Below are 144179 nucleotides of genomic sequence, written 5' to 3'. Positions count from 1 at the left end.
GACAAATGTTCGGCACCGCTCGTCATCGCTCGATTCAGTGGTTTGGGCAACCTCTAACTTTCGCTTCTTTTCCTCAGTACCTTCCATAGTTATGCTTTATTTGTTTTTAATTACTCTTAACACTGGAAAAAGTGATGAATTAGCTTCCGAGGAAAAAACTTCTCAGCGAATCGTTATCAGAATGTCAATAATATGCTGTCCAAATACAAATATCTGTCTCTTTTATGAATACTGGGCTGATCCAGGAGATGTGGTCAGCTGATAATTTTCTCCCTTGTTGTTCACCTGTGTTGGAGGTCCAGGCTGGTTGATAGTTCCCACCACGAATGCCAGATGGTCCAGGAAGAAATTGAGACTCACGCTTAGCACTCACAAGTTGTCTCCCTTGCTGTTAACCTGTGTTGGAGGTCCAAACTGGTCAATGGCTTCCACCACCAAGACCAGGTCTTCCAGAAAGCAGATGAAACTCACTTTCAGTTTTCTCCCTTGATGTTCACCTATGTTGGAAGTCCAAACTGGTCAATGGCTTCCACCACCAATGCCAGGTGGTCCAGGAAGAAACTGAGACACACTTAGCACTCAAAAGTTGTCTCCCTTGCTGTTAACCCGTGTCGGAGGTCCAAACTGGTCAATGGCTTCCACCACCAAGACCAGGTCTTCCAGAAAGCAGATGAAACTCACTCTCACTAGTCTCCCTTGATGTTCACCTATGTTGGAAGTCCAAACTGGTCAATGGCTTCCACCACCAAGACCAGGTCTTCCAGAAAGCAGATGAAACTCACTCCCAGTTGTCTCCCTTGATGTTCACCTATGTTGGAAGTCCAAACTGGTCAATGGCTTCCACCACCAAGACCAGGTCTTCCAGAAAGCAGATGAAACTCACTCCCAGTTGTCTCCCTTGATCTTCACCTATGTTGGAAGTCCAAACTGGTCAATAGCTTCCACCACCAAGACCAGGTCTTCCAGAAAGGAGATGAAACTCACTCTCACTAGTCTCCCTTGATGTTCACCTATGTTGGAGGTCCGAACTGGTCAATGGTTTCCACCACCAATGCGAGATGGTCCAGGAAGGAGTTCAGACTTACTCTTAGCACTTTAGCTTCAGCAGCACAGATCTTTCTGCAGAACAAAAGCTAAGAACATGAAGAAATTCATTTATTTATTTGATCATTGTTCCAATGACCTTTGAAGAGTTACTAAAAACCTAATCCATAATTGACACACTTATTACACTATACTGCTGAAAGACAAGTGGTCCAAGACAAGACCACACTAACAGCACCACAAGTGTCAGGGTAACTTCTTTGCTTTTTAGTTACATATGCATCTACAGAACATGTTTTCTGACTTACAAGCAAAGAATATTTCCTTCAGTGTTGATAGTTTTCGTAGCCCCACCTCGGCGAGGTTCCTGGTCCACACTCAAAGTATTACAGGCAATTTCTGCCTGTCTAACGTCTGGAAACGGCACACGTAGATCACTGAGCCATAGAGTCAAGGTTTGACAACATCTTAATACTAAGATATCCTTGATTTGCATCATTTATTTATTTTTCTTCATGTGATTGGTGTTTTACGCTGTACTCAAGAATATGTCACTTATATGACAGCGGCCAGTATTATGGCGGGCGGAAACCAGGCAGAGGCCAGGGAAAACCCACGACCATCCGCAGGCTGCTGTCAGACCTTCCCACATGCTCCATTTATTCATTGATTGTTGTTTTACACCATACTCTGGGATTGTTTCCTTATACAATGGTTGGTGGTGTTATGGGTGTTAACAGCAGAAGTGCTCATGGCAAACTACCCACATCTGGCATGTTACTGGCAATCTTTCTAACGTCTGACATACAGATATGCACACGCCTGACATACAGATATGCAAACCATCTTGATGAAAGTCAGGAAGTCTACCAAAGATACACAGTGCAGTATGCAGACGGGCACACAAACATCAGCAAGCAAGGTTCAACGGGAAAATCTATAAACTCGCTGTCAAAGACCAGGTTTGAGCTACATGTATTTCACTCACCTCTTTGTAATAGACTGGCAGAGTACCATAGCCACTTCCATTAAACTAAACCTTTTGAATTTACCTGCTTGTTGAAGTATGTAATTTAGAGGATTGTTGTAAAATGAACTCGAACCAACCATTTCCTGTCCACAACTGTCTAAAAGTTTATTTATTTATTTATATACTCAACTCAAGAATATTTCACTTATACGACGGCGGCCAGCATTATGGAGGGTGGAAACCAGGCAGAGGAGAGGTTGCTGCTGTCTAAAAGTGAAACCATTTCTACCACATTCAAATCGAACTCCTGTTTAAAGATCACTACTGAACCGAGTTTAGTTCTGTAAACTGCTATCATAAGACACAATATCTAAGTCTGTGTATTTTTCTGGCCTTTCATAGGAAGTTTGAGAATTGACTTGAACTACATTGACTTGTGTGTCATCTAGACAACACTTTCCGATGTAAGGGTGACCGAACTGAAACCTCTTATTCAGACCCCTGTTATTGGATGATCATTTGTGCAAGTGACACCATGGAGGTTATTGATTTTTTCAGTTGAACTCGTCAGAGATATTTCATTCCGAGCGAGTCACAGTGGCAATACAGAGAAGAATGAGTACTAAGCACTTTCCACAGTCTTTCTGTGGTGCAGTTGTAGTGACGCCGAGACAAAACTGAAAGGTGCGGGGATGAACAGCAGTTGTAAAGACTACCCTGTTTCTGTGACGTTTTCGCTAGCAGCCAAGACATGTTCAGCTGGCTGCATGATGTCACACCTCTACAACGTTTCCCCAATCTATACAAACATAAAAGCCCATGCTGCGAGTAGGGGGACTAACTTGTTTTCATATCACTGATCACTTAGCAGCAAAATGAGTGACGGGTGGCGTGGGTATAGACAATGCTTGTAGAGCTACAGACTTGCGGCGTAGGCCCCTAAATCAAACTGGTGCCATGCAACGCAGTATGACTAAACTTAAAATCTGCACAGATATCCCATTAAATACATAATTTCATGATATTACCAAACTTTAGCCGTGAAGTGCCGTAAATTAATCGGCAGTTGAGTAGGATAACAGCCGTTCAGTACGTCAATCAGGGATTCCAAATCACTGAAGTCGAGGTCAAAATGTCTATGCCAACACCTGTTGAATTGCAGTAAACTCATTAACCCTTCCATGAAATCTACCAGACATATAACTCTCTGGAGATTGAGGAGTTTAACTTTACTCATGTGGAGTGGCATGTCAAATATCCTTTAATATGTATGCAGAGCTCTTCGTGTATAACAGAAAAAAAAAAGCTGTAACTGAACTTAGCACCCTGCAAATTCTTACTTGCAAATTACCAACAGGTGATGGCTTGATTTCTGCAAATGAAACGCAAAAAAATTATCTGACCTCTCCCCGGCAACACCTGGGCATATTTGCATACCGGTAATCATAAAACATGCACTTTACTTTGATATATAGCCAGTCAGTGTTGTGCGAACTTTTAATATGTCAACAGCATGGACAAATCCCGTCGCACTCTCGATATGATGGGCTCAAACATAGTGCTACCCAAAAGGGGTCAAAGGTACACATGGTAGTTTTCGGAAACTTTCTGTGTTAAATGGTGGATGCCTGATTTCAAAAACATAACTCTTCTGCAATAGGAGCACAATGGATTGTAACGAAACAAAATGTGCCCGTAGAATGACATAGGCCTCCTTCACTCAAATTATACGTGAGGTTGATGACAGATATTTCTCAGTGAAGTCCATTTGCTAATCACTCCCTTCTGTTATCTTGCCGCCGACTTTTAAGTTTTATTACCCTCTGCTAACGAACAGGTCGCGGAAATACCGTAGGTTGATTTCTTTGATCGTCAACAATCAGAACCTTCTCAGTGAAAAGCTCGTTCTTCAATGAGTTTATGTCGTTCTACCACGTTACAGAAACCTTAACTTTAAAATGCCCCGTCGAACCTCCAGCTTTGAACCGTGTAGCATTTACGACGATAGTTCAGTAACCGGTTATTGAACCGTTGACAGACCACCGTTGTTGTTGTTTTAGTTTGTAGGCAATGCGAAGCCAGTTTCTTCCTGATCTAAAACAATTAACCGCACTGGACTGTCGGATATACACTGTACAAATCCCGTTTGTAAACAACTTTCCGGACATTATGACGATAAAGACAACCGACACAAAAACTTCCTAGCGTAAAGGATACACGATGTGATCATTGGCCATGCTGGTTTTCAATAACAGTTGAGATACAAAAGCTAAAATCACTATAACTCCGGAAAAATAGTATGTCATTTCTTACTTTTCCAACAAATATGTACGCCATTGTTTACTGAATAATGTGAAAATATTTGTTTACATTTTTCTTCAACAGGGTATGAATCCAACATTTACGATATTGGAAAATTTGGTCGTGTGACTTTTCGTTTGTTCTATGACGGAGTCCTAGTTTTAAACTTACCCTTTTCCAAATCAGGGATTGGCTGTTGTCACTTCCGTTCTCCAGTGTGTCATTAAAGAACATACGTCGAATCTTTTGTTGTTTTTCGTACAAACTTGTCAAAAAAATTACTCATTGGCGAAAAGGAAACTGTTCTCAATGTCCAGAAATCACGACGGTGTGCCGTAACTCGCCGTTTAGACTGTCAGAGAACGAGACTTAGCCGCAGTATGGGACTGTTATTCAGTAAACTGTGGGCTCTATTTACAAACGAAGGTAAGTACTACCGCACTACTCACCACAAATTGTGCTACAGGGTTTCACACAGTTTGTGGACGTGAGGTTTTCTTTTCAAAATGAAAATGAGAGGGAGTGACTTAAGTGTTAATCTAGGTCTTAGATTGTAATTTTTCACTACGGTGTGGTGTTGACTATGAGACATGAATGAATTAAAGAATGAATGTTGGTTGTTAAACATGTAGGCCTAATATGTAAAGTTCTACTAAGGAACAAAATTCTGCTGACAACACTAAATGGTGAATTTTAACATGTATGCTGACTTGTGACGTTTCTAACCTTGTCAGAGTTAGCTCTGGAGGGCTGTAATTACATATGTTCTATCACACCCCTTTTTTTCTTCCATAATGCTACCATGAACACCTCTGTACCTCCAGCGGTGTCACCATTAAACAAGACTGTACCTAATAATCCATGGATGATAATCCACGTCCATTTCAGCATAAAATTTCACAACCACTGACAAGAAGGTTGAGAATTATTTTGAAACGCCGTAATCATGGCTTCTCATCCTCAACTTAATTAGGCTAAACGCCTTCCACCCTTATATTTCTATTCTGATATTTACCTGGTTCATACACCTGTCCAGTGTGTAAAATAAAGCATCAGCTCATGGAACTACTGGTCAGAGACCCTGGCATTTAGATAGGCCTAATTGTTGATAAACAGATTAAATGTTTAGTGCGAGTAGACACTCCATGGAAATCTCGCCGCAGAAAGACATGTCATATTATCAGACTACCTTTCTCATCACAACACACAGTTTTGTAAAGCCGGTAATAATCTCAAGTATGATTTCTCAGGAGAAAGTGTTAGTTTGTTCATACATTATAGTTGATGCCACAGTCGGAGTCACCCTCAGGAACACGGTCTACATTGACCTTAATTCTTCAAATTGGGGGATATCTGTTCTGTTCTTAGTTGCAGATTCAGATGTAAGTGTAAAAGGAATACACATTGTCTCTCTTCTCACATTATTAATCCCTCTAATGAACAACATATCCACATCTTCAATTTTCTGAAGGAAATGGAAGAGATAGTAATTTTACCTTTCAGGACTTCCCAGTATCTGTCCTAAAATATGAAGAAATTTGAAGAATTACAAATGTAGACTTTCTTTGTCATACATATACATGCTGATATAATTATTATAACATTCTTTTCAGGACATAAATTACTCTGTCATAGTATGTGTCTCACAAAATCAAGTTTGCCATAAACTGTTATCATTTCTTATCATGCTGACCCCCTGTTGTTGTCTTGTGTAACTGTTAAGGAGGTCACTTATATATACATATCCGGTGTATATATGTGACATTGTTTCTGGGTTAACTAATGCTGATTTGACTGTCTTAACTTCGTGTGTTCCCCTAATGTAGAGGAATGCTGGCTAATTGTGAACGACTGGATTGTAGAATTATAGCGTTATTATCTCTGATATCTCTGATAATATAACAGCCCTTTTGTCCCCAGTGTAGTAATACATGCATGTCAGCTGAGCACAAAATTATAAAAATTGCAAAAATACATGATTTTCAAATTTAGCCCATAGAAGTCTTTTTTTTTAAAGGATGTGGATTGAAATATATTCATAGTGGGTGAATTGGCCAAACAGGGTCAGGTTTCTCAAAGGGGTTGTTTATGTTACGCCAGCCTAGTCATACTGACGGCATACAGCCTCCGGTACTTGTGACTGGCATAACATTACAACCGGGTTAAGAAACAACTCCATGGTTAGGTGATAATCTCTCTGTGCATGGTACAGTGCATAAGCATCGTACCTTCTGAATAATTACAGACACTCGCCAATTGAGACACACTGCAAGTGTAAAGCGGTAGTAGTTCATTTTGTAAGTGTACATGTATGTCAACCAGTCTGATTCACCTCCTCTGAAGTAGCCAGTGTAAATATAATTAACTTCCTCTAATATGGACCATAGGCCATTGTTCTGCTGCTCAGTAGCGTTGGCATGAAATACAAACCATCTAGACATGTGCATGTGGGTCTTTGTTCACAGTTGTAGTTGTGATAGAGTTGATCTTGTCTAATATGCAATTAGGTTAATTACTCCCATTGTCTATCAAAGCCCCTGCATTTCTGCCAGGTGCTTGTTGACAGCTAGTTAGCATACAGCACAAATACTTCCTGACACCTGTTGATCTCTGTAAAAATTCTTCATTGAGGGTAACAAAAAAAAAAATGATAGCATTGCTTGGTAGAGATATTTTTGTTTAATTCTGATTAAGGTGATACAAATTTTATTTTGTGTTTTACAGAAGAGCCAACATTAAGAAATCCAAGATTTTAAAGAAATTAACAATGAGAGAAAAATAAAAAAAAGACAAATTGAGTCTGATAAAAGCTTGAGAGTAGGACTGTATTTTTTTTTTTTGGAAGGTCCATGCAGGTTGGATTATTCCCAGTTTAATTTACATGAATTCCTCAAACCAGGCAGCACCTTTGGACAGCATCTGTTTATGTGGACTGTAATGTATAACTGTATTTGTATGATTTATAGACAACAAACAAGCATTACTTTTAGAGCAGTCAGGAGTGATGTATATCAGTACACCTGTTATGATTAATTAATGATAATATTATACATTAGTGTATTTCACGCAAAGTTCAACCTATTAGCATGGTAAAAATGCACTTTCAGGGCACATACACACCTTTTCTACTTATACTTTTGATGTGGATACCTGTACATCAGTTTTTCTGATCAAAAGAATTTAACACAGGTCATAAAAATCAGTGAAGTGGCCTTACATGTATATGTATTATAAGTATTAAAGCATCTACCACCCCTACCCCACACCCTCAACTGACAAACCACCCCTCACAAATATTCCTAAATTTAGGCTCATAAATGATTGTTAGATATATTTTATCCAGTTCCATGATGTTTTACTTTGATGTAAATAAAATCTGATAAATTTGAAACCTTTACTTTACATTGGATGACTTTACATTGCACTGTGTGTTGAGGTGACCACATTGAATAGCTCAAAATACGCAACATTCCACCCCCCACCCCCATCCCCCCTGGGGGATATACATGTAGACAGCATTGGTTCAGATTTTCAGATGAGATATATGCATGTGTGCTCCAGTGTGTCAGTAGATGATGATGTGTGTGTGCTTCAGTGTGTCAGTAGATGATGATGATGTGTGTGTGCTCCAGTGTGTCAGTAGATGATGATGATGTGTGTGTGCTCCAGTGTGTCAGTAGATGATGATGATGTGTGTGTGCTCCAGTGTGTCAGTAGATGATGATGATGTGTGTGTGCTCCAGTGTGTCAGTAGATGATGATGATGTGTGTGTGCTTTAGTGTGTCAGTAGATGATGATGATGATGTGTGTGTGCTTCAGTGAGTCAGTGGATGATGATGATGTGTGTAAAAGTGGGTTTGATGTCCTTTAATCTATATATCAGCACGAATCAAGTTAAATGGAGCGTATCTTTTTCTAAATATACATGTGTAATGTAGTTAACGTGGATTTGTATCTATTTTCAGAACACAAGGTTATCATTGTTGGACTAGACAATGCAGGGAAGACAACGATACTGTATCAGTTGTAAGTAGACTAAATACCTGTGCTTGACTGAACACACACTATAGTAGTATATTTAAAACCTGTGAGAGCAAGCAACACAGAACAGTACATACAGCTCTGTACAGAGCTTGTGGGGACACTGTCGTACAGTATATGTGAAATATTCGTGAGTATGGTGTAAAACTCCTTTGAAATAAATAAATAACTCAAACAAAGCTTTCAGGCCTAGTGGTTTAGTGTGCTAGTAAACCACAGTGACCGAGGAACCTCTCACCAATGCGGTTGTTGTAACTTCACACACATGCTGGCTCTGGGTCATACATGGGAACTCTGAAGGTTTGCCCATTTTTGTCTCGCCACAATGCTGGTCACTATTGTAAAAGTGAAATATCCTTGGGTATGGTGTAAAACAACAATCAAATAAAAAAAATAAATAAATCCAGAGCAGGTCATGGACACGCAGGTTGAGTGTTCAAACCCCAGTCTTGCTGATGTGTATTAATTCCTGTCAATAGGAAAGGCCTGGTGTGCTATATAGAACATGTGACTGTCATTTTCATTACCTGATTATCATTCGTGTTGAGCGCATTTAAAAAAGTAGGCAACCGTTGTAGATGTAAGAAGGTTGTACACGTATTAAACGTGTACAAAATTACAATATGATTGCCGTACAACTAGATTCATGCTTAATTCTAAAGCAAATGGAAATAAATCTAACCGCCACTGAGGCTAATCTCGGCATTCAACTGTTTCTGGATTTTATGCCTCAGTTTTGTAGCGGTGGTTTCGGAGATGAATACAGTGCTGACTTAGTTATCAGGACGTCAGAGAAAGCACTTCGGCGTTTCAATAATTTACTGTATTTTATGAAAGAAAACAGAAAAAAAATTCCTTGTATGCGAGGAAGACAAAGCCGTAAGATATAAATTCTTCAACTGTAATAAATTCAGAGAAAAAAATGTAACTTTGAGTTTTAATTAATTTTAAGCATTGTCAGGTGAGATGCCAGTCACTAAAATGTATAGGTAAATTTAAATGTTTTTTTTTTTGTTTTTTTTTAATTTGACTTAATAGTATTATTAAAGCATTGCAGACTCGTCAAAAAAGTCAGCAGCTGATAAGCCTATATATGTCTACACTTCTCGTGCCTGTAGCTGCCTGCTTTGGATAGAAATGTGTTGGCCATTCAACCAAATATATAGTAAATTACATGTACTTTTGAATTTATTGATTCCATTCATCTTCTTACTTTTGTGTTCTGTTCTATAAAATGGCCTCTGGCCATGTGGAGTATCTACTCACAGTGCTGACACACCCATCTTTAACATCTTCAATATATACCACTTACACAGTTTGTGTAAATCTACCCGTGATCTTGCGTATTATAAATACATGTACGTATGTACGTAGCTTAGTCATCTAAACGTTGCCAGTCTTTATGCAAGCTGTTAACATTATGTCTATAATCTGTATCTAGTTTGTATGGGAGGGTCTACCAGCCACCTGCCCCTGATTGTGGGGTCTCTCCCCACCGCCCCCTCCCACCGTCACATTAGTGATGAGATATCTATGTACTTCAGTGCGACATAAATTGAAACATGTCAAATAAATTAATATATCTAGTTTTTCAATATGAATAGAGATGAAACGACCCAGTGGTCTTTAATACTCCCATGTTAGCCTTGCACTGGATTCAGGACAAATCCACTCATGACTGGTAAAGCTTTATCATCTCCTGGAGTAAAGAAGTAGTGAAGAGTAATCGTGTATAAAACACTCACCAAATACATGAAAATCAGAAATTTCAGTAGCTTCTGTCTTGGGAGAGTAGAATGCCCAAGACATGCTTGCATTTACACAGGCATGTATGTAGATGTTATATGGTGAAGGCTACTTTATAATTCATACTTTTTTTTATTTATTTATTTGATTGGTGTTTTACACAGTGCTCAAGAATATTTCACTTGTACGACATCGACCAGCATTATGGTGGGAGGAAACCGGGTAGAGCCCAGAGGTAACCAACGACCATCTGCAGGTTGCTGCAGACCACTTACGGCCGGAGAGGAAACCAACACGAACTGGACTTGAACTCAAAGCGACCGCATTGGTGAGAGGCTCCTGGGTCATAACGCTGCGCTAGAGCGTTAACCAACTGAGAATTCATACTTTAATCATTGATTCATCTTTTTGTACAGGACGTGGGCAGGGTGCAGTCTAAATTATCCATACATGACACCTGGGCCTTCCTTAAATAATGTTTTGATTCAGTTGGCCCCACATGTCCATCCTAATCAGGACCTATTTCTGTGTTTTTATTGAGTATTTCTCTAGAAACATCGTCTTCATTTTTTTTTTTTTTTTCTTTTTTCATTTTCAGTGAAATTTACGTGTAAAATCTTAAATGCAAAATTTTATTGAAAACGTAAAACCAAAACAACAAACATCCCAACCTACATGTACCCTAATTGTCCAGGCAAGGTTAGGTGTTATGAAACAAGGCAACAGCAGAGTTTACAAAAGATAACCCTGTGTATTTTGATCAGACAAAACCCCTGGGGCTGCAGGAATAGAGAGTTTGTTGACTTGTGGTTTTATGAAGCGGTTTTGAGACACACCACCATTAGGCCAGGTGTATTATGTTATAGCGATTTTGTCCACCTGCCTTCTATCCATATAACTCCAACAGTTTTCTGTGTAGAGTTTAAATTTTTGATGGATACATACATACACAGACAAGTCTCATATGTCCATTTCCGTGGTTATCATGGTAACCAGAAAGCCATTTTCGTTATATATATTATATAAATAGATATGATTTCCTGTCCGGGCTATAACTCCCAACAGTTTTCCACATAGAGTTTTAATTTTTGGTGCATACATAGGTACTCAGATGATGATGTGTCGCGGCTCACAGTTGTCCATTTTGCGGTTGTCATGGTAACCAGATAGCCATTTTCCTTATGGTTATACTCACCACAATGCTGCTGGTATTCACCTGAACTCTCGTTAATTATCAAGTCAGCGCTGAGCGTGAATAGCCAGGTCTTCGCTTTGTCTCATCTCACTGTCGGCGCATCATCTTAAGATGTACACATATTGAATTTGTATCATCAGGGGTTCCCGTCTTCAAACTGGTGGACTGGTATAGATGTCATTTAGAAAGTGGATTTTAAGTAACAGTATAATCGTTAATGGGGGATTACACTTTCTGAATATAGCACAGATTCTAGTGCTGAAATTGGCTGAAACCATTGCATGTTTTCAACCAGCGACCTGAGAGTGGGACACTTCATCTCCAGCAATACGTCAACCGTCTAAACCATTCCACCAACCGTCCTCCCACAAGAAATAGGAGGTACATGTAATTGGACGGTAGACTTTGCGGTGAACATGCATTGCCCCTTTGATGATCAAAAATAGTACCGTTCCCTTAGATGAATATATCTAAACCCACAGTGGTTTCAGCCAATTTCAGCCCTAGAATTTTTGCTATATTCAGTTAGTGTAATCCCTAATCACATTAATTACTGTTACTTCAAAATGTTGGTAACATTAAAGAAAAACTTGTCTTTTTGTTGTAGTTTAAAAGCGAAGAAAACATTAAAATGAAGTGTATTTCAGGTGAAAAGCCGTTAAAAATTGTCCAGGAAAATAGTTCCATTTATTTTTTTTAGAATTTTTCAACGGAGTAATATAGTTTGAAAACATCAGAATCTACTGTTACCTGTAGTGACCAAGGGGGTATCACTGACATCGCACCCATACTTTTTCTTTTTCTTTTCCTGATTCTGTTCATATTAAATAAAACTTAAACGTTTCGAGTTTTGTGTAGAAGTGAGGATAATATCCACCTGTGAAAAGCTGAGTTTCAGCAACAGAAGTAAATATTTTTTCACGAACAGGGTATTTTCCTCCAGAATGAGAAATTTTAGAGTACATATGGTAGTCATGAATGTGTTTCAAAGTACACTGGGTTCGTGCATTCATAGATCTACATGTATGAGTTGAGTGGCAAAAACCTTATGTGACGTCACCGGTCGCAATATGGTAAGAAAAGGTAATCCATAAAATCCAAAGTTTCAAATGCATTTTCCTGGGTTGAAAAAATTCAAAAATTTTAAATCCAACTATTTTTGTGGACAGTTTTTGATGGCCTTTCATCTGACAGATACACCTCGTGTTACTGTTTTCTGTGCCGTTAACTAGTTTATACGCATGTATATCAGTCCATGTTTGAGTAGCCATGGTAGCTGGGTAGGATTTGCCTTGTTCATGTACTCTACAGCCAGGTCCCAGCCATCGATCGTACACCCATTGTGGCCAAAAGATACACTGACAGTCGGCCCATGTCTGAACGTATTTGGAGATATTAAACTGAACAGTACGTATTAACAATGTAATATGGATTAAAATACTGAGTAAAGGATAAGTATTGATATGACGTGTATATTCAGGTGATATTTGATTGTAATAATCCTGTTATCAAAGTGGGGACCTGTGCAGATCACCTGGTCATGATTGTCACAACATTGTGTGTATGAAAGTACAAGTACTGTATTTGATCTAAAGTTTTAAGCATGACCACTGATGAAATCACTTCTTTTTCTTTTCCTGATTCTGTTCATCTTAAATAAAACTTAAACGTTTTGAGTTTTGTGTAGAAGTGAGGATAATATCCACCTGTGAAAAGCTGAGTTTCAGCAACAAAAGTAAATATGTTTTCACGTACAGGGTATTTTTCTCCAGAATGAGAAATTTTTAGAGTGCATACGGTAGTCATGAATGTGTTTTGCTCAAAGCTGTAATTGACAAGTAAATCCTTTGATGCTCCTGAGGGATGATTGTGATGATGGGGTGTGCACTTACAGGCCTACATCTGTGACATTGCTCAGTACATGATGACCTCAGTAGTGGTTGACATTAACAGATCTGAGAGCTGTAGGATGCTTCACTGCTGAATCTGTTCTCATTCTGGCATGCCTACGCCTATATGCTCTTTCCTTTCAAAGATCAAAAAAATTTACGATGGAAATATCTTAACTCAGCTGCATTAAAGACACTTTGCCTTATGTTTTGAAGTACCGTAGTATAATGTGATTTGAACAGATCAACGCTTTGGCTACATGTAAGGGAGGGTTAATGGACCATCGCCACACAGAATTCTTTTGTCGGTATTATCTCACCACCAATAGCCGAAGGGTTAGGGTTAAAATCAGACTCTTGGCAGCTGAAGATAAAAGTAGCCCTACCCTGTCATGTGGCTTGTCAAAAATATTAAGCTTTTAAGTTTAAGTTATATTTATATATATTAAGTTTTGTTGATATTAATTTACAGATCACCTCTCTTGCCTTGTTACAGAGGTACGAATGATAAAAAATGTGAAAATGTTTAGCTTAATAACTACTCGTGCTGCAATTTCCTGATGCAATGGCAACATTTTGCTCAGATGGGCACTGTACTGTAAATCTTCAACCTTTTCAACCACTAAGGCGCTTTTTACTGTGGAGTTTAAGCATACAGTTATTATGAAAATGATGCTAAAATGAATTGTTTGTGTCACTAAAAATGCAAGGTTCATAAAACTGTGCAAATTAGTTCTCTTAAAATGTTTCATTATATATGTTGCAAAGGTGGTTGAAAGAGTTGAAAAAGTAGGGTATATTTACATTGCTCTATCAGCTTTGCCTGAACTGTGTTAATTAGAAATTGATCTGCATTCTCCTGTACAGTAAACAGCCTAAATATGGACTGTTTTCAGATACAAATAAATGTCATAAAATATTACTTTTGGTACTGATCAGTCCTGCCAAACAAACGTCAAAGGAGCAAACTGAGGTGAAGAGAATTGTCGGATTCAGACAAAAAGGTACAGCTTTTATAGGTCATTTAGTATGTGGTTAGCAGAGAAGGTCATTGTGCCTGTAGCTGCATGAGGACCTGAGTACAGACGTGAGAGCTGCAGCTTACCAGGCTTACCTGTTTAATTAGCTATCAGAAAGTGTACTGTTTACATGACCTACCTCTGTATTGAGCGGTGAGAATGAAGGGAAGGGAAGCTATCATCAATGGCGTCCTGTTTGGCTTCGTAACGGGGAACTCATAAACTTGTATAAAGACTGCCCAAAGCTGTGAACTTATTACTTCTTCCCTTAATTATTAATTTATTTATTTGATTGGTGTTTTACACCGTACTCAAGAATATTTCACTTATACGACAGCAGCCAGCATTACGGTGGGAGGAAACCGGGCACAGCCCGGGGGAAACCCACGACCATCCGCAGGTTGCTGGTAGACCTTCTCACTTACGGCCGTCCCTTAATTATGTCACAGTTATATGATGTACATGTACATGTGAATTGCCACATCACAGAAGAAAACAGTGCATTCTGTAGTCATTTGGACCTTCTGCATAGCTCGTCCTCGAGTCTCCTTGACCGGACACACTTGGTGGCAGAGAAGTCAACTCTGTCGCTAGTTCTAACAGGGAATTTGAGGGTTCAAATACAGCCACACTTGTTAAATAATTTTCTTTTCAGTGAAATTTTCTTGTACATGTAAAGAACAAGGAAATAAGTAAAACATGGCTTCTGTCTGCTACATGTATTTAGTGAAAATTTGGAATGGCCAAACAAAAAGAAGTAGAAGTTAATTTATTTACATGATTGGTGTTTTATGTCATACTCAGAAAGTGTAAGTTGGAAAACATAATCTGCCAGCACACGGAGTTTTAATACACTGATGCACATTTCTACTTTTTAGTCAGGGTTCTTCAGGGAACACATATCGGTAGGAATGCCATAGATTTAGCCAGAATTTGAAATCAGGCCATCTTATTTCCGATTTTCTCCTATTTTCTGCATCTCTCTCGTGTTAATTCTGTCAGAATTTGGCGTCCCCCTCCCCCTACCCCTCCCCCGGCTAAGCCTACATGTATGAGGAATACTGACATCCTGCAAAAGGAGCGCTGTATTGTGGAAAAAAGACATTGTCACATTGACAGTCATTTCTGTACATAATATACATGTACATGCATTTACTATAGTTATGCTGTAAATGATTTTTATTGATTTTTTTTTCCTAAACATTTAAGTATTGTTCTACAGGAAATTTAATCATGGCATTTATATATTTTTTTATTACCGCATCTACCCTAAATGATCATAGATTTCGTCCGTGACTGATTTGCTTATTTTCCTGGAATATGATAGTTCTATTGATTTTAGAGTCCGGGATTAGGTTATGAAAACTCAACCTGCGAAAAGACCTGACAGGTGCAGGATATCAGCGTAATCATAATAATACACATACTTGTAACAGGTGCACTGCCAAATGCATGAAATATACGGACTTGTAACAGGTGCACTGCTAAATGCGTGAAATACATGGGCTTATAACAGGTGTTGTGCCAAATGCGTGAAATATGCGGGCTTGTAACAGGGGCAAGGCAAACACGTGAAATACGCGGGCTTGTAACAGGTGCATGGCCAAATGCGTGAAATATGCGGGCTTGTAACAGGTGTATGGCAAAATGCATGAAATATGTGGGCTTGTAACAGGTGCATGGCCAAATGCGTGAAATATGCGGACTTGTAACAGGTGCATGGCTAAATGCATGAAATACGCGAACTTGTAACAGGTGCATGACCAAATGTGTGAAATAGGCGGACTTGTAACAGGTGCATGACCAAATGTGTGAAATAGGCGGACTTGTAACAGGTGCATGCCAAACACGTGAAATACGCGGGCTTGTAACAGGTGCATGGCCAAATGCATGAAATATGCGGGCTTGTAACAGGTGTATGGCAAAATGCGTGAAATATGTGGGCTTGTACCAGGTGCACGGCCAAATGCGTGAAATATGCGGACTTGTAACAGGTGCACGGCCAAATGTGTGAAATACGCGCACTTGTAACAGGTCTATGGCCAAATGCATGAAATACGCTGACTTGTAACAGGTGCATGGTCAAATGCGTGAAATACATGGACTTGTAATGGGCGCGCACCCAAATTTGTGAAATACACAGACTTGTAATGGGTGCACGGCCAAATGTGTGAAATACATGTATTAAATGTGTACATAAATCCTGTACACATAGCTCAGTGTTTGTTACAGTGTGTTAGAGCTTTGAGCTTTTCCCAGTATTATGTCACCAAAATGGGCGAAGGTTAGTGTTGAGATTTGATATTGGGTTGAGTCAGGAGTAAAGTTGTTTTTCTGATAGGGTTACACAAATGATACAGATTTAGTTAAATTAAAAGACAACAAACAATATGTCATGAACTATTCAGGAAGAGGTGTGAAAACAGACGAAATCGACCATAGCCAGGGGGGAGGGGGATTTACTTGGTGACTCAATAAATCACTTTTGAATCTGGATTTCTTATGTTACCATGCATGGGATGCATAGTGTTAAAGAAACCAGAATTATTATGTGTTACTCGTTTCCCCACACGCGTATGGTTAAAAGGCACACAAGGTTAAGGGTGACGTACATGTAAGAAATTGTGCCTTGATTTACATCTTTCAAAATTGATAACATCGGGATGCTTTCAATTTGCTCAGTGTTTGGGATTTTGCATATTTTGAATGTCAATGTCTCGGTTATGCAACATTACAAAGACAAAAGTTATGCCTTTTAACCTTCACGTGGGATACTTTTTCAACTTCACGTGGGATACTTTTTCAACTTCATGTGGGATAATTTTTCAACTTCACGTGGGATAATCTTTCAACTTCACGTGGGATACTTTATCAGTGCATATATACATTTGGTCCGGTGTAGTTTGGCTTTGCACGGAGCAGTGACCCAGAATCCTCACACCTATGCAGTCCCTGTGAGTTCAAGTCCAGCTCATGCTGGCTTTCTCTTTGGACATATCTGGAGAGGATCTGCAGCAACCTGCAGATGGCCGTGGGTTTCCCCCAGGCTGAGTCCAGTTCCTCCCATCACATTGATGGCCACCGTTGTATAAGAGAAACGTTCTTGAGTTCGGCATAAAACACAGATCAGATAAATGAATAAACTAAACAAATGTATAATACATACACAAGTCTGGAAAAAATCTGGATTTCCATATTCGGGAAAGAGTGGGAACCATCCATGTATAGATATCTAACCAGTGTTAATATTTATTCATTTATTTGATTGGTGCTTTGTGCCATACTCAAGAATATTTCAGTTGTACGACAGTGGCCAGCATTATGGTGGGAGGAAACCAGGCAGGCTACGGAGGAAACCCATGACCATCTGCAGGAAGCAGACCTTCCCTCGTACTTCGAAGAGGAAGCTAGCATGAGCTGGATTTAAACTCAACCGCATTTGTAGGATGCTCCTTGGTCCTTGCATGGTGCTGGCATGTTAACTGTAACCCCCTATGCAACAGAGGTTTCGTCCAGTATTAATGAAAGAACTGTAAATGCTGTATATGCTTACATGGGACTTACAGTACATGCTTACAGATGAGTAAGTTTTGTTCTGTTTTGTTTTCAGTTTGATGAATGAAGTTGTGCATACGTCTCCAACGATAGGGAGCAATGTGGAAGAAGTTGTATGGAAGAACATCCACTTCCTGATGTGGGATATTGGGGGCCAGGAGTCTCTGAGGTCTGCGTGGAACACCTACTTTACCAACACACAGGTTAGCATAGTCTGCACGAGTTTCAGGTGTGCCAAGCTGTATGAGCCCCAGGGGGATCATGCCTTTACATTCATCTCCTGGTTTCCACCACTTTCTGTCCGGTTTCAACTCTCTACATGGTGTCCTCCACTCCTTCTGATTTCTTCCACTCATGAGCCTCTGCCAGTCTGCCAGGTTTTTGTTGTGCTCTGCCTGGTTTCCTCCACTCACGAGCCTCTGCCAATCTGCCTGGTTTCTGTCGTGCTCTGCCTGGTTTCTGTCATGCTATACCTGGTATCTGTCATGACTCTGCCTGGTTTCTTCCATTCTCCAGCCTCTGCCAGCCTGCCTGTTTTATGTCATGCTCTCCCTCGTTCCATTCAGTCTCTGTTTGATTTCCATCCACATCACTGCTTATTTTGACCACTGACAGTATTAAATATGAAAAGTCACTACGATATGGCTGAAATTCATCATGATATGGCTGAAATTCATCACATTATGGCTGAAATATTGCCGATGTGGCATTAAGTCAGAATGAGATATTCATGAAACAGTAATGTATTTAGGGCAATACTACATTTGATCTATAATTTTACCCATAAAATGTATTTTACAGGCAGATGTATATATATATATATATATATATATATATATATATATATATATATATATATATATACGTATAAGAATGTGAAAACATATTTGCAAATACGGTCTTCAGGAAAAAATATTTTTGTATGATGGGTATTTAGGACCAACTCTTGGTACTTATCGTCTTTGCATAATAATGTTATAAATAAGAATGTGATACATATGTAATAAATTTATTTGAATGTAAATTGGTTGTTTATATCCAAAAGACATGCACTTGATCTGAACTATGAAAATATATATGAATATATTAAGAATACAAATATGATCAAGACCCACGTTGAACACATTTGTTAGCTGAATTAACCATATTTTAATGAAAATATATTTATTAAACATGTGATACATCCTCATTTATGACATTATTACACAAAGAGACAATGTATATGAAGAGGCTGTCCCAAATACCCACCATACAAAAATTATTTTCAATATCTTTTTATCTTTAAAGGAAAATCAAAAAAATAATCAAGACCACATTTACAACTAATTTTTCAAACCCTTTCATCTGTATCATTTTTATGTTTTCTCCACCTTTAAAGTTTGGTGCTGAAATGTAACTTGTTCCAGTAGGATGTCATCAGAAACAAACCTCAAAACTCCTTTCTAAAGATTAATACAAAATTAATGACAATCATGAGAAAACTTCAGTAAGTTGCTCATGGATGGAATTTTACTTGTAAGTCAAATTCAGTGTCAAATTTAGATTTATTTATTTATTTATTTGATTGGTGTTTCACGCCATACTCAAGAATATTTCACTTATGTGATGGCGGTCAGCATTACGGAGGGTGGGAACTGGGCAGAGCCTTGGGGAAACCCATGATCATCCGCAAGTTGCTGACAGACCTTTCCACATACGGCCAGAAAGGAAGCCAGCATGAGCTGGACTTGAACTCACAGTGACTGCATTGGTGAGAGACTCCTGGGTGTAAAATTTAGAGGTTGCAGAGCTATAATTGCGACATGAGGCTAATTGTGTCTCACTCTGTTCATACTGCCTTCCTCTCCGGCCATACGCGGGACCAAACACTTTTTACACTAAAACTTCAACCTTTTCAAACACTAAAGCACTTTTTTCACAATTATTATGAAAATGACACCAAAATTGATTTGTTTGTGCCGTTAAAGATGCAAGATTCATAAAACTGTGCAAATTTTTTACCTACATCCCATAGTTCTCTCAGAATGTTTCAAAATATTGGTCGCAGAGGCAGTTAAAAAGGTTGAAGAATTAGATTAAATCTAATATTCATGAGTACATTGTTTAAAACAAACAAAGAAATAAATTGTGTTGTGAATCAGGCTTGACTTTCACTTTCAGTTTGTGATACTGGTTGTGGACAGCACGGATAGAGAGAGGCTATCCATTACAAAGGAGGAGTTGTACAAGATGCTGTCACATGAGGTGAGTTATGAGTACCATTCTAAAATAGAGATTTACCGAGTACCTCCATTGAGATTACATCTCCAATAGGCTTGGGCTCGTTCATTACGTCACCTGATCTGAGGTGACTGCTTTGATGGTGAATATACCGATCTTGTACCATACCCAGTCGATTAGACTTGCACTGACATCTCTTTTCTCACATGCCACACGAAGAACAGTGACCTGCTTTGCCTTTAACTCTACAGAAATACCCACTCCTGGCCTTGGAATATGCTATTACTTCTTCGAACTCTCTTTTTATGCCGTCTTTCGTAGGCGCTGCTCTGTTGAATAACTTAATATTCATTAGCTAATATGTGAGTAAATAGTTCATTTTTATTTTGGATGCTTTTGATTAATTCAGATGTGGGTAGTTGCTTGATATTATACCATTGATACAGATTTAAACTCAAGGAATCTGAAAATACATATTAAATATCTGATACTCCTTTATCAGTAATTATCCTCAAACTTTAGGGGAAATCACTGCGCTGATGGCACCCATATATGCACAAGCCTCGTCTCAGTAATCTAGTATCACATAGAAAGGTGGGTGACCGTGAATGTCATGAGTACCTGGGAATTGCAAGGGGAGATAATCATGCTGTTCTGAGGGTGTATATAAGTATATTTGCATGATTGTTTTTCCGTGGTTGTCTGGATTGTGTCTCTTGTGGTGACAGGCTCTGGGATAGAGTCTGAAGACAGCCTGGGGAATAGATTCCCCTCTGGTATTAACAGAGTCTGGCTCTGTCCTATCAGGTGTATGCCAGGTGTAGATGAAATGGACGGCTGTACTAAACTAACCTTGAAAATTGATTTCAGATATCTATATCTAGACCCGGTACACTCCATTAAAAAAGAACTTGCCTCGGGCAAAAGAGATAAAAACTGTATTGGATTGTGAGAGGAGCTGTTTTCCCTGAATTCTTAAATAAATACATATGTGCTTATTCTGCTATGGTAGCATAATGCCAAGATACTGCCTTACTCTGCAATTTTAAGCCCACATGGGTTGCATATATTTTGTGAAACTAGGATGCACGAAGTGTGGGTTCAAACCTGGCTGTGGACAGGGAAGTTGTAGATTCTCCTGCTTTCACTGTTCATGTGGCCAAAGTGAAAAACAAAATGTCAGAGAACTCGGCTTGTGCAGCCATTTGGGTAGTGTAATGCTCACTGATGACTCCTTGTCATCCACCACTGTGGTGTAAATATGTGTGCTCCACACGTGGGACCACTGCGGTGTAAATATCTGTACTCCACATGTGGGACGAATGCGGTGTAAATATCTGTACTCCACACATGGGACCACTGCGGTGTAAATATGTGTACTCCACACGTGGGACCGCTGCAGTGTAAATATCTGTACTCCACACATGGGACCACTGGTGTAAATATGTGTACTCCACACGTGGGACCGCTGTAGTGTAAATATCTGTACTCCACACGTGGGACCACTGCGGTGTAAATATCTGTACTCCACACATGGGACCACTGCGGTGTAAATATCTCTACTCCACACGTGGGACCGATGTAGTGTAAATATCTGTACTCCACACGTGGGACCGATGTAGTGTAAATATCTGTACTCCACACGTGGGACCACTGTGATGTAAATATCTGTACTCCACATGTGGGATCACTATGGTGTAAATATCTGTACTCCACACGTGGGACCACTGCGGTGTAAATATCTGTACTCCACATGTGAGACCACTGTGGTGTAAATATCTGTACTCCACATGTGAGACCACTGTGGTGTAAATATCTGTACTCCACACATGGGGACTGCTGCGGTGTAAATATCTGTACTCCACACGTGGGACCGCTGCGGTGTGACTATATCGGTATTCCACACTTGGGACCGCTGTGGTGTAAATGTCTGCACTCCACACACCTGGGACTGCTGTGGTGTAAATACCTGTACTCCGGACTACTGCGGTGTAACTATATCTGTACTCCACATGTGGGACCGCTGCGGTGTAAATGTCTGTACTCCACACATGGGACCACTGTGATGTAAATATCTGTACTCCACACATGGGACCACTGCGGTGTAAACATCTGTACTTTACACCTGGGACCACTGTGGTGTAAATATCTGTACTCCACACGTGGGACCACTGCGGTGTAAATGTCTGTAGTCCACACGTGGGACTGCTGCGGTGTAAATGTCTGTAGTCCACACCTGGGACTGCTGTGGTGTAAATGTCTGTAGTCCACACGTGGGACTGCTGAGGTGTAAATATCTGTACTCCACACCTGGGAAACTGACTGCCATCATATCAGTTTAGCATTAAACAACAAGCAAATAAATGTTTGGAAACCCACAACAAGGGCTCCAAAATTACACACTTAAGAGTTTTAAAATGCAGAAAATTCCAGGAAGTATATTTGTTGACTTCATTGGGACCAGTTATGGTGTACTGTACTTACATGTACACGGGTAACAAGGTGTAGATTCCACCCTGGTCCACTGCAATGTCTTTGTGTACAGGGATGGGGATAGTAGTGTCCACCAGGTCCACTGCAATGTCTTTGTGTACAGGGATGGGGATAGTAGTGTCCACCAGGTCCACTGCGATGTCTTTGTGTACAGGGATGGGGATAGTAGTGTCCACCAGGTCCACTGCGATGTCTTTGTGTACAGGGATGGGGATAGTAGTGTCCACCAGGTCCACTGCGATGTCTTTGTGTACAGGGATGGGGATAGTAGTGTCCCACAAGGTCCACTGCGATGTCTTTGTGTACAGGGATGGGGATAGTAGTGTCCACCAGGTCCACTGCGATGTCTTTGTGTACAGGGATGGGGATAGTAGTGTCCACCAGGTCCACTGCGATGTCTTTGTGTACAGGGATGGGGATAGTAGTGTCCACCAGGTCCACTGCAATGTCTTTGTGTACAGGGATGGGGATAGTAGTGTCCACCAGGTCCACTGCGATGTCTTTGTGTACAGGGATGGGGATAGTAGTGTCCACCAGGTCCACTGCGATGTCTTTGTGTACAGGATGGGGATAGTAGTGTCCACCAGGTCCACTGCAATGTCTTTGTGTACAGGGATGGGGATAATAGTGTATAATTCTTGCCTTCTTCACCTTTGTTGCAGGATTTGAAAAAAGCTGCAGTACTTATATATGCTAACAAACAAGACATCAAGGGATCAATGTCATCGGCAGAAATCTCCCAGCAGCTTAATCTCACGTCAATCAAGGACCATGGCTGGCACATACAGGGCTGCTGTGCCTTAACAGGGGAGGGGTAAGTCCACAGGCTACTGTAATTCTTCAACCTTTCCGCATGTTTGCAGGGTGTTTACTCAGGCATATTCTGAGAACATTCTGCATAGACTGATAAAATGATACTTTTGTGAAATCCTAAAATTGGTCAACCCAACCAATGTAGTTTTGTCACCAAAATGAAAGTTGCTCTTTTATATACAGTATGCAGAAAGATTGAGGACTTAGGGTACACTACCCTCGTCCAGTCTAGCTCGACTTACAGACGTTATTATAAAAAAGAACCCTCTCAGAAATCTTAACTTTTTTGTAAATGTTTTGGCTTTTGTACAAGGACCCCACCATTCAGATTGCAATATTCTGATAAAGTAAGAGTGTTCTAGATATAGAAGGTTACAGATTGCAGTTGTAAAGATTATACTTCATGCACAATTTAAAGGCCATCGTAACTCAATATTCAAATTTCTACCCTTCATATTACCTTTTAACCCCACACTTTCTAAAAAAAAAAAAAACCTAGGGATATTAAGTTTTGTCCATCCTCCTGTCACACTTGGTTTTTCTGTGCAATAACTCTTCCAAATATTGTCTGACGTGTGCCGTTTTAATACTTTGTGGAAACTCAGATTAAGTTTGAAAGCCAGTTTGAACCATGCATAAGTTTAAGTTGCATATTTAAAGATTTATTTGGTTTTGGTTGATGGTTGGTTTTTGTGCAGTAACTAATTGGTTGGTTGGTTGCAATAACTCTTCCAAATATTGTCAGACTTGTGTGCCGTTTGTGTACTTTGTGGAAACTCAGATTAAGTTAGAAAGCCGGCCTGACCCATGCATAAATTTTGCATATTTAACGATTTACTTGATTTTGATCGATGGTTGGTTTTTGTGCAGTAACTGCTTCAGATAAAGATTTTTATGAAATTTTCTTTGAAGATTCATGTTATATCCCCTCACGCCAAGTCTAAAAGCCAGTTTTACCCTTCAGTAAGTTTTGCATGTTTAATTCATTCTATTTTTTCTCATATTTGTTTCAGACTTTATCAGGGATTGGAATGGATTACAAACCAGCTCAAGAGGCGATGACAAGGCCTCAGCTTAGGAGTTGTACATTTCATCATATTTTTGTAAAAATCATGGAGCAGAATTTTTCACAGAGTCAGTGTTTTGTGTGATTCCTGGATTGAGAATTGTAAAGTGTTGCTCTCATCATGATATTCATAGTTCACCTTGTCCTTGACCAATGGTCTATGATCATTCAGACATGGAATTCCATTGGCTCTTTAAACACTGACTCCGGGCAGTTGTGAATACTCATATTTTGCAGTGTCAGCTTGTGATTGGCTGCTTGGGTTTCCAAACATGTGTTGAATATTCATGGTAAGGTGTAGTTCTTTTGGGAACCGGTAACAGACGAGTACAGTTTACGATTAACACAGCCACAACCGGCAAAAGTACTGTTAACGCTGCTTCGTACCCAGAGGAAAGTTATGTTGTTGTTGTTTTTTTCTGGTATCACCGTTTTTTTCTGCTCTGCCCGAGGTGCTTTCTAGAGTGCTTGCCAGAAAATTACTGGAGATGCATTACGTCATTGTTAAAAAATGGCTGTCAGGCATTGCAGCCTTGTACATGTGTGCACATGTCATTTGTTTGTCTCAAGGGCAGATAACTGTGGAAGAAGATACATGCACACTTGAACACTGTATATATATATTTAAGTAGTGCAGAAGCCATAGATGCCATTCGACTCTGCAGTTGTGAAATGTGTGTGACTGGCTGTCTGTGTCGGAGGTATAGACTGGGGAAGCCCATCCTGGTACTAGTATTACTGTCCTATGGGTAGTTTTACCTGTATGACTAAATGTCACATTTTTTTAATTTATGTTTTTGTGCTCTTAAATTATTTCCTGATGGAGTCAGTAAAAATTTTAACCGACAAAAACAATTTTTTGTGTAGTGGCAACAGGTGTCAATAAATTCTCCTCTGTATCATCATGCTTTTTTGTTATAAAGCTGAATGTTAATCAAGAAGATGATCCCCAAATTCATTAGAGATGATCCCCAGATTCACTATGTATGATCCCCAAATTTACAAGAAATGATCCCCAAATTCAGTAGACATGATCCCCAGATTCACTATGTATGATCCCCAAATTTACAAGAAATGATCCCCAAATTCAGTAGAGATGATCTCCAAATTCAGTAGAGATGATTCCCAAATTCAGCGGAGATGAGCACCATTCAAGACTTGAAGAGTTCAATCGCCAAAACAGATAAACGCCATTCATGTCAAAGAATTGAATTCATAGAAGTTTTAACTTTATCGACAACTTTGCATCTGCTCTCCCGACTTTGTGATAGTTAACTATTTTGCACCTACCTTCATAGATGTGCATTCCAAAGAACAGGAGGTAAATAAAAAATTTATTTTGATTCAGAGTGAAAAAATCATAGATTTTTCTGAGCTCTTCATATTTATGTGTGAGGGCCTATTGTGTGAGAAGCTGAAAGAGCTGTATACAAACTCGTGTTGTTTTTTTAGCATTTGTACACTTATGAAACAATTAACGGTTTAATTTCTCATCTGGATATCAATTTTGAAACAAGGGTTGTGTGTGATGTGTACCTGTTGTCCATCACTCATCATGTTGAGTATAGGTAAAGTCAGACTCAGTTATGGAGTGAGGACGTAGTGCTGTGTCACTCATAGGTTGCATTCTGTGCAAGTTATGACTTGCACTGTTGCATACAGATTTATCCAGATGACTCAACCAAGTCATGACTGTTGCATACAGATTTATCCAGATGACTCAACCAAGTCATGACTATTGCATTGTTGCATACAGATTTATCCAGATGACTCAACCGAGTCATGACTATTGCACTGTTGTATACAGATTTATCCAGATGACTTGATCAAGTCATGACTATTGGACAACCAACCCAGTTAGGGGTACATGTGTGTGGTGGAAAGTCAGTGAGGGGTACACATATGTTGTGGAAAGTCAATGAGGCGCACATGTGTCTTGTGGAAAGTCAGTGAGGGGTACATGTGTGTTGTGGAAAGTCAGTGAGGGGTACATGTGTGTGGGAGTGAGGGGTACATGTGTGTTGTGGAAAGTCAGTGAGGGGTACATGTGTGTGGTGGAAAGTCAGTGAGGGGTAGATGTATATGTGTGTTGTGGAAAGTCAGTGAGGGGTAGATGTACAAGTGTTTTGTGGAAAGCCAATGAGGCGTACATGTGTGTTGTGGAAAGTCAGTGAGGGGTACATGTGTGTGGTGGAAAGTCAGTGAGGGGTAGATGTACATGTGTGTTGTGGAAAGTCAGTGAGGGGTACATGTGTGTTGTGGAAAGTCAGTGACGGGTACATGTACATGTGTGTTGTGGAAAGTCAGTGAGGGGTACATGTACATGTGTGTTGTGGAAAGTCAGTGAGGGGTACATGTATTGATGTGGAAAATCAGTGAGGGTACATGTATGGATATGGAGTGTACATGGTCTAGATATCTGAAATCAGTTTTCATGGTTAGTTTAGTACAGTCGTACATTTCATATACACCTGGCATACGCCTGAGAGGACAGAGCCATACTCTGTTAATACCAGAGGGGAATCTATTCCCCAGGCTGTCTTCAGACTCTATCCCAGAGCCTGTCACCAGATTCTATCCCCAGGCTGTCGCAAACTTTATACTAGACTCTTCATGGATTCCATCTCCAGAATGCCCATGGATTCTACTGCCAGACTCTCCATGGAATATTTTCAAACTGCACAGATTCTGTAATATCAGTATACACCTGAATGTTTTTATGGTATTTTAATTCGGTCAATGTTTTCTGTATTTTATGTTGAGCATTTAACAAGATTTATTTAGCATTTTCTGGGTCCAGACCTTGAGCCCGTTATATTAGTATATGTTATGTGCACACAGGAAACTTAAATTTTGTCTTCAGATCTACTAAAAAGTCATATCAGAACTTTTGATCTTTTAAAACAATCAAGACAGAATCGTGGTGATGGTAACAGAAAGTAAGCTACATCAGATGGACAGCTGACAATTATGTCATAGTCTCTTCGTTTACTTTTTTTTAAAGATCGTTAAGTGCAATCAAATGTTTGAATTCTATGTTGGCCTTACTGTGATATCAGAAGAAGCCTTTTCCTCTCTAAGCACAGCTATTTACATTGGAGAAAAAAAACTCCTAATACCCATAGGAGAAAGATTTCTTGAATAACATTCTCAAAAAAATAATTTGCCTGTACATTGTTGGTGAATATACAGGCAGAAAAAGATGATGCACCCCATGTACTATACCACCAGCAGTATGTTGAATTATATCCATCTTACAATTCAAACATTTGCTGGCATTTAAATTCAATGAAAAAGAAAATCGAAAGTTATTTGTGGAAACAGTTTTCAAAAGCCTTTTCCCTGATGCTCTGTTAGTTTGTATGTATTTTGTTCAAACAAAAAGTTGCATAGAAACAAAATGACTTTGCAATAAATGCGTCATACCGGTAAATTCCAGATAGAGACGCATCCAATTTAATCAACTTTACGAGAGTTGAGCCTGCTGATAAAATATGCTGGAAATTGTCTTATTTACATTATGTCAATTCAAAACTGAGAACTGAAGAGTATTGAACATACAAGTAAAGTAATCTTAAGGGATATGAAAATTGACAAACTAAAAATCCTGAAATGGCCATTCCTAAAGCCGAGGTAGCCCAAGTCAATGTCAAACTTCGGCCTTCTGGATAAATGCTTTGCGTATATTATGTACTGTCACTATTTATTTTGGCATTGTTTCGCTACTTTTGATCGGATTGAAGTCAGTGTGTAAAACTAGTCAAGCGCAATGCTTGTTCAAGGTTTTATGTACATTTAGCGGGACAATTTCACATCCTTTGACAGGACATGACATTGTTTTTACTTTCCTCACTGTTTTTGCCCCCAAGGAGTTGTCTTCCCTTTGTCCACTTCACGTCCCCTGGTGGATTCCGAATGTCAATGCATGTACATCGCAGCCTGGCTAAGAAAGGCTGAAAATGTTAAATTCTTGGTGCGGTCATCTTGTACTGCATTACTGATGTAAACTTCATGTAGTCAAATAAAAAAAAATAAACAATGGTATATTTTCTGCTTTGCTTTCTGTTGATGGACATCAAGCAGTATCTATCGAATTTGGTGAAAGAGAGGTTTATTCGTTACAGAACTGCAGCTCTCCCGTTTTTTTTTTTTTTTTTTTTTTGGTTTTTGGGTTGTTGTTTTTTTTTACATATATGGCGATAGACGGAGGGTTACGATGGAGAGCTGGGTGCAGTCATTGGGGGGGCTCCTAACCAATGTATAATAATATGGCGATCTTCAGGTGCAGAGGGGGCGACCTCGCGTAGTGCAGAAAAATTAACAGTACATTAAAAGGCAGCACAGGACATACATGTAAGGTTACTGAAAATAAAGCAACGGTAGGCCATGATTTTCTTATGCTTAGCCATGGATCCGTGTCAAAACATCCAAAGTTACATCAAAAGTTTCGTTAGTAGCTCACTGTCAGTATATAAAAAGGAGGTTTGCAGTTCTCTATCTAGTCTATCGGTATGCATGCTGGCCTTGCAGAAATTATACATGCCCATACATGGGAATACACGAGTTTACTGGAGACGCATGATGCCTTTTTGTGAGCTTGAATGAAAGCCTTATGGGAACAGGACAAGACCGAGTTGCTCGTCATTCAATAGCAAGGACACACGAAGCGTTAGTTTAGTCCCAGTCAGGGAATTTTCTAGATTCTTCCGGCTTCCACCATTCTTTTAACAATGGCAATACGCAGTCAACAGAGCCGCCCTTAACATGGACAATACGCGATCAACGGCGCCGCCTTTAACATTGACAATACGCGGTCAACGGCGCCGCCTTTAAGAATGACAATACGCGGTCATCAGCGCCTTCTTTAACAACGGCAATATGCCGTCAACTTTAGCAGTAATATGTGGTTAGCAACGCCGCCTTTAACATTGACACGACGGGATCAACAGCGCCGCCTTTAACAGTGGTAATGGGGGGGTCAACAGCGCCACCTTTAACAGTGGCAATACGGAGTCAACAGCGACGCCTTTATCCGAGGTATTACGTGGTTAACAGCGACGCGTTTGAAAGAAGCAATACGTGGTCAAGAGCGCCGCTTTTAACAGTGGCAATACAAGGTGAAAAGCGCCGACTTTAATAGAAGCAATACGAGGTGAAAAGCGCCGACTTTAACAGAAGCAATACATGGCTAACATCGCCGACTTAAACAGAAGCAATACGAGGTGAAGAGGGGCGCCTTTAACAGAAGCAATACGTGGTCAACAGCGCCGCATTTAACAGTGCCAATACGAGCTGAACAGCGCCGACTTTAACAGAAGCAATACTGAAGCATCATGCCAAAGACGCCAGACATGACACCTCACCCAGTCACATTATACTCACTCCGTGCCAACAAGTTTCCTTGTTTCCTTGCTCTATCCTCTCAGTGCTGAGCGCCAAACAAGGCAGAAGCAAATAGCATTTTTGATCTTCGATATGACCTGATCAGGGTTTGATAGCTCTTCCGACTTTGAGTCGGACGCTCTAAGCATTAGACCTCTAAAGCGGTCGCTAAAGTTGTGGTTTAGTCTTATAAATAGCTTACCAATTATATGGACTGGACTATTTTTGCATTTTCGGCTCTGTGTGTCATCTCATAGGACAGGCTGCGAAGTTTACTTCCCAAAACAACATTACCTGCCCCGATAGCACAGTTGGTAGAGCATCCGCTTCGGGGGCGGTAGATCCAGGGTCATTCTTGGGTCGAGTCACCCCTAAGACCTTGAAAGAGGAAGTTGTAACTTCCTCGCTTGGCGTTCAGCATGAAGGGGATAGTGCAACGACTGGTTGACCCGTATCAGTATAATGGTTCGGGCGGGGCGGCTTACTTACCTTTGGTAAGGCCTCTCAGTGAAGCAACACTAGATAAAATAGCGGTGGAAATCCGTCCTGCAACAAGGAGGCACATTACATGAACTCTAAGGGTCCCTTCGTCGTCATATGATTGAACAATTATTAAGTACGACGCTAAACCCCAAGCACTCACTCACTCCAAAACAGCATTCAGCATAACCCACCAAATAACTAAGAAAGTGGATAAGTAAGGGATTAGGACGGATTCAAAGAAAGAGGCAGATAACAGTTTTTATTTACGAAAGAAAGGCGCATGGACTGTTCTTGGTGAATGAGTGAAATCAGTGTCCAAATCGTGTACTGTGTTAGCATATACGCTGTTGATAATCAAAATATGTATTTGAGTTGCGCTTTGATTGCAACTGTTTATATATCCAACGTGGCCATCTAATTTATGAACATGAACATGCAGCCCCTAGCTCCGGGGAATAAGCGGAATTATAATATAATTAAAGACATACAGAATAAAGAGTAAAACCAGAGCAGCGACGAAAGTGTGACAACTGGCAAATGGTCACACGTAACCGGTGAAATACGGTCTTCTGTCAATTGACGTCATTCCGGACTTTATTCTAACTGTTCATGTAAATGCTTAAAATAGTAGCAACTTTTCACCACCTTGCACCATGGATTAAGCAAAAAATGCTGTGTTGTTAGCACATACGATAACATTCAAAAAATGCAAAGGGACCGAGCAGAATCCTGGTTTATGCAGAAATACGGTATAATTAAAGACGTACATCATAGTGGTTATACGTCCAACAACACCATTACCAAACCCAGTCTCTCTGAAAAAAAAAAAACAACTACCGTTTAAGAGTTGTGCACAGAACTGTGACCAAAATACACATCCGCTAGTCCACAAATACACGTGCATCAGGGCTATGTACACAAGCTGTGTCCTTGTGGACGTGCATATGTGTACACAGCTGCCTTCAAAGGATATAGTTGGGGATCTACCTTTCTGATAGCAAGATGGCACGCAGAGTCCTTTTCTCAAGCTATAAAGATTACCGTCTATTCCGTATTACCCGCTGCACTTGTGTAATACGGAACTGGGAATATAGTTCTGACACCTCAGTGCGCCATTGCGTCTAGCAGTCGGCTCCAGAAGATCCGTTCATCATCTGGGTCATCCTCGGGCCACATCAGGAATGTGATGTCTTTCCACAGGCTCAGAAGCGATTTGGACATTTCTGTCACAGGGATTTCTTCCATCATGATCACGATTATGGCGCCTTCACGGCCGTCTCTCACCATGCGCATGCCCGCCATTTGAACTTCAAATTCACACCATTCGCTTGTCATGAAGGCTTTATTGATCACCAAGATGATTTTCCGGCTGTTGTTCATGGCGTCCACAATGCTCTGCTGAATGTTTCCACCGGGGATAAAGTCGCGATCGTGAAGACACAGTGAGAAATCGTTCTCAACTTCCAAAACTTTTCTCAAATCGATGCAAGCCCATCGGTAACTGGTGTAGTTGTAAGCCACGAATGCATCATATTTGTATTGCTCGTTGGTCAGCTCTTTATACACAGGACGCCTCCTAAATTTTGTAAGAACCCAATATTTTATATTCCATCTGTAACGGTAGGCAAAGATTCCCAGCACAATCACCACGGTGATCAAACAAGAACCAACTATGGAGAAGGTCAACCAAAATTTGCTGACACAGCTCACGTCCATGTTCTTCAGCTGTGACTGGAGGGCACACATTTTCACCACTGTTCCATTTTGTAGGGTGCACGTTAGTGAGCAAAGTTCCTCCACAATGGCTGAACCTTCCAACAGCCAGTGCATAGTGTCCAGAGTATTACATGTGCATATGAAAGGGTTATGGCTAAACGAAACTCTGCCAACGCCATCGGTTTGGAGTGGAAGGTCACTGGCCAACCACTTAATTTCTTTACCAGATAAAGACGAAATAATATTGGATGATAAGTCCACGAATTTCAGCGAGACTAATCCATAAATAGATTCGGGTAAATGGATCAATTTGTTGTTGGCTAGAATCAAATTTTCCAGGCTCTTGAGTGGTTTGAAAATATCTAGGTTGAGTGTTACGAAATTATTACTGGATAGATCCAAGGTTCTTAAGTTTCCTTGATTTTTGAATATGGCGGCATCCGAGTTCTGCTGCAAGCCTGTATTCAATCTACAGTTTTGGGCAACTAACACATCCAGTGATGTAAAATGTGAAAAGAATTTTGGGGACAGAAAACTGCAGTCAAACCCAGATATGTTCAGCACTTTCAAGTTCTCCAGTCCAGACACGACAAAGGTACAGCCATCTACATTGTCATATGAGAGATCAAGAACTTGTAAATGGTGTGCATTTATCAATTTCAGATCTGGTATGCCTCTGGCCGATCCACCCAGGAAACTCGCATTCAGCACTCGCAATGACTGGGATAAGGTCAACTGCACGGCCAGTCCATCTGGGAACTCTGGCATATCTTGTTCGGATGAAAAATCAGTCATACCCAAAGTGTATTCTCGACCTGGACTAACACTGAGGTATTCTAATCTCGCGAAACGAACCAAGCTAACTAAAGATAAGCCATTAGAGGCGATTGACAGGTAGTTTCCGTTCACTCTAAAACTTTCCACGCACTCCGGATAGCGGAATCCAAACAGGACATCTTTCCCGACGTGGATGAGGGCGTTGTCGCTTAGGTCCAGGTGGCGCACACAAATATCCGCCAGGTGAACCGTGTTATTTCGGGTAAGGCTTAAGTTTTCTGGATCCCTGAGGCTCCCAATGTTGGGGTTGCACCCAGAGATTGTAAGGTAGGTCAAATTATGATGGGTGAGGTCAGCAAGTGCGGAGAGTGCCTTGGTAATCCCGTTGGTCTTTAAACTTAAGCTTGTCAAGAATGGAAAATATCTCAGAGTTCCTGCTTCTAAACCCTGACAGAGCAGCACTAGTGATTCGATCGGTAAACCTGAGAAGTAAGCCAATGTCTCAGGCCTGAGACTACCACCAGACTCCCAGAAGTTGACGGAAAGACTCTTAAGTTGTGACATGCGCATCACCCCCGGACCAAAGGAACCGTCGTATGGTCCATCAATAGTTAACTTTTTCATCGAGCCGAGGTCCCCAAAAATGTCGTCCAGAAAATGACGATCTCCTGGTGATTTGCCTGGTGTATTATGAGCCATTCTTAAAGTTTCAAGGTTTTTTAATGGATGAAATACTGTCGAAGGACAGGATTTATATCCAAGTAGCAGTTGGTTGTTTTCGAGGTCCAGGTAATGGAGATGCAACAGCCCTGCAAAAGCTGACGGTTCTAGCCTCGTGATTTTATTGCGAGACAGATGCAGTGAGGTTAGCGCACTTAAGTTGATGAAGGAGTCATTGGGTATACTTTGCAGGAGGTTCCATCTCAAGTCGAGATTCTCTGTTGTGGGCGGGATGTTTGTGGGTACGGTCCGAAGTCCATGGTGGCGGAGATCGATATGATGTCTCTTTTTCGCGGCACAATGAAGGGCGATCATCAACAGCAGGACGGGAACCTTCATGACTCTTTGGCAGTTTGTCTCCTCCAGAGACCTCCTTTGAGGAAAAATGTCTTCTCCTACGACGTATTCTCCTTTCTTTAGTGTGACGGTAAAACGATGACCATATTTTCTGTTCAAATATACGGACAGTACACAATAGTGTCATTACAGGACTGGAGCCTGCCTCTAGTGAGCAGACTGACAGACTCTCACCCACATATGAAAGTCTTGACTGTCTGAATTGCAAAGAAATCAGCCTACGTGAGACAAGAATTGGATGTATAGTTTGTCACGGCTTATGTAAAAATCACTGAATAAAAACGAACTTTCCATATAACTTCCTAGTCTGGAGAAACGACTCAGAGGTGCCAGTTAGGCAGGTTTGATGAATGTCCCTCAGTTAGTTAGATACACCATATACAGACTGCGAAAGAACGATCTATATATAACATCACTGTGAGAACTATGTCTATATATTCCTTGCAAGTGGACTGGAACAGAGTGTGTCTCATAGAGGAAAGATTTCTTCTTCTACCGCTGAATTCTTCTGTTTTCATCGTGAATTTATACTGACGCACATCGTCCAGCCAAGTGGTTGTATAAATAAACATATATTTACATGTATAAATGAAAATATATTACATGCATATATATATAATGTCTGTTAAATAGCAATTCAGTTTAATTCAAATGTATTATGGTCGTGAATGGACACGTGAACAGGACGGCAGACGTTGAACGTCTTTGATCCATCAAAAGCGCCAGCGTTCTCCTGATCTACAGAAAAATATGTATTACAGATCACGAAGTGAGACATTCTGACTGCCAGACAAAAATTCAAGTGCCATAAAGTACACTTTTGAAATTTCTAACAAAGGGGTATATAGTATCCGGGATACAGTATGTCAAACAACAAAAGCGTTGCACACATAAATATGATTTCATATACAGAAGTCAAAAATAAGTTGTCAACTACATCACGAAGCTCAAGTTAAGTGTTACGTATGGTATGATAGCTTGGTGATACAGGATCATTAGGAAGTGGTCTTCTGGGTTATTCACCCTTTCAAGTCAGAGACTATCGTGTGACTTACTGTATTTATTACATGGTCAACTCTCCTCATCCACGCGACATGCTGTAATTATTACGTGATCCACTATCCTCGCCCATGCGACATGTGGTATTTACTCTCTTCGATGATTTTCCACGCTGTAACTATAACATAATCAGTTCTCCTCGAAGACTATAGCCTGTAGCAATCTCTATGCCGTAAGCCTTTTAAAATCCTAGCTCTATTACAAGTATAAATATTATAAAAAAAAGACTACACCACAGAGAGTAAAACCACAGCAGCGACGACCAGTGTGATAGCTGGGATACGTAACTGTAACCGTCACACGTACATGTAACTGTCGACATCCGACCTCTTGTCAGATTACTTCAATTAGGGTATCTTTCAAATTTCTATCGCTACCGACATAAACAGCATTTCTGTCCTATGTCTAAATAGTTGTTTCAGACATTCCTGGTTGTGGATAACTACCGAAGTTTAAACCATGGTAAACAAGAGCACACAAATTTCATCCAAATCTTTGTATAGTTTTCCCATAGGATTGCTTATAGAAAGACCGACCGACCGACAGACAGACATATAAATGACCGCAAAAGCGTGACCTCCTGTGTCAGAGATAACAATGCCAGCAGTATGCTGTTCCAAAAACGTGTCGGATTGAGGGGGAGTGAAAACTGAGGAAAGTTTTCCCGCCGGACGGGTTTACTGTGGCATGAACGTCGAGTACACGGAGAGTCCTCGGAGAGGGGTAAGTCGCTTGCCAAGTCTGCGCCGGGACCTTCTCCTGACGGGACATCTGGTACAGGCATCAGCGAACGTGCGAAAAGTTGCCTACTAAACGCAGCGTAGATTTATTTTTCCTTGACATTAAGGTAGAAAACTCTGCTAGGAAAAATTAACGAGTAGTTATTGTTCGTGGCACTTAGAAAATTCTGAGGTTTAAAGGAGAACAAAAACTAAAAAACATGACACTATAGGCTGAAAAGAGCACGTTTTTTTCTGTCTGGAGGTGCCAGCTGCATAATTTTGCGATTTTTCCTCGCCATACACCTAAAGCCTGAAAACGGCAAAGCTGGTGTAAATCACTGAGTCCATCGCGTCCTCCATCTTTAACACCTGTAATTTAGCTGGGGGTGTTGTTACCTCTCAGCCAATGAGAGTTGTTAAAACTGTCGACATGTTCGTGTAAACTCGAAACCTACGTCCAATATTCCGGTTTCCCGATCGTCAAGCGGAAAACGGACTGTACTGTTCGTTACCTTCTGGGAAGAAGAGTTCTACCGGAAATGTACGAACTGCACTTCGGTGGTTTCCGACGGCAATTCTCCTCCTAACACATAATACTTCAGGACTAGTTCTTAAGCAAATTGGAGTCGACCACAGCGGATTTTGGCGCTGACTTTATTTATTATTTATCAACTTGAGGTACATATTGGATTTTTTTGTGGCATGCACGCGCGAGGAAATGCATACTCGTTTCAAAGGCATTTGTTTCATCCATCTCAATAATGCAATCTCTGATCAGCTTTACATTTGGTGCACGTCTAAAATGCTATATGATACATTAGTCTCATCTGTTACGCGCGCTATATGTATATAGAAGAAATTCACAAATAATATATAGGAATGAGTGCTTGGGGTAAATAATATATAGGAGAGGTCCACAAAATATAATGTAACAAATAACAAACTGTAACAAACAGCATACTATACTATACAGTATACTATACTATATTATACTGTAGTTATACCATAGTATATTATGCAGTATACTATAGCAGACAACACTGCATAACACACTGTGCTATATAACATTTCAGACTGATCATTTCATTTCAACGACATTCGCGCAGGAATGTCGAGCATTGGTCCGTTTTGGTGGGACGGACCAGTCACTCGACAATCTGCAAGCCGGCTTGATTCGTCCATCTACCATCCCACGTGTCTGTTCGCGCTGTGAAAAAGGCAGGGCTTTGTCACTTTTTGTTTTATTTTCATACCGTGTGTGTACCGTGTGTATGCTTTTATGTTACAGATTTAATATAAGCGTCATGTCCGACATTCATATACCATTCGTAGTCCGTAAAGGGCGTTCCAAGTTGATAATCGCAAGATACATTTCCAAAACAATGTTTAACACTAGCTCCCAAAGACAAAGGGATGTAAGAAATTATAGAAATAAGAAATAAAGCCCGTAACACACAAGAGAGAAGCGGTCATCAGTTTTCAATGATGCCGGGCAGACAGTGGATATTCCAGGCATGAATTCCACATCAAAGTTCAAATTCGTAGCCCGTGAATGAGTTCCATGTCAAATAACAATTAAACAAGTATCTCAGTCGCGCTTTAATTGCAACTGTTCGTAAAGGCATCATGCTGCAAAAATCCACGCTGAAGCAATAGCGACGATAACAACCAGTGCTCTAGCCCCCACTTCCCCGGTCTTACCAGAAGACCCCTCCGCGCATCAGCAGCAGCAGCAACGACAACCCCAACAACACCCGCGGTCTCACCTGCACCAAGGAACGAAGCCAGCTCGTGTCCCATCAAGTCCAGAAACGGACGAGTCAGAAGAAGAAGAAGAGTGGAAGAAAAAGCGAGCGTCTTCCAGCCCGACCCAATCCAGCCCCCGGGGTATCTCCTGCCTAGTAGTTATAAGTAGCGATATAAGGCAACTGTACCGCCAGGATCTTTTCAACTACCGGCTCAGCGACCTCGGACCTCAGCTCAACTACCCCACAGCTATTACCAGGCTACAATGAACTTAGAAGCCAAATCCCAATTGTTTCCTTTTGTTTCCGAAAGCGTATGGTGTAGCACATTCCACAGCACATTCTCGAAACTGAACGTCAGATCACCGTTTTGAGACTTGAGCAAGGCGATGTTTATGTCAGTTAACCCTGTAACGGCCTTAGTGAGCGCGTTGGGCGAGAGGTAATAGCTCTCCGGCAAGGTTAACTTATGCCTGGCGCGGTGTGGGTCGTCTTTGGAGTCTATGACATACCACATTTCCTTTCCCCGAACGTTGTACTAGGTGCGGGAATACTGTATTTCTACCAACCTACATTCCCAGTCGCGACTCAAATGCATGGGCTGTGGGAGTTGCGGGCTGAAATGCGCCAAGGTTTTCTTGGAAAAGGAGCGGAACGAGCTGTTATGGAGCAGCGTCACGTAAAACATGTTGGTGGGGGGATCCCCGGGAGGACTGACCGTCTTTCCTCCCCACGCGGTATTTAATACGGACTCCACTTCCGCGTTGGCGCGTTAACTGGAGACGGACGTGGTGTGGTGGCGGCGGTGGTAGTAGTGGTGGTTGGGGTCCTGGTGGTGGTGGTGGGTAGCCGAGACCGGGCGGGCAGAGACCGTGGTGTGGAGGATTTTTTCGGCCGGGGTTGTGTGTCCATCTTTCCCCGTACTCACTCACGCCAGCGATCGCTCATTCGCTCGGTGTCGCCCCACCATGTTCGGTTGCTTACCCAGTCTCGCGGGATGTTCATGGCTCTCAGCCCGCGGGCGAAGTCCTCCCTATCCGTGGGTTGAAAAAATGTTGTCTTTCACGAAAGGTGTCGTTGACCAGTCGATCATGTTACTCTCGGGAACAGCCTTTCCATGGACGGTGAGTTCTCCGCGGTCCGTCCACCCAGTGGAAGGACTTGGATGCGTTGGAGAAGAGATGGGGACGCTCTCGAAAATATGCGCTTCGCTCAAGCAACCAGTAAGTGGGATGCGAACTACGGTGTTGTCGAGTTGGGAGACTGTGTCGTCCCCTCCCCTCGTGAGGCAGTCTGACTGCCGCCTCATGTGCCGTAGGTGTATAGGCTGTGTACTACGTTATACTGCAGCACACCATGACACGCCACATACTACACTACACTCTTTGTGAAACTGGATTTGCAATTATTGACCTGTCGCAGAACGTCCATTTTGAAAGAGCGTTGGTTTAAAGTCGTTGATCCCTAACGCCTTGATCCCTAACAGACTGTAATCCCTTGATCCCTAACAGGCTGTAATCAATTTGATCCCTAACAGGCTATAACCCCTTGATCCCTGACAGGATGTTACCTTTTGATCCCTAAAAGGATGCAACCCCTTGTTCCCTAACAAGCTGTAAATCTCTCATCCCTAACAGGCTGTACACTGAAAAAACAAATGTTTAACATTTAAACATCTCTTTGTAACATCTAATAAACGTACATAATGTTTAATTGTAACATGTTTAATACTGAAACACTTGAACATGTTTATCCAACAACTGATAACAAAGCCGCTCTATAATGTTGATCATGTACCTTGAAAACACTCAGTTTAAGCAATAAACCCATTCAATTTACTACATAAATTAATGCATTTAGACTATAAATGTGAGTATTTATAAAATAAATCAATATATATATGAACATTTTGCGTGTATTTGAGAAATAAACACACCTTGAACATGTTGAAAATAAACATTTATTAAAGTGTGCGCACGTGTTACCGTTCAAAATAGTTTATGAATTTCCTAAAATGTATAAAACGGATCAAAGTATTGCTTTTTGAACTTTGGAATCACTTTAACACTCTAAATAGTACAGGTACGAGTCTGATATTTACTGAAAGACATGTTAAGCACGTTTATTATGTGTTGCAGAGATATGTTTAAATGATAAACATTTGTTTTTCAATGTAATCCATTTACATGAGCTTCCAGTTCTGGCGATTAATACCTAAAGACAGCAAATTGACAACTTTTCTAATTTGAGCCTGACACCAAAGTGTTTCGGGAATGAGGAGTTCAAGGAAAATCTCACTGAGATAAGAAGAACCCCTCCTGTTGGTTATTTATTTATTTACTTATCTGATTGCAGTTTTACGCCGTACTCAATAATATTTCACTTATACAAGGGTCGCCTACATTATCATGAGAGGAGGAAATCGGACAGAGCGTGGAGGGAAAAACCACAACCATTTGGAGGTTGCTGGAAGACCACATGACCAGAGAACGAATGAATTTGGCTTAACGCCACATCGGTAATATTTCAGCCATTTCGTATAGCCCGAGAGGAAGCCAGAATGGACTTGAACTTACAGCAGTCGCATTGGTGAGCGGCTTCTGAGTCATCGTACTGCGCTAGCGTGCTAACCGCTGGGCCACATAGGCCCCTTTTTGGATATTAGTGAGGAAATTAGTGGCACGGAAACATAATTTCAATGTATTTTTGGGGGGGGGGAGGAGGGGAGCGGAGGGAGGTGTAAGTTACACCCTGTACAAATTCGACCACAGATGCAGAAATCTAAAATTTGACAACACAAATGTGTTGAAACACATATATACATATATCTTATCAGAACGTGCCGGGCATGAGCTAACCAAGAATGTGGGCAACTTTTTGGGTGTTTGCCTACTCACTACAAAAGCTTGAACCGCTGCACAAAATTTTTTTTAAATTGCTCGATATGGAAATTACAAGATGTAAATTTATGGGTCGAAAAATCGTCGTTATGAAATATTAGAACGAATTCATCACATACATCGCAAACAAATTCAAACCTTTTGGATGAAACTGGAAATTCTCAATAGAATAAAACGCATCTTAAGGCTTGGGTTTTAAGTATTGACTTAGACTCAAGGTCAGCAATATACTTCCCTCTTCCTCCTGTGCACCCCCCCCCCCCCATCCCCTCCAAATTCTTCCAGTATCATCTGCATAAATTAATATGTATTCACATCTACCGTCTTCTATATTAAATACACGTATTCTTTCATTCAATTCGAACTTCACAAAAGGCCTTGGTGTTGTAAGTTATGCAAACCGCAATACAGGGAAAGCTGGAGAATGAATAGTACGCAGTATCTGATCATATCCAGAGAATATGAAGTGGAGAGTAATTCTTCAGTATTTTCAGTGGAGTTTTTACTGATTTTTTTTTTACCCAGAAGTGGGCTGATCTTTTCAGAACCACGTTGCTCGTCTTTTATAGCTACTCACGTTCTTCATTTCCTTCAGAAAACCGTCCACAAAGAAGTGAGACACAAACGGTTATTGTAGAAGTCATAAATATAAATTAAACATGTTTTACGCCTCAGAGTTAAAGCTGGCCTTTATTTATTTATTTATTTATTTACTCATACCACGCCAGTCAATTTTATGTTCGGAGGAAACCAGGATTCTTCTAGTGCACTAAGCATCCCCGAGGCCTGGCCCCTTTGGGGATTCTACTGCACTAAGCATCCCGGAGGCCTGGCCCCTTTGGGGATTCTACTGCACTAAGCATCCCCGAGGCCAGTTATTGTATGTTAAATGTGATGACAACACGGCATTTTGACAAATTATAGAGCAGTGACCCCTTACAAACTGCAGTTAATATCTATGCATATCTTTTGTCTAGTTATGTTTACACCATAGTGATAGGGAGGATGTAATTTGGTACTAATTTGAGCATTTACATCTGTGCATGAGCAGTTGGCATAAACCCTGAGGTAAATTGACAAGAGGCTGTATTTCAACGGTTACGTGTGACCATTTACCAACTTTCACATTGCGGTCACTGGTTTTACTCTGTATGGTGTACGTCTTTACTCTATACCGGTAATATTATGCTCACCATATTGGTGGAAGACGAACGTGCACGCGCGGCCCATTGACCCAGAAGCCTCTCACCAATGAGGTCACTGTGAGTTCAAGTTCTCTCTGGCCGTACCTAGGAAGGTCTGCCAGCAGCCTGCGGATGGTCGTGGGTTCTTCGGGCTCTGCCTGGTTTCCTCTTACCATAATGCCGAACGCTGTCGCATAAGTGAAATATTCTTGACTACGGCGTAAAACACCAATCAAATAAAGAAATCGCAATTAATATGTCAAAATGATGTCACTGAGAATTCAAGTCCCTCTCTGGCCGTACCTGAGAAGGTCCGCCAGTAGCCTGCGGATGGTCGTGGGTTTCTCCGGGCTCTGCCTGGTTTTTTCCCACCATAATGTCGAACGCTGTCGCATAAGTGAAATATTCTTGACTACGGCGTAAAACACCAATGAAAAAAATAATCGCCAATAATATTTCAAATATGGTCACTGAGAGTTCAAATCCTCTGTGGCCGTAACTGGAAGGTCTGCCAGTAGCCTGCGGATGGTCGTGGGTTTCTCCGGGCTCTGCCTGGTTTTCTCCCACCATAATGCTGGCCGCTGTCGCATAAGTGAAATATCCTTGACTACGGCGTAAAACACCAATGAAATAAATAATCGCAATTAATATGTCAAAATGTGGTCACTGAGCGTTCGAGTCCTCTCTGGCCGTACCTGGGAAGGTCTGCCAGCAGCCTGCGGATGGTCGTGGGTTTCTCAGGGCTCTGTCCGGTTTTCTCCCATTATAATGCTGGACACTGTCGCATAAGTGAAATATCCTTGACTACGGCGGAAAACACCAATCAAATAAATAAATCGCAATTAATATGTCAAAAACATATAAACTGCAGAAAAACAGTTTATTGTCAAGGTTAAGGTCAGCGTGGCTCAGTATCCGTGTGCCCACCATGGGGATCCAGAACACAATCATTATAGCGCGTGTGCTTTTTCATTAATCGCTCGCTATACATCATTGCCACCATTGAAGAAGCTTGACATCGCGTCCAGCTATAATTAGCATTCACAAATAAAATTGTTCCAGACGTCAGTTAGAATGATGTTGTGCCCACTTTAGAGAGAATGAATGCCTATCAAGCGTAAATGGAAACGAAGGTTTAGACAAATTGCTTTTGTTTTCTGACATAACTTCCTGCCTCATCACCGTGACCTCAGTGACCTTGGCGTTGTTCAAGACTTTGTACAAAAGTTGCTAGTGGAGAGTGTAATGTAAAGCGAACGTACAGAGCGTCGTACGCTCTGTAATGAGTATGAATCGAGAACTGATCGGCATTCTCCTCCCATACAGACATCAACACTACCAAACCATGCACTCTTCTTGAGAGCACTTGTGCCACATGAAGCTGAGTTTGTGGTTGTGGATGACTCACCTTTAGCTGTTCGTCCATGAAGTACATTCCACACACACACACAAAACAGAACTCTCATCGTATTTTCATGACACATTATAGAGTAATTGTAAAATTCTACAATCTCAACTCATGATAACTTCATGTGATCAAATGCTCCGATCTCTCTATGAATATTGTCTGGAGATTTCTGAAGATTAATTGACGTCCTTGATGTTAGTTCTGAATCTTTGTGCCAAGAAGGCGATAAAGATTCTATCTATCATCACCACTGGTAGAAAAAAATTAAAGCTTGTTTTCTAGAAATATAACCTTCATTACACACCAACCGTGAAATGTTTCCTGTCTCTACAATTGTTTAATTGAATGTTATCTGGAGGTGTCTGGAGACAAATGGACTTCCTTGATGGCAGTTCTAAAATGGTAGTGACCACATAAAATGGCGATGCCGCACAGAGCACCCTTTGTCATCATCATTGTAATAAAAAAACAAATTGACAATCTATGATCATCACTGGTAAAACAAAAGCATATCGCTCTTAGAGAGCTCATGAGAAATACTCGTAAGACTTAATTGTCATTAAATGTTTCCACTTTCAATGGATATTGTCTGGATCAACTGATGCCCTTGATGTCAGTTCTAAAATCGTGGTACGACAATGATTTCCAGCGTGCAATCTATCATCATCATTCATAAAAAAATTTAAAACTCTTGGGGATCTTATTTTCATGGAAATCTAACCTTCTAATTGTTTATCAATGTTTCCCATCTCATTGAATGCTATCTGGAGATGTCTGAAGATCCAATGACTTTCTGGATGTCACTTCTAAAATCGCTGTGACCACCACGAAGACGATGCCGCACAGAGCGCCCTCTATCGTCAGGAGATAGACAAACCACATAGGACTAACCTCTTTAAATAGGTAACCTAACAGCATGGGGTTGAAAATCCCGCCGACGGTGGACGACAGGATAAACACAGACGCAACCTTTCCTGTCACTTTCATGATCCTTTGGTCCGTCCAGCTGATGCCGTGGGGAAAATCGTCGCCATGAACACGCCTGAAAGAGGGATGCATATCCAGACGATGACGTCATGCTCTTTGGAGACGAACCACAATGGGGCAAATACGGCGTTCACAAGCACAAGGTCGCACAGCAACATCTTCCAAGGGGTTAACACTTTTGAGATAAAAACTCCCAAAACTCGACCTGCGGCAAATGTTCCCCAAAACACAGATGTGATTCGAGCCCCTTCAGTTTTGCTCCAGTCCAAGTATTCACCACAAACGTCATTAAGTACCCTTCGATGAAAGCCTCTAGGCTCACGTAGAAGGCGTAAAAAAATCCGAGAAAAATCAATAAGACAATGCGCAATCTCAGCGAGAACTCAGAATCTGACGATTTCTGTTTTGTATCTTTGGTGTTGTCTGCCTCTTCCATTTTCTGCGTCGATGTTTCTCTTGCAACTGCACTTCCGGAAAAATAGTACTAAGAACAGAAAGGAAGTGAGAACCGACAAGCCTCCAATGATGAGATAGGCGTATTCAACTCTAGTTACTGGAAGAGTCGCAGCCTCAGTTAAGTTGTAATAAGGGATTGATGACCAGTTGCTTTTGAGTATGGTACGTTCCTCACTACTAAGAGAAGCATTTTGTGAGGTGTCATTGCTTTTCGGTGCCAAAAAAGGTGCCACAATGAAAGGGGCGATAACTCCTCCGACAGAAAACGACAGGTGTAGAGCTTGTAAATAAGGGCTCCCTTCATCTTTCCACATTCCAACGCAGACAGTATTACCGCCTGCAACAGACAAAAAAAAGCGAAAAAATATTGTTAACTTATCAATATGTGAAAATCTAAAATACATATAAGTGCCTAGGGCAAATAATGCATTGGTAGACAAATAATGCACTGGCAGATAAATAATGCATTGGTAGACAAATAATGCACTGGCAGACAAATAATGCATTGGCAGACGTTGCCTAAGCTACCTGATATTTCTGATTTATATTGGCATTTTACAGTAGCGCATGGATATCCAAATGTAAATCCAAATAAATCACTCCGTGTTGCGGTAAAAATTCTACTCTTTATATTGATAAAATTTTCCGATCTCTTCTACTTTTTTACTGTTGCGCGTTTACGCAAGAAACCTTCATAAAGTCGTATTGCTATGAAGATCTGCGAAGCGAGACAAGGTGTCGGTAAGCACAAAACGACCAGCCCATAGACAGCCTCACATCCACGACATGGTTGCAAATGTTCATATCTAGCACATATATGGAAGCCTATTAAGACCTTCATCGTACTGTCTTCGCCCGGCGGACGATAATACGACGCAAGGGCACGACAACGTGGGACGATAGTACGAAGCGATCGAACAGTCGAATGAAGCGATGCAATCATCGCTTAAAATACAGCATTTTCAGCTTAAAATACAGCAACGCATTTTTAACCAAAACCCTCCCAGTGATAGTTGACGGCCGATCGGAGACCTCGATCGGCCGTCAACTACCTGTGTGCCTACCTACCCCTGTTACGGGAATCAACGTGGCTCCTTTGTTCCAACATACCTATTGGCGTCAAGAAAACCAAACGTGGTGCCTTAGTCCCGAAAGTACCTAACGGTGTCATGGAACTCAAACGTTGCCCTTAGTTCCGAACGTACCCACCGGGGTCGTGGAACTCAAACGGGGCGCCTTAGTTCCTAAGGTACCTACCGGTGTCATGGGAGCCAAACGTGGCGCCTTATTTCCAAATGTACCTCCCGGTGGCAAGGGCACCATACGTTGCGCCTTAGTTCTGGATGTACCTACCGGTGTCATGGGAGCCAAACGTGGCGCCTTTTTCCGAATGTACTTAACCTGTGTCAAGGGAACCAAACGTGGCGCCCCTAAGTCCACTCACAACAGACATAAGCCATAGCGTTGGGCACCATGCCATTGCCGAATTAAAGCCCCCCATGAAGAACAGAGCCAGGAAGAGGAGACCGTCCCAATTTAAGAGGTCGTACAGGACCCCGGCCAGCAGGGCCCCACAGGCGTACCCCACGGAGGAGGCCGTGTAAAGGATGGATCCCTTCTCCACGTCCGTCCTCACGATCAGAAGGAGGTCGAGGAATGTACTTCCGCCCTCTCCGATATGCAATCCCTGCATAAGTGGGATAGGCGTTTAACTTCATTACATGTCCAAAACAGTATCTGTCCTAAAATTCACCTCAAAAAAGTGCACTGTTATTTATTTATTTATTTGATTTGTATTTCACGCACGCCGTACTCAAGAACACTCCATTTATACGACGGGGGGGCCCATGCAGCAGTATATATATGGTGGGAGGAAACCGGGCTCTAAACCCACAACCATCCGCAGGTTGCTATCAGACCTTCCCTGGTAGGCAGTGCATTTGTAGAGGAGTATAAAGGTGATAAAATATTAGCCGTTTTCAGAAGGGCAGTCATCCCACCTTCCAAACAAAACCACAAACCATCTTTCTAAGGTCAATAGCACTCTCAGAATCAGGCAAAATTTTTTTATTAGTATTTTATTCCGTTTTCAAGAATGTTTTACTTATTCTGACGCTTCACTGTGTAAAATATTCACTGAGTTTATAAAATCAATATAAATCTGTCAATCTATTGATATATCGACAGAACGTGAATATTTTAACTAGACCAATACTGACCGTTGAAGTGAACCAACTTACTAAGGAAATGTCCCAACCAGGCACATTACCTAGCATATCAATATTAACAAAAGCTGAACAACTAAGAAAAACTGACCAAAACATAAAGGTTTATGTATCACATCATAGAAATATTGGCCAACAGTCTATGCTCACAATGGCAACACACTGGCCCAAAGAGACCTACTTGTCAGTCAAATATTGGTCTTATCAGGTCTACTTATGTATACAGTGAGTGAGTGCTTGAGTTTAAAGGAGAAGAAAATTTAAATATCAAACAAATACCACTGAAAAGAGTATGCATTTCCTCACACGTGCATACCATAAAAACTTCTAATATGTACCTAGAGTTGATAAATTATAAATAAAGTCAGCGCTGTGGACGACTCCATTTTGCTTAAGAACTAGTCCTGAAGTCTTCTGTGTTAGGAGGAGAATTGCTGTCGGAAACCGCCGAAGTGCAGTTCGTACATTTCCGGTAGAACTCTTCTTCCCAGAAGGTAGTGAACAGTACAGTTCGTTTTCAGTTTGACGATCGGGAAACCGGAATGTTGGATGTAGGTTCCGAGTTTACACGGACAAGCCGGCAGTTTTAACGACCTATTGTTATCGAGAGGCATCACACCCCCAGCCTAAATTACAGGATTATAAAGATGGGGGACGCGATGAACTCCGATCTATGCCAGCTTTGCCGTTTTCAAACTTTACGTGTAATGGCGAGGAAAAATCGTAAAATTATGCAGCAGGCACCACCAGATAGAAAAAAATGTGCTCTTTTTAGCCTATAGTGTCATTGTTTTAAGATTTCTGCTCTTTTAACGTCGCACTTAACAATTTTTCAGTCATATGATGACGAAGGAATCCTTAGAGTGCATGTAATGTGCCTCCTTGTTGCAGGACGGATTTCCAACGCTCTTTTATCTAGTGCTACTTCAATGAAACGGCTTACCAAAGACAAGTAAGCTGCACTATCCCCTTCATGCTGAACGCCAAATGAGGAACTTACAACTTCTTCTTGTAAGGTCTTAGATGTGACACGACCAAGGATTAATCCTGGATCTACCGCTCCCGAAGCGGACGCTCTACCAACTGTGCTGTCGGTGCCCGTTATGATGTATAGACAATAATCCCCAAACAGGCCTACCTCCGATGCAAATATTGGTCAACACGCCTCACCATACAAATATTGGTCAACACGCCTCACATACCATATAAATATTGGTCAACACGCCTCACATACCATACAAATATTGGTCAACACGGCTTACTTGCCATACAAATATTGACCAATACGGTCTACGTCCCATACAAATATTGGCCAACACGGCCTACGTCCCATACAAATATTGATCAACACGGTCTACGTACCGTACCATACATAATGGCCAACTTACCAGACAGATGTAAGCCATGTAGAGACAGAGGGTTCGTACCAGAAATAACCGAAAACCAGATGTTTTCTTTCCATCGCTTATATCCGACGAAGCCTTTACATACGCTTCCGGTTTGGAAGAGTTCCTGTCGTGCTCTTGCATGTCGTGTGACCTGATGCTGTGATAAAAGAGAAACGTGTGAGCCTATGACAAAATATTCACTGAAATAGCTATAACAGAAGAAGCAGAGAAAACTACGTGTAAACGACATTTGTCTACTGTCTTTTTCTCAAGTTAATCATGATAATACGATGGCCAAGCACGCGCAAGCAACAGAAAGTTGCAACTACAGACACTGGTATATCACATCTGTGAAAACTGGCTTTCAAAGTAGGCTTAAGAAAAGAGAGAAAAACTACAGGGACTCGAAGAGACAACTGTTAAGGCACGAGATGGCGTCTCCAACCACAAGATCGTTGTTACTAGGTCACCTATATGAATAGTAATTATAATAATATAATACTAACCTAAACACTGAAGGAAAAGATTTTCATTCAGGCAATTCGACTATGTACATATTTTTTTACATTTTAAATATCCTATTTATATACAGGGTTAGTTACACTTTGCCGTCCATAACCCTTCTATACAAACCGAACAGGTTTTTAAGTTCCTGTCTGACCCTCCTATACTGTTATACAGGAGCCTACAGTAAATCTTTAACCTTTTTGCCTCTAAAGCACTTTTTTCAGTAGACATTACGCATACGATTATTATAAACATGACACAAAAAATGATTTGTTTGTTTCACCCAGGACGCCAACTTCATAAAACTGTTCAAAATTATTTCTCTAGGCCTCATAGTTATCTCGCAATGTTTCAAAGTACTCGCCGCAGAGTGGGTTGAAAAGGGTGTATTTTTGTATTTAGTGTGTATTCGTGCAATGTTACTGTTGTTTTAACACGATACTTTTCTAAATTCCATATCTGTAGTTCAGTTGTATGTAATGTAACATGATCGGTTTATATTTATTGTACCATGGTCGGTTTTATGTGAGGGAGTGCCCGCGGTAAACCACTGACCTCTGACATGTTACAAAGAACTTTTCCTCGTGTGACGGGTGCAGAGGAACACACCATATTGGTAGAAGACAAGTGGTCTTCAACCAACGTTAGACTGCACAAACAGCTATATAAGCGTAGGTCGTCGATCCCATATTGTCGTTGATCCCACATTTTTGTTGATCCCATATGGTTGTTGATCACAGACTGTCGTCGATCCCCACATTGTCGTCGATCCCATATGGTTGTTGATCACAGATTGTTGTCGATCCCACATTGTCGTCAATCCATATGGTTGTTGATCACAGACTGTCGTCGATCCCATATTGTCGTCGATCCCATATGGTTGCTGATCACAGATTGTCGTCGATCCCATATTGTCGACGATCTCATATGGTTGTTGATCACAAATTATCGTCGATCACACATTGTCGTCGATCCCATATGGTTGTTAATCACAGACTGTCGTCGATTCCATATTGCAATGCAGCACAGCAAGATCGCAGAACACTTAGAGCGTGGAAATGTCCAAAGGACGGGCTTGAACCTGTGACCTCGCTTGTCAGGAATAGCGACACAAAGGCAAATATTCGTAAATTTAATGTTCAGGGACTCGCCTCTCTCTCAAGGATGCAACCCATATATACACTGTGGCTACATATGTTATATAATACATAAATACTTACAAGTTTCTTGACTTTCCGAATGAGTTACCCTCAGTTGTCTTTATTACGCAGTATGGACACCTTTGCATGGAGTTCTGCACATAACGAGACAGCTGAGCCACTTTGGCGATATGACAATATAGACCATATGTTTTGATTCACACATCTGATTTGACACATCAGTCGGGGATGTTTATAATATGTAATATTTTGTGAGAATATTATACAGATAATAAATAAAACACAGCTGGACAGAAATATTTTAGGCAGATATATTCCTTTTACCCTGACGTTATTTTAATGGTCATTTTCTGTCAAAAAAAATAAAATAAAATAAAATATACTAAAAATAAATAACATTCATAGCCGTAAATTCGCGAATGTTTTATTTGATGACAACCTCTGAGTAATTTACCACCAAATTTTTCTATTATTATTTTTAATTAATATTTTTTTTGACCATTCCTGATTTATTTACCACTAAGTAAGTACGCGTGCGTACCTCTATGCTTAATTAAAGGTTTAATCTGATGACTGACTTCTGAATGAATTTCTATCTTAAAAATCTGTACGCACACATAGCTCTTTATTCATAAAGGCTTTGTTTCATGACGATTCCTGATAAATTTACATCCAAATAAGTTCATATGGTACGCGCGCGTAGCTCTATTCATGAAGGTTTTGTTTGATGACGATTTGTGAGCGGTGTAGGTCTGTACCGTCAAATCAGACGTACTGGCCTATTCAAAGTTGAAAGTTTTCCTTGATGGCGATTCGTGATATATTTACCTTCAAATAAAGACATGAATATCCGTGTTCTTGATGATGTATTTAATGACGATTTCTGAGTGGTGTATACCATCAAATAAGCACCCCCAGATAGTCCTGTTCTGGAGAGTTTTATTCCATGACCATCTCTGAGTGATTTAATAATGTATGGTATGTATGTATGTATGTATGCTTGGGTGTAACATATTCTTTATAAAATTTTTCAGTCATATCAAGACGAGGAGTGATTAGGTGTCTGTACATATATTGTATCTTCTTGTGACAGGGCGATTCCATTCTGCTTAAGTGCTGCAGTGAAAAAAAAGTATCATGGCAGTCACCTGACATGACAATCCACCCAGTCAAATTATACTGACACCGGGCCAACAAGTCATGTTTCCTTGCTCTAACCTCTTAGTCCTGAGCGATAGCACTAAGAGAGGCAGCAACAACTGGCATCAGCAAAACCTGAGAGAGGCAGCAACAAGTACCATTATTAATTATGCTATTATTTAATTATGCCATTAATTAAGTACATGTGTACAAAACCACAACTGTATTCTCGAAGTTTTTATTTAATGACGAGCCATTTACCGTCAAATCGCAGATTAGACAACACTGCGGGGTATGGTCGTGGGTTCCCCCGGGCTCTGCCCAGTTTCCGCCCACCGTAATGCCATTGTGAAATACTTTTTAGTACGGATAAAAAGACCAATCAAATAAATAAGTAGCAGAGAGCTTCCCTTGACAGCTATTAGCGGAACCTCAAACTACGTTCTCTCTTTGCAGAAAACACTATTCAAATTATACTTATTATTTTTTGATTTTTGATTTTAGATTTTGACATGCTGTTGTAACCTGAAATTTTATTCTACTGCACTGAGTTGTAAAGGCAGACGTGGGCTATTACAGTCACTGGAATAACAACCTCGGAGGAATAATTCACTAACTGATTTGTGTTTTACAACTTCACTCCAGTGTATGCCATTTGACATATAGGGTGATTTAAATAGGCTATATGTAAAGACATCTGATATTTTCCTGGATGGTATATCACGTGTTTGTTTCGTGGAGGGTGGGGGTAGGCTTCTCTGATGTAACAGCCAGGTAGGTAAACTATTCAAGTCAATAAGACGTTTCAGATTTCTTCGCCTATATTCGTCACTGCACTTACATTTACGTGGGAGTGACCTTGTCTGATGTAAGAGCCGCATTCGGGTCAGCTGACCTGGGAGTTATAAATACCCGGAGACATTCTACTTACTGCGGCGATACGGATCCATAGTGTTGAGGTGACCGTCGGTCAGGTAGCAACCTCTTCGAGTCTGACATCTTTAATAGAAGTTGAGAAGATCTTTGAGCCACAGCTGACCTCTTCCTCACAGCTTGACTGCGTATTGTTTAACAAGGCTACCACAACCTTAGTCTACATCCTAACTACGCCTGTCGTCAGCTCTGATCGCCTCTCTGTTGATCTGCAGCTGTAAATGTACGAGACACTGCCTAATACATCTACACTGCTTGTGCAAACATGCACATCAAGCAAGAAATCGGAAATACGTCTATGAGCTACAGTGGGCTTACCGGCTGTTTTAGTCACTCTACACTGTGCTCCTGATATTCAAATACACTCTCTCAGCATGTCACAGGTGGAAATTTCAAAACAAGGCTATAGATATGTATTTAAAAAACACTGTACATATTATATAGAATCTATTTATTACTTTGATTCGTTTTTTCAGCATTGCCGTGTGAGTTAGATGAAGATAAATGCTTAGGCCTAATTTACACTCTATCAGCATATTGTGTTCAATAATATGGTAGCATTGCTGGCAATAATTTAGTGATAGTGAAATCAGGTCAAATATACTAAAGATTTAAATGGCAGTGGCGTATTTAAAATATTGTTCACAAAACATGTTCTATCTCCAAATCCACCTACTGTTCAGGTCAAGTATATTAAAAACAAAAACACTACAAGGAATATTCAGTGCGCGACTCACTGATGTGAAATTCGAATTCACGGAACCGCGATTTCAATGGTCACAGGTTAGCGCGCTAGCGCAGCGTAATGACCCAGAAGCCTCTCACCAATGCGGTCGCTGTGAGTTTAAGACCAGCTCATGCTGCCTTCCTCTCCGGCCGTACGTGGGAAGGTCTTCCAGCAACCTGCGGATGGTCGTGGGTTTCCACCCACCATAATGCTGGCCGCCGTCGTATAAGTGAAATAATCGTGAGTACGGCGTAAAACACCAATCAAAAAAAAAAAAAAAAATCAATGGTCACATATGAATGTCGGTGAAAGTGAAGTTTCTAAAGTCGTTACCTGGTACTTATCATTTCGCATCTGCAATTCTGTGATTTGTAATATCGCTCAGTGTTACTCAGCATTCAAAATATTTGGAAGCCTCCGTGGCCTGGTGGTTATGGTGTTCTGGTGCAGTGTATACACTGACCAAGGAGCCTCGCACCAAATGCAATCGTTGTGAGCTCAAGTGCATGCATGCAGCTCGTGCTGGCTTCCTCTCCGTGAAAATGTGGGAAGGTCTGCCAACAACCCGCGGATGGTCGTGACTTTCTCTCAGATTCAGAACCATAAAGTTGGTCACCGTCGTATATAGGGCCTATACATGAAATATTCTGGAATACGGCGTAAAAATAAATAAATAAATAAATAAATAAATATAAAGATGTGAGTACTATACTGCGTCGAAAACGGAGGGGGAATCCCCTATGTATACTATTTGTCTTTGAGTCCGCGCTCTGTATGCTCTAGTATAGTATATAGTTGTGTCGAAAACGTGTCGGATTGCGGAGGATGAGTAGGGGCAATCCCCTAGGTATACTATACTATATACTACTATACTATACTATACTATGCTATACTATAGTGTACACTATACTATGCTATACCATGGTATCTTATACCGTTATAGCACGGACTGGTGGATGGGTAATTCAAATCGGCTTGTAGATTGTTCAACGAGGAAGAGGCATGATAGAGGGCGCTGTTTGTAGTGAATGTTCTATGTATGATGCCGGCATAAAAATTTTATCGATATCTGGCTGACTGTTAGCATAGCATAGCATAGTATAGCATAATATACAATATAACATGGTGCACTATACAGTATAGTACATGATATAGTATAGTATAATATGGTATAGTATACATTATAGTGTATAGTATAGTAAAGTATGTGGTATAGCATAGTATTGTTACGGTAGTGAAAACGGCAACAGAAAACAGACTCAGTGACTCAATATTACAATGTAAACAATGCTTTATATATAAAATGAGACGTACAGTTTTACAGACAGTTCAACAACAACAACAACATACACATCAGTATTACCGGTCTTTACAAGTTTCCAGTTCACCTTTGCATCCCAAGGAATGTATTCCAGGAAATCCAACGTAAAGACCATGGGATAAACACACAATTCACACAAGTCACAAATTGTCCTAGACAGGTACTTCGCCAGGTTAGCGAACACGAACACAGTACACAGGTTACACAGAACTGGAACAGTCAAGCCTTTGAATGACGTCACACCCGCAGAGCACAACACAGGGTAAATACAGGCATGGAGGTATAATCCACTTTAGAACAGTTTCCCGCAGAAACTCACAAACGAGCCGTTCAGAGACGTAGAGTAATGTCACCTTGTGGCAGAACGAACGTCCTTTACAAAACTGAAAAATTCAGTTTAGAGTCCTTGACGACCTTGTCGGTCAGGTGAGGTCAGCGTGTTAAACAAATTACACTGTCAACACTGTATAATCATAATAAAGATCCGAACACCAATAAACGTGACTTCCGCAGAAATTCACATAAACCAGACATCAGTACTACTGTGGTACACAAACGGTGTCGGAATAAAAATCTGTCCTCCCAACTGAAACTGGCATCACCAGCTCATATAAACATAATGGACTCTATACGAGAGCGTTGCACACTCTCCTGGCTCCCAATGGATGCAGCAAAAATACCTCCACTCTGCACAGAAAACACGGCTTATATACGGTCCAGGTGGATTCAACTATTCTTAGACACAGAATTAACAGCCAATGAACATCCAGTTAAATAAACAGAGCATTGAACAAGGTGCTTTCGGCCAGGTCCGCGCTGTACATATATAACAGGGCCTGTTATGCTTATAACATACAACACAAAGGTCCGCAGACTAACAGTACATGAAAACGTTAAATAGTCATACATAACACCCCCACCCTTCAGGGAAAGAAAGTTTTGCATAAAACTTTCTTTAACATATTCATAATTATGAATAACAATAACGTTTACCATAGTCTTTAAAAACAAAGCTGCAGAAAACCAACTAGACACGTGACAAACAATCAGCAATCACATTATCTTTCCCTTTTATGTGTCTAATCTCTAGATTAAATTCTTGCAAAAGCAAACTCCACCGTAACAATCTTCGGTTTTTACCTTTTAGTTTGTGCAAGAAGGTTAAGGGATTGTGATCTGTATACACAACAATGGGGTAACTTGACGAAGTCACATGACTCTACACCTCTAATAAGGGCACGAACCCCAGAGTATGACTCTTCAGAAAAAGGGCAGAGTATTCATCAACAACAGAGACTGAGATGCCCCAGTATCCCTTAATATCTTTATAGGGGTAGCACAAGACATGTCGCTTCTAAGCGACACTGAACCAGAATTGATAAACGGAGCGAAGCTATCCATAGAGCACTTGGGAATCTTATCCAATCCCGTATCAGCTAACTCAGATCTGCTTTTAACTGCTGATGTAACTTCCGGCAATGTTTTGTGCATTGCAACACAAAGACCTGTGGGCTTAGACTCATTCTGAGCTTCCCGTATCCTTTTCAACTTGTAACATTCACTCATCACGTGACCTACCCGCTTGCAAAACTTACAAGTGACCCTATTTCGAGGACTACCATTCCAATCTGAACTACGTGAACCATGAGCTGTAGAACCATTGGAGCCTGGTGTAGAACTCTTCTGTGTAGAGCTACCTCTACCTGTTGCATGTGACTGGGTATTTCTACGTGTAAATGAATTAAATGGCTTACCCGTGTATGTAGCCTTATGTGTCAAAGAATAATTATCAGCTAAACTGGCTGCCTCTTCAAGTGTACTCGCCTTCTGCTCATCAACGAACATCTTTACATCACTATGAATACAACGCTTGAACTCTTCTACCAGCACAAGCTGACGCAAACTTTCAAAATCCTTGCCTATTTTCTTGGCTATACACCAGCAATCAAACAACTGCTCCTTAGCTCGACCAAACTCAACGTATGTCTGATCTCTACCTTTTTCATAGTTACGAAATTTCTGGCGGTAAGCTTCAGGCACCAATTCATAACCCTTCAAAATTACCTCTTTCACATAGTCATAATTGGAAGCATTCTCTACACTTAACTGAGTGTAAATTTCCCTGGCCTTTCCAATTAGCACACTCTGTAATAACATAGTCCAGAACTCTTTAGGCCACTTCAAACTATTTGCAATTTTCTCAAAATGCAGAAAATACTTATCCACCTCTTTTTCCTGAAAGGATGGAACTAACCGAATGTATTTGGTCACATCAAATCCTGAACCCTGTCTACTGGAAGGACCCGGTTTCTCATCTCTCTCAATCTCTAACTTTTTCATTTGAAACTCCAATTCTCTTTCCCTCTCTCTTTCTTGCATTTCTCTCTCCTCTCTCTCTCTCTGCACTTCCCTCTCTCTTTCCTTTTCCTCTTTCTGCACTTCCCTCTCTCTTTCCTCTCTCTGCATTTTCAACTTTTCTAACTGTATCTCATGTTCCCTCTCTTTCTCTTTTTCCTCATGTTCCCTCTCTTTCTCTCTTTCCTCTTTCTCCAATCTCAACTTTAACTCAAACTGCTTAAACTTAAGCTCGGCATCAGACTGACCCTCCAACTCATAATCAGATAATGCAGAACTATCAAACTTCCCTATCTCCACTAAATGTTTCAACAAAGTATACTGCATATCTCTTTTCCTCCATGAAGACTTTATGGACAAACCTAAAAATGTCCCTAACTTAACCAAGTCTTCCTTCTTTAAACTCTCAAAAACATCCTGATCGGGCGCATTAACAAACTGTTTAGGATCAAAATCTCCCATTAGTCATACATAACAGTATAGTGTAGTGTGGTATAAGTATAGTGCAGGGTAGTGTAGTATAGTGTACTGTAGTATAGTGGGGCGTGTCATAATGTGGTGCAGTATAACACAGGACACAGCCTACACACCTATGGCACATGAAGCTGTAGTCAGGCTGCTGAGCGAGCAAGTGCCGGCCTGGGTGGCCACCGTTCTGGCGGCCGTTCTGACCATCTGGCCGTGCTGGCTGGTTGACAGGTGATTCACGCAGCCAGGAGGGGACGAGACCGTGCCACAGCCCCAACGAACTAGACAACACCGGGGTTCGAGTCCTAGAAAATACGCTGCCTGGGGTAGGCCAACTCACTTTCGGCCGCGCATTCCGACCTCACACTCGCCGCCAGCCACCACGCCAGCAGCAGCGGCGGCTGACGGGGAGGTGAGGTCAAAGCACTCTCGATGACCCTATCGATGTCACTCTCTATGTATTGTACTACGTAGTCGAAACCCCATTGGCCTACAGCGACGTCTAGCCCTTGCTGAACAAGGACTCAAAGTGAGTCTGGCCCGCGTATCGGCTTGGCTAGCCCAACAGGATACGTGCGCGCTACACCGGTTCGTTCGATGGAGCTATGCGCGTAACCGGGTCGTGGCGGGCCCCTATCGAAATCACCTCGCGGAACCAGCAAGAAGTGCGTCAAGCCTTGTACGCTCCTCCCACTGCCAAGCGGCTGACCTATTGTTACCGCGCTGGCGATCTAGTGCGTATGAGTAAAGTCAAAGAAAATTGAGAAAAATCGTACCTCCCAAATTGGAGCACCCACCCCAGTCAGCCCGTCGTCTACACGACTTGAACGAGGAACGGTTGGTCGGGACATTTTACGAGACCGAATTGCACCATGTGACGTCCGCGGCAGACAAGTTTTATCAGGTGGAGAAGATCTTAAAGACGGAACGCCGCGGAGGAAAATCGTACTATTTGGTGAAGTGGGTCGGCTATCCACGCAGCTTCAATTCTTGGGTGCTGGCCATGGGCATCAAACGTATTTAACTCCAGCGGTGAACAGGCGTCTCTCACTTCCTATCGATCTCCCTCAAGGAATGCATTAGTGCATGCGAGACCTGCGCGAGACCAAAGGCACCGTGGCAGTCGCGCTCGGACTTCTCCTATACATCGGAGTCTTGGTAGGTGGGTTGGCCACAGAAGTCAGCGCTCAACTCCTCCAAAACCATTCCGCCATTTATGTTTACAAAAATGACCACCACCCGTCTCCCCGTACCTGGTGCCCAGTATCGTCAAAGCCTTCAACGCGCTCGACCAAGAGATGGCATCGATCCTCTATTACACGACCCTCTCGGACGGTATCGTGCGTTTTAAGATCAATACCAAGCCGCGCAATACCCAAGTCCAACGAGCCAGCCCGTAGCCGAGTCCATCGATCTCTTGAGTGAGGCGGAGATTTTAGAGAGCGTCCCCATCACTTTAGGTTGGAAGGCTGCCCAGTTCCTATAACGCGTCAAACAAAGTTCTTCCATCGGGTGGACGGACCGCGGAGAGACCGCGGAGGGACGGACCATGGAAAAACCGTCCCCGAGAGCAGCATGATCGACTTGGTCTACGACGCTTTATGTGAAATACAAGCTTTCCAACGCACGGGTCGGGAGGACTTCGCCCGCCGGCTGAGAGCCATGAACATCCCGCGAGACTGGGTACGCAACCGTACATGTTGAGGTGACATTGAGCAATCGAGCGATCGCTGGCGTGAGTGAGTGCGGAGAAAGATGGACACCCCACCCCGGCCGAAAAAATCCTCCACACCACGGTCTCTGCCGTCCGGTCTCGGATAACCACCACCACTACCATCACCACTACTACCACCACCGCCACCACACCACACTGACCCTCGGGGCGACAACAGAAGTGACCCGGACTGCGCCCATCTTCAACCATCGTGCCACCGTGGAAGTGGAGTGCGTATTAAATGCCGCGCGGGATGGAAAAACGGTCAGTTCACCCGGAGGAGATCATCACACCAACATGTTTTACGTGACGCTACCCATGTGGGAGTGGGGATGTAGGTCGGTAAGGATACAGTGCCCCCAGACCTGGTACAACGTTCAGGAAGACAAATTGTGGTATATCATAGACTTCAAAGATGGCCCGCACCGCGCTAGGGATAAATTATACTTGCCGAAAGGGTATTACCTCTCGCTCAACGCACTCACCAAGGCCTTGACAGGATTGTTGATCGACACGAACATCGCCTTGCTCAAGTCTTACGCCTGTGATTTGACGTTCAGTTTCGATGATGTGCAGCGGAAATACACCATACGCTTTCGGAAACAATTAGGGCTTGGTTTCAAGCGTCTGCAGCAGCTCTTGAATTTGCGGTACAGCTGGATAATGGTGCCACGGATCTGATTCACGTCGGTGGCGAAGATTTACAAGCGACCACACCAAGGCTGTACGTATACACACACATTGTCGAGCCACGTGTGGTGGGAGACACGCTCGCGCCATAGCTGTGGCTGGTGACCACGAAAGGGAAATACGGTCAGCACATCCCCCAGACCTTCCAACACCTGAAATACGCTCCCCATGCGGCACAAGCGTTTCTCCATAGTGGAAAATGATATTAGGGATAAAACGGCCCGACAGGTGCAAATTTTTACGCGGTAAAGTGGTGTTAACAGTTCACTTTCGACAGCGGCGCGCCTTACCTTTGCCATGACACCCGACTTTGAGAGCGGGGATTTCGTCAGAATGTACATGAACATCTTTACCAACAAAGGGAAAGTGTTCCACAACGTACTCGCACCACGTTCGCCAAAGACATTACGCTGTTTAGTTTCGACTTAACATCAATCCCCACAACAGTCACCAACTAAACATGGTCCAGACAGGCGATTTGCGCCTTGAGATGCGGTTTGCCAAACCACTACCGGAAACCGTTAACGTGGTGTGCCATGCGGAGTTCGACAATACCATAGAAGTAGACAAAAGCCGAAAAGGGCTCTGTGACTTTGCCAGTTACACACCATAGACCTTCAAGCGGACGCGTTTACCCAGGCCGTGTGGAGGGACGTACGGAACCACCTCCCTCGCCGAGTGACTGACGCACCCTGGACCTGTGTCATCATCACGGACACGTACCTCCGCCCCAGGTAACACTGGGTGGCCGTCTCCATTGACGTTTGCCCGAACCCGCCCGTCTATGGGGAGAATACTTTGATTCTTACGGACTCCAACTCCTACATGCTGATATGACCGCTTGGCTCAATCGGAGAACACACCACTGGACGTAGAATGATCGGCGGTTGCAGAGTCTGGACACGGGTGTGTGCGGGCAGTATTGCGTGTATTACTTAACCCATGGACGCTATGCTACATACGTTCGGCATGTCGTGCACGACGTGCGATCACCGCCAGTTTGTGGTCCAGTCCACGTTTTTTTTTCTTCTCTCAGCCAGTTGGTGGTAATAACTTCCCATGTTTTCCTCTTCGACGTGTATTAACCCCGTTCTATGAATAAATGGCGAAACAATGAGATGACACTCGCATACAGTCTGTTTGACTTATTATTTACTCTTCACGGCAACACATAATGTTAATGGGGATGTGGTGGGACGTCCATTCCGTTGAGCTGGTAGTCGCTTCCTCCAAAGGGGACAGATAAGCTTGGAAGTCGTACCACGCTCGGTAAGGGAGTATTCCGCCCTCATCTTCCCGGAGGTAAATACCCATGTCAGCCAACTCTTTGAAAATAGTGGGTTGGTTGCGGAATACACCACCCACGTGCTTGCGGCGAACGGCGTTGGTGCGCGTCCGACCGTGTCTTACAAAACGTCTTATGGCAGGCTTTGCACGTGTAGTATTGAGCACGAGCCAGGTCTTTGATATAGCTGAAATGACGATCGTGAAGGTTCAGTCGCATGGTGGAAGCATAGCGCTACGATGGATGAGTTGAGCCGAGTAAAAGTTCTCCATGGGGGCGAGTTTCTCCCTTGATTAATGTCAAGGTAAAATAACTTTATTCTGCCTTCATTAAGTAACTTTCCGCACATTTCTGATGGTCCCTTGCAGCAGTCAGAATTTATTCATTTCTACTTTTAGTATTCTCTCGTACTTTGATATCAGTGGACGCTTCCTTTTCCCTTGTCATGATAAACGCTCTAACAGTATAGTATACCATAGTATAATATAGCATAGAATATAGTATAGTATGGTATAGTATAGCACAGTACAGTACACCAAGGGGATTCCCCATCCTCCTCCTCCACAATGGGACACATTTTCGACGTACTATACTGCTGCTGTCCAAAGCATGCTTGTCTATCGCCGAAACGTCCAGTAACGCCGTCAAATGATCCCTGTGGCTTATACATCAAAATTGTGCCGCCAACAAAACTCATTGTAGTATCTACATCCACGTATTCAGCAGGTCGATAAAGCAAATGAAAAGTTGTTTTCTGAAGCCATGTCTACACCTTTTAACCCAAAGAACAACAGAATATTGAGACTTCCTTAGATCATAACGCTGGTGAGCGATCCACGACGCTCGTGGGGCTGTTTTCACAGTAGTTCATTGAACAGCAGCAGTATACGGTGGGTATATTTGTACATTTATCTATTATTTAAGCCTATTTTACTGAAGTTTTAACGCTGTACTCCAGAATCTTTCCGGGAAGCCAGACAGAGCTTTCCCACTTCCCGCTGGAGAGGAAGCCAACATGAGCTGAACTTGAACTCCCAACTACCACATTGGTGGGAGGCCTCTGAGATATTGCGCCGCGCTGGTGAAGCAGCTATGAAGAATGGACTCCTGGTTTATGGGTAGAGGTACTTGGGGAAAACTGCAGCCCTTCCACAGGTACCTGTACCTGACGATGGTTTAAGAAATCGGAGACACAAAGAATGTTTCAGTATAAAAATACCAATCTTTAATTACGATTAAGGAAATGTACAACTGGAGCTGAAACGCTAATTTACATACACAGGTACATCTTATACAAATACTTATCACTATATACATACCTGTCTTTGTGTGTGTGTATATATATATATATATATATATATATATATATGTATGTATGTGTGTGTGCAAGTGTATATATATGTATGTACAGTTGCCAGATAATAACTTAACAGCTGTGTTTAAAAGGCAATATGAGAGGTGATGCAGAAGACAGAGTCTATAAAGAGGTGTTAAAGGCAGTAACAGACTAAAAAGGTCTAAAAGACACAGATAGGTGAGTTAGGTTAGAAGTAAAACTGCACAAAATGGCTATCCACATTGATATGGTTTGAAGCAGAAATGACCTCTGTCCCTTTGATTGACAAGAGAGGTCACCCGGTGTGTAGTTCTAATCAGGTTCATCCTTGTCTGTACGCAATAAGAGTGGTTCCGAATTCTGGCCAAAACATCATGAGGAGTGGTTCAGAATTCTGGCCAAAACATCATGAAAAGTGGTTCAGAATTCCGGCCAAAACATCATGTAGAATGGTTCAGAATTCTGGCCAAAACATCATGAAGAGTGGTTCAGAATACTGGCCAAAACATCATGTAGAGTGGTTCAGAATTCTGGCCAATACATCATATAAAGTGGTTCAGAATTCTGGCCAAAACATCATGAAGAGTGGTTCAGAATTCTGGCCAAAACATCATGAAGAGTGGTTCGGAATTCTCGCCAAACATCAGGAAGTGGTACAGAATTCTGGCCAAACCATCATGAAAAGTGGTTCAGAATTCTGGCCAAAACATCATGTAGAATGGTTCAGAATTCTGGCCAAAACATCATGAAGAGTGGTTCAGAATTCTGGCCTAAACATCATGAAGAATAGTTTGGAATTCTGGCCAAAACATCAGAAGTGGTACAGAATTCTGGCCAAACCATCATGAAGAGTGGTTCAGAATTCTGGCCAAAACATCCCGAAGTGGTTCAGAATTCTGACCACATCAAGAAACAAACAGGGAATCTGAAGACTCTGGAATCATTTTTAGGGCTTTTAAAAACTATAATGCCACCAGTCAATGCACTTTTCCAAAAAACTATGGTAAAAAATAATGCCAATAGCCAAAGAAGTCGACATACTTCACAAATAATTATAGACCAAACTTCTGTGCCAGTCTGTACACCAGGGGCTTCCAAATGACCGCAGTCATAAGACGGATACCATATTACAACATGAAAAAAAACATCTATAAAACATAGTTGGGTTGCCATGTGAGACTGCCGCAAGCAAAGTGTATGTAGGCTGAATTCTAGTTAATAATAAAAATGGCGAACTTTAAAAGCAAAAGAATGTCCACACCAAAGCACTTCACGTCAACTATCCAACCATGTGAATTTGGTATATCCACGAAACATTACCACAAACTTCAGGATATGTTTGAGATTCCTATTTGCTCACAAAAACCACAGATGCACACATTTTGAAGTACAGTCGAACATGCACATCCTGTGAAAAGGGAGTAGTTCTAGATCTGTCACAAGAGAGGCGATATGCAAAACGACACACAGAAATGGACAGGATAACAAGAACTACCAGATCTATCAAAATACAGAAAAAGAAAAATAAAAATCAACAGTTAGAACTGTTGGATTATCTCAGCATAAACCATTATTAATTACAACTGTCTAATTAGTAAAAATGACAAAAGTACATCAAATTTTTGTCAGAGTAGAGACTATATATCATGAATCATTACTGTGTACTGTCTGAGTAGATGCAACAAAAGAGTATACTTTCACGTCTAAGCAGATGCAACAGAAGAGTATACTTTCACGTCTAAGTAGATGCAACAAAAGAGTATACTTTCATGTCTAAGTAGATGCAACAAAAGAGTATACTTTCATGTCTGAGTAGATGCAACAAAAGAGTATACTTTCATGTCTAAGCAGATGCAACAAAAGAGTATACTTTCATGTCTAAGTAGATGCAACAAAAGAGTATACTTTCATGTCTGAGTAGATGCAACAAAAGAGTATACATTCATGTCTGAGTAGAGAAGTATATTAGAGTAGAGACAAGGCAAAATTGGTTTGAGTCTGAGTAGATACAACAAAAGAACATTAGATCTGTTTGAATAAAAAGACAACAAAACAAGTATAAAATATGTTTTAAGTATAGGGATGTTAAAATACCATTACTCCAATATAACATTACATCTGTCTGATACAAAAATGCAGATCTATCTTGAAACAAAAGAGCTGTTGATCTGTATGAATACCAAGCTGCTGACCTAAATGTGTAAAGTGCAACCTGTATGTATAAAGGGCCACAAATCTGTTGCTTTGTACGAATGAAGAAGAACAACCTAGCTTTTGATGTGGAAACAAAAAAACTTTTGATCTGTTTGGACAGTGAAGACAATTAGCACAAAGCTCTGCACTTATAGGAAATACTAGTATAGCGAATATCATGCCGAGTCATTTCAATGCAGACAGAAACACATGTGCCTGGATAAAGTCACAACATAGCAGATGATAGTTTTGAGTAGAGACATACCCAGTATTTGATCTATGCAGTCATGACAGTGCTGTTTAATATCTGCTAAGTTAAAAGCCGTGTTTGAGTAAACCGGGCAATATATTTGTCTTATAATTATAACATATGTCCAGGCAACAAAATATACATTAAGTAACAACAATAGTACAGTGTAGGTTCTGTTTAAATAGTGTTGACAATACTGTATGAAATAAGTCTGAATAGGCGCTGCAATACACTAACAGCGGGTGTCGCAGTGACACTACATACGACATAAAACAAGAGATATCTCCCCACAAACATAACACAAAACAGGAGATGTGTCACCGTGGATATGACACGAAACAGATGTGTCACCAGAAAACAGGAGAACTGGACATGACAAAACAGGAGATGTGTCACCACAAAACAGGAGATGCGTCACCACAAAACAGGAGATGTGTCACCACAAAACAGGAGATGTGTGAACATAGATATGACACAAAACAACTGCGTCACCACAAAACAGGAAACTGTATATGACAAAACAGGAGATGTGTCACCATGGACATGACACACAACAGGAGATGTGTCACAATGAATATGACAGAAAAAGGAGATATGTCACTGGATACAACAAAAAACAGGAGATGTGTCACAATGAATGTGACAAAAAACAGGAGATGTGTCTCCACAAAACAGAACTGTCACCACGGATATGACACAAAACAGGAGATGTCACCATGAATATGTTCCAATAAGTTTAACACAAAACAAAGAGATGGGTCACAATAAATGCATGTCTGATGTGAGACAATACTCAGTATTCAAAGACAAGTCTACAAAATTTGTTAGCTTTTAGATTGATAAGGCGGCATTTTCCTCATGTGACAGCTATTTCACAATACCCCGCACACCTCTTCCTAACAAAGTTACTGAATGGAGCTTTACAAGAAGAGAAAAAAGTGTCACGTGGCATTTAATAGAAACACAACCAGAGAGAATTGCACCGGAAAAAAAAACATGATATTTAAAACAGATTTTTTAAAAATTTCAAGAAATATCCAAATAATTACCAAAATGCAAACAGTCTGAATGTAACAACTCATGCAAAAAAAAAACAAGTAGCTTTTACTTATATTAAGCTTTCCTGATATGTTCACAAGTTATAATCAAGTAGACAGTAGCTCAGAACAAATGTAATGCATCTTCAGGAGTAACAAATCTACAAGAGAAAAGACAAGAAAAAAGAAAAACAGCAGCACAGATATAAAACATATGTAACATTTGGATTTTTTATGTTTTCTTTTTCAGAGTAACTGAGTAACAAGCTAACTTCTGAATATGTTGAAACCAACAATTTTCTAATATTTTTTATTATATATATATATATATATATTATAACTTTAAAGAATTGAACACTTGAAATGAAACAAACACTTGAAACCAATCTGCATAAAACTATCATATTGCAAAATTGTTTGTTTGATTCAGGGGATTGACTACTTTCCATTCTTTTTCTTATTTGTCTTGGATCAAAGATCTGTTGTCATGTCACAGTGCCAGTCACTATTGCCATGACACAATGTTAGTCACTATTGTCATGTCACCGTGCCAGCCACTACTGTCAAGTGGCTGTGTTAGTCACTGTTGCCTTTCATTTCCTGTTGATTTTTACAGGTATGTGATGCCCCGTAGATGCAATTAAAGCTTTTCATATACCAACCCCCGGGAACTAATTTGTAAGGTGGTGGGTGTTTGTGGTGAAGGATTATGAGACTTGAAATTTGAAGCTCAATAATTACACAAGAGAATAAAACACCAAAAGAATTGAATATCAGAAATATCATAAGCACGCCACTATTTTGAATAATAATAATAATAATAATATATACAAATACGTATTCACAATGTTACAAAATTCGTTATCAAAAAAAGATTGAAAAAAGTGCATAATTTAGTATTATAGTGTAACTAAATCTTAAATCTGTATGGAATGTTTTATAATTTTAGAAAGTCCAAAAACAGATTTTTCTCCAAATTGCCAAAAAATAAAAATAAAACCAAAAAGAAAATCAATGCACAAACAACACTCTTAAGTTACAGTTCCTAGAATATGCATTCTACACAAAATCAATTTGAAAAAGAAAGAAGTTATCTTGTTAAAGCACAACTCATATTTTTTCAAGTACTCATACAGAAAATCATATCATCTGTGCATCAAAAGCCTGTGTGGGTTCAGTCTCTTTAGCATACATATTAATGCATGGTCTTATCAGACGTACTACATACATGAAAACAGCCCGGTGCTTTGAGGGTATAAGAGACACAGTGTAAATATGAACATAAATAACTCCAGCAAGGTACTGAGATATGAAAATAAAAAAACTGAATCTGCACAAATACAGAGTAAAAGATGCTTCCCACCAGTATATGAACTGTACAGCCTTAAAAAAAAAGTCGCCCACATAAGAAACACATTCATTTTTTTAAAACTTTGATCTCTGAAGCTGCTCACTGATTTAATTTAAGTTTGAACATTAAGAATTTTACAAAAAAAGAGAAAATAATAGTACCAATAAATACAAAATACATGGAGAAGCCAATGTTTTTCTTTGCTTGTTTTTATTTTTTAAGATATCTTTTCAAAATGGATGTTGACATCATGAGTTACCTCCAATGTCATGGAGGTTATATAATTAGCATTTTACAGCTACTGAGGTCTAACAAACAGCCTTTGAAAATCTGAGTCACCTAATTAATAGATTAAAAAAAAAAAAAGAAGAGAAAAACAGATTAACGGACACAGCATGTAACTTTTTTCTAACACCTATTAAAGACAAGCGTATTCTGCTTTTGTGTGTAACTTTAACCTGTTAAAATGTGTCCAAGGCCTGAACACTCACACCAGTACGCATGCACTCACACTGATTTCACTGACACACTTCATGGCGAAGGCTTCGTGCAGCCTTCCCCTCACAGAGATAACACCTGGTATGTACAATATCTAGCACAAGTCCTCTGCTTTATCTACCACGATCCTGCTATGCATCCACATATCCCTATACTCTGCATTCACACAGGGACCATGCATTGATCACAAGTTCAATTATAAAGTGTTCTCACAATAACAAGCCCCACCTCATAAATGTATTCAATGCAAATCTGTCCTTTTATGTGGATGCAAAGTAATTCTTAGCCAATCAGTGGCCGTCTCCCTCCTGCAATGAGGCCCACTTTCTTCAAAGAGATGTTTCAACCGTGGAATAATTGTTGTTGTTCAGGTTATTTTACCTTCATCTTTTGGTTCTGGTGATTCTGGTGTGACCTTTTTAATTTGACTGGACATTGGTGTCATGATTATTCATGACTGATCTTGCCACACACAACACTTTATACTGGGTTTGAGGTCAAGGCATAACGGACATGACATATAAGTCTGGGTACTGTGGAGCTGCTTTTAAAATGGAACTCACACATTCAAGGTGTATAATAGCAGGTAACTTTAATGTTAGTCAGTCCTCATCAAGATTCTGCTTAAATGAAGGCATCAGGCACATCACGGTTCTCAGCTTCATACACCTTTCTTGGCTCAACGTGGGATAGCAGTTTTCATAGCAGATAAAGCAGAAGGTCTATGCAACCTGCAGCTTCTGAAGAAAACCCTTGGACAGTAAAATATCACAATTGCATTTGATATGTAACAGTATAAAAACATGGTAGCCAATGGAAACAACCCATTTCCATTCCATCTCACCTAGACATGCTATTGTGAGCGGTTGATGATTCAGCTTGAAAAACAAACCTTCCCAATCAGCACTTTTTTTGTTTTCTTTTCATATCCACTTCAATGCTCACAATGCTTGGAGATAAACATACAACACCCTTGTTCTTTTTTTTTTTTTAAGTATCGAAAACCATCTACAAACCAGTTTCCTGTGAAAGGAAGTAACTTTGTTTCAGTTTCAACCAAACCAACGATACTACAAAACTAACAGAAAATGTTATTTTTTTTTTCCAGGATTTTTTCTTTTTTTCATTTTTAAGGTTGCTAAACTCAAAGTGAATGACAACTCCAATTCTGCTGAGTGGTTCAGTTTGGGAATATGAATATTTTCCACTGGCTAATTCCTGATCACTAAGGAAACAGGTGGTACCAAGAATTCCCTAATTACCAATGGTACACATTTCGGTCGACTCTAATAAGCCACTATTGGTTAAGGTTCTATGGTCAGAGTGACCTCCCTTGAGCTATACCCTTCTTCATGCTGCACAAGTCCTTCTTTCATTGTGTATACGTGTTCATCCCGGTTAAATAATCTGCTGCTATTTAAAATATCACCCAATAAAATTTCCCCTTACATCACATGTGTATGAATATTCATGAGCTTGGATAACCAATCTGGTTGCTCTCTGGCCATGGGACCTCTAATCAGGCTTCAGATTCCACAGCATACTTGTCTCCAGTTGGCGTACTCTGCTTCCAGAACTTCATCTTGGCCAGCTTTGTTTTCATAGCATCAGGACGGTGCTGAAGTCAAAAAAAAAAGCATCATACTTGGTGAAGACTTAAAAGCCGGAATCATTTTGTAGCTAAATACATATTCATACCTTTGGCAGACATGTATTTCTAAACAGCGATTGTTTTAAACAGATTGAAGCAATGACCCTGTACTCATCCAGCAGCCATCTGCCTCATTGTAATTTCTCACTTATCTTGTATTTACATTACATGTAACTGATTAAAAAAATCGTCAGTTATTTCATTTTGACCTGACATGTATTTCCCCAGTTCTTGAAGACTTAAGTAATAACTGTATCACTGCCCAATGACAAACAGTCTATTCTGAAATTTCTCAGTCAACTTGACTTTCTCACCCTTGTGATCTTCTCACTTTATACCAAGATTTCTCAATCACCTACATTTTTCTTGCTTACCTTGATGTTCTCTCATAAAATTTCTCACCACCCTGCTTTTTTTTCTTCTTACACCTGCCTTAAGTTTGCAACAACAATTTCAACTTTCAAACACTCATGAAGACAAATTTCCTATTTCGACTATTGACTACACACAAATAACGAATACCAATAACGAATAATAATAAGTTAACATTGGGCATAACTGCTAATACACCTTTGAACAACTGGGCCCAGTCGAATAAAGTCAGGAATTACTTTGTGGAAGCGTGCCCTGGACACACACAGACTTGCTTACTCACCTCCATCAGCCACATGCCCGATGGTGACGTAGGGTTTCTGTAGGCATAGAACAGCCAGCCCCCTATCCCAATGACAAGAGCCACAATGATGATGATAGCGATGACAGCTCCTGGTGGGAACCCTATGCCATCACCTGGAACACAGTTACACAGAACACCAATCAGCACATTTCACCTAAAGTTCAGCATATTTCACCGAAAGTTCAGCATATTTTAGCATATTTCACCTAAAGTTCAGCATATTTCACCTAAAGTTCAGCATTTTTCATGTGGTACATTTTTCTCGATTCTGATTCCTCCATCCACCTTGCAGTTCTACTTACAAGGTTTTTGTTTTGATTAATGCATTATCAGAAGTGCTGGCATCAAATGTATCATTTTAAGGCTTTTATATGCTTCTGAAAGTGCATTTTTACATGACAAACTTTGGCTGAAATACTGTATAAACGGCCTAAAGTTCTATCCACGACTAAATTGCTCTGAAAAATTTGCCAGATTCTGAGAGTTGTACTGATCATAGATTTTTAGGTTTGTTATAAGTTGTTTTAGGTTTGTCATAAGTTGTTTTAGGTTTGCTATAAGTTGTTTAAGTTAATTAAGGTTAGTTATAAGTTGTTTTAGGTTTGTGCAAAATGTAGGAAAAACACATTCACAATGCATTTTTTGGCACTGGGAAAATGTACCAGCACCAAAAGTAACATTTCATGAAATTTATTAGCTGCCAAATACATTTGTTTGGACAAAATTTATGGTAATCTATCGTAAATACTAATATGTTTTGCCCTCAGATTTTAATGCCAAGCTTTTCCCATGATTCCTCTGCACCTGATTGTATCTTTTACTGATGGAGTGTTGATTACTTGTTTAACTTTGTAAACTGTCAGTTAATTTCTAACACCCAGATTTACATGTAATGCTTCCTATTATTTTGATTATAATGAATTTGGCAAAATTACCTCTAAAACTCAGATTTGCATTAGGCAGCAATGTTACCAAAGAGTTGGCCTGTATGAGACACACGCATGCAAACTTCAGCTCAAAAACACATGTAATTAACCATTAATCTGATCATGGATTGAAATAAAGAAAAGAGAAACGAGGTCACGAATTTTGTTTTCCTGTATGCCCAGTATGCATGTGCCTTGAAAGCTGATTTTCTTGTTGACCTCAATGGGAAATCTACATTATGAATGTGGTCCATAAAGCCCACCATACAACCCACATACATGGGTGCATTTAATTCAGTTAAAAAAAAAACAAAAAAAAATAAATACGTCTACTAATACTTACTTCAAGTTCCATGTTTTCTATTCTTCTAAACTCACATTAGAGTGGAAAAAGAATAAATTGGATAAACTGAATCCAATTTCCCATGTTACAGTTAAAAACCAAACTGAGTGGTAGACTTACCCCTCTTAGTCAGCGGTGCCTTAGTTGGCTGGACAGTAGCGATGGCTGAACAGTTGTCATTTCCAGACTGTAAAACGAGGCAAAACCAGAACACGGTTTATTCTGAATACATTTACTACCCTGGCACAACGCCTAGCTATTTAAAACAAGATCTTACTGATGTATAATCTGAGAAATAGCAATGGACAAACTGACAAATAACAGTCGACAAATTGACAAGTAAAACAATGACTTTCGAATAAAATACTTTTCTCATATACAAGTACAATTTTTTTTCCTCCAAAGTGTGTTTTTTGCAGGCATTTAATAACCATTACTATCATAATTGTATTGGCTGCCAAATAACCATAATAGCAGACTTCACAAATCATTACCATTCAAGAGTTAGTCTGTTAGAAAAGAGATTCTGATTCGCTGCAACCAAACTAGCAGGCTCCTGAGGAAAGGGCCTAAATATATCTAAACGTAAAAATGTCATTCCCTAAACCTTAAGAGGCAAGGAATCTAGTCTCATTACAGTCAGATCAAGTGGTTGCTTCCTGTACTGACTTGTCGCTGACTAGATCTGAAGTAGCACCTGTCTACTTAAAGTCAGACATACAACTACTTGCTCCCTGTTCTGACTTGTGACAACAGGTTGCTGCAGACCTTCCCACATACATTTTAAATTTTACTTAGCATTAACCCTTTCTGTCTATTCCATATAAGCATGCAATATTTCTGGCTGTTCCATGTAAGGATTAACCCTTTCGGACTGTCCGATATAAGCATTAACCACTTCTAACTATCCTATACAAGCATTAACCACTTATAACTGTCCTATACAAGCAATGACCACTTATAACTGTCCTATATAACCATTACCCATATCTGACTGTCCAGTACAAGCATTGACTATTTCTGACTGTCCTATATAACCATTAACCGACTGTCCTATTTAAGTGTTAACCCTTTCTGGCTGTAATATATAAGCATTAACCATTTCCGACTGTCCTATATGAGCATTAACCATTTCTGACTGTCTAGGCATTAAACATGTCATCAAATAGATCAGTAATGTGTTCAACATTACACATAAATTGAAACCCTAACACTAAAGCTGAACATTTGGAACGATAAAATTACCGCACTAATATCAACACTACTCTACAGAGCACATTCACAATTAACAGTCAGTATTACTGTAAATATGCACACATCTGAAAACATCTTTCCCTCATCTGGAATAAAAGATTGTAAAGCATGACAAATGCAATTCACATGTATACAACAACTTATAACTGTCATCACAGCATGCAGATGAAGATTGATATCCCACAGTAAACACCCCACCCATCACCCCACAGTAAACACCCCACCCATCACCCCCACGGTAAACACCCCACCCATCACCCCCACGGTAAACACCCCACCCATAACCCCCACAGTAAACACCCCACCCATCACCCCACAGTAAACAATCCCACAGTAAACACCCCACCCATCACCCCACAGTAAACAATCCCACAGTAAACACCCCACCCATCACCCCACAGTAAACATCCCACCCATCACCCCCACAGTAAACACCCCACCCATCACCCCCACGGTAAACACCCCACCCATAACCCCCACAGTAAACACCCCACCCATCACCCCCACAGTAAACAACCCACCCATCACCCCCACAGTATACACCCCACCCATCACCCCACAGTAAACAACCCACCCATCACCCCACAGTAAACAACCCACCCATCACCCCCACAGTAAACACCCCATCACCACACATCTCGCCATACATGCACATATAGCACAATCGAAACAAAAATTCACTCAGGTCACACCTAGTTTCAAAGCAAATATGCCAGCTGAGCCAAAGAAAAATTACAATGTTTATCCGTTAATCAAGCCAACAAGCTAAAATAAACACATTCAAAAATGCACACAATCAAAAAATGGTAGGTAAAATAATATTATTGCCTGAAAGAGTATAAGAAGCTTGTAGACAGTAATCCTTGTCACATATACATGTATCATATATCCGGATAAAGTTCCCCTGCAGTCATACAAGAAAACACTCGCAATGCAGCATGCATGTGTGTGTGTGTACATGCAGTCCTGCCTCAATGATCAAATCACACTAGTTAACAAGCGCAAATTTGCAATAGCTGCAAAATACTGCAAAAACTGCATGTCGCCCTGCATTCAGGCTCCCAGTTAAATGAATAGCAATGCTGAAAGGGCAGGATGCCAAAAGTATGACCAACAGGCCCAGAATAGAGGATAAGCAGTCAGAAATTAGACAGAGAAATATACAGAGTGTGTTCAAATGACAACAATATTTGTCAACAATATTAAAGTTGACTACTTTATGGACAGTCCCCATTAGATCTTTGTGATTCCCAGTGATAGCTGCACTCACAAAATCTGTTTCTAATGAATGGGCGACTCGAGGACAAGCTACACAGACGGTCCAAATGACAGTAGAACATACCATTTTCTTCTGTGACAATGCAGTACATGTGTACTCCATGTATGTTTTATAAGCACACACATACACCAATAGTTGGGACATAATAAAGGGAAGAATTATTGAGTTCACACCTTTTGACCATCTTCATACAGACGAAAAGGAGATTTACGACATTCCCATTAATAGTGACAAACTGATTTCTCCCTTCATAACCAAATTTGTCACACCATACCAGCAGGCACATCTTGAGACAGCAACAGATAAGACTGTAAACGTGTTAACCAGCTCAGAGCCAGAACACTGAACCAGAACATAACACAGTAGGAACTATAGACAATTCTAATTGTTCTGCATATTAAATACATAAGTTATTGCATTTTACTTAAAGTCTGGTACCTCAAAACCTCAAAATATCCTTTTGATGCCAACGCTTGAATTTTTCTGGGAATAAGTTAACGAAAGTTCACCAAAAAACTGTTAAGTTGCCCAATAAGGTGGTTGAATCCATCAAAATTAGGTAAAATGTGCCACTGCAACAATGATAAATTTTAGGTACGGCAAAAGCTCAGCTAAAGCCATTTGATTGGCATTTTATGCCGTATTCAAGAATACTTTATTAATATGACGGCTGTCAGCATTATGGTGGGAGGAAAACGACAATAGCCCGGAGGAAACCCACAACCATCCACAGGTTGCTAAAACCTTCCCACATATGGCTGGAGAGGAAGCCAGCAAAAGCTGGACTTCAATTCACAGCAACTGCATTGGTGAGAGGCAGAGTTATTGAGCATCACTGGCACGCTGAACCCCTCGGCCATGGAGGCCCCGCAATATTACACTGGTCAAGTCAGAATTATCATCACTGATATTACAAAAGACTAGTACAAGGAGCTCCATTTCATCTCACTGAATTTGTACAGCAAAGAATGAAAGACTATTCCAATCCAAACAGATGTGCATGGAAGCGGGATACATAGAGATTCAGAGAAGATCGAACAGTGTTCGAAAAATGAATAGCTGCAGTATGTCTGTTAGGTTAAAGAGACGGGATCAAGCAAAACCTGTAAGCCAGAGCAGAGCACTCAAGAGGACTGATGCTAAAGTTCTGTGGATCCAAGGATGTTCCTGGGTGGGTAAGGCCAACATAAAAATATGTCTGTTGAACATAGCCTGACCAACCTGTAAAAACTGGGCTCTACTCAACTATTTTTTTTACTTTAAAAATTTATTTACTTTAAAACACAAGGATTTGACAGAAGTTTCTTTCTTTTTCAAGGTTAATTTTTTTTTTAAAACTCCAAACTTATTTCATTACACACATTAAAAAAAAAAAAAAAGAAAAAAAATTTTCAACTGACATCAAATTTCTTCTCATACAGTCAGGCTATGCACAACACTAGAACTTTTAAGTTTGGCCTGATGACAACAGTTTAGGAACGTGCACAGCTTTTGTCTTCTTTTTACAGACGCGTATTAAGAGCATTGTTAGTGCAAGAGCCACGCACTTCAGTGCTTATGAACCTGTCAATTACCTTCAAAAATGGGCAGCCTGGTGTAGCTGTTGTTGTGGTAGCTGTTGTTGTGGTAGTTGTTGTTGTGGTAGTTGTTGTTGGCGTCATAATTATACCACACATAGAAGAGTTTTTATGGCTCTGTAAAAATGTGACAACTTCATCTTAGGCTACACCAATTTAAATTTTTTATTTTATGAGAAGGATGTTTTTTTCTTGACTGTCATCCAAGGGTATAAAAATAAAAAAGTGTCTCAACAATTGTTGCTGTTAAAAAAAAACATTCACATCACCAGAGAGCCTTGCGAAATGGGAAAACCATATTAAACATATTAAAATCAGACAAAACAAAAAGGTTGATTTTCAACATTATTTTTATTCCATGTTGGGACTTTTTTGTGTGTCAGCTTGCCATAAAAAACAAAATAAAATTGGTGTCGCCTCAGTTCATGTGTGGTATATGAAGCTCCTGAATTATCCTCCAATCAAATGAAGATCAACACTTCTGTCGTTGTTGAGACACCAAAGATAACATTTTACATAGTCTATGCACAGGATAACAACAAAAATCTGCACCATTTCACTTTCTAGCAGCTTTACTTTGAACGGAAGTCTGGGATGACAATTCTTGCCACGACCCCCGTAAATAAAACCTATAAGAATCCAAGTATATTCTCATAAAGCTGCTAAAAGTTAAAAAAAAAAAAAAAAATCTCAAATTTCCACATCCTTACTATAACGCACCACATTTGGCATGTATGGACAGAGGCAATATGAGAGGTTTAATCATTAAACCTATGAACTACTATGGAATCTACAAAATCTGTTATAATTTATAGGCATTAAAACCTTCACTTAACTGGAGCAACAGCTTTATGGTACTAGTTACTGGAACTTCGTAAACTTGCTTTACAGGAATCCATTTAGATTCTGGTGAAAAATGACGAAAATAAAGGCCAATTTGTACATTCCAACACAATAACACCATATCCACAGAAATGACTTTTCTATATCTCACTTTGGTTTCGTCCCATTCTACAACTTACTAAAACAAAATTACTGTGTTCAGTATGGCAAAAAAAAAAAAAACTGAAATAGTAGCAAATTACATACAATTAATTAATTGCAATTTATCAGTCCTCACTTGTCCTGAATTACACAAACCGCTATGTAGTCTTCACATATAAAAAGTGACACACTCAAAATTTGCTTCATTCTGAGTCATCCTTGGGTCGTGTAACTTTTCCTATTCACCACTGCGATGGTAGGCCAAATGTTACTTGTTCATGTAGGTGATCTGTCCAAATGGACAATGTAACCCTACCAAATGTTACTTGTTCATGTAGGTGGTCTCTACAAATGGACAATGTAACCCTACCAAATGTTACTTGTTCATGTAGGTGGTCTGTACAAATGAACAATGTAACCCTACCAAATGTCACTCATTCATGTAGGTGGTCTGTACAAATGGACAATGTAACCCTACCAAATGTTACTCGTTCATGTAGGTGGTCTGTACAAATGGACAATGTAACCCTACCAAATGTTACTCGTTCATGTAGGTGGTCTGTACAAATGGACAATGTAACCCTACCAAATGTTACTCGTTCATGTAGGTGGTCTGTACAAATGGACAATGTAACCCTACCAAATGTTACTCGTTCATGTAGGTGGTCTGTACAAATGGACAATGTAACCCTACCAAATGTTACTCATTCATGTAGGTGGTCTGTACAAATGGACAATGTAACCCTACCAAATGTTACTCGTTCATGTAGGTGGTCTGTACAAATGGACAATGTAACCCTACCAAATGTTACTCGTTCATGTAGGTGGTCTGTACAAATGGACAATGTAACCCTACCAAATGTTACTCGTTCATGTAGGTGGTCTGTACAAATGGACAATGTAACCCTACCAAATGTTACTCGTTCATGTAGGTGGTCTGTACAAATGGACAATGTAACCCTACCAAATGTTACTCGTTCATGTAGGTGGTCTGTACAAATGGACAATGTAACCCTACCAAATGTTACTCGTTCATGTAGGTGATCTGTACAAATGGACAATGTAACCCTACCAAATGTTACTCGTTCATGTAGGTGGTCTGTACAAATGGACAATGTAACTGTACCAAATGTTACTTGTTCATGTAGGTGGTCTGTACAAATGGACAATGTAACCCTACCAAATGTTACTCGTTCATGTAGGTGGTCTGTCCAAATGGACAATGTAACTGTACCAAATGTTACTCGTTCATGTAGGTGGGCTGTACAAATGGACAATGTAACCCTACCAAATGTTACTCGTTCATGTAGGTGGTCTGTACAAATGGACAATGTAACCCTACCAAATGTTACTCGTTCATGTAGGTGGTCTGTCCAAATGGACAATGTAAACTGTACCAAATGTTACTCGTTCATGTAGGTGGTCTGTACAAATGGACAATGTAACCCTACCAAATGTTACTCGTTCATGTAGGTGGTCTGTACAAATGGACAATGTAACCCTACCAAATGTTACTCGTTCATGTAGGTGGTCTGTACAAATGGACAATGTAACCCTACCAAATGTTACTCGTTCATGTAGGTGGTCTGTCCAAATGGACAATGTAACTGTACCAAATGTCACTCGTTCATGTAGGTGGTCTGTACAAATGGACAATGTAACCCTACCAAATGTTACTCGTTCATGTAGGTGGTCTGTACAAATGGACAATGTAACCCTACCAAATGTTACTCGTTCATGTAGGTGGGCTGTACAAATGGACAATGTAACCCTACCAAATGTTACTCGTTCATGTAGGTGGTCTGTACAAATGGACAATGTAACCCTACCAAATGTTACTCGTTCATGTAGGTGGTCTGTACAAATGGACAATGTAACCCTACCAAATGTTACTCGTTCATGTAGGTGGTCTGTACAAATGGACAATGTAACTGTACCAAATGTTACTCGTTCATGTAGGTGGGCTGTACAAATGGACAATGTAACCCTACCAAATGTTACTCGTTCATGTAGGTGGTCTGTACAAATGGACAATGTAACCCTACCAAATGTTACTCGTTCATGTAGGTGGTCTGTCCAAATGGACAATGTAACTGTACCAAATGTTACTCGTTCATGTAGGTGGTCTGTACAAATGGACAATGTAACCCTACCAAATGTTACTCGTTCATGTAGGTGGTCTGTACAAATGGACAATGTAACCCTACCAAATGTTACTCGTTCATGTAGGTGGGCTGTACAAATGGACAATGTAACCCTACCAAATGTTACTCGTTCATGTAGGTGGTCTGTCCAAATGGACAATGTAACCCTACCAAATGTTACTCGTTCATGTAGGTGGGCTGTACAAATGGACAATGTAACCCTACCAAATGTTACTCGTTCATGTAGGTGGTCTGTACAAATGGACAATGTAACCCTACCAAATGTTACTCGTTCATGTAGGTGGTCTGTCCAAATGGACAATGTAACTGTACCAAATGTTACTCGTTCATGTAGGTGGGCTGTACAAATGGACAATGTAACCGTACCAAATGTTACTCGTTAACGTAGGCGGGCTGTACAAATGGACAATGTAACCCTACCAAATGTTACTCATTCATGTAGGTGGGCTGTACAAATGGACAATGTAACTGTACCAAATGTTACTCATTCATGTAGGTGGTCTGTACAAATGGACAATGTAACCGTACCAAATGTTACTCGTTAACGTAGGCGGGCTGTAAAAATGGACAATGTAACTGTACCAAATGTTACTCGTTAATGTAGGCGGGCTGTACAAATGGACAATGTAACCGTACCAAATGTTACTCGTTAATGTAGGCGGGCTGTACAAATGGACAATGTAACTGTACCAAATGTTACTCGTTAATGTAGGTGGTCTGTCCAAATGGACAATGTAACTGTACCAAATGTTACTCGTTCATGTAGGTGGTCTGTACAAATGGACAATGTAACCCTACCAAATGTTACTCGTTCATGTAGGTGGTCTGTACAAATGGACAATGTAACCCTACCAAATGTTACTCGTTCATGTAGGTGGGCTGTACAAATGGACAATGTAACCCTACCAAATGTTACTCGTTCATGTAGGTGGTCTGTACAAATGGACAATGTAACTGTACCAAATGTTACTCGTTCATGTAGGTGGGCTGTACAAATGGACAATGTAACTGTACCAAATGTTACTCGTTCATGTAGGTGGTCTGTACAAATGGACAATGTAACCCTACCAAATGTTACTCGTTCATGTAGGTGGTCTGTCCAAATGGACAATGTAACCCTACCAAATGTTACTCGTTCATGTAGGTGGGCTGTACAAATGGACAATGTAACTGTACCAAATGTTACTTGTTCATGTAGGTGGTCTCTACAAATGGACAATGTAACCCTACCAAATGTTACTCGTTCATGTAGGTGGTCTGTACAAATGGACAATGTAACCCTACCAAATGTTACTCGTTCATGTAGGTGGGCTGTACAAATGGACAATGTAACCCTACCAAATGTTACTCGTTCATGTAGGTGGTCTGTACAAATGGACAATGTAACTGTACCAAATGTTACTCGTTCATGTAGGTGGGCTGTACAAATGGACAATGTAACTGTACCAAATGTTACTCGTTCATGTAGGTGGTCTGTACAAATGGACAATGTAACCCTACCAAATGTTACTCGTTCATGTAGGTGGGCTGTACAAATGGACAATGTAACCCTACCAAATGTTACTCGTTCATGTAGGTGGTCTGTACAAATGGACAATGTAACCCTACCAAATGTTACTCGTTCATGTAGGTGGTCTGTACAAATGGACAATGTAACCCTACCAAATGTTACTCGTTCATGTAGGTGGTCTGTACAAATGGACAATGTAACCCTACCAAATGTTACTCGTTCATGTAGGTGGTCTGTACAAATGGACAATGTAACTGTACCAAATGTTACTTGTTCATGTAGGTGGTCTGTCCAAATGGACAATGTAACTGTACCAAATGTTACTCGTTCATGTAGGTGGTCTGTCCAAATGGACAATGTAACCCTACCAAATGTTACTCGTTCATGTAGGTGGGCTGTACAAATGGACAATGTAACCCTACCAAATGTTACTCGTTCATGTAGGTGGTCTGTACAAATGGACAATGTAACCCTACCAAATGTTACTCGTTCATGTAGGCGGGCTGTACAAATGGACAATGTAACAGCCAATAACTGGCCTTCATTTTCAGAAGAATTATACATCTTAATGGTCCAGTAACTAACAAAACCATGTGGAAAAATTCCCATAATGTCTTTTTGACACAATTATCCAAAACCTTTACAAAAGAAGTTTAGAATTACTTGAACTACCAATCTACCCCAGGCAAGTCCTTGTACAGGTACTTCACATTGACTTGGGGGCTGCTGTAAATATTACAAGGTCTGGCAGATTGTAATTTTGGATACTCATCACTTGACAATGATTCACAGACCTGATGACATCTCACACATGTATATGAAAGAGACGGTTCTTTTGTGACAATATTCACAAGACTGTATCACATGTATGTGTGTTAAGTGTGCATATATTCAATGGCACATCATTTTTTTTTTTCTTTTTGGTATTTGGACATCCGTTTTTGATGTTTTTAGAACCCAATCCTTAGATATTGTCCCAACTCTGGGTAGAGCAAGGTGCCATCAATAACAAATATTAAAAACTGTTTTTTTTGTTACCAAAGACTTTTTTCTTTAATTTTTTTAATAAAACCCCAGTGTCTCAGTGGTCATTATGTAAATTAAGTAGCTTGCAGTAAACAATGATAACTGCCTAAAAAAAAACCCCAAAAAACAAGGCAAGAGTCTCAATGAAGGGATCAAAGTTGGTCCCACATATCCAGGAAGTTCATCTACATGTGTTATGTCACCTCTGAAAACTTCCAACCATTGACAGAAAACATGCCTAAAATATTATATTTATTTATTTATTTATTTCTTTGGTGTTTTATGCCATTCTCAAGAAATTTCGCTTATACGACGGCGGCCAGCATTATGCTGGACTTGAACTCACAGCAACCGCATTGGTGAGAGGCTCGCGGGTCATTACACTGTGCTAGCGTGCTAACGAAATGAGCTAAGGAGGCCCCTAAAATATCATATAGTCATCACATATAAAAAGTGACTTATATTAGATATAAGATGTGCCTCAAAAATGAAACACTTTTCTCATTTTTTTTAACCTTCTCTATTTTCTTTAAAACCAAAAATCCTTCGTTTTAAAGTTCCTTTTCATGTAAAAAAAATACTGCCCCAGTGACAAAATATCACATCTAATAACCTAACATAATGCCCCAGGTACACTATCACATGTCTTACATGCCTACAAGACCATTAAAATGTCACATCATACCAGATACCAAAACACCCAGTGACAATGTCACACGACTGCAAAATATCACACCTTACATTTGTAATATAATGCACCAAAATCACAGTCTCAAACCACTGACTTAGACTATAATCTGTAATGATCACATGACCTGCTATGACGTATTTATAACTTGATGTATTGGTTACATTCACTTGGTGTTTAGAAGAGAAGACTAATGGTTTCCTAAAAAGGCAGACGAACGTCCGCATCCAAACAATCAGTTTCTGTTTCACCAAGAATGGCATGAAACATAACATCATCATGAGGGTGGTTCGTAAGACATCTGGTGTAAGAGATACTTCAAAGATAGACTAACAGTGTTAAACACGTTAACATGTTAAAGGGTGCTGGCATAATGAAAGGCTTACAAGCAAATTGGGCACAACCCATTTCATAGTCCTTATGAGGGCTGCCATCTGCATTAATAATCAGTAGAATGCAGTTATATAGAAAATATTCACACTTTTTCTAGCCACTTCAATGTTCAACGTCTCACTCATGTGATAACAACACTTGCATACATTAATATTAGACTCAGCCATAACATATGACAATATATATTTTTCCTATGATTATGTTATATATTACACTAAGCTGAAGACAGAACTTTATAACGAGTTAAAAGTTCGTGTTTCATAAATTGCAGTGTTAGATCTTGTCAGGGCTCAGAAGAGACAGGAGATGAAGTTTGAGCAAAAAAGGATATGAAGGTGAATTGTTAAAAATCAAAACTAATTTCCAGCACAAATCGCTTGCATTTACCTTCGTAAATGTACAACCTGACACTGAGGCAGATGTTGATGAAAGAGAAACTGGTGTTTTTGTCACTGGTGAAACTGAAGTCGGTGCTCTTGTCATCGGTGACAGAGAAGTAAGTGCCCTTGTCACTGATGACAGGGAGGTTGGTGCTCTTGTCGCTGAAGAAGACCGTGAAGTTGGTGTTTTTGTCACTGGTGAAGATGTTGATGACAGAGAAACTGATGTCAGGAAGGTTGGTGATCTTGTCACTGAAGAAGACCCTGAAGTTGGTGTTCTTGTCACTGATGAAGACTTTGACGGCACAGAAGCCGATGTTTTATTCACTGACGATGATCTTGATGACGATGAAGCAGACTTTGTAGAGACTGCAGATGTTGAAGAAGTTGACGTCGACGCAGAAGAGGTTGTTGTTGTTGCTTTTGTTGATGTTTTAGTCAGAATATTATTACAGTCTGAAATGTTTTTTGTGCTCTGCAAAAGCATTACATATAATTCCAGTTAAGTTTTCTCCATTGATGATAAAATCGTTGATTAATACAAAAGATATATCCTGACTGAATTTTTGAGGCGGCTCACACACAACAACATGTCCAACCATTATGTTACACTATTCTAACAAGTAACTGACATTACAAGATGACTAGCAATCAAAAATATGATCAAAAAATTTCAATATCAAACACGTTCAACATCCAATGTTAAAAAGTTGTTTATTGTTTTTTAAATAATTTACCAGAATGACTATAAAAACATTAGCCTGTTTTGTGTTAAATGGTGCCTGTTTTGTTGCCGGGGGCTCCGTGGCTCAGTTTGTTAGCGCGCTCGTGCAGCGTAATGACCCAGGAGTCTCTCACCAATGCGGTCCCTATGAGTTCAAGTCCAGCTCATGCTGGCTTCCTCTCCACGTGGGAAGGTCTGCCAGCAACCTGCGGATGGGTGTGGGTTTCCCCCGAGCACCGCCTGGTTTCCACCCACCATAATGTTGGCCGCTGTCGTATAAGTGAAATATTCTTGAGTATGGCGTAAAACACCAATCAAATAAATAAATGTTTTGATGTTTAACCCTCAACTACAGTACAGCTCAGGCTAAAAGGTAATTGTTTACCGCTTGTAACGCGTTACGAGATACTGATTAACACTCTACTGATGCGTGACAAACCTTCTACTGCACTGTGTCAGAGACCAGTTGTTGTTGTTGAATGGCCTGTCATTGTCAAAGTGTCAGTTTGGTTTTAACTGAGTGGCAGATAATTTTCCCTGGCAGAAGACTCCCAAAACAAGGAAAGCATTTCATAGAAGAAATGAAATATATTTGTCCACTTTTTAACTTTTCTACGTGAGACAAAGAATGAGCTGGTTTTAGCAGTTGTGATCCATTACAAATCTCGCATAGATCCACTCATAAATCACAACTTAAAAGAAAATCGCCACTTGGCAATCATCCGCACAAACATATATCTTGTTTCAGTTTCATGTATTGTGCCCTTCAAAAATCTTTTAAATCATTCATACAAAGAACTAGATTTTCCACCGTCAACTTCCCACAGCCAGCAGTAGGCCTACCAATGCTCAGCCACGTGTGTGTGATCAGTCACAGTGGGCGGATCACCGACTAGGTGACGGTCTCTCCTGGAGCTCTCTACAAACTCTCTACAAGGCCGCGAAGAATCTGCTTATCTCCTGCCTGGTTTTGACTTTTAGCCTGAGCCTTACTTTAGAATGAATGACTATGGCTGAATGCAACATCGGCAGTATCTCAGCCATATCATGGCGGGTATGCCTGAACTAAAAGGCATTTTGATTACTTCTGATATTGCCACAAAACTTTTACTTAATAAAACATTTTGGGGATCTTATTCTGACATCATCTTGCTTCGACCAGCAGCATGGGAAAAGAAATATCACGTAAACGACTGCATCTCTCAGTAAAACCAATGTGTGATTAGCTGCTATGTACATGTACAGTCACAATTTCTATATCATACTACACAGATTTTTGTCTCTCTGAGGTATTTTGAAGCCCTAATCAATGTTGACTCAGGTCTAATACGCTTTACTTTTGTAAAAAATAATTCAACTGGACCTAATTCTGATTTTTTAATTATCTTAGTGTTTTCCATTGTATCAGCAAATTTTTGAAGAGGAAATTGACACACTATTATATCACTATTTTTCCTCTCCGGCTGTATGCGGGAAGGTCTGTCAGAAACTTGCAAATGGTCATCGGTTTCCTCGGGCTTCGTCCGGTTTCCACCCACCATAATGCTGGCTGCCTACATATAAGTGAAATATTCTTGCGTACGGCATAACACACCAATCAAATAAATAAATAAATAAATCACTATTTTAGGATGTTAGGGGAATTAAGCTGTAACACACTGATCATCACAGGAGGCAGTGCCCTAACATACTAATCATCATTTTAGGCCACTGGAGCAAATAGGCCTTAACAAGCTACTCATTATTTTAGGGGAATTAAGCTGTAACACACTGATCATCACAGGAGGCAATGCCCTAACATACTAATCATCATTTTAGGCCACTGGAACAAATAGGCCTTAACAAGCTACTCATTATTTTAGGGGAATTAAGCTGTAACACACTGATCATCACAGGAGGCAATGCCCTAACATACTAATCATCATTTTAGGCCACTGCAACAAATAGGCCTTAACAAGCTACTCATTATTTTAGGCCACTGAAGCAAATAGGCCATAACACGGATCAACGTTTTAGGTTGTCTGACAAAATCAGGAAATATGCCTGAACACACTAATTATCACTGGAGGCAGTCATATGAAACAGACCCTCACAAACTGATCATCATTTTAGGCTGTCCAGTAATAAATACAGTCACAGGAAATATGTCATGATACACATCAGGATTCATTATAGACTGTCACTGTCAGAGGGAAACGGACCAAAACAAAGGTGATTACCACAAAACCTTGACCTAAACAAAGGGCTTTATGTACAGACAAGGATAATCTTCTTGATCTGTCGGACGTGGAAAAGGTCACCGTGAACAAGCTGAGGGTCATCTGGGAATACCATTAAGTGAATACATTGATAAAGATGACAAGAAGCTAGGTAAATGTTGTTAAAAGTTCAATATACCAGGAGCAAATTTGCCTTAAGTGATGCCAGATAAAAGTAAAATGCAGTTTCCCACGATCTGTTTTTGTCAGTCAGCATACCCGACTCTTGATCCCTGAAGTTGCTGCAAACTGCGATGAATGTGGACACATACAAACCAAGTCAAATGTTGCATTCACTGCAATGTGTGCTACTACATGCAAATAAGATGAGGGCTGCTTTCTGGTCCCAAAAAGGGTGCAAGAATTGACACTGTCTTGGTAGGCTACGCTACGCTGTGCAAAAATGTGATATCTCAAGTATACGTGTGCCAAAATCTTGTGTAGTATCACGAAGACGTCAGTATCATTTACAGTGGGATCTTTGTGCAAGTAATGATGTCAGAGTGGCATGATCTGAATTTTACAGTGTACTACTACTCATGGTTGCATGCTAATCTCAATGTGCTTCCATGAACTGTAATTCTTCAACCTTTTCGCAAGTTTGCAAGGTGTTTATTCAAGCAAATTCTGAGGGCTTTTAAATTCTGTGTAGGCTGATCAAATTATAGTTTTCATAAAGCCCTTAAATTGGCCAATCCAAGCAATGTAATTTTCTCGCCAAAATCAAATTCAAAAAATGCATAAATTCCACTCAAACTTGCTCTTTCATACGCGAAAAGGTTGAGGAATTTGGGTATGTGCAAATGTAGGAATTCTGATATTCCTTCAATGTAATGAGGTAATCAACAGTGGTTTTAAGGCAACATATGACACCTAAGCTACACGATCTCTGTCGCTTTATCCCCATCTGAGCAGTCTCCATACTTTGCAAAAATACGCTGAACATATTTTTCTGTGCAAAATAACTGAAGACCAAAGGTCACTGTTGCAGAATACCTTTGACCTACTTCATAGAGGTGGTCTTCCATGAAGTTTATTGGAGATACATGTTGCTTGAGTTCCACCTATGTGGCAGATTAATATATGTCGTGTAGGAAAGTTCCCGAGTTCATTGCCAAAGGGTGATGGTTTTCCGTTTTACTTTACTCATAAAACTGACGACCATATATTTATTTATTTATCTCATTGGTTTTTTATGCCAAAATCTGCAAGTTTAATATATCAATAAAAGCGCTACAGCCAAAACCAAGGGAATGCCCCATGCCATATTTATCAGCACATATTGATTAGATTATGTACAAGTACATAAGATTATTCACATGACAAACCTTGTTATTACAAGTATTGTTCAACTTTACACCATCCTTAAGACATAAATCTCTGACCAGACAAAACAATGAACTAAATTCCACATTTGCAAATAAACAAGACCTTTCCCATACAGAAAACATATATCACACATAACGCTTGTATTAGTTACATGCCCTTACTTTTCAACCCTTTTGCTTTTTTTTTTGATGCATACTTTGGCGCATTGTATTATATGTACTGTTCGATTTTGTTTTGTTTTTTTTGTTTTGCACAGAGTGGATGTAAACAAAATAAAATGGGGATTAAAGCCAAAATGTTAGGATGAAATAATATCAATTTCACCTCCAGCTAGACCAAAAAAATTTTAATTCCAGGCTTGAAGTACATGTATGTTAGAGTACATATAGAATTTACAACAGGCTTTTCACACACAAAAAGAATGAAAAATCAGTCTACCTGTGATGTATACCAATACAAATAACAGACACAAAGAGAGTAAAGGGAAGAGGCAGAGAACTTACCAGGTATTTGCAACCCTTGTTCAGCCAATCCTGCCTCATCCAGTCTATCCCGTCAGAACACCGCTGTACCACCCCACACCAGCGACACCCCATGGCGGCCAGGTTATCAAGGCAGCTCTCGCACGTCCGCGCTGTGTTACACGCTGGAAACAAACCATTGCGTCAATGTACATAGCAGAGCAGTTGTTAACAAAGGTTTCTCATGTAGCATTTATGTCTGCTGCATGCGTGTCTTGTTACATGAATGTCCAGGCTGTGACAGGCCTATAACAAACCAATATGTTAGTGCCATAAGCAGAGCAGTTAATGGGAACAGTTAATAACACTGTTTCTTTTCTAATATTCATATCTGCCACATTGGGTGGCAGATATGAAATGTGTCTTGTTACATGAAAGACAATATGCTTTTACAGCATGTCCAAGCTGGTATACTCTAATAACAAACCGATGTGTTAATGCTAAGTGGAGCTGTTAACGCTATTTCTTCTCCAACATTTATGTCTCATAGTCTCAATGCCATAATTTACATGTAACTATGTGCACAGAGCCTGGTACATAACATTTTAGTTGACAGTTTGCTGTCTGGAGTCTGACAAGTAGTTCTGCGAAGAATTGTGGCTCTTGGGAAAACGCAAGATCCATCCGGTGGTGATGTTATCGGCCATATAATTATATTCTGGTCAGAAGAACGGACGTCGATCAATCGTTCAAGTCGCATGTGGCCGTTAAGTACATGTACAATTATTGTTTGGTGGAACTATCTTGGGATATATTTTCTTCTTATTTCAGAAAACATCTGTACAGAATACGTCCACATACACAGAAGTGGGCGACAATACGCAGGTACAAACTCCTATGACAATCTTTTTATCACATACACGCCCCGATGATGTTTGGGTGTATATGCTAATAGTGGACTTCAATTTTTGAATGCATTTATTCACTTCACTGGGGGTGCTGCACAGAGAGAGTGCAAACTTACTTGGGTTGGGCTTCAGTATCACCACTGTGTTGTTCGTGACTTGAGTAAAGTTGATTTGGACTCTGTGATATTCATAAATTGTCCGTCTTTTCATTCCTGAAATTTAACCAAATAAAAAATTCATACTGATTCATAAAACAAAGCTCAGTCATAAATATAAATGCCTACTCAAATCAGATATACTGAGGTTATCAATATTACGGAAGCCCATTGGAGTCACAGTGAAAGAGAAAAAAAAAATGGGGGTGACAGGGTGAAATTACAACTTCTTTTTCTCACGGGTGTGATTTCTGTGAAATGATATATTCCTTTGTATTAACAGAATATCATACTAAATGACAAAAACAGACCGTGGGAAACTGCATTTTACTTTTACCTGGCATCACTTAAGGCAAATTTGCTCCTGGTATATTGAACTTTTAACAACATTTACCTAGCTTCTTGTCATCTTTATCAATGTAGAATGCATCGGAGAGTCCCACTTTGACAGGATGGTTATCCTCCACAATTTTGTTGACGCTAATTGGTACCTGAGAAAGGCAAAAACAAGGGTTAGATAATGGAACTGTCGGAAATCAGATACTGCTTCCACTAAACTTTGCAAATCAGTTTTCTCACTAAATTTTTTAACAGAACATGTAGCTTTACGGCCCAATAACCTAAAGCACATTTTTTACAAAAACAGTTACTGCAAGAAATAGGACTTGCAAAGTACAAAGTTTCTTGAAAGTGGCACCAGAACAGAGCCAGACCAAAGAGTGTGTGAGTGAGTGCTTAGGGTTTAGCATCATACTTAACAATTTTTCAGTCATATGACGACACTCGATTCCTTAGAGTACTTGTATGTGTAATGTGCCTCTTTGTTGCTGGACGGATTTCCACCGCTCTTTTGTCTATTGCTCCTTCACTGAGATGACTTACTTATGATGTCACATGGTATAACATGTAGATTTATGCTCACAGTAGGCAGTCAATGAACCTTGAACGTTCTTGATGGCCTTTATTCTGGTATAAACTTCATTTATCCCTATATTAAAAATTCTTTTAAAACCTTTTCCACCTGACTTTATAGATTATAATCATCTCATTAAGCTGTGGAGCTAGAAATCACAGAGTTCCAGTCTACAGGGATGCACTGTTTTCACCGGCCCAAAGAATAGAGATTTCAATGCCATGTATAGACCTCTCTCTTCACCGCATTTTTCCATTCAATGCTGTGCAGTTGTACATATGTCCTTCAGGGTCTCATGCCCCTTCGGCCATACATGAGAAGGTCTGTCAGCTAACTGCAGATGGTCGTGGGCTTCCCACTGCCTTTTCCTGTTTTCCTCCAACCATACTGCTGGTCTCTGTCTTATAACTGAAATATTCTTGAGTATGGCGTAAAACACCAATCAAATAGTAAATAAATCAATCGATCAATGCTAAATGTATTTGCTCTGCAATGTAGTCACTAAAATATGAAATTATTTTTCCATCTTATAAATTGATTTAGTAATATTTAAGAAATAACATTTCATAAATTCTTCTCTAAATAAAGAGCAAAAATCACTTACATTTTTATACACAAAAAGAATATCCCCCGATTTCTTCAAGTGCACTTGGAAGTTAAATATGCCAACTGTGGAGAGAACACGACAGAAGTTGTCAAACACACATGTACTTCAAGGGCAAAAGTTTTACTGTAACTAAAAGAGTCCTCCAGCCCCAAAATTTACACATGTTCCTGAGATAAAGTATTACACGTAGAAGAAATACCCACCATTAAACAAATGAGACGTGCAGAAACTGATAACAAACCCCTTAAGTATCATAAACAAAGCATTAGGCCAATATTATTATAGAGGCTACATGTATAGGCATAGCCAAACATATTGGTCACACAAATGAAACTAGTTTTGTGAAATTCCATCACTCCGGTACTTACATGTACATGACAAAATCAGAACAGTTCAGAGTGGTTTATTCAAAAAGTGTACTTGTTGCTCTTCTTCAAAATACGGATTATAGCTCATGCTTATTAAAAATGAATTATAAAAGCTGCCATGCACAGAGCCCAGCCCAGACATGTAAAGAGCTGAAGCATGGTCTAGAAGTGAGCAATTCAAAGGCAATGATAAGCTCATGTTCACCAGTGTGTTTTGGGAGGTACACAGGGATCGTATTGACTTTTAATATCTTATAAAGAATGGTAAAACGGCAAGCATTATAAAATGGAAAAGGCCAATACCTTACAAACTGCATGACCACAGCATGGTACCGAGTTAAGTAGTGGTCAGAACTCACTTCACCATTTTAACAACACATTACTACGCGCAATACCTGTCCATTATTCAGACGTAGGTGTGATAGCACCTACAGAGGTGTGCATGCAAATACATCTGCAGCTGTTGGCAAATCTAATCAAGAATCTAAAGTTGGTAATGCCTCTATCAGATACCTAAGAAGAGGCCATGCATGTGTAGAAGAGGCCATACTTATGTAGAAGAGGCCATACTTATGTAGAACAGGCGATACTTGTGCAGAACAGGCCGTACATGTGTAGAACAGGCCATACTTATGTAGAACAGGCCATATTTGTGTATAACAGGCCATACTTATGTAGAGGAGGCCATGCTAATGTAGAAGAGGCTATACTTATGTAGAAGAGGCCATACCTATGTAGAAGAGGCCATACTTATGTAGAACATACATGTGTAGGCCATACATGTGTAGAAGAGGCCATACTTATGTAGAACAGGCCATACTTGTGTATAACAGGCCAAACTTATGTAGAACAGGCCATGCTAATGTAGAAGAGGCCATACTTATGTAGAAGAGGCCATACTTATGTAGAAGAGGCCATATGTGTGTAGAAGAGGCCATACTTATGTAGAAGAGGCCATACTTATGTAAAAAAGTTAACTTACATTCCACTTGGTCTTTAAGGTGAACATTTTCCCACTGAACGATAAAAATTTCCGCTGTGGAGATAAATACAAGTCAATTAGTCCTATTTTCTTCAAAATGTGGTTTACACATATTCTTGGCACATATAATTCATTAAAATGGAACTGTCACTGAACAAAACACTACCATTATCATCACAAACTGGAGTTACATGTAGGTTTTGCACCTGAGGGCACACTGCATTCAAATAAACCATCTTTATGGCTGCATTTTTAACCTTTTATACTAATTAAAACAACAGCCATTTGCTTTCCAGGCAAAAGGGTATCAGAAAGTGTAAGGGGAAACAACTACAGCCAACATGCTAACCTAAGTTATTATTCATAAACATTTTAAGAAATCTATGTCTTAAAACCATGCGGATGTGGATTTTTTTTCTCTGATTTTTTGTGTTTTTTTGGCATGTGTTTTTATTTTTTAAACAAAACTGAATGAAAATTTTATGAACAGAGGTTGTAAAGTACTAATTTTTTTTCCCTAATATTTGACTACACACTCGATTTACTCGATTGAGGCTTTCTTGCAAGAGCCTTCCTCTGTGATGACGAATGCCATATTAAAACCTTGTCCAGTTTGAAACCAGAATTGGGCGTATTATCATGCCATTATCAAGAAAGTCCACATTTAATTTGAAAGCATCATAGCATGAACATAAGTCAACACTGATTTCCGCAGGCTCCCATGACCCTGAGGCACTTACTTGTGCTGAGATAGCGGATGTGGGACTCGCTGCCCAGAGAGGTGTCAAAGTTTGCCATGAGCGGGGCGATGTACTGAGTGGCCGTCAGGAACTTGTGCAGGAATGGACTCATGTAGAGAAAACCTGAAAGCATATCAGTTCAGACTGTTACACAACGGAAGTCCCATGGGTAGTGAACAGAGGCTGTATATGTGGATGTTTTTAGCTTGACATTGTAACAAAGATACACCTAAGCTGTAACATGCATAGGTATTCTCTGAGGTCCATTGATAAATGCGTGTGACTGGTAATTTGAAAAAATATAGTCAAAAGACTCAGCATTAAGGGGAGATTATTCTAATTGTACACGTAGCTGTTCATCGAAAAAGTTGTCTCCCTTGGTATGGAAATTCATTGACAGCTATCATGCGGCCCATGTTACTGCACACACACATGTATGTTACAATGGGCCACTGGAGACAACAACTACACTTTATCAGTGCAATATATACATAAATTAAACAACAAATGATCATTTTTTCCCTTTGGTCCGGTAGAAAGGACGAACAAATCAATGATATTTTTTTTTCATTTTGATACTACGATATGAGCTAGATGATTTATCTTCTGAACAAAGTTTTTCTAGCAATAATCAGCCCCGTGCAAGTTACGACAGCTGCAATGGAATTATCCAGGTATATGTATCACTATGAAAAGCCTTACATGCTTTTTTGAGAGCAGAATTGAACTCACAATGAAACCTTGGCCAGAGAATACACGAATGGCTAATTAAAAACTCCATGTGAACTATGCTAAATTAGTACATGCAACTAACACTTTTGTCATAAAAAAGCATACAAAGAAGCCCAATAATGCCAGACAGACATGTATACAGAATTGGCAAAAAAACAGGAACAGGTCTTTGAACAGGAAGCCCATAAACAAACTGTATCAGACAACCATCAGACAAACAGTTCAATCATACAGCCCCTACAGCATGTACATGTGCAGCTATGAAATGCACATGAAACCAGATAAACCATTATAGTATCCTCTTTACAGACTTAGTCTAGCAGCAAGGTAATAATAAATGCCTTGTGAAATTCACCAAGATGAAAGCTTTCTCCTGCAGTACAGGATGAAATGGCAGGCCAGGAAATGGCTGTCAATGATTACAGTCTAAATCACTGTCTGTCACTGTACATGTATCACAATACATCAAAGTTGTGCAATTTTTAAAACACCATAAGACAATATTTACTTACCAAAATCATATATTTTGCTAATGTACATCTACATGTATATCTATAAACTGTCCACAAACAATAACATTACATATCAAAACACATGCACTTGAACACAGCGGTCTTCGGTGCAGTGTAACTACATGCATAAACAAAATTCCAATAACGAACACAAAAAAAGTTATACAATCCACATCCACCAGATGAAACGACATAAGCTTACCTCCAGTTGCTATGGTAACATTGTTAATGGTGTGTCCATAAAACCTGAACTCAAACTTGAGTGGTAGAGTCTGTAAATAGAAGAATTAGTCCTCTGTTAAGGACTGTCACGACTATCAGCCTGTTATGAGCTACAGAGCATGGGCCTGATCACATTGTACATAAATCATAAATTTAAAACTGTCGTCTATTGAGGTAACATGACCTTAACCCATTACAAATACCACCATGTCCCCCAACTGTTTTTTTTTCTTTTTTTAAACTTTTTTTGCACGTTGAAACTTCGACACCATTGTCTTAAGGTAACATTTCTGACAAAATTTCAAGGTCGAAATCATATCAGAAATTTTGACTACAATCAGAAATCGAATCTGCCCTTGGTAGCTGGCAGAGTGCTTACCTGAGCAAGTCGGTGGCCATCAGATAGTGTGGGGTGCACCTCCGATCCATTGGACAGGTTTTTCCAGTACTTCTGTACTGTCTGCATATGATGATGCAACGTCGTAACAGTGTAGTATTTCACATCATTCTTTCAAACAGAAGACACACATGTATGTGTTTTATAAGTAACTCTTACACAGCTGGCTGCTGTCAATATTTTAATTTCGGCCGCAATTAATTTACTTATTATTAGTTTGAAAAGGGTTACAAAACCGTACTCCTGACATATTTCACCAAGAAGACATTGGTCAAATTTAAGACGGGAGGAAAGCAGTCCAACTAGCTGCTGTCCACCCAACCGGCTGCAGCCTTCCCAACCCACTGCTGCTAGCTCAAACAGCTGCTACCATCCCAACCCACTGCTGCTAGCCTAAATAGCTGCAGCCAACCCTACCCACTGTTGCCATCCCAACCCACTAATGCCACCCCAACCCACTAATGCCATCCCAACCCACTGTTGCCATCCCAACCCACTGTTGCTAGCCTAATCGGCTGCTGCTGCCAAGCCTACAAGCTGCTGCTAGGCCAAATGGCTGCTGCCAACCCAACCGGCTGCTGCTAGCCCAAATGGCTGCTGCCAACTCAACCGGCTGCTGCTAGCTCAATGGCTGCAGCCATTCCAACCTGCTGCTGCTAGCTTAAATGGCTGCTGCCAACCCAAACGGCTGCTGCCAACCACACCAGCTGCTGTTAGCCCAAATGGCTGCTGCCCACCACAGTTAAGGTAGGACATAATGCAGTGATTACTAGCCTTGGCGGAAAAAATGCATAAAACCAGCCTCATTATCTGGTGATTTTAAGTGTCATATTACTCAGATTAATGTATTTTTTCAATATTTTTTTACACTCAACTTAACAATATATACAGGGGTAGCTAATTAGGAATAGATAATAAGTCTGAAAACTAATCCTTTCGCGACTATCCAAAAATAAACTCATTTTCAAAGACTTTCCAGGTGTTAAAAACTTTTAAAAATTGAAGTACTGTAAATCACCTTAACTTTCACGCAATTTTTTAGAGGCAAAGGAATGTAATAGAATATCCCTTTGGGTACTAAAACCTTTTTGCTTTTGTTCACGGCATCATCCTAGCTTCCAAATAAACCTCAAAACACCTTTTTTAGATCAACAGAACACTGCGTAACTTTTGTCATGGATGATACCTAAGTCATAGTACTTCAAAGATTTCATAACAAACATGAACAATAGTGATTCTATAATGCATGTACACATATACCTACCTCTGAAATTGTAACATTAGCTGTAGTGGTGGGCAGTGGGCTGAGCGTGGTCCTCACAGGCGCCTGGGTAGAGCCTTGGGCTGTTGTGGTGGGTGAAGGCGTGGGCGTGGGTGTGGGTGTTACAGGTGCATTGGTTACCCCCGTGTCGTTCTTGGTGGTGTCGTTCCCTGGTGTCCTGTCGGTTTCCGTTCCGTTGCCAGGGGGTGCTGTTGTGGGTGTAATAGTGGATGCGACAGGGACCTGCCGCCGCACTCTGACCAGACCTGCTTTTACCACAACTCCCACACTCTCTCTCTCCTCATACCTCACCACAGCTGCATCTGGAAAAACACAACAAGGAACAATGTGTTAGCCAGCATTTAACATTTCTGCATATCTGTTTTATTTTACTTTTCAAGGTTATATACCATCATAAACTTTAGCCAGTCCAATCTGAATTTTACCAGACCAAAAGACTTGTGGACTCCTGATTCAATGTACAAAAAACAAAGAATAGTAATAAGCCAGCAAACTACTGTCCAAATGTGATCCTTTTTGTAGGCCAACTACTTCATATTATAATAGAGTTTATCAGTTTTTATGCATCTCGCTACATGAATTTATTCCTAAGTTCTTTCTGTAACAGATGGACAGAAAAATTGACAACATGATGTTAGCCAAAGTTGGTTCATGGGTTAAGACCTGTAATAATAATGGATTGTCGAGTGACACCTACAGACAACACACTTAAGACATGTATGTACACACATATCTATAGAGTGAGTGAGTGAGCGAATGGGGTTTAACGTCGTACTCAACAATTTTTCATATGACGACGAAGGAATCCTTATGGTATATGTAATGTGGTGGTGTGGGTCAACCAGTCATTGCACTATCCCCTTCATGCTGAAGGCCAAGCGAGGAAGTTACAACTTCTTAGGTGTGACTCGACCCAGGATTGATCCTGAATCTACCGCTCCTGAAGCGGGCGCTCTATCAACTGTGCTATCCAGGCCGGTCATATCTATAGAGCGACTGTGTCATGTATGCTCATGACTACATACATGTATGAAGTATTCCATTTATCAAGCAACAAATGTTGCTGAAAGTGCTATTTTTACATTAAACAGTAAATGTAGGTTTATAATGAAATACAGTTTATAATTTCTTTGAATCATTTGACAATACATGTGGTTGGCTATACATGGCTGTACACCTACGTCACGAAGTAGGTTATGGTATAAACCTGATAATGGCATGTAGACAAAAGAACATCCCTCCACATAGTTATACCTAACACACATACATAAATGCATTACACCTGTATGTACAAGTATAGCATGCCTGCAAGAGTATTGCAGTTACCATGGAAATGCATGTTGTAGCCATACAGAAAATGTTGACACAGACGACAATCTTTTATTTAAAGCTATTAATGAAGAAAGCTATCAGGAACCAACCACTTGATGGTTTCTAAGAAACCAGTGGTAACCCTGTAAGCATTTGTGCAAGATCCTCCTGAATTGTAGCCCACATAATAAAAGCCAATGACTATGAAAGCTATAGTGTTACAAAATTCATAGCTGTCAAAATCAATGGAGCCAATGCATGAGGAGCTCATCAGCTACATCAACATGTACATGTGGTACATGTACAAGGTTAATTTCTCTAGCAGATATTGAGTTCACCATGTTCACGTACAGAATGTTGGTATTGAAAGGAAAGGTCGAGGCAATTACTTCACCAGCTCTAGAACTCTACTGTTACTCCTTAATTATTAATGGCTCTGCATGCAGCTGGAATCAAGACACTAGTAATCAGTGGAGATTTTTTTTCACCCAGATGTAAGAGTACATGTACCCCTGAATTGAACTTAACTAGATGTACATGCACATGTGTGGTGGTTACAACACGTGTACAAACATACTTACATACTCATCCCATACTTGTAAAATCCTACTTACATACTCATCCTGGCACAAAGTACATGTACCATAAACACAAAGAAAACTCAGAATAGTGATGACACGAATAGGTACATGTACAACTGTACTAGTCCCTTGCTGCCTCACTTTAAGCCATGTTAAACACACCAGACTGGACACCCCATGCACTGCAGTCAGTGTATACATGTATGCACATGTATGTTCATATACATGGCATACAGACACTTAAAACAAGTTGACCAGAATTTAACGTAAAGATACAAGTACGCTGAGCGCCAACAACAAAGTACAATGCACTGTTACCAACGCCACTATTACAGGATACCTGATCAAAAACTATAAAATCAAAATGAAGATCATGGACATATGATGTCAAAAATATGAAGTGAAAAACTCATTGTTTTTTATTTATATATATATTTTTTGAGTCATGCATGACATCTGAAGTTCATATATACAACAATGGTCAAAAACTTTCGGAAATAAGGTTAAAAGCATAATGAAGAATTTACAGGGGTTTATTTCTTTCACTGAGTGATTTTTTACGCAGTACTCAAGAATATTTCCCTTATACGACAGCAGCCAGCATTGTGGTGGGAGGAAACGGAGACACAGGTGAAAACCACAACCATCCGTAGGTTGCTGGTAACCCTTCCCACGTACACCCAGAGAGGAAGCCAGTATGAGCTGGGCTTGAACTCACTGCGACCGAATTGGCGAGAGGCTCCTGGGTCATTGTGCCGTGCTGGCGTCCTAATCATTGTTGTATACATTGTACATTTATAAACTTAAGCTCACTTCATGGAATTTAATCACTGGCGTGTGAATCAGTCAAAAACAAAAATTAAAAAATTGGATTGTGACTATGGAGTGTACTACCAGGAATTGGCAGATTTAATTAGATATGTCATCATGTAACGTGTATTATTGGTTGATGAGTAAACTTTAAGACTTAATGCAACCTTATAAAGACAATCCTGCTATGCTGTGTTCATCTTTCAGACCTTCCTTGTCAGCTTTTATCGATGGCTCTTACATGGTATCCGATACCTGCGATTACAACCAGCTAAAACCTGTAATCTTAGCCAATTAATCACCATCATTGCAAGCGGCAAAATGTTGCACACATTTCCCGGGGACGGGGACGAGATTACGGCAAATCACTGAAGATTCTCTTTGACTAGTGGCTGCCGAAACAGAAGTCGTCCAATCAGCCGCAGGCTAACAACCTACCCCCACCCCCCACCTCTCAACCCCCCGCCCTATCTAGGCATAGCCCTCCCGGTGGGGCCTGGAGATACAGAGCAGTATTTTATCAGGCACGGCCCTCCCTGTAAAACCTGTAACGCTACGAGGGTGGTCTAAACAGAGCGGGATGCTGGGTGAGCCGATGTTCTAGAATCAAGGCAATCAATTAGCTAATTCATTGATTTCAGGTCCTCTGAGAGGATCGTCCGGCTATCCAGCGATCACTTTCCGACCTTAAGCGAGCAGATCACAAAAACTATCCCGCAATCTTTTTCTGCCTCAAAGAGAAGGTTTAGAAGATTTATCTGTGGAGACGGACAATGACAGAGAGGGGAGGATGTGGCACACAACACAGCATCCGCTCACCAAAGCTCACATAAATGACCCCTTTTATGACAACAGGAACACACAAACATCATACCCAGGAACTGACCACTTTCTACAGACCACAATTATACAAGTTCAATTCGCATTGTCACACAAGCTACATACATACATACATACATACATGCACATGTACCCAGGCTTTGAAAAATGGAAGATGGTATCTAACCAGCTTTTTTTCCAGGCCAATTTGTGTACGAAGGGTATCCAGATTTTAGTTTTTCACAGTCTCCCATGTTGAAAGTGCCGAAAACATTGTGTTCAAATCGCACTGATCCTCTATGGACCTGTGGACAAGCAGCAGGTTATAAACCCTGATGTACGTGTAAGTATCAAAATATATGAAGGGAGAATGTTGTGACCAATAACACAGGAGTAAAATCTAATACCCAAAATCAAAGCCAAACAGCACCACCATAATGTGTCACACATATACATGTACATGCTGGTGTTGGTTCTGGTATCATCAAACAGTAACTATCCAACACACACTTATCATATGTATTTATTCTATGTATGCATATATCCATTTGGGGTACAAGTGCTGCAGACATCACACAGATCTACGACAGCAGACCGCAAGGGGTGTGTACACGAACACAGACTACTGTACACATTGGCAGCTTATCTTAACACCCCATAGATGTAGGGATTTCCGGCTAATCAGTCCGGGTCTGCTAGCCATTGTGTCATGGACATGCCTAATGTGTGGAGTAATGAGCAGTTTGTCAGCTACATAAATGGACGCAGCAGGTTTCCATCTCACTACGTATTCAGCCGTCACGTAAGCAAACATGAGTTTTGGACGGTGGTGGCCTGGCCCCGGAGGGCCCACAGGACATCAGCTCTGATCTACAAACAGTGGTCTGGAAACACCATCAGAAATGATGGGCAATTTATTACCAAACAATTGGTAACTGGAAACACACTGTAATGGTGGTGTGAAGTACATGTACTCGGAAAAAGCGTGTGCATAAGACTATGAGTTCTGAACGTGTCCCAAGGGCTATTGTCCATGGATAAGCGTGGGCAAAACTTTTACTTGTATGTACAAGGGGTAAAAAGTGCTTACAGTTGGTGGAAAATTGAAATTTCAATACAAACATAAAACATGATAAAATATTTAATACAGCTTGTGGTGAAACTCACTTTTTCCCAGTAGGACATCATCCTACCTCCCAAACTTCTGTCCAAGACAAAAACATTTTCTCAGAGAATCAAGTAGAACGAGTAATATGGTCATGTTCAAAATTAGGTCACACAGTAGTATACTGTACATGTACATTTACCGCCCCTGTTTTAAGACAATACGTATATGATGTCACTCGTTATACGCTGCACCCTCAAAGTCGCAGTACCCATGACTATGTTCACTCAAGACAAATAAGTGCATATGGATTAACTGGTTCTACAGTGTCGTACAAGACGCTGTTACATTACAGGCCCAACAAGCGCACACATGTTGTTCATCAAGATTTAATTGTCCACCGATCTGTTCGTTGCAATTAATGGTCAGTTATACAGTTCAACTTTGTGTCTTGTGTATTGTCATAGTTCTTGTACATACAGTATGCATTCTAGCATTTTTATTAAATGCTTCTGCTACCTGACTGATCACTGGATGCCATTCCAGCAATACAAAACAGGAGAAGACCTATGACACTAGACAAGACCTTGACCAATATGGCTGCAGCTCTAGTTGGTTCATCTGTGACAGGAGGTTTATGAACACGTACGAAACCTATAGAGTCTTTTTGGCTTGTACGGGCATATTTTGTGAATGCCTAAAAATCCACCAAGTCAGTCTGCATCCGAGACAAAGTAGGCCGCAGGTGATCTTCTCCGCCTTGAAATTTGCTTGTATCGCACATGTCAGATACTAGCAAAGGAATACGCCAGTGATTTCACTCGGTCCACATAGAGTGTCCGCTCCAGCAAATTTCAACAATCGAGTTTGACTGAGCTGAACAAACAACACAGAAATGACCTGTGACATTTTGTTTGTGTCACATGGGTTACTGCTTCACATGACATAAGCTACTAACAACAATCAATGGAAAAATCCGCCGAGTGTGTCTGCAACTATGTTGCGAATATCATCAGTGTATTGTGCAGGCGATTAAATTCGTCCCTTCACGTGAACAAATTTGCCTAGTGTCTCCCCGGCTTTACATTTACAGTCTACATGTACATGTATGTACGTTTAGACTGATGCTCAGAGGTCTAGCTGACAATTGGGGATTTTTCAATCAAACATAAACTTCATACATGTATATATGTACATGTACATGTAGATCTACGGTACATGCACATGTAAGCATCTCTTCTATCATGTAAAATACCACACAATTAAATTGATTGTTAATACATTTCTTTCAGTTTGGATGCATGGGAATTTAAAAGTATTAAAAGCTGCAGAATTTGCTCGACCCCAAACTAGAAAGGAAACCACTAAAAAGCAAAAATTAAATCCTGGAAGGACCTGTTGGTTAGCATGCTAGCGCAGCGTAATGACCCAGGAGCTCAAGTCCAGCTCATGCTGGCTTCCTTCCCTCTGTACGTGGGTAAGTCTGTCAGAAACCTGCAGATGGTCGTGGGTTTTTCCTGGGCTCTGCCTGGTTTCCTCCTACCGTAATGCTAGCCGTCGTTGTATAAGTGAAATATTCTTGGGTACGGTGTAAAACACCAATCAAATAAATAAGTCCTGGGAAAAAAAACTTGGGACATCAGCACACAATACAAATGTGAGTACACTGTGCTTCAACTAGAACAATAAACTGCTGGCAAACAATGCCAAATATGACTTCTACAACAACTGGACAAAGAGCTGACTGAACCACTCACTAAAAGTACATGTGTACTTGATACACATGTAGTGTAACTCCGACAAAAGACTTCATTGCGACTCAATATTTCGGCATTTTATTTAGCCATCATCAGGAGATGAAGCGACTCAATATTTCGGCATTTTATTTAGCGTTCATCAGGAGATGAAGTGACTCAATATTTCGGCATTGCCAAATACTGAGTCACAATGAAGTCTTTTTTGGAGTTACACGACTCGTGTATTACGTAAAACTCATCAGTGGCACTAGAGGATGTGTACTTGATGTTCAAGACAATAGAGTAATCTGAACTGAAGAGTGAAGAAAACAAATGCACACAAAACTGGCTGGTACGCCCAACAGTACATGTACGCAGTAATACACAATATTTGTGTCAGAATTTATATCTAGCCCCAGATAAGCGTGTGTATGACAATTTGCCCACGTTGTTATCTGCATACTATAGGTCTGCTGTGTGCTAGAGCAGCACAGCGCCCGATGACCATCGCTCTTACAGTCATATATCATACTGAACCGTAGTCAATGTGCTAAGCTGAGCTAGGAAGCCGTCCAGGAAAAATTGATACAAAGGAGAAATCAATCTTTATTACACATACACATGCATCATTCAATGCTTTCTAAGTCCAGATAATAGGGCTTCATGTCAGCTGATAATTACCCAATAAACCCAAATTCCTTTGGCATTTTTTTTTTTTTTTTTTTTTTTACCTTTAGCATACATACAGTAAGTGTATGAGAGTGGTTACATCCATGCAAAGTCAATATACATGTACACAAAGACACAATTAAACAAGTAAACCAAAGTATATGTAAAAACATAAACTTTCTCTTGGTGCAGACTACATGTAGCTACATGTACTTCTGTGGGTAACGGGCCAAAAATGGTGTGTGACAACTGATGAATATAACAGCAGTCAACTTAATAACGCCTAATCAATGAATCCGGCTCAAGGCTGTCAGCATTTGATACAGCGCACATACCTGATCAACAATGATACAGGTATGTTTAAAGAGTTTGACATTCTAAAAAATTCCATTAAGGAAACTGCTGCTTACAGATATGATTTTGAACGTTTTGTCGGTTCCAAGCATGAACAGAAATTTAAAAAACTTTGCCTGATAATCTTTTAAAATACCGTACCAAAAGAATAAAAAGTGACAGATGTGTGGCCATAAGTTGCACATGCAAGAGCAAAACGTGCACAATTCATAAATGTGCCCTCAATGACGATCAGAGAGAACACCCATGTACATGTATATGTATGCAATCCCCCACAAAACCAAGACATACGACATTACAACTATGTCTAAAAATTTTATTGATACAGCTGAACATCTCTGAACGGCTTTACTGATTCATCTGGTCACTTAGACATGTGCACCTCATTATTGTTCTGTCACTGTTGACTCACAGGTGAGTCTGTGGCAGTGGGAACTACAACACAGGACTCAAGTTCATTTACCTTAATACATCAATCTATGAACGGCTCTCAGAGCAGCCTGTCGTCAATGCTGAGAAGTTAAACACGACATTTCCATGGAAATTCCAACCACAGTTCATGTGATTTATTTATTTATTTGATTAGTGTTTTATGCCGTACTCAAGAATATTTCACTTGTACGACGATGACCAGCATTATGGTGGGTGGAAACCGGGCAGAGCCCGGGGGAAACCCTTCACGTGATTGCTTTGGCATACATGTACATGTACTAAACCAGTACGAAGTCTGGAAAGTCACTGGGAAGCCAAAATTAGGCTCTTGAGACGTACCACTTTTGGTCACGGGTGTAAAGAAAAGTTTCCTTCAAACATGCATGATCCACTCAATGGTAATTATTCCCTTGTAAACTGTTCCCTTGCAAATTTAATTCACCATGTCATGTACTTGAATATAAACTGAACACAGTACATATACTGTACACACACACATACATTTATATCATGTACAGCCAATACCACTGTTGATACCAAAGGCTGAATGCAGAATATCTATTACACCTAACCTTTTCACATATGAAAGAGCAACTTTCACTGCAATTTATGCAGATTTTTAATTTCATTTTGGAGGCAAAGTTACATTGGTTGGATTGGCCAATTTCTGGGCTACACAAATATAATTGTTTCACTCTGCCAAGAATAAAACCTTCAGAATATGCTTCAATAAACACTTTACACACATGTGAAAAGGTTGAAGAATTACAGTAATGTGTACTTTACATTATGTACACTGGTGTACAACACGTGTAAATAAAACATAAAACTCCCAAAAATGGCAGTTTACTGTTATTGTCAAAGTCTTTATTCCAGTAAATCTATATTTCGACGCACATTTACATATACATGTAAATTTATGCCACTGTCAGGAAATAGTGACGATTCTAAGGTACGTTTATGTAGAAACAGAGATTTACCAAACTGAAAGCAGTTGTCACAGTACTCTACTATATACTGATCTATGTACATTACCAAAAACATTCTAATCAACATCAATCAAGACGTAAATGGAGGCTAATAGCTGGTCCTGCGTCCATGCAAGTCTCACACTGATGCAGCCCAAACACTGAGCTTCATGGGATAATGAGTCCCCTAACACACCAGAATCCTCAGCCATTGTTACTTAAACAGGTTTGCGTGTCTGCCATATCCCATCATCTGTTATTCATTGAAATCGTCGAAGGTGGATGATGGGGGGGGGGGGGGGGGGGGAGAGGACAAGTACAGTTGTGGGGGGGGGGGGGGAATTACAAAAAAGCCTCCAATGAAAATGGACCAGGAGCCTGGAGGCACTACAGTAATTGAATAGTCGCCACAACTATCCCGAGGCCGAGCTGTCAAAACTGTGGACCATGGATTTAATTTGTACATTTCATACAGGGGACACGCCAAATCTCTAGCTACAGTATAGATTGAGCGCTTCATTTGATAATCAATGTTGAAGCATGCGATATAACGAATGTGCAGGAATTCCAAAGAATTACCACAAGTCTGGACAAGGGAGTCCAGGCCATGGCCTAGCTAGCACAGGCCCAACTGCCCGGTCATGAATAAATCATTGTTAGTGTTTGCATTACAGCACACAGATCAATTCAGAATTGCCGTAATTTCTGCTCAAACGCCTCTTGAAGAGTCCTATGAAGACATGGACACCTTGTCACTGGGGCCGAGGGAAGAAAACATTGCCCAAGGCTCCATTTAGAACCTGTCAGGGATGAAACCCCGATGGGACCTTCCAACAGCAATTGAAAATCACCCCATTGAGTCGAGCCAATTACCAGTCTTTTGTCATTTCGTTTTTAAATATTTTTTCCTGTCCAAGACTTCTTGATGAGAGCCACATCACTGACTGTACAGGAACATGAAAGTTAAACTACATCTACATAAAAAACGTTTAACCACCTGAAAACCAATTATCCGGGTTTGTGAGGTGCATGAATTCAATCCTGTGAAGGACGTGATTACACAAATCCCAGCGGATATCAGGCTGGACTTCACCACATCAACGTTCTCCTCTGAATTTACATAATTCACTCAATCTTATGGTGCCTTGCTTGCAGATGAGAATTCCAGCAAATTTAAGCAATGTCATATAGTGCGTCCTTTCCAAAGTCCATGTACTATACATGAATTTAAATATAAACCTAATAAAACCATCTCTTTCAGATTTAACATGAAATGTAGTCTAAGGTGACTACTTGAACACGGACATGAATTAAACTGAAAATACACAGCATTCACTTAATACTGTTCAGCATAACTTATTTAATACAATATATGTACTACATGTATATCAGAGTGACCATTTGATTTCACCCAACCTGGACAGAACCCACTTTCTGCATATAACTGTACACATGTACACACGTGTAAAAATGTGCATTTACATGTACATGTGGCTCTGAAAGTACTCTAGTGACACTGTCAAAGCCACAAGATGGTACTACACAGGTACAGTACATACACGTATATGTACAGTGTACAGTAAGAACAACTACCGGTATTTCAACAGATCAAATGCATATTAAACTTGATAAAGTTTAAGAAGTGCACCTGGTTAGTTTTTTAAGATGTTGCATAGCCATAAAAATCTACTGCACAGCCATTTCATTAATTTTAAAGGAGAAGAAAACTTAAAAACATGACACTATTGGCTGAAAAGAGCACATTTTTTTCTCTGTGGGGCCTGCAGCACAATTTTGCGATTTTTCCTCGCCATACACGTAAAGCCTTAAAACGGCAAAGCTGGCAAAAATTGCTGAGTCCATCGCGTCCTGCATCTTTAACACTCTGTCATTTATGTTGGGGGGGGGGGGGGGGGGGGGGGGGTGCCTCTTAGCCAATGAGAGTTGTTAAAACTTGTTCAGGTAAACTGGGAACCTATGTCCAACATTCTGGTTTCCCGATTGTCAAGCGGAAAACGAACTGTACTATTCGCTACCTTCTGGGGAGAAGAGTTTTACCGGAAATGTACGCACTGCACTTCGGCGGTTTCCGACAGCAATTCTCCTCCTAACACAGAAAATTTCAGGACTAGTTCTTAGGCAGAATTGGAGTTGCCCACAGCAGATTTTGGCACTAACTTTATTTATAATTTATCAACTTGAGGTACATATAAGAATTGTTTTTATGGCATGGTTCTGCATGGAAAAGCATACTCTTTTCAATGGTATTTGATTGATATTTAAATTTTCTTCTCCTTTAACTAACCAGGGGCATGTTATTTCTGTGACATGAAAATCCAGATGTTCTGCTCTGATGTCACACAAACCCTGATTTTGCCTTGTAGCCATAAGAGTGTGAGACACGAGTCAAATAACATTATATTTCCGGTTTCTCTGACATATTCTATTTGCCACATAAGAATTCCAGATGAAAGGCTGATTTATAAAATTACCATGCGTGTCACAAAAAATGTTTGTGACGATATAGGTTGATGTGCAGCCCTTTTTCGAAATAACTCTTATATTATTTGTTGTCTTTTTCTATTACATGTACTTATAAGCACAAACATAACCCAAAAGTGTGTTAAAGGTCGCTTATACAGACTGCATAAGAGCTATTGGAGTAAGAGTGACAACAGGGTGTGAGGAGTTTTTGGAACTGAGCTTTTCGGTTGACGGAACATTCTGAAGCTCATGGGCCGGTTTCATGAAGCTCACTTAACAGCGAAGGATGAAGGCCTTAATGACAATAACAACATATGTTGTAGAGATATAAAGTTCACTTAGCTAAGGGCAACTTAACACTAAGTACGATACATGAAACCTCTTTCTGGATTTATAGTGAGTGTGCACAGTATATACGTATAGTTTTCCTCAACCTCTGCCAAGAGCAGTTCCATGCACCCTAATGGCCAAAACCACTAACCAAAAGGAAACCCGGTCATGTACTAAGTCAGATCTAACTATTTAAGTGTCTGGACGCTGGTCTCGTGGTTGATGGTCAGTTCATCAAGAGGTTTATTTTAGAGTACAGTTTAGTGACCAGAGGGCTGGTTCCCCATTTAAACACACTGGCCATTCTGGCCATACAGTGTATTCAGTCTGTGCCAAATTCTGTCTATCATCATAAGGAATTAGGTTCACACCAGGGAAGAATAAGCTTGGTGTACATATATGTCAATGTTGATCCGTTGTAGAATGGCATAGGATTTGCTATAAGCTCAGCGTCGCCATATACCAGACCAGATCTGCTCAGTCTGAATTAAGCCAGGCCCGTAGGCGCAGTAACTGCTCTGACTGATCCTGATCGGGAGTAAGAAGGAAGATGCTTTATCAAACTCTATCAACAGTCATTCCCAAGACTGGCAGGTCCGGCGGGCTGGCTGGCTGCACGCAAACTTGCTCACTTCTCCCAAGGTTCCAATCACAAATTTCTCAGGCAAGCGGCCTGTGTGGCAGCTCCCCCAATCCTCCTCCCCCCTGCCCAACCACAACCACCCTCATCGGTTGCACCCCATTTCCCCCTTAGCCATAGTAATGACATTTGGCAGGGCCCAGGTCAGAAAGGGCCCATTGATTGCACCATTAACCTGCCTCTCTGAGACTAACCACCCTCAATCCATATACTCCTGGCTAGCAGACACTACCAATTATCTAACACTTAAACCCATCCTCCTGACTTAACCTGTCTTTACAGCAAACCTTGACAGTTGTCCTCACACTCCGCCATGTGCCATACGTGCCCAGTCACCCAGCCAACGCAACGAAAAACTTACATCTGTCCACAAAAAAGATACAGATAAATGGCCAAGCTGCCTATGTGAATCACTAAACCTGGTAAATATCTTTATGTGCAATTATCACTATCAGGGAATAACCAAGGGAATTACAATTTTCTTTTGATGCTCTTTGGCATTCAAACAGAAATGATCTCATTAAGTGTAAAATTGCTTCCAAAATTGACTTTGCTAAAATGTATCATTGATAAAAAAATAAACCTAAAAATAATTAAAAAAAAAAAAATTTCGCATGCAATGATAATCTATTGCTACGATATCAGACATTTAAACATGATTTTTCGATAAAAGTTTGGTAAAAGCATTTTATTCGTATATGTGTATGGTAGCAACAGAGCCTGCGTGTAGACACACATGTACAGTACATGTAGATGATGGCGCACAAATTCTATAACTCATTCTTATTCAATCCAACTAGTGTTTTCAAGATTCCCTTTTATGTATGTCAGCATGGAACAATGACTCTGGAGACTTCCACTAATGCGGTGGTTGTGAGTTCAAGTTCAGCTCATCCTGGCTTCTCTCTCCAGCCATACGTGGGAATGTCTGTTAGTAGCCTGCGAGTGGTTGTGGGTTTTTGCCGGGCTCTGCCCAGTTTCCTCCCACCATAATGCTGGCCTCTCTTGTATAAGTGAAATATTCTTGAGTACAGGGTAAAACACCAATCAAATAAACAAGTAAATAAATAAATAAGTAAATAAATATATTCAACCAGTGTTTTCGAGATTCCCTTCCATGTATGTTATCAACTGACTTGTGTCCTGGTCTGCAGAGGTTGTTTGTTTGCAGTCTTGGCATGCTTTCCATTTAAGTAAAAAACTGGATCTATGTAACCAGTTAATAAATATGACAGATCACATCTATGTTATGTAAAAACCCAGGAGTCCAAACACTGGGAAAACATCAAACAGGCACAAAACCTCTGATGTTACAAATGTAACAGAAATGGCAACTGGCTTATGTAATTCTGCATAATCCTTTGAAATGTACAACCATATGACAAGAGACATACATGTATCCAACAAACACCACAAATTGCGGTACATTGTAGATGCAAAACATAAGGCACATATGTGTAATATATGATTAATATCATAAAATGGTACATGTTACCCACAAACATGACAAAGATATCCCATACTCAATTAATGCAAGAAAGTGTTACCATGGTGATCTACTTATTAGAACGCATGGTTTCCGACACACCGTATCAATAATACTGTGCGTGTACATGAGCATATATACATGTACATCTATATGCAGTTCGTGAAAAATGTACAGCAGAACCAATTTTATTTTTGTTTTATAGATGAGCTGACATTAACAAATCCCAAAAATGGAATAAACACAAACTGAAAATCCACCTATTTATTTATTTTATTTCTTCCTGGTTTTAGGGGACTTCCTCTTATGTAAATACAAGTAAAAATTTGCAGTTTCAACTTTACACATGTATATTTATATCCTCGGACGACACCGGAAAAATCTATCCTGTCCTGACAACAACAATTTACGCTGCATGGCATCGCATACTGTATGAAGTTGATAATAATAATAATACATTTACAAAACAGATAAATTACTTTTATATTCCAGACAGGAGAATAGATCACTGCTTTGTACTAGGTGGTAAAGCTTTTGACTAAAAGTCATAACTGCAGTAGTCAGAAGCTGGATTTTCCATCTCACTTTTCAGAATGAACTGTTCACCTGTTCCCTACATCCAATCCGCTTTCCATTCTGTCTGCGTGACACTCAAGGCTTTCATTGAAGTCCATCAGGACTCTGCATAGACTTATGATGTCACTTTAGTCTCATCTCTCATTATCCAAGATAGAGTTATACGATAGCTCCGAAATGACAGGATTCTAACAAGCATGTCTCTAATGGGTGAGAGACATCGATCAGCCGGTTGTAACTGACATGAACATGAATCTTAGTTAATACAAGGCAGCCAGGCTTCGTCCTGATCCTTGTAGCTCCTGAAAATCCAGGAAATATTATCTGTTGGCAGGGAACATAGTCATACAGATCTATGTTCATGATGATGTCAGCTTTCACGATCTCTGGCAGGTATTTATTAGAATGTATCGTAGATCTACACTTGTATAAATGTATCCACCACAGAAACCTTATATACAGCAGTGATTTATTGCTTACCCCTGTACATGTACATCTTGGCAGGGTTAAAACATCCCAACCCTGTACATGAATACATGTATCTTGGCACGGTTTAAGCATCCCAACACTGTACGTGTACATACTGGCAGGGTCTAAGCATCCCAACCCTGTACATGTACATCTTGGCAGGGTTTAAAACATCCCAACCCTGTACATGTACATCCTGGCAGGGTTTAAGCATCCCATCCCTGTACATGTACATCTCGGCACAGTTTAAGCATCCCAACCCTGTACATGTACTGTTTGCCCGGGTTTAAGCATCCCACCCCTGTACATGTACATCTTGGCCAGGTTTAAGCATCCCAACCCTGTACATGTACATCTTGGCACGGTTTATGCATCCCAACACTGTACATGAATACCTTGGCACGGTTTAAGCATCCCAACCCTGTACATATACATCTTGGCAGGGTTTAAACATCCTAACCCTGTACATGTACATCTTGGCAGGGTTTAAGCATCCCACCCCTGTGCATGTACATCTTGGCACGGTTTAAGCATCCCAACACTGTACGTGTACATACTCGCAGGGTCTAAGCATCCCAACCCTGTACATGTACATCTTGGCAGGGTTTAAAACATCCCAACCCTGTACATGTACATCTTGGCAGGGTTTAAGCATCCCATCCCTGTACATGTACATCTCGGCACGGTTTAAGCATCCCAACCCTGTACATGTACATCTTGGCAGGGTTTAAAACATCCCAACCCTGTACATGTACATCTTGGCAGGGTTTAAACATCCCAACCCTGTACATGTACATCTTGGCAGGGTTTAAGCATCCCAACCCTGTACATGTACATCTTGGCACGGTTTAAGCATCCCAACCCTGTACATGTACATCTTGGCAGGGTTTAAACATCCCAACCCTGTACATATACATCTTGGCAGGGTTTAAGCATCCCACCCCTGTACATGTACATCTTGGCCAGGTTTAAGCATCCCAACCCTGTACATGTACATCTTGGCAGGGTTTAAGCATCCCATCCCTGTACATGTACATCTCGGCACGGTTTAAGCATCCCAACCCTGTACATGTACATCTTGGCAGGGTTTAAAACATCCCAACCCTGTACATGTACATCTTGGCAGGGTTTAAACATCCCAACCCTGTACATGTACATCTTGGCAGGGTTTAAGCATCCCAACCCTGTACATGTACATCTTGGCACGGTTTATGCATCCCAACCCTGTACATGAATATCTTGGCACGGTTTAAGCATCCCAACCCTGTACATGTACATCTTGGCAGGGTTTAAGCATCCCAACCCTGTACATGTACATCTTGGCAGGGTTTAAACATCCCAACCCTGTACATATACATCTTGGCAGGGTTTAAGCATCCCAACCCTGTAAATGTACATCTTGGCAGGGTTTAAGCATCCCAACCCTGTACATGTACATCTTGGCAGGGTTAGGCATCCCAACACTGTACATGAATATCTTGGCACGGTTTAAGCATCCCAACCCTGTACATGTACATCTTGGCAGGGTTTAAGCATCCTAACCCTGTATATGTACACCTTGGCAGGGTTAGGCATCCCAACACTGTACGTGTACATCTAGGCAGGGTTTAAGCATCCCAACCCTGTACATGTACATCTTGGCAGGGTTTAAGCATCCCAACACTGTACGTGTACATCTAGGCAGGGTTTAAGCATCCCAACCCTGTACATGTACATCTTGGCACGGTTTAAGCATCCCAACCCTGTAAATGTACATGTATGTATACACTTGGACATGTTACTGTACATAATGCTCATCCTGTACACATATCAAAATCGCAAGGGAAGTAGATAATCTAAAATTTTGTACCAAAACAGCATTTTAAGAGGCAAATAAATGTCCTAGAAACGTTTTACTTTAGTTTTTGTTGCTGAAATTCATCTTTTCCCAGCAGGCTATTATCCTACCCCTCCTACTTAAGTGTGAGACTCAATGGCAAAACTAGAATACATAAGCGTGTATCTTTCTTACATCATGAAATGTCAGAATTTACAGTACAGCTGATTACAGCGCATTGTTCAAATGTTGAAGGGACCATGATGCTGCATGTACTTCATTCTTTTTAATATGCATAATTCAATTGATCTGAAGACTGAAGTACACTTAGAATGTACAAGAACACGCCACACACACACACACACACATACAGACTTGTGTAGGTTAATTGTAATCTAATGATGGCAGTAAGGGGAGATAACATAAACCACCCGGGTTGCCCTCGGCCGTCTTAATTCCTGACCCAGCTTACAATCCGGAAATTAAGCCATTGCTTTCACGAGAGCCTTTTTTTTTTTTGTCAATGTATCAACTTGCTTTGGTATCCTGTAATCGTCCTGACATCAGCATGTTTGCAAGCTGTAACAAGACAGTGGAGAAAAAAAAAAAAAAAAAAAAAAAAAAAAAAACGCTGTTCAGTGAAAAGGCCAATAGCTAGGACTTGAAGCCTCCAAATAGAACACAGTGATTATCCTCATCAATATTTGATTAAGGGAGCACAGTGGTATCATAACAACTAGCTTATTTCACTCAATACCTCTGTAGGCCGATATTAATTCAAGCTGCGACAGATAGCACAGCACCGAAACAAAGCTAGGATAAAAACTCTCCTGTCTGTAATCTGATTCCCGAACACTGTCACTGAGGTTGATGGAATTTCTCTGCAAGGCCTACATGTGCATGGCAGATCTAAAATTGACCAACCCAGCCAATAAAAATTTCATTTTCCCAACGCGAAATATTAAAGGTAGCATCAACTGCATGATAAAATGGGGCTTTTTGGACCAGAGATACAAATGTGTTAAAAATACACAGGTCTAAAAGGACATTCAGTTACAAGTAGATGTACATGTATATGATCAACACTGCTAATACGCCCCACATTATACAAGTTGGGGCCTCCGTGGCTCAGTTGGTTAGCGTGCTAGCGCAGCGTAATGACCCATAAGCCGCTCACCAATGCAGTCACTGTGAGTTCAAGTCCAGCTCATGCTGGCTTCCTCTCTGGCCGTACATGGGAAGGTCTGCCAGCAATTTGCAGATGGTCATCTGAAAATTAAGAGCAACCATAATGCTGGCCGCCGTCGTATAAGTGAAATATTCTTGAGTACGGCGTAAAACACCAATCAAATAAATAAATAAATAATAATTATACAAGTTCATGTGAGCACATGTGCATTACACGTACATGGAAGAACTACGTGTGTGAAAAGGGTACAGTATAACTATAAACTTAAAAATGTAAGCATATATTTAATAATATACATGTACACAGTATACAGCCCTCAAATCTGAATACGGTCGCTGTGAGTTCAAGTCCAGCTCATGCTGGCTTCCTCTCCGGCCGTATGTGGGAAGGTCTTGGGTTTCCCCCCGGGCTTTGCCCAGTTTCCACCCACCATAATGCTGGCTGCCATCGTATAAATGAGATATTCTGGAGTATATAAAACACCAATGAAATAAATAAATAAATCAAATCTGAATATAACATTTCTACTATAACTCTTTACAGTCTGAAGGGCCACTCTGATTTAAACATTGACTTGTCACTATCACTGTAAGCTTGTAACAACAGAAAACAAATCCAGAAATAAGTTAGTCTACCAAGTAGTGTTATTGAACATAAATGCCACTTCAATGTTCTCAAATGGACCATACTTGTATATATACCAGATATTTCCAAAAATATTTACACTGTACATATACCTTACATTCAATTTTTTTTTTTTTTTTTAAGAATTTTTTTTCACTGTGTAATATGCAATGGTTGAATCTGACAGAATGTTTTACTTACATGTACAATACTGACGATGTTGTATACAACTAGCATACGTGCCAGTGATGTGACATTACTCTCACTTTATTATTTTCAACTGTGGACCAGGAAGTACGTGTAATTCTTTTTTTAAACAGTCACATACACCCATGTATATTCCAACACCATGAGTTATTCCAACACTCTATAAGTATGTACACTGGGTTTGACCTAAAAAAAAATATTCATGATGTCACTGATACCACTGCTAATGGGTAAAAGTCCACCTTGAACTTGAAATATCTGACTGAACATAATTCATTGAAAAGGACTGAAACAGGTGAAGACAGTTCCAGATTTATTTACTTTGACTGGCGTTTTAAGCTGTACTTTAGAATTTTCACTCATATGTTAGCCAGCATTGTGGTTGGAAGAAACCTTGCAGAGGCCGGGAGAAACCCACTCACTATTCAGAGGTTGTTGACAATTCCACATGTCCATGAACATGTACTTTTAGTTTCCAGAGGTCTTTCCACTCACACATACCATGTACATGCAGGCTCATTTTTTGGCTTTCTTTTCACTTCAAATGAGAAGGACTGAGTGATTTCCGATTGAATCAACAAAGTTCATGAATGGCAGAGGGGCCTCATGCAGGTACACAGAAAATGGCTGGTGCAGATAGTTCTGTACTCTGAGCAGAGAACATCAGGTCAGCTGGACACACAGAAACCTTACACATGACTGAAGTCTTTAATAATACCTGTGCTTAACCTGAATATGATCATCTAAAATAGAATAAATCCATGCATGACCAGCAGCAGTTCATTTGGCTGAGGAACCCAAATGACCTTAACCTTTGTGACCCTTTGGACAGGTTACACTTTTACACTGGTACATTGGTATATACATGTACATGACCTTTACCTTTCATTAGCATCTGTTGGGTACGTATGTACCTAAAGGCATTTCAGGATATGTCATCAGCATATTTTATGGGCTTCAGTTGCTACACTTTCTTGACTAAGATCAACTAATACACATGTAAATACAAGACAAAGCATACATACGCTAATTCTGTTAACAATTCCCTTTAATGTAATGCAGTCACTTCGCTTTCCGAAGTTTTATAATTATGATGTACATTGGTGCCATGCACATTTATTGCCAGAAGGTCCACTAAGGTCTCACAAAAACTCAATTAAATCAGATATATATGAGTACTTCTATACCAATCAGACCTGCTGTACATGTATGTTAAAACTATGAAAATCCACCATGAATGGGGTCACGGCATGACTACTGGGTGCATGCATAATTTATTACCTTTCCCGTCCACACCTTCATGTACTTGTATACAACATGCACATTATTAAGTACAGTATGACTAAAAACAGGCAAATTTATTTCACAAATAAACACCTTGATCATTTTTTGGTAAGCACTTGTGTACATGAACATCAATGTTTAAGAGGAACATCAACATCCACACTGTAATACTTCAACTTTTTTGCATGTTTACACCATGTTTATTAAACATAGTCTGAGGGTATTATTCTGTGTAGATGGATAAAATCACACTTTTTGTGAAGTTCTGCAACTCATCAAATCAACCCATGTAGTTTTATCTCCACAGTCAAATTAAAAAGGTGCATAATTTGTACTGAAGTAGCTATTTTATTTGTGAAAAGGTTGAGAAATTAGGGTACCTAAGTTTTCAGGTTTCTGTCTTACAGCACCCGTTCAATGGTTACCAAGTCACTTCAGTTTGCGGGGTCGCCTGTTGTCATTAAGGTATGCAGTCTGTGCTAATTATAGCGTAGCAACATGACAGTTTACACAAAAGAGGTCCCAAAGACACCATAACAGACTAGTCGCCAGGTAGCGCAGAGCTCATATGCACCTGTACAACTGTACATATTGAACGCCATTATATCCAAATGAGAAAACACTTAGCAAACTGGATAGGTTATTTGAACATTTAAACAGGTTGGTTCATACATGTACAATTAAAAGATACATGTACTATGTACAGTATATAAGTATATATGCCACAGTGAAAACAGTCCAAGTCAATCTCATTAACCATGATGAATTCACTACATTTCATTACATGTACATCAGTGGGTTTTGGACGCACCCTTCCCCACTTTCAATCCCTCAAAAAAACATTGTATATGTTGTGGATGTACACTGTCATATTCAACACCCCTAACATACATGTATGCATTTATTTGATTGATCTTTCACGCTATACTCAAGAATATTTCACTTCCAGCATTATGGTGAGAGGAAACTCAGCAGTGCCCCAAGGAAACACATTGCCATCCACAGGTTGGAGTTAGATCTTCCCACTTGATTGAGCGGAGAGGAAGCCAGCATGAGCTGGACTTGAACTCACAGAGACTACACTGGTGAGAGACTCCTGGGCCATTGTGCCATACTGGCTTAAAATACTGATGACATGTCATAAAGGCACCCCTTTGCTCTGCTGCCACACGAAAAACAGATTCTTGTTGGATAAACATAAAAACAAAACTTGAAAATCACCTAATTTGTTGGAAATACTGGACTATTACGGGATTTTTTCCTGTTAAAGACATATTTACACTGTCCGAAAGCCTGGGGAAAAACACTGGAAAATCATAAAAACATCAAGATTGATCAAACCTTAAAAAGGTGGATTTTCAGTCATACTTTTATTCCATTCAGGGGAATTTTTAGTGACGGCTCGCCAAATAAAAACTCAAAAAAAAAGATGGTGTCACCTGAAAAAAATGCACTTTGCATTAGACTGTTGCATGTGCACTACATGTACATGTATAACAATTACTGCCACAAAAGAAACTCTACCTAACCGTAATCAATTCATTAATTTACTGTGAAGCATATTTATGGTTACACACCATACTGAAAAAAATACTTTAGTTTTTCAATACTTGTTAAGCACACGATTCAAGTCCCAGACGTCCTGACCTTTTGACTATTGAACAGACAGACGCTTGTATGACAGCTAGGGAGAGGCTACGTGTTACTCTAGTTATTGTGGTCCATTTGTACATGAACCCATTGATTACTCTTAACACAGTCTGAAGCCGCACAATCAGGGAGTCTCTGCAGCGCACCACGATACTGTCTTGTCAATCTTCCTTTGTAGCACCAGAACAAGATTATTCTCTCAACAAAGTGAGAAAAAACAGGAAAAGAAATGCTACAATCGGACTTCCTTCTAGGTGGTGGCCTGATGCCAATGGGATTTGTCCAGAAAAGAAGCTTTTGGACGATCACGAATTGACAACAGAAGAACTGAATAAACAAGATTGTCGTTCCAATGAAATAATCTGTTTGAGAGAATAATAGTCTTAGTCTAAGAACCCAAACTGTTCCTTTCTACATGTACATGTATTCCGCTTTTATACACACTTTATGACAAATATTAGAGGGTATAAAAATTCCCCTCTACCTCCAAGATGTACATAATGCCTGCTAATGTTAGCCTGAACAATAGGTTTACTTCCCAAAGCCTTACTACAAAGGCAATCAAAGGACAAAACTTACTAATGTCACAAAGCTTAACTCTTAATCCATTCAAAATCAAATTGGGTTACAAGTAGATGTAGCTCCATGGCTCAGTGTAAAAGTCGTACGCATCATCCATGTTACATGTACATGTACTCATATACCCTGTTCCTATTAAATGTACCCTTTCATAGTCTGATTCACTTACTTATTTGATTGGTGTTTTACGCCATACTCAAGAATATTTCACTTATACGACAGCGGCCAGCATTAGGTGGGTGGAAACCGAGCAAAGCCCGGCAGAAACCCCCAACCATCAGCAAGTTGCTGATGGTACAATACTCCAACAACACATGTACATGCAAATCACTCAATGGTAGTAAAACACCTCAATCAGACTGATGTTTCAAATGGCCACAAATCTACAAATGCCTGTGAGCAAATCTACAAATATCTGTGTGTAAATCAACCAACAAAGATAAATTTTCACATTTCACTCATTACATCTTCTGTACTGTTACTTTTTAACCTTACTTTAATATGGTTCCATGTGTTCACTAAACAGCTGGTGGCTGGAGGAAACCAGGCAGCAACCTTTGGCAAATCACTAACAAAACTTTCCCACATACCTTTTCAAATAGGCACACCATACTGCTGGTATTCTACAAATGTCAGAATGTGCCAAAGGCCATGCATTCATTGTCAACAGCTTTACATGGTGGCCAGGTCCTACAATTCCCTGTCAAAGGCTGGATTTCAGGCTGCAAGGATTGTAACAAATGCTACATTTACATATTTACATTTATTTATTTATCTGATTCGTGTTTTACGCCCTACTCAATAATATTTCACTTATACATTGGTGGCCAGCATTATGGTGAGAGGAAACCTGTGGGGATCCCACGACCTGTATGCATGTTCAATGCACATGTAGTTACATGCACATGTACATGTATCAGAGAGCACATGAAAAAAAAAATGGTGCATACATTTCAAACTTGCTGTGTTTGAACCTTCTGCTTAATGAAAAATCTGAAAACCCTGACCTCTGCACTCCAAAAATGACAACAGCTATCTTGCTGTGCACATGTAATAAAGGCAGTACTGTTTTAGCCTCCGAACAAAAGAGAGGGTTAAAATTACATCCTTCCTGCCTTGCTCAGTATAGATGTATATACAATGTACTATTGTTCTCTACGAGAAAATTCTGAATTTTTCTATTCAACATAAAATCTAGCAGGTCCATACATACAAGTGTGCATACATACAGGTATCATGCATTTTCTGTACATGTACTGTAATTCTTCAACCTTTTCGCATGTTTGCAAGGTGTTTATTCAAGCATATTCTGAGAACATAATTCTATGTAGGCTGCTAAAATCATACTTTTTGTGAAGTCCTGAAATTGGTCAATCCAACCAATGCAGCTTTGTCGCAAAGGAAATTACAATGGTGCATAAATATCATGACAGTTGCTCTTTAATATGCGAAAATGTTGAGGAATTGTGGTACAAGAAATCATGTACATTGTGTAGCTTACTAGCTTGTCCATCTCCTCTTTAACACAGAACCAAAAAAATGACACATTGCCACAATAAAACGTTCTGTGTTACCTACATATTTACATTACATGTGCATACATTTCAACATGAAGTTGGTCACAGCCAGGCCGTTTTAGAACAAATTACTAAACAAATCAGAGAAAAACAATGTTGCCGGTACATGTAGGTGTTCAAGCAGAGGACGGGGAACACAACATCTATTACAATGTACATGAACAGTCACAGTTAGAGCACATTGTCATTCTGAAAGCTACCAGTTAAGCAAAATATAGCTGTTGCAGATTTTGCTGGCATTGTTTTATGGTAATTCCAGACACAAAGGTATATTGTCCGTTTTTCTTGTCCCAAATATACATTAAGAAGATGAATGTCCATCATATTATACAAAACGGCTTATAATCATATACAGCAGATTCTGCAAAGCGGTGCGGGGACTCGAGTCACTCTGGTGTCAGAACCGCAGATGAATGGCGCCAGAACTGCAGCAGCATGGTGTTGGCATGTCTGGATTGGTGTTGGCATGTCTGGCATGGTGTTGGCATGTCTGGCATGGTGCTGAATTTGGTTTACAACAATTGCAGGTCTAATCAAATCCACGTACAGTGCGATGTTCTGCATAAAACAGTATTTTGATGGTGATCAACTGTTTGGTACTGGACCAAATTTTGATGTAAATAACATTGTAACCTTTCAATGAAGTGGGTAGGTTAGCTGGAAAATTTCCCAGTTATGTCCCACACCAGCTTAAACATTATTTTCAAGTTTGCTACGTCTGAAGCCCACACTGTTCCCCACCCCACTGTTTACACAGCCTCCTGGAACCTCACCTTATTTGAGACGTAGTCCCCAAACTTTCAAGATCGATCTGCTCCTCCTGATCATACCTGACCTACATTTGTAACATGTAATTCACTGTTCAGTTTCAGATTTGTACACTTACTGACATTTTTCATATAACACACAGACCTACATGTACACATCAACATGTATAGTGTATGTGTACATACAGTATGGTGTAGAAATACCCTTATTCCTCAGCCACTTTCAATGCAATTTATGCATGTTTTAAAATTGATTTTTAAGACAACTTTGCATTGGTTGGATCGGCCAATTTCAGGGCTTCACAAAAATTATAATTTTATCAGTGTACAAAAAATTAATAATGCCTTCAGCAGTTGCTTGAATGAACACCTTTTGAACATGCAAAAAAGGTTGAAGAATTACAGTTTGTACATGTATAGTGTGTCTACACAGTGTAGAAGTACACTGTGCACATCTATACATATACACGTATAGCTATGTAAATTCTAAAGTGTACATGAACATCACATGTACATGTATCACATGTAATAAGATGAATAATGTACATGTACGTGTACAGTTGCTAGTGTAGATGTAAAGTGTTTGGCACACGCATGCAGAGGGTAATGGTCTATGTGTAGATGTGAACTGTTCGGCACATGCATGCAGAGTGTAACAGTCTATGTGTAGATACAGTACATACGTACATGTGGTATATTTGAACTAAGTAGATGCATCCAATGTACATAAATGCACACCATACTATTTAATACCTGAGTCAAAGACATCAAAGCAGCCACAGCACATGCTGTGTGCACAGTACAATACGCACTGGGCTGTTGTGTAACGTACAATCAGTATGTACACGCAAGTGACTGCATGCACATGTACTTATAAGGACATGTGACAGAGTAAGAGGACCTTGATCAAACAGGCCACCGTTTGCCCACAGCTCAGTGACAACCTATATCCCGTCCACCACCTGCTGGTTCACAAGCAGATTACGCACTATCAGTATTGTACAGGGTCCTGGTTTACACCTGTATTAACATACATGCACAAGTACTGTCCGCTGACAACAGGTAAAACACTAACCAACATCAGATTCCAATTTTTCGCACGGCTCAGTGGAGTGTAGGCTCATCAAAATCTGGCTGGAAGAAGCATGTAATTATCATAAATTCTTGCTGCATCTCATTGTTGCTTATCATTGTTCTCTATGGAAAGAAAAGGCTTCAGCTGTAATTGGGCATCATTTATTAAATTAATGCATTCCTACACTGAGGGCATACAGAGCACAGCCTTGTTACTGGGTGACTTCTGGTCATGGACTATTCATACAATGTACAAGCAAAATGCTAAATATTTAAGCTACACTGCAGGCTTTGACAAATTTAGCACTATGGTAGACTTCAGGGGGATAATTAATTTTTTTCCCTAGATACCATTAATCCAGAGGATACTTTTTGTCCTATACTAGAAAAATTTCAATTGCTCTTAGTTTAATATTCATGCCAGTCTGTGTTATTGCTACTTTACCAAGAGACGCTAGGGCCTTCCTATGGTTTAGTTATGAGCACTGCATGTAGATTCAAGTGTATTACATGTAGATGTAATTACACATTCTCAGTAACAGAGTGAAGAGAAAAGAGTCTCCAGTTGACTGTGCATGGATGCCACTTTATGACAGCTCTCCAATATCTGACGCAAAGAAATCAAAGGCTCTGACATGACAAAATTGGCCAATCTGATCAAGTTACAGCAGCCTAAAGCCTATAGTCAGCTGACAGGCAATCGCCTAAATGAGCTGGCTTTATTGAATAACTAGGAACTGGAGCCGCGGAATTAAGGACCAGTGCCTGGGCGTCTTTTGCGTCACCTGTGAAGAATCACAGACTAATCACTGCGGAAATGTCACCAAATGACGCCGAGAAGATGTTTTCAGTAACTGCTTGCGCCTGACGAAGTGGGCAATTTAACGCCTGTGCTATTCCTGCATCCAAGATATACTTGAGAAAATCACAATGGCCACGGCATATTGGTTGGGCGACAGAAGGCTGAGACAATAAATTCCAGGGAACGACTGTCTGATTGAGTTGAGTTCTAATTAACAGCCGCAGGACTTTGACGCACAAAGCCTACTGCTAAAAAAATGATTCACAGTGGTGCCTAACATTTGACTACATTCTTCTGAAGATATATGTACGGTACATAAACAGCATACCATGATTGTACAGGTACATGTACATTCATGGTGCGTTCAACACATACAGCATACAGGTACATGTACATTCATGGTATGCTCTACACATTCATGGTATGCTCTACATGTACATGCACATTCATGGTATGCTCTACACATACATGTACATGTATATTCATGATATGCTCTACACATACATGTACATGTACATTCATGGTATGCTCTACACATACATGTACATGTACATTCATGATATGCTCTACACATACATGTACATTCATGGTATGCTCTACACATTCATGGTATGCTCTACACATTCAGGTACATGTACATTTGTGGTATGCTCTACATATACATGTACATTCATGGTATGCTCTACATATACATGTACATGTACATTCATGGTATGCTCTACACGAACATGTATACGTACATTCGTGGTATGCTCTACACAGGTACATCATGTACATTCATGGTATGCTCTACACATACATGTACATTCATGGTATGCTCCATGCATACATGCATGGTGCTTTTACAGGTGTACCAATTCATTTGCCGATTATTTTTTATCCATCACATACTCAAACTACAACATCTAAACGGATATCGGCAGAATGCTTTTAAGTCATTTCAGTGCCGCCCAGCATTCCACTGCAGCATCAACAGTGCAATTTAACGGTGAATAGATCACATACACCAAAGATTAAACTGCACATGTGTTAAGATATAGCGCAACAAAAACCCTCAGTGCATTTCACTGCTGCTCTACCTGTTGTGAGAAGAATTCTGTGTTGATAATGTCACATGCTGCTCTACACTGACAACTTGAACTTTCTCCTGATGATCCTATCTGTACACATCATATCCACACTGAAGGTCCTGAACATTAATTACTTTTTCTGTCACACAAAAACATATATCCATATATACGTGTATCTTTGACATCAAAATCCTCTGTTCAGTAACATAGCTTAAATGACCACAAATTTCACTCACAACTAACTTACCCATTTTTCCTGATTATGAGAATTCTATTGAGTTTAGAAAGGTGTTTTGAGGTTTGCTTGGAACATAGTATGATATTCTACTGGAAAATTGTAAGTTTCAGCACCAATAACAAAAATCTGTGACGTTTATTTGGTTCTAAAAAAGGGCAATTTTGTGGGCAAAGTTTTGCATCATTCACAGTATTTTATATCATTGGAGTTTATTTATTTGACTGGTGTGTTACGCTGTACTCAAGAATATTTCACTGGTACAACACTGGCCAGCATTATGGTGGGAGGGAACTGGGCATAACCCGAGGAAAACCCCTGCAGTTTGCTGGGAGACGTTCCCACACACTACCGGAGATTTTAAATTAACAGATCCATACATGTAGATGATCACAATACTGATGTGGCTGAAGGGTTCTATAGCCGAGTGGTAATTAAGGGGTCCAGAAAATTTAAATCTACATGTACCAAAAGTTCGAACAGGCTTCACAAGACACAACAGTGTACATGTACAGGTACTAGGCGAAGACAGGAAAGACATGTTATGTGCATGTATACATGGAACACTGCATCCATGAAAGGGCATGTATACGTGGCTTGTACTCAGGAAGTGAAACTGCAGAAACAGCGGCCAAATACAGAGTTAAATGTCGACTTGTACTTGAATACGGCGAATCATTTTGTTGTGTCTACGGCGTTCTGAACACACAGGTGCATGGTTGTTAAGACTCAAGGTATACATGCAAGTATACACTGTATGTGGTTGTATACCAGCACATGGAGGCTAGGCTCTCTTTAAAAAAAACCAGCTACCCCTACCTATCCACCACACAGAGCTCGAAGCTTTTATTTTGGAGTTTCTCTCAGATAATATTTTTATGTTTTCATTTTCAGTGCTATTTCCCTTTAAATGCAAAATTCTTTTGAAACTGTTAAAATCAGTCATGGCCTAATTTTCCAGATATGAGTACCTGATACGACTGAGATACATGAAACAAACATTTTGTTATTGGATGGCCCTATACTAGGTATGAAGTATACTCAGGAGTATATGTGTATACTCAGGAATGACAAGAATGTTTGAATACAAGCCCATGCTATATTATTGGACCAGTATCTACAGGTAAACAGGTGAGTCGAGGAAGTCGTGCAATTATGAACATCATATTGTGAATGCATGTGTTCGCATATCTATGCAATTCCAACACTTCATGTTTTGATGTTCACTCCTATTTGCCTTTAAATGACAATTCTTTTTGAAAACTTTAAAATCAGCCGTACCGTAATTTGTGATAGAGTGGAGTTACCTGATGGGATTAAGTTACATGGAACAAACATTTTTTTTTTAAGCATAGTTCTATATGAAGGTATATATGAAGGCTATCGATCAGGAATGACAAGACCGAAAAATGTTACAACACAAGTCCATGCCATATCATTTCAACAGTATCTACAGGTAAACAGACGATTAGAGGAAGTTGTGCGATTATGAAAATCACATTATACATACATGTATATGTCTGTGCATATCAATACAATTCCAACCCTGAGCTGAGCTCGGCTATACTAATACAAGTACATGTACTTGTAAATGGAAACTTTATCCCACAGTATACACAGAGATGGATTTCCAGCGACACAAAAAGCATGTCCTGTCTCGGCATGATGAACATGTTACATAGGTATATCATGAGGCATGGCAGTTTACCATTGTATCATGACTATTTTCGGGTATCTCCTATTCAGGGTTCTATATCGAGTTACAGGTACAATTATTACTTGTCCTAGTGTAGATCGCCACGATATGGCCATAATCATTCATCCATTCATTCACTCCTAGTGTAGACAAAACTGTAGCAGTGTATACAGGTGGTTTGAAACCTGACACATCAACATGAGTATCAGACACTAACAAAGCAGCAGTAAACACCCAACATAGACTACCTTGAGACAAAGGTACCTGTACCATATCGGGCCTGAGGCAGCCACGCGTAGATCTCATTCCTGCAAAGTCACTATCTGGCCTAGATAAATCATATTATTCACAAGTGAAGCCTTAGTGTGTGTGTGTGTATGTGTGTGTGTGTATGTATATATATATATATATATATATATATATATATATATATATATATATATATATATCCTCAGCTCATATACATGTATACAACCATATCCACTTACTTTCAGTTGTTTGAAAGTGTATTAGCTTATGCTGGTATTAAGTGAAGTTTTAAGTTTTAAATTTTAACCAAATTCAACAGCCAATGAATTTGTCCAGTCAAAGTATAATAGCAGCAAATATCTGTTCCTATTTAATATACTGTTACTCCATTATTTTGAGGCTAAGTACAAAATTAAAAATTTGGTCTAAAGGTTAATCTGGTATTAAGTTTTAAGACAGGTTTGAACAACCGGGGCCAGATGTTTTTGCCAAACTGTATTCCCCTAAACTTTACTCTCCTAATAATGGCCCAAAAATTTCACCCATAGATGCTTTTCATAGGCAAATAAAAGTACACATCCTGTATTTCACCTAAGTCTAACATTTTGTTAAAGTGGCACGTTTGGCTTGCTTCTGATATATTCATTGACATTATTGTTCCCCACAAAACTTTAGTGCTGGCAACAAAAGTGTCTTTTTATGGTTTTATCATTTTATGTGAATCTGAAAGTGCATTTTTTTTACACACAGAAATAAACTATTACTTCTGGCGCTGACAACTCGTAACAAGCAGAAGCTCATGCTACAGTCTGTAACACTATAAGTATTAATAAGAACAAACCACCACGGGCGGTAACAGTGACTGAGTGAACAACTTTATCGACTAGCAGGCAGACAGAGAAATTTTTAGAGCTGCTTGTCCCAGGTGAGTGAGTGAGTGCTCAGGGTTCCAGCTCAGCATGAGTTGGACTTGAATTCACAGTGACCGCATAGGTGAGAGACTTCCAGGTCATTGTGCTGCGCTAGCGCACTAACCAACTGAGCCAATGTACAGAGTTTGTCCAGACTGGATACTAGTAAACTGTATTGTATGCACAAAATCTAACATTCCCTTATAGCAGATTACACTGTGTTATACAATCTATTTGAATGTGGCCCTATACACTGTTGGGGTCTTCAGGTTGTAATTAAATAGAGGATGTCATTAGTCCTTGATGAGAAAGATGTCACTGGTCAGGAATCCAACAACAATGCTATTGTCATGGCAACTTACTTAATATGTCAATACACGACTGATTGTGGACTTCTCCAACAGGTGTCCGCAGGTGAAATTTTATATAATTGTGTTGTTTCTTTTTAATTAGCTTATATATCTTTACAACCTTCATCATGTTAATCTTACTATGAGGAAAATCATTTAACATAAAAAGCAAAAGTGTTTCAGGCCTAATGGAAACAAAAAGCTACATAAATGATACCAGTAAGATACCCTCATTTTCTAACATTTAACTGTCTTTACAAAACTAAAAACAAAAATACACAGACATGAGTTAAATGTGTGTATACATGCATAACATCATTTCCAATTCCTGACAATTTACAACTAACAAAAACACATAAATGTACCCGCAGTAAATAAACAATGTAATTCTTTAATCTTTTCGCATGTTGGAAGCTGTTTATCCAAGTATGTTGTCTGTGTAGACTTGTAAAATTATAAATTTTGTGAAGCCCTAAAATTGGCAAAACCAACCAATGCTAATTTGTCTCCAAAAGCAATATAAAAAGGTCCAACAGACTGCTACGAAAGTTGCTATGTCATACATGAGAAGCTTGAGGAATTAGAGTAACCAACACATTTGCTACATCAGAAATGCTTATTAAATGTGTTGCTGTGGAATTATTTTGTGTTTTAGATTAAACCAGCGAGACGCTTTGCCTTTTGTACACTTTTTTCCATTCAGTCAACATTTAAGTTCTCGGGATGTAAAAGCGCTGGTTTGCTGTGACTATCAGGCCCGTGGCCCAAGAGATCTCGTGTTCAAATCGCGCTCTCACTTTCTGAGTTTTGTCTGCACTTTTAAGTCAACATGTTTGTCAGGTACCTGGCAAAGGTCTGCGGTTTACTCCAAACACCAGTTTCTTCCACCTATAACCCTCACTGGTGTCATATGAGTGAGAAATTCTTGTGCACGGCATTAAACATCAATCAAATACAAAAAAATAACAAATCAATTTTGACCGACTTATCAGCTGAATTTATAACCAGTGGCTTTCATTGCCGAGCAACCACAGGCAATAGATGGTTTTACTGTCTGAACTCACTTAATCTCAGCAAATTTTTTTTCCATTCATATTTTTTTGGTTTATTACCAGTATAAAGAATTAGAAGTTGAAAGATTCTTACAATTATCTCTCTTTTTGTTGTGAGCCATGTTATACAGAATACTGATGCCCCAACGATAGCCATGACACTACAACATTGACACTACTTTTTGATTTTGCATTATTAACTTTATACTCTATTTAACTACCATGTATGTTTACAAACATTACGAAACTAAAATCTTTTCAAAGTTTGAGTATCATGAATATTACCTTATAGTCCTTTTATTTCAAGAAAGAATAACTTCAAGTTTTAAGCAATAAATTTTTGTGGCTTACGTGGGTTCTACTGTTTTACGTAGATTTACATGTAAGCTTTTAAATGTGATAAAGGTAAATATCTGTACATGTACCAGGAAACAATAAGATTCAAATGTAGAAAGTTAATGACTTGCTTCTGTCCACTTAAAACAATTTAAAGCCAGTTTTAATGTAAAACTATATAATAACAGCAACTGACATACGAAAAGCTAAAATGAAAGATATTTTTAAACTGGAAAATTTCAAAAAATGTTTAGCAATCATCACTTATAATATACATTCCTTATTTTCTGAAGAGGAAATGTACAGTTAAAATTCATGAGCAAATTATGTGTCATAATGCTCAGAGTGATACATCACCATTAGTCAACATTCACATCGTCACATGGGCTAAAATCTGTCCTTCATCAACAAACATTCTGCAGTTAATACCAAATTCCAAAAGACATGAAATCCAGACATGAAAAAACATTAGTAACGTTTATTGATAAACCAAACTTTTTTTTACCTACTTACATGGGTGTTGCAAGAGCCTTATCAAAGGAGTGTCCAAAAAAACAAAATGAAAAATATAAAAAATGAATAAAAAAATATGCAGAAACCATGAATAATAATAAAGGGGAACTATTACATTTATAAACACTTGTATGCTAAAATGAGGATTATTTTTAAACCTCTAGATACCAATTTAAAATTACAATAAGTGCATGTACAGCACTATAATATTTATTTCTTTATTTGATTAGGGTTTTACGCCATACTCAAGAATATTTCACTTATACAATGGCAGCCAGCATTACGGTGGGAGGAAACCAGGCAGAGCCCGGGGGAAACCCACGACCATCCACAGGTTGCTGTAGACCTTCCCACATACAGCCAGAAAAGAAGCCAGCATGAGCTGGACATGAAATCACAGCGACCGCATTAGTGAGAGGCTCCTGGGTCATAAAGCTGTGCTAGCGCGCTAAGCAACTGAGCCATGGTGGCCCCCAGCACTATAATAATGAATGTAACAATTCCCAGTACACAAGATAAGAGCTGTAAAATTATGTATTACAGTTGATATGCAATTGTCGTTTGGCTTCAGTCTGATATTAACTCTTTGTACACTGCTTCATCAATAATAGGCCTACTTATAATACATCTTAAGTGTACTTTCAACTTTACGATCCAGAAAAAAAAATCAAAACATTACTAAATTACTAAGACTTTTATTACATTATAAATTATATATATATACATGTGTATATATATATATATATATATATATATAAATACTGATCTCAAACAGAGCTTTACACACGATGTGCAGCCAGAAGATTACCTACTATGACTTGGCCCAAATCTGGGCAGTGAATATTTAAATGACCCAGTTACGTAAAAACTACTCAATAAACCAAAAAGATGTCCAGAAAACACTCTGTGCAAAACTGCTCCAGACATTTGGATATGAAATTGCGACAGTTTACACTTACTGGAAGCTAAATACTACTTGTAAACGTAACCTGATACCAGTCGGGTCAGTAGAGGACAAACACTGAACAGCTTTATACGTTGTTATGAAAGTTGACAGTCATACAACAGTTTATTATGCCAGTCGCTACGAACCGGTCAAAGCGTCTTCGCTGCACTGGTATTCAAGATATTTACCTGTGTAACGTAGCCCTAACAGTTCCATGCGATCATTTAACAGTTACTGAGAAGCAGTTGTATGGGACAAGCAGTAAAACTAGACTGGAATTTCGATATACACCTAGTGAGGCATGAGAACGCTGCTCACTTTTATAGACCGGCCCTCGATCGAAGACAGCGACTAAGCATCGGAACTTCAAATCAAAACACTTCATTCTTTAGTCAGCGTCCCAAAACAAACCGGGAACAAAATCAGGAGGGAAACTAATTTCCAAGATGTTTCAATAAATTCTACTTACCTTTGGCAGTGATCGTCTGTATTAAGGCGAATAGTAAGACAGTAAACAAGCACTCGGAGATCGTAGGCTCCCTCGCTCTCGCCATTTTAATATTGTCACTACTACAGAATACCTGTACGGAACCAGCCGAAGTGCGGGGTGTTGCAAAACCTTCACCGTGCGCAAGGCACGAAGCGGAACTAGCCGACGGTTAACAAGGTGCCTATGAACGGCAATTTACGCGACTAACAACTGTCGGCATAATAGAGTTATGTATGAAGTTCATAAATATTAATAAGACATAATGAACGAGGCTCGATGCGGCCTTGAGCGTTTTCCTGTGAAGGAAAAGCAATAATGGTCAAAATCCCAAAACGGGAAAGGTGTCCAGTTTCTTGACACTCCGGGCGCTATAATTAGGATTACGTGGCGGCTGTGCGTATGTACGAAGCTGTATGTATGCCCGGGATATATATATATATGAACTTACAGCCAAGTGTCGTGATGGCGTCTCAACAAATAATACACTCTAGCTATAACTATATATCCCAGCGCCGTTATTCTTTTTAAATACGGTACATGTATATATATTTTTTCGTTTGCAGTGAATTTTGATGACCGTGAAACTGACAAGTATATTTACCGGTATTTTTCTGTTAAAGCGGTCCTGTTATTTTTTGTTGTTGTATTATATAGAGAGCAACGGAAAGAACCAGTAAGAGCGAATTACCTGATGTCGATATATAACTGATCCCTGTTATAAATAATAAAAAGTTCCATGCAGGCTTGTAGAACACGGGAAATTAAAAAAAATATTTTATTAAAAGACCTCTCGTTTTTCGCAATACTTAAAAGTAAGAGTGGGCATACTACGCAAATTTTAGGTATTAGGGCAGAATAAAATAGCAGTCCATGCGTCAAAGTTATATTTCATCAAACTCCAAGTTTCTTATGTTTTACAGTGAGTATAATTCTCTTGTAGTCTTGTAATCAAATATGAACAGTGTCCAGAATCTCTAGCACTTCATAAATATGTTGAATGTGTTGAATACATCCAAACGTTGGATATATGAACAATCTTGTAATCAAATATGAACAGAGTGTCCAGAATCTCTAGCACTTCATAAATATGTTGAATGTGTTGAATACACCCAAACGTTGGATATATGAACAATCTTGTAATCAAATATGAAGAGTGCTCAGAATCCCTAGCACATCATAAATATGTTGAATGTGTTGAATACATCCCCGCGTTGGGGATATGAACAATCTTGTAATCAAATATGAACAGAGTGTCCAGAATCCCTAGCACTTCATAAATATGTTCAATGTGTTGAATACACCCCCACGTTGGATATATGAACAATCTTGTAATCAAATATGAACAGTGTCCAGAATCCCTAGCACATCATAAATATGTTGAATGTGTTGAATACATCCCCACGTTGGATATACGAACAATCTTGTAATCAAATATGAACAGAGTGTCCAGAATCCCTAGCACTTCATAAATATGTTGAATGTGTTGAATCTTGTAATCAAATATGAAGAGTGTTCAGAATCCCTAGCACATCATAAATACGTTGAATGTGTTGAATACATCTCCGCGTTGGGGATATGAACAATCTTGTAATCAAATATGAACAGAGTGTCCAGAATCCCTAGCACTTCATAAATATGTTCAATGTGTTGAATACACCCCCACGTTGGATATACGAACAATCTTGTAATCAAATATGAACAGAGTGTCCAGAATCCCTAGCACTTCATAAATATGTTGAATGTGTTGAATACACCCCCACGTTGGGGATATGAACAATCAAGGGCAGCTGAGAAAGATGTACATATTTTGATTATCGAGAATTTTTAAACTAACAAGATACATGATTCAGATACTGATTTCATTAATTCTCCAAGAACATGACCTGCGTCTTTCCAACATCAACAACTGTTGACAGCTTCTCTTTGTATGAAGCCGTCCTGTTGACATACTTTATATACTTTCTTAGCTCTTTGGTGGATTGTATTGAACATCGTTTTGGGAATCAGTCTGAATTCCGACCATTGGCCCAGAACATCCAATTTGGTTGACAGTTCTATATTGTTTAGGATATAGAGGTCAAGGAAGGTGATAACAATAAATCTTTTATATTCTTTGGCATATTAGGTCGTTACATATATAGAGAACATGCTGAAAATAAGGTGGACCGGATGAATCTGAATCCATGCCGGTTCAACCTTCTTCATACCCTAATTCTTCAACCTTTTTGCGTACCCTAATTCTTCAGTCTTTTTGCGTACCCTAATTCTTCAAGCTTTTTGCTTACCCTAATTCTTCAACCTTTTTGCGTACCCTTATTCTTCAAGCTTTTTGCATACCGTATAATTCTTCAACCTTTTCAACCACCTCTGCATCTAATATTTTGAAGCATTCTGACAGAGCTATGGCATGTAGAGAAACAACTCGCACAGTTTCATGAAGCCCACACAATATAATTAACATAATAATTATATACATAAATTCCAATGAAAAACATGGTTTTAATGAATGAAAAGGTTGAAGGTTCACAGTATGTTAAGTGTCACATTTGTACTTTTCCCACAGTTTTGCTGGATATTCGTTAGAAGATCAGTTCCACCATAATTTTAAACATGAGTGATCTAAGTGTCTTTCCATCAGTCATGCAAGGAAGGTGTTGAAAGAAAAAGAAAGATTGGTACCATATGATCTGTACTGGGTAGAGACAGACTTGAATACGAGTTTGATAACAGACATCTAAACGTCTTCATGTTTTGGGTGCATCAGTTGATTTCAGATTTTGGATGACAGATTCAACATGTGCTTGTGTTGCAGAAGTGAAACTAAAATGAGAGCATCAAGGTATATAATCTGAAAGGTTTCACCAAAAATCGAGATCTCTTAAATACAGTGGTAAAATACTTGAAATTTATAGGACAATGCATGCGGTGTCATTCCCATTTATATCATTTATGCTGGACTAGGGTGGGGTGGGTGGGGCAATGTCTTAGATTTGTCCCTACCCCATGCAGAAAAATATTTTAAGAATTCTAGAAAGTTTTGAAAGGCGAGAATATATGGCTCTTATGCTGGATAGACAAACAACGGTGCAATGAATTGGATTTTGAGGTTATTTCAAGTGTTAAGCTTAAGTATTTTGGTATGACTCTATCTTACCCTGCATGGTCAAACGCCCCATGCATGCATGTGCACCGTCGACCGCCATCTATGTACAGTGGCATCTCTGTCATCAAGCAAACAATAAGAGCGCTGAGATAGAAACTCCAGGTATAAGTCTGGGCTTGAACGTAAACCTATAGTGTGTCAAGCAGTATCGCGGACGATATTCATGCCAATGGAGATGCGGAATATTTTTTAATCCCGTGAAGTGGCACTAGTGTGGTGCAGGCCATTGTTACGTCAAGAATGGATTGTAGCGTAACGTCTACACAGTTACAACGTATTATAGTTTCTGTTGTAAGGTGGTACTTTCTGTACTGTGACATCATCAGGATGAGCTGGGAGAGGAACATTTGACGTCAATAAAATGACGTCAAGGTCCTGCTGATAAACATGACGGCCGTTAAAAGCCAATGCAGTCACACTTTGCTCTAGGGCCATGGAGCTGTCGTAAACTTAATCAGACTTAGTCTTATTTCTGAATTCTCTAACGTTACTTTTCACCTGTCATAACGGATAAACATAACTGTTAGCATTTAAGTAAAAATCCCTATAAGCTGAGACTAACATTCTCGTGTTCGTGTGTTCGAATGATAGGCGTACAATGATTTATACATCACCTCTGAGATTCCCTTATCATATTTTAATCATGGTCAATCGAGATTCACTCCGACTGAAACTTGAGAAACTGTTTGCAGTCACACCTATTAACTGACACATCCACCCTTGCGGGACTCCAGTGCATCTGTGTAATATCACGGCATTGCATGAAACAAAATGCACTTTGTGACAAAATGTGCAGAGGCCTCGCTACGATTGTTTGCGACGCTTGTACGTAATTCGTGCGACAAAGACAGTGCGGTTAATATTAATTATTATGTATATACATTGCTGCATGCACGGTAAAAACGTTCAGATATAAGCGCATATATAAAATAAATGACCAGCGGTTTTACCGCTTCCGCGTGCTGATTATTTGAAAGGATGGAGATGGAACATCTATAGATGAGGCCACATCTATTTAGAGGAAAAGTTCAAAATTGTATATATGCATCACCAGATAGTCTGCTCAGAACTACAGATTGGAGTATAGTTTTACACATATTTCATGAATTTTTGAAATGAAATATATTCAAATGTTTGAAGGTGGGCTGTAGCGACCGAATTGCCAGATATTCTGACGTATAATCGCCCTTTTTTCCTTGTATGTTAATGCACCTAGCAGCGAAATATTTCAGAATATCATTTAAGTATAATGTTTGACGTAAATATAAATTAGAGAAGCTATTCCAATACTAAAAGCTGTGTTTAAGTCCGTAAAACTTCTTGTGATGCCAGAATACCCATACAAATAGGGGCCTATATATGCTCTATAAAGCCAACGATTGAATTCAGAAGTCTGAATAAAAAGTTATTTTTATGTAAAACATGTCTGGTCTCACCAACCTTTTTTTTTTTTTATTCGTTAGCTTTCTTTCACTTTCACAATCTGAAAAGGCGTTGGGGGTGGAGGTGGGGTTATGCTACTTCGATGAAACGGACTGTTGTCTAATAAACATACTGGCTGGTCAAATACATATGGGTGGTGGTGATGTTGTCGGGGGTGGGCCTTGGGGGCTCCGTGGTCGAGTGGATTAGCACGCCAGCGCGGCACAATGACCAAGGAGCCTCTCGCCAATGCGGCCGCTGCGAGTTCAGTTCAGTTAATGCTGGCTTCCTCTCCGGTCGTACGTGGGAAGGTCTTCCAGCAACTTGCGGATGGTTGTGGGTTTTCCCCCGGGCTCTACCTGCTTTTCTCCCACCATAATGTTGCCCGCCGTCATATAAGTGAAACATTCCTGAGTACGGCGTAAAACACCAGCCAAATAAATAAATAAATAAATAAATAAATCAAATACATATATAACCTAGTTGTTACATATTCGTCCCAGATTTTGGCTGGTATAAAGGCAAGGTATCCAACAGTCTATTACAACACGGAAATGATGCTCTCCACTGCTTATCTTTCCTGTTCTGTATTATATACTGGACTAATACCGTTTTGACAAAATGTTGGACGGGCAATAAAAACAAATCAAAAGAACCTGTCAACATGCCTACCTTATATTTTATAAGGAGTACGTGAGTTATCATGCAAACTCTTATTGTTATTTTATTTTTAAAGGTAGAAGACGTATATTTTGACAGTATGCTTTACTGTAGCATATTTATTTATATAAATATGACGTTAAAAAAGCGCTACATGCACTGGCGTTATTCATGGCAGACAAGATATGCACTGTTGAATCCTTTGCAAGCTGAACATTTTGTGGAGAGTCCGTGAATTGGGATTCTCGATTAAATACCAATCTTATTTTTTAACTAACCCAATCAGCGGAAACTACCGACGATTTCCATTTTAGGCAAAAGAGTGCTTGCAACCAGACAAACTGATTGGTCAAAGCCTCAAAACACAACCGTCCGCGAAATTTAATGGCGGCTTCAGCTTTGTAAAGTGATAATTTTGTCGCTTTTCAGGGACATATTTGGTAAGATCTTGGGGTGTATAGTGTTATATGATACACATGGGTTCGGGGCTATGTTTTATGTGTAATTTTCTCCAATTGTTGCCAATATAATAGAGATTTGATGTGGACTGGTACTGTGAACGTTTTTATTCATGTCAAACGTGAAACGATGTCAATGTTGTTGTTGTAGTTCAAGTTGTACACTGTTGAAATGGGACCCGTGTATGCCTTGTTGTTGGCTTCACGCCGAAAGTGCCCAAATCGTGACATATTTCATACATAGGGAACTCATTCTCTTCAGGGGCGCTGAACAAATTCAAGGCAAAAAAAAATTCACAATGAGAAAATTGCAAGCTATCCAGAAAAAAATCAGTAGTCAGCCTAGTTCAGTTAAATTAAATGTTGGGCAATTTCAGATATTTACCAGCCTCCTCGTTTAATTGTCGAATTGATAAACCTAGTAGGTCCATTCTTCAAAGCACTTTGCAGAAGGAAGTTGGCCATTAAATCCACTCTAAAACGCCGACACGCCGATTTCTGGTGTGGCATGAGAAAAGATGGGTCTTTTCAATCACTCCTGCAAGTTTCAATCAATTTCAGATGGAGACTCTCTCAAACTAATGCAGCTAAAATACATGATTTTACTATAATTGCTAGAATCAATATACACCTTGCAAAAACTCATCTGTGAGCTCAGTATGATTCCTTGTGTATCGGTATATAGGCCTACGTTACATGGAAGCTGAGCATTATGTAAGTACATCCAGCTGACTGTGGGCTACCTGCTTAATGGCACTTTTGGGTATTGCCGTAAAATCAAATCTTTTGGCTGTGTTCGTAGCGTGAGCCCTTGCCTAATTTCACCTAAACCTGTGTTAAGTGTTGAAACTTTTGAGCAAATGATTTGGCAGATAGGATCAGGTTTTAAGCAGGTTAAAACAAAATGGCATTGTTTAAAACCTAATTTTGTACAGATGTTCTTGCCGTTTTGCCTTATGAGACAAGTGAATGTGACACAGTACTGCTTGGTCGTTACATCATTGTTAGTTGAGTACATGTTCGGCTAAAGCTGGCCTAGAACAGCTGAAGTCTTAGCGTTTATAGTTACAATGTTAAATTCACTTTCATGGCCATATCACATCTACACTAAAGTGAAAATGGGCTATGGGTGGCAGTGGCAGGCCTTTCAGCTGTTACCTTGATGCTGCTGTGGATCTTCTTTGGTCAATCCCACTATCTTCCCATCTCTGTATATATGCCAAAGTGGCAATTTTACAGTAGAGCACTTACTCCCATGTCCTGTTTCAGAACTGGTTAAATTACGAGGGCTATAGTTTTATGATATGATATGATATGATATAGTTTTGTATGACTGCGATGGATTATTATGTAAAAATATTTCAGCAGACTGCTTTTTTTGGCCCATAGGGAAATGGCTTCAAGGCATAGCACAACAAAGGGCTCTGAGACATCTTCAGGGACGATAAAATCCTACTTCAAGACCAGGTAAATTTATTCTGTGGTTTACATTTTATGTACATACTTGTAAGTAATCTCAACTTTTTCACATATTAAAATCAGCTCATGACTGATGAGGTGGTTTATTTTCTTTTTACCCCTTGGCCAACTTTATCTGTTATACTTAAGGTGTTCACCAAAACTACTCAGTTCTGAGCCAAAGTCAATTAAATTTCATACACACATTCATTGCTTGTCAATGTAAACCGCTTTTGTTCTACCTTCTGAGATCAGAGACTTTCATATTATGTTTACTTGATGCAATAACTTATCTTCAAAACTACATCGCCACAATATGGCTGAAATATTGCTGATGTGGCGTTAAGCCGCAATCATTCGAAACCGCGTGTCAGTATTGAGCCAAATGCTATAGTACTTCTACTCTGATAGGCCGTCCATTCTTGATCAGATTGTGGTCAGTGCAAATGACCTTAGATATACTTTGTCAGTTCATGTGTGGCTCTTTAGCTGTGCAACCAGACAAACTGATTGGTCAATGTCTCAGTGTCAGTGTCTCAAAACACACATTCTGGTCAATAATGTGTGATCCAGTCTTATTGAATGGGGTTCCCTGTTGTGATAAGTGGTAAAGCTCAATTTCAGACATTAAAGGGGCATTTTATTTTGGTCCTAAATGACTACAGAAAGCAGTGGATGTATGGGTGTCTGAAATGCCCTAGTCTGGTTACATGTATCATTTACATTGTATGACTAATGAAGGGGTCAAAATATTTGATATTTTTAGCATTTCAGGGTGATGACTTTACAAATGTAGTTTGCATCCAGTATGATTTAAATGTGTCAAATGTATTAGATTCCAGTTATTAGATTAGATTCCATATTAATGGAAAACATAATGGGAGTGGATAAAATATCACAATCGTCTACGTGTGTGACACATGTATATTTGCATGATACAAAGTCATCTTTGTGATGACATGATTTTTGTTTGAGGTCATTTTCATTTTGAGCTGTTAAGAACGCGTGAACAACCAACCATTTCGACATCTCTCATTTGATAGTCAGGCTATAACTATGTACAGCATGTCTTTGTCGACACTGAATCAGGAAAAGTTTTGTTGTACAGATGTTGAAATATCCGTGTTTGAGAACATCTCCAAATTTGCCAATCCACCTGCACTGTGTTCAGTGTGCAGCAATTCGTCAGTGTGACATGCTTTTTTTTTTTTCTTCAGCAAAAATGTACGAAGTCGAATACCCGTGCATGCTCCATCAAAGAAAAACCAGTCTGAAGGGACGAAGAAGACCAGGGTTCGTCCTGTACCAGACTTTTCCAAGTTACATCAGCAGTGGCAGGAAAAACTGGAATGTGGGAAGGCAGTCACCAAAAAGCCATGCACAGTTGTAAGATTTTAGCTATGGTTGGCTGGGTTAAGCATAGTATGAAGTAAGGTCTTTTAACTACAAAATATCACTGGCCAGAATGATTAGAGCCCTGTGAGATCTATAGGCCCTCCAGTGAAATAAAGGAAAATGTGATTTTTTCCGAGTCTACATGTAAGCATGTTGGTAATGGTATTAAATGTTAATAAGCCACAGGCCAGTTGAACCAGTGGATCATTGTTAATTTTAAGCACTGGAATCATAGGATGGGGGCAGTGGTGCCCTGTGGCTGAGGTGGTTAGCGCACCAGTATGCTGCAATAACCCAGAAACTTTTCACCAATGTGGTTGCTGTGAGTTCAAGTCCCACTCATGCTGGCTTCCTCTCTGGCCATGTGTGGGAAGGCCCTCAGCAACTTTCAGATGGTCGTGAGTTTCCCTCGACATTGCTGGGCTCTGCCTGGTTTCCTTCCACCATAAGGTTGACCACTGTTGCATAAGTGAAATGTTCTTGAGTTCTGAGTAAAACACCAATCAAATAAATAAATAAACATGGAATTTTAGAGTGACTTGAAATATTTGTGTTAACAATTTCACACCTGATTCCACATAAGTTAAATTAATTAAGGTAATTGATAATTTTTTATGTCATCAAAAAGCTGTTGTGGATAATTTACTAGGTCACAGTCTCCATTGTTTCATGAACATAAAATTCATTAACAGTATAAATGTTAATTTTCATGAATATAAATGGGAGGTTAATTGGGTGATTTTGTTTTTATAGCAGTATTAGTATCTTTTAATTTTCATAGTGACTTTTTTGTCCAAGAAGAGCATTTTTTGTCAATATTCAAAAGGACGAGGTTCAGTTACTGTATTCAGACCAGTAGATTAGCCCCTGATTTTGGAATGAACTGGGTTGTAAAAAGAAAGACAGCAAATATATAATATAGCCAGAGTTATTCAGAAAGAGGGGTGAAAACAGACCTAACTGGTCACAGACATTCTTTGGTGAAGTGCTGTATAAATCAAGTATATGTAATAGTAAGGAATTGTTATGAAGCCATTGGAGGCACCATGTTACAGCATCCAGAAACACCGTGTTACGGCATCCAGAAACACCATGTTACAGCATCCAGAAACACCATGTTACAGCATCCAGAAACACCATGTTACAGCATCCAGAAACACCATGTTACGGCTTCCAGAAACACCATGTTACGGCATCCAGAAACACCATGTTACAGCATCCAGAAACACCATGTTGCATCAGTCATGCCCCGTGTTAAAAGACACAGTTCGGGTGGCGTTAGCTGAAACAGATGCATCCTCCGGTTATAGAAATAACTCACACCTGATTGGTAGGGTGGTGCATTCCATCGTCTCCGTGGGCATGATTTCGCTCGCTTTGAAGTGAAATATCTCAGTGATGTTATGTTTTTTAAACATCATGTGGAATACTGTATCGATGCATATATATATATTTGGTCTGGTGTTGTCTTTCCTCTTGTGTCTTCCAGCCTTTTAACTTAAGGAAATTGAACATATAGTAAGATGTCTTTTTGACCTTTAAGAAGACTTTTGTATGGTGTAACTTTGCACTGACATTACATTGTTAGTGCAGGAACATACATGTATGTATCGGATATTCAGAGCTATAATGCTTGTTTCACAGTCTCAGGAATTTGACTTAACCAGGCCAGGGACGAGTTTCACGCATGCAGTTCAGCGGGAACTGAGCTTCTCCTGTGAATCTCCAGCGACATCAGGGGCAGGTAACCCACAGACTTCTCTCTGCGACATCAGGCTGGTGGATGAGGACGTGCAATGTGAAAGCCACAATCGCTTTGAACCTGCCAAAGGGTATTAAAGTTGTGGATTTATATTTATAATGAGTGATCATAGGATTTAAATGTTTAAATTTAGGACAGCTAATTTTAGGTGTCCACTAATTTTTCAAAGGAAGTTTGGAGATTTAAAAATTTACAAGTCGCTTTTGGGAGTTCTGAAGAATCTCATCAAAGATGAACTGTTATTTCAAAAACTTATTTTAACTTTCCATGGCCATATAAGACCATTACAATAAAATACTGACCAACCCAACAAAAAAGTGACTTCTAAAGTTTTCTGACGTCCATTGTATGAGTGAAAAATTCCTTTGTAAAACGACAATCAAATATGTGAATAATATTGTGCTGTAAGTTGGTGTGTTCAGAAATGACTGTTCTTATTTTCCCTTGCTGGCTTCCTTTCCGGGTGTACGTGGAAAGGTCTGGCAGCAAGCAGCAGATGGTCGTGGGTTTCCACTGGGCTCTGCTTGGTTTCCTCCCACCATAATGTTGGCCGCTGTCATATAAGTGAAATATTCTTGAGTATGGCATAAAACACCAATCAAATAAATAAGTAAATTATTTTCCTTCTGTTTATAGGGTAAAAAGGCGCGTGTTGGGAGACTTGACATCCGGAGAACTGAACTCCCTCAATAAGTCTCCACGGACTAGCAGTAAACAGAAGTCAAAGTTCACCGCTAGCCTTGTACTACAGCTGACAGGTGAACAGCACGAAACAGGTAACTGGACACGGAATGACAAAAGATGTGAAACGTACCTGCAGGTGTATGTTTGAAAGTGTATTAGCCAGTACTGGTATTTAGTCATATTTCATATTTAAAAATTTTAGCCAAACTCAGCAGCCAATGTAGATCTTCAAGTCAAAGTAAACTGCCGAAGGTTTAGTTCATATTTGATGAACTGTTTTTTGTTTAGGCTAAGTACAAAATTGAAGGTTTGGCTTAAAGTTAAATCTAATATTTAGCCTTAAACCAGTTTTGAACAACCAGGCCCTGGGGTCAAAATGTTTGATATTTTAAGCTCTTCAGAATGATGACCTGGACAAAAACTTAGCTCATCCAATATCATTTCAAGGTGTGAAATGTGTGAGATTCCATTCAGAAACATTGAAACACAAGGTGGTAATTGATAAATTGCAACAAACACATCATTTATGTGTCTGAAATTATGAACATTTCCATGATTCACTGTAATCTTTTTGATGACTAGATCTTTTTTATTTTGAGCTTTCCAAAACAAGATAATGACAAGACATTTTGACGCCTGAAGTCTGTGCAACTTGCATAACACAAATTAAGAAAGAGTCATGGCTGAAAGGGTCTAACCTAATCCCTTACCCTTTTTTGCATATGAAAGAGCAACTTAAAATGCAATTTATGCACATTATTAATTTGATTTTGTAGACAAAACTAGATTGGTGGAGTCGGCTAGTTTCAGTATCAGGTCTGGCCCATGGACTAATGATCATTCGTTCATTCTTCGTTAACCTAGTCTAGGCCTCCACAAACTGACATAAGGTAATCTGGCGCTGGGTTACACCAGAAAGATATTATTAATTACACACATGGTGACTGACTGTCATTCCCCCTGAAACAAATTTTGTGTGACCTCTAGGGGCATTGGATCAGCTGTTTTCCATTTATTCACATAATACATGATTACTCTGTCACAGGTGAGAATTTTGTCAGAGATGATAGAGCCTTAGAGAGTATACTGTCTGAGCAGGGTGTTCAGCCTGGAGTTGTCTCCCCTGGTGGTCTTGCCCACTACCCTACCCGCTTAACAGAACAACCCTCACAGGTAAGCCTCAAAAGCCCCACGGTTAGTTACCTCAAGCACACCCAACTTACACAACATTGGCATTGACAGGGTGTGAAAGTAACACTGGTCTACTCTTTTGATCGAGCCAGTAAAGTAAAACAAACCCAGGACAGGCTGGTCTGTTGTGCTTTATCAATGTTTTGTTGACTCGAAATGCATTTGCAATCAAACTATCATGAAAAAAGATCTATCATTTTGTTTACAAGATGCTAAACATTCAGATGGAAATAAATCCTAGATCAGTTTTCCGTGATTTAGTTGAAGGACCAGCTAGTATCCAAAAAGGCCAGTAGATCTCAGTGGATGCTGTTTGTATTGGCCTGTAACATTTTGCACATGCAGTTGATTTTGACCTTTCATTTAACAAGGTTCAGATACTTAAGTGGAAAACTAAGGGGTTCTACTCTAAAGTTTTTATTGGGTTTCCCCTAGGTTCTGCCCAGTTTGCTCCCAGCATAATGCTGGTCACCGTCAAAATATTCTTGAGTACAGTGTAAAATACCAGTGAATTAAATATAAATTTTTATTGGGCCCTTGGCTGAATTTCGATTGTCCCTACGATTGTCTAACCCTGTAAGTTCCAATAGGGTTGGGTTACTGCCAACAAAGAATTTCTAAATGATGTTGTTGTTCCATTTCTTTCAGGCTCCACGATTGTCTCTCTTTGGGCAGAAAGCGTCGCGTTTCTCCATGAGAGAACTACATGCAGGTGGGTGGAAAGTGTCCAAAGAAGTGTTCGTCTGTACGCTTCTGAAAGACTCTAATTCCTTAATCTTTTCTCAGATGAAAGAGCAGCTTTCAGTGCGGTTTGTGCACATTTGTAGTTTGATATTGGAGACGAAACTACATTTGTGGAGTTGGCCAATTTCAGGGCTTAGTTTTAGCAGTCTACACAGAATAATGCCCTCAGCAAATAAACACCTTTGCAAACCTGTGAAAAGTATTGAAGAATTACAATACTCAAAACAGCAGTACAAATACTTTTTCTTTTGTTGTGTGTGTGTGGGGGGGGGGGAGAGGCGTCATTTTCAACAAATCTTATTTGATCGATTTCTGGTTTACCTCGTCACAAATTAGAGTTCCAGGGCAATAATTATGTGACACTAAAAAAGATAAAAAAAATTCAGAATCCCTTTTTGTTGAAACAGGAATAATTTTCTACCTCAGTGCCAGTGTTTCCACCATGTGTGAGAACAGATGCTTATATGGTTACTTCTGATCCAAACAATAAAATTTATTCTTTGTTTCTCCTTATGTTATGGTCATGCATGATAACAGAATCTTCTAGAAGTGGATGTAAGGAAAAACTAAAACATGACTTCACCGGGTTTAACTGTTTTCAGTTCAAACGGTTAGCGTACCAGAGTTTTACAATGACTCTGGAATCTCTCACCAATGCGGTTGCTGTGAGTTCAAGTCAACCACTTGCTGGTCTCCTCTCTGGTCATATTTGTGAAGCTCAACCAGCAACCTGCAGGCCGTGAAATTTGGGTGGTTGATCTAACCGAAAAATCGGTTACGGGTTTTAAGCCTTGAACAACCGATCCTTCGGTTTTGCCACCACACGAAAACAGGCCAATCATTCGTCCACATTAGTAATTGGCCAATACAGTACTTTCAAGCAGATTTTTTCCTTTCATTTACTGTAACTTGGGCAAGGCATATTAATTTGCGTTTGAAGTTCTCAGATAGCACAATGGCTATATGCATGAAAGGTGATCAGCATAGATCAGGACGTCACTATTAAACATGTCTGTTATACACGCAGAGAATCGCATGACTTTCAAGGCCAGACCAGCATGTGTTATATTCCGGAGTATTTTTATTTTGTTTCAAAGATTAATAATTACTTTTACAGGTAGCTACTTGTAGTGTGTGTAATATCCAACTGGCTTATGGAGCCCTCACCATCCCTGTCTGAGAAAATGGTTTTGTCCCCAGGGTGAAATGATATAACCATTGATATGAGGGAATGTCAAAGATAACCTGTTCATGGGAAGTTGTTGACTAGTGAAAGTTTAAAATCTGCCTATTGTTAGCTCACTAAGAGCACAGTTCATGACTGATGAATGCTGCTAGCTAGCCTTGTTCTATGTACATAACAAAGGAGACGTGTAGTGCGCATGCTCAAGGCGGGAAAAATGTGGTTGAAAGTCAAATAGTAATTTCTTAGCCAATAGTTTTAATATTCTGTCATAACATGGAAGTCTTCTCAGGAGGTTACCTGTGGGCCAGCAGGAAGTTAGTAGGTGGTTTGTAGACTGGACTTGAAGGCACAAATGACAGGAGACAGTGCGGATGCATTAGCGCAGACCTCAACGAAATTTGGTCAGAGCGGAAAGCTGGTGACTGCGTTTAGTGCATAATGGCATTGAGTTCAAGTTCAGTAGGACACTTTGCAGCATCACGGCACCAAATGACGGTTTTCATTCACACTGGTAGTAGCTTGTAGCGGACAAGTATTCAAACACCCTGCGAAGAGGTAGCTCTGACATCTGACATGGCTTCTATTTTGTGGTAGTTTTTGTTATATTATACAGATCAGCGTAACCGATTTATCGGTTTGCACAATTACACTTTACGTAACCGACACGCGAACGAAACAATTGGCCAAATTTTCGTGGCCTGAGCTTGCAAATGGCTCTGCCTGGTTTCCTCCCGCCGTAATGCTAGCCACAATTGCATAACCGAAATGTTGTTGAGTATGGCATAAAACTGTTGGTCAATCAGTCAGTTAATTAATTTTATCTTAGAAAGTTTTTCTTTCTACTCTGTGAGAGAACTACAAAATTTTCCTCTCCAGGGAGTCCAGGTTTATTTGGAGTGGAACCAGTGCGTGTCCGAAATTCCATTTACATGACTTACAAACCTCGGCCAAGACTTCAAGAGACAACGCCCAGGAGAGAAACCCCCAGGCCAAAGCTGCAGGCAAGTAACCCCACCATAGAGTTCATGTCTTATGAGAAGTTAGATCTGATAGCTGCTCTCATTCTGACTTGTTGCTTAGTAGATGTTTTGTCACCGCTTTAGTAACTGCAACAATCAGACAAATAAATAAATAAAAAAATTTTCAATTCTTAGTATTTTCTCCTTTTGTATAATTATTTAGTTGTATAAAATTTGTTGTCTTTCATGTTTTGTGCAGGCTCTGCGAGTGCCTATCAGCCATCAGTCACCGAGCCACTTACAGTCGCAGGCTGTTACCACTCCGGCCTCCTGTCTCAAAAAAAGCACCACACAAGTAAGTTATTGCCTGGCATGTGATGTAATGATTATGGCCATAAAAACTGGTTGTTATATACAGTGTATAAAATTTATTATACTAATTTATTAGTATAAAAAATCTTTTAAAAATATTTTTTAATTATCCTGTTATTTTATGCATATTTTTGTTCAGAGAACAAATTTTTTTCAAAAACGATGTCAGCGTGGGAATTCATGAAATGGGGATCATGAGAGCACCTTAGTGCCAACGGCTGGGTTTTGCTCTACAAATTAGTAACTAATAAACTTTATCTGAACGTGTTT

The 144179-nt window shown here is 39.9% G+C and overlaps 7 protein-coding genes across 10 annotated transcripts in view; 2 read left to right on the top strand and 5 right to left on the bottom strand.

Annotated features, from left to right (window-relative positions):
• LOC135478157 (DNA-directed RNA polymerases I and III subunit RPAC2-like) overlaps window positions 1-87 on the bottom strand; it is a 351-nt gene extending 264 nt beyond the window's left edge. Inside the window, exon 1 of the mRNA XM_064758429.1 lies at window positions 1-87. This exon is cut by the window's left edge and continues 264 nt beyond it. Coding sequence (XP_064614499.1) covers window positions 1-87 — 87 coding nt within the window.
• Window positions 88-93: 6 nt separating this feature from the next.
• Window positions 94-4251, bottom strand: LOC135478156 (EKC/KEOPS complex subunit Lage3-like). The gene is made up of 3 exons (XM_064758428.1): window positions 4232-4251; window positions 1353-1481; window positions 94-1119 (listed from the first exon to the last, which is right to left on the bottom strand). The coding sequence occupies exons 1-3, from the start codon at window positions 4249-4251 to the stop codon at window positions 1011-1013; spliced, it is 258 nt and encodes an 85-aa protein (XP_064614498.1). The 3' UTR covers window positions 94-1010.
• A 291-nt stretch (window positions 4252-4542) lies between these two features.
• Window positions 4543-25561, top strand: LOC135477452 (ADP-ribosylation factor-like protein 5B). Its single transcript, XM_064757561.1, has 6 exons — window positions 4543-4741; window positions 8282-8342; window positions 17817-17964; window positions 19922-20005; window positions 23137-23288; window positions 24301-25561. The coding sequence occupies exons 1-6, from the start codon at window positions 4696-4698 to the stop codon at window positions 24347-24349; spliced, it is 540 nt and encodes a 179-aa protein (XP_064613631.1). The 5' UTR covers window positions 4543-4695; the 3' UTR covers window positions 24350-25561.
• A 5544-nt stretch (window positions 25562-31105) lies between these two features.
• Window positions 31106-33770, bottom strand: LOC135478155 (toll-like receptor 3). The gene has a single exon (XM_064758427.1). It carries the CDS (start codon window positions 33768-33770, stop codon window positions 31323-31325), a length of 2448 nt encoding a protein of 815 aa, XP_064614497.1. The 3' UTR covers window positions 31106-31322.
• Window positions 33771-42310: 8540 nt separating this feature from the next.
• Window positions 42311-48135, bottom strand: LOC135478154 (sodium-dependent glucose transporter 1-like). The gene is given in 6 exon segments (XM_064758426.1): window positions 42311-43825; window positions 43828-44070; window positions 44073-44105; window positions 44185-44586; window positions 45651-45936; window positions 47863-48135. Coding segments are annotated over 6 exon segments (1374 nt in total). The 5' UTR covers window positions 48004-48135; the 3' UTR covers window positions 42311-43556.
• Window positions 48136-65336: 17201 nt separating this feature from the next.
• Window positions 65337-128530, bottom strand: LOC135477409 (plexin domain-containing protein 2-like). Of its 4 annotated transcripts, XM_064757486.1 has the most exons (15): window positions 128435-128530; window positions 94252-94571; window positions 92970-93098; window positions 92571-92640; window positions 91125-91247; window positions 90385-90438; window positions 89032-89096; window positions 87909-88005; window positions 87476-87571; window positions 86494-86636; window positions 81687-82154; window positions 74531-74650; window positions 70544-70610; window positions 69134-69267; window positions 65337-68445 (listed from the first exon to the last, which is right to left on the bottom strand). In XM_064757486.1, the coding sequence occupies exons 1-15, from the start codon at window positions 128517-128519 to the stop codon at window positions 68347-68349; spliced, it is 2070 nt and encodes a 689-aa protein (XP_064613556.1). In that variant the 5' UTR covers window positions 128520-128530; the 3' UTR covers window positions 65337-68346. The 4 variants fall into 4 exon arrangements, with proteins under 4 accessions (XP_064613556.1, XP_064613557.1, XP_064613559.1 ...); XM_064757487.1 differs by lacking the exon at window positions 74531-74650; XM_064757489.1 differs by lacking the exon at window positions 81687-82154.
• A 5545-nt stretch (window positions 128531-134075) lies between these two features.
• Window positions 134076-143681, top strand: LOC135478153 (uncharacterized). Its single transcript, XM_064758424.1, has 8 exons — window positions 134076-134140; window positions 135548-135625; window positions 136834-137002; window positions 138656-138843; window positions 139410-139549; window positions 140503-140630; window positions 141297-141360; window positions 143455-143681. The coding sequence occupies exons 2-8, from the start codon at window positions 135552-135554 to the stop codon at window positions 143679-143681; spliced, it is 990 nt and encodes a 329-aa protein (XP_064614494.1). The 5' UTR covers window positions 134076-134140; window positions 135548-135551.
• The last annotated feature ends 498 nt before the right edge of the window (window positions 143682-144179 follow it).

Source organism: Liolophura sinensis, chromosome 11 (genome assembly GCF_032854445.1).
Source record: "Liolophura sinensis isolate JHLJ2023 chromosome 11, CUHK_Ljap_v2, whole genome shotgun sequence".
Classification (NCBI taxonomy): Eukaryota; Metazoa; Mollusca; class Polyplacophora; order Chitonida; family Chitonidae; genus Liolophura; species Liolophura sinensis.
Note: the sequence above shows the minus strand (reverse complement) of the source record. Positions and strands in the feature narration are given on the sequence as shown.

Bases quoted from the DNA above. Each gene is read 5' to 3' on its own strand.
- LOC135478156 (XM_064758428.1), bottom strand. From the start codon at position 4,251: ATGGCCAATGATCACATCGT. The intron at 1,482-4,231 runs GTATCCTTTACG...TCTATGGCTCAG, and splicing joins ATGGCCAATGATCACATCGT to TGATCTACGTGTGCCGTTTC. The intron at 1,120-1,352 runs GTAAGTCAGAAA...TTTGTTCTGCAG, and splicing joins GAAGGAAATATTCTTTGCTT to AAAGATCTGTGCTGCTGAAG.
- LOC135477452 (XM_064757561.1), top strand. From the start codon at position 4,696: ATGGGACTGTTATTCAGTAAACTGTGGGCTCTATTTACAAACGAAG. The intron at 8,343-17,816 runs GTAAGTAGACTA...TTTTGTTTTCAG, and splicing joins ACAACGATACTGTATCAGTT to TTTGATGAATGAAGTTGTGC. The intron at 23,289-24,300 runs GTAAGTCCACAG...TATTTGTTTCAG, and splicing joins TGTGCCTTAACAGGGGAGGG to ACTTTATCAGGGATTGGAAT.
- LOC135478155 (XM_064758427.1), bottom strand. From the start codon at position 33,770: ATGAAGGTTCCCGTCCTGCTGTTGATGATCGCCCTTCATTGTGCCGCG.
- LOC135477409 (XM_064757486.1), bottom strand. From the start codon at position 128,519: ATGGCGAGAGCGAGGGAGCCTACGATCTCCGAGTGCTTGTTTACTGTC. The intron at 92,641-92,969 runs GTAAGCACTCTG...TTCTATTTACAG, and splicing joins ATGGCCACCGACTTGCTCAG to ACTCTACCACTCAAGTTTGA. The intron at 82,155-86,493 runs GTAAGTTCTCTG...ATGCTTTTGCAG, and splicing joins ACAAGGGTTGCAAATACCTG to AGCACAAAAAACATTTCAGA.
- LOC135478153 (XM_064758424.1), top strand. From the start codon at position 135,552: ATGGCTTCAAGGCATAGCACAACAAAGGGCTCTGAGACATCTTCAGGG. The intron at 140,631-141,296 runs GTAAGCCTCAAA...CATTTCTTTCAG, and splicing joins TAACAGAACAACCCTCACAG to GCTCCACGATTGTCTCTCTT. The intron at 141,361-143,454 runs GTGGGTGGAAAG...TTTCCTCTCCAG, and splicing joins CATGAGAGAACTACATGCAG to GGAGTCCAGGTTTATTTGGA.